The 109,433-nt window shown below is 52.6% G+C and overlaps 6 protein-coding genes and 1 pseudogene across 18 annotated transcripts in view; 4 read left to right on the forward strand and 3 right to left on the reverse strand.

The window, feature by feature from the left end:
• Nucleotides 1–22,312: 22,312 nt before the first annotated feature.
• Nucleotides 22,313–38,161, forward strand: SLC4A1 (solute carrier family 4 member 1 (Diego blood group)). Its single transcript, XM_054593014.1, has 20 exons — nt 22,313–22,418; nt 26,393–26,475; nt 26,601–26,691; nt 27,686–27,747; nt 28,600–28,780; nt 28,882–29,017; nt 29,473–29,596; nt 29,723–29,807; nt 29,956–30,140; nt 30,629–30,839; nt 31,053–31,265; nt 31,437–31,585; nt 31,699–31,893; nt 32,657–32,830; nt 33,273–33,362; nt 33,854–34,020; nt 34,542–34,795; nt 35,649–35,818; nt 35,910–36,086; nt 36,745–38,161. The coding sequence occupies exons 2-20, from the start codon at nt 26,461–26,463 to the stop codon at nt 36,823–36,825; spliced, it is 2,760 nt and encodes a 919-aa protein (XP_054448989.1). The 5' UTR covers nt 22,313–22,418; nt 26,393–26,460; the 3' UTR covers nt 36,826–38,161.
• Nucleotides 38,162–48,030: 9,869 nt separating this feature from the next.
• Nucleotides 48,031–49,301, forward strand: LOC129086540 (cytochrome c oxidase assembly protein COX16 homolog, mitochondrial-like; annotated as a pseudogene).
• A 3,470-nt stretch (nt 49,302–52,771) lies between these two features.
• UBTF (upstream binding transcription factor) lies at nt 52,772–68,250 on the forward strand. Of its 7 annotated transcripts, none has more exons than XM_054593268.1 (21): nt 52,772–52,857; nt 55,781–55,905; nt 57,377–57,552; nt 58,113–58,196; nt 58,293–58,448; nt 60,704–60,768; nt 61,052–61,172; nt 61,523–61,633; nt 61,988–62,121; nt 62,278–62,419; nt 62,667–62,708; nt 62,839–62,952; nt 63,046–63,201; nt 63,545–63,700; nt 63,802–63,912; nt 64,326–64,414; nt 64,509–64,698; nt 65,463–65,510; nt 65,607–65,678; nt 65,763–65,906; nt 66,002–68,250. In XM_054593268.1, the coding sequence occupies exons 2-21, from the start codon at nt 55,848–55,850 to the stop codon at nt 66,125–66,127; spliced, it is 2,295 nt and encodes a 764-aa protein (XP_054449243.1). In that variant the 5' UTR covers nt 52,772–52,857; nt 55,781–55,847; the 3' UTR covers nt 66,128–68,250. The 7 variants fall into 7 exon arrangements, with proteins under 7 accessions (XP_054449243.1, XP_054449240.1, XP_054449246.1 ...); XM_054593265.1 differs by lacking the exon at nt 52,772–52,857 and adding an exon at nt 53,176–53,319; XM_054593267.1 differs by lacking the exon at nt 52,772–52,857 and adding an exon at nt 54,539–54,693.
• Nucleotides 68,251–73,356: 5,106 nt separating this feature from the next.
• On the forward strand, nt 73,357–80,988 carry ATXN7L3 (ataxin 7 like 3). 5 transcript variants are annotated; one of them, XM_054592957.1, is made up of 13 exons: nt 73,357–73,519; nt 74,839–74,949; nt 75,250–75,382; nt 75,583–75,754; nt 75,939–76,036; nt 76,224–76,246; nt 76,527–76,593; nt 76,745–76,830; nt 77,355–77,423; nt 77,684–77,727; nt 77,977–78,048; nt 78,141–78,298; nt 78,396–80,988. In XM_054592957.1, exons 2-13 carry the CDS (start codon nt 74,899–74,901, stop codon nt 78,542–78,544), a joined length of 1,122 nt encoding a protein of 373 aa, XP_054448932.1. In that variant the 5' UTR covers nt 73,357–73,519; nt 74,839–74,898; the 3' UTR covers nt 78,545–80,988. The 5 variants fall into 5 exon arrangements, with proteins under 5 accessions (XP_054448932.1, XP_054448935.1, XP_054448934.1 ...); XM_054592960.1 differs by having other exon boundaries at nt 76,802–76,830; XM_054592959.1 differs by having other exon boundaries at nt 76,548–76,593.
• Nucleotides 80,989–81,102: 114 nt separating this feature from the next.
• On the reverse strand, nt 81,103–85,145 carry TMUB2 (transmembrane and ubiquitin like domain containing 2). Of its 3 annotated transcripts, XM_054593055.1 has the most exons (4): nt 85,013–85,145; nt 84,389–84,448; nt 82,574–83,137; nt 81,103–82,328 (listed from the first exon to the last, which is right to left on the reverse strand). In XM_054593055.1, exons 2-4 carry the CDS (start codon nt 84,421–84,423, stop codon nt 81,962–81,964), a joined length of 966 nt encoding a protein of 321 aa, XP_054449030.1. In that variant the 5' UTR covers nt 84,424–84,448; nt 85,013–85,145; the 3' UTR covers nt 81,103–81,961. The 3 variants fall into 3 exon arrangements, with proteins under 3 accessions (XP_054449030.1, XP_054449032.1, XP_054449033.1); XM_054593057.1 differs by lacking the exon at nt 84,389–84,448 and having other exon boundaries at nt 85,067–85,145; XM_054593058.1 differs by lacking the exon at nt 84,389–84,448.
• Nucleotides 85,146–95,078: 9,933 nt separating this feature from the next.
• On the reverse strand, nt 95,079–101,095 carry ASB16 (ankyrin repeat and SOCS box containing 16). The gene is made up of 5 exons (XM_054593282.1): nt 100,714–101,095; nt 98,975–99,242; nt 96,187–96,679; nt 95,744–95,857; nt 95,079–95,344 (listed from the first exon to the last, which is right to left on the reverse strand). The coding sequence occupies exons 1-5, from the start codon at nt 101,012–101,014 to the stop codon at nt 95,159–95,161; spliced, it is 1,362 nt and encodes a 453-aa protein (XP_054449257.1). The 5' UTR covers nt 101,015–101,095; the 3' UTR covers nt 95,079–95,158.
• A 4,615-nt stretch (nt 101,096–105,710) lies between these two features.
• HROB (homologous recombination factor with OB-fold) overlaps nt 105,711–109,433 on the reverse strand; it is a 12,940-nt gene continuing 9,217 nt past the window's right edge. Inside the window, exons 9-10 of the mRNA XM_054592893.1 lie at nt 107,987–108,104; nt 105,711–105,802 (exon numbers count right to left, since the gene is read on the reverse strand). Of these exons, the coding sequence (XP_054448868.1) occupies nt 105,711–105,802; nt 107,987–108,104 (210 nt within the window). The remainder of the gene's footprint in view (nt 105,803–107,986; nt 108,105–109,433) is intronic.

Here is a 109,433-nt window from a genome sequence, read left to right on the forward strand (position 1 = left end):
GCGCTCTGCGGAGGTTCCCAGCAACAGAAGTGGTGCCCACAGTAGTGTCAAGGCAACTAGAGGGGGTGCAGCCAAGGCACCGCTTCTCCTCAGAGTCTTACATCCTCACACCACCCTAGGGACCTCTGGCTTTTGGTTAACCTCACTGCTGAGAATGTGGCTGTGTGGTGCCATCAACCCTTCCCGCGAAGCTGAGGAGGTTCCCGCAAAAGTGGTTGCTTCTTTCACAGGAAGGTGGGGGCAATGGAGGCACAGTCGGGCTCCCCGGCTGCCCTTTGCCTCCCAGGTGCCCCATCGCGCTCCTGCTCCCGCGTGCTCTGCTCCCTAGGTCCCCCTGTCCTCTTTCGCCTACTGAAATCCCGAGCTTCTGCAGAAAGCCTCTCTGTGTTGATTGAAGGGGCTCCACTCGACTTCTCTGGCTGGCCTTGGAAACATCCATCCCAGGGCTCAGCTGCTATCTATTCACCACCTCTGCCTAACGACTGGGTCTCCTCTCCTCTGCTACTGGATGATCAACATCTCCACGTTGATTACGACCGGCAGGCCGTGGCCCTCTGTTAGCACAGGGGAGGAGGTGAAAGACCTACAGAGAATCTCCCAACTCTTGTCTGACTCCCCAGGGGCTGGGGAGAAGGTCCTGCCTCCTGGCTCTTACCTCAGGTTCATTCAGCCGCAGCCTCAATTCTTCCCTTCCAGGACCTCAGACTTGGTTTTTTCTGCCTCTCTTTTGCCTTTTCTCTCTTGCCTTATCTCTAGAAGCCCTTCCCAGCATCCTCCTGCCTCTGGACTTTAGCCAGTGGCAATCATGATGCTCTTTTGTTTTTCAATTGCCAGATTTATCTTATGCACAAAAGAACACACAACACACTAATGTGCAATTTAAAGAAAATTAACAAGGCAAACACTTGTGTCATCACCTCAAAGATCAAGAAAAGAACATTGTCAACACCCAGGGCCTCCCGTATGTTTCACCCAGATCTCATCTTACTTAATTCAACCCCCACCATCTGGCTTTTGTGATCATTGTTTCCTTGACTTTATAGTTTCACCATCTGTATGACCATCAATAAAAATATAGTTTAGCCCTGGCCCATGTGGCTCAGTTGGTTGGAGCATCGTCCCATAACTGAAGGGCTGCGGGTTCAACTCCCGGATGGGACTTATGCCTAGGTCATGGGTTCAGTCTGGTGTCCCAGGCACGGATGATCCAAGGCCCGAGCACATGCAGGAGGCAGCCAGTCGATGCCTCTCTCTATCATTGATGGTTCTCTCTCTCTCTTCTCTGCTCTCTTTAAAAACACTGAAAAAATGTCCTTGGGTGAAGAATATATGTATTCCAGAAAGAGTCCAGCCGTTGTTAATATGATGAGAATGGTTTGCCCGACATCACGTAACCTGACAGCCAAGGAGAGTGGATTGGAATGCTCATGGGTGAACAATGATAACTTCACTGCACTAGTCAGTGGGGGCGAGAGACGCTGTTGAGGGAGCGTGTGTACTGTGTGGCTGCTGCATTCAAAATGACTGAGTGACTAGAGCAAACGAATCTGCATGAAATTTTGCATTAAGCTTGAAAATTCCTTCATGGAAACTATTCAGATGATTCAGAAGGCTGCCGCTATGGGCAACTGGTGGTTGGCAGCTTCAACACAAAAATGCGCCCGTGTGTGCATCACATCTCGCACAGAGGGTTTTGGCAAAACATCAGATCACCATGGGGACTCAGCCCCCCTACAGCCCAGATTTGGCGCCCTGTGACTTCTGGCTTTTCCCAAAACTAAAATCACCTTTGAAAGGGAAGAGATTTCAGACTGTCAATGAGATTCAGGAAAATACAATGGGGCAGCTGATGGCAATTGGGAGAACTGTGTGAGGTCCCAAGGTACCTACTTTGAAGGTGACTGAGATATCATTGTCCTATATACAACATTTCTTGTATCTTCTTCAATAAATGCCTCTTATTTTTCATAGCACATGGCCGGATAATTTCTGGACAGACCTCGCATACAGCAAGGGACATTTCAATAAAAATAGATCTTCAAAGTTTAGGAAAAACTATGCATTATAATAAATGGTGTGGAGATCCTGGAACTTCCTTGGCAAAGCACTGGGAAAGGGGTCAAAAGGCTCAGGGGGGTGGGCACACCAGAATGAAATCATTGTTATTCACGACCAGAGAGCCCTCCAGCCTTGTGTTTCTCACGAGGGCCCAGAGGTGATTCCTGCAATAAAGTGACAAGAAACTAGATTGCTGGAGCCCCCCCGGCCCCATTTGCTGCTCAGCAGTGGCTCTCCTCTGCCGGCCACAGCTGATGGTAGCAGACGCGGCTGTGGAACTGGGCTTCCTGGAGTCAATGGGTATGAAGGAGTTCGGAACAGAGGCCAGGGTCCAGCATTTAGGCATCGCAGCCAAGGTGGATGTAATTACTGTAATGGGAGGCAGACCAAACGGCAAGCTGGGACGCAGTGTGATGGCCAATAGACCGTGGACTTTCTAGGCAGGTGCACACAGTGAGGGTATTTCTTGAGTTATATAGCAAAAGAAAAAAGAAAAAAAAACATATAGTTAAGAATGAGTAAGCAGAAGGCTGATGTTACCACTGCAAAGGAAAATCGTGATCCCTCAACCTACTTTCCAAAACCAAACCTTTTTTTTTTTTTTTTTTTTTTTTTTTGGCTGCAGAGCCCATTGATTGAAGGGGAGGCTAGTTTCCTTCGGGGAAAACGTTGCAATGCTTCTGTCACAGTAATTATTTCATTCCTCCCCCGGAGGTACTCACAGCCATTTATCAGAGCACCTGTGCACGGAGGGAGGCGGGATACTCAGATATTTCAAGGCTTTTGGGTACAGGGTCTGAGCTAACACCCATACTAAGGGACCAAAAGTTCCATTCAGAACACATGTTAGAATAGGGCATACACAGGCCAAGTGATAAAAAGAGACCTGCCCAAGTCCGTCCCCCAGTGGATGTGAGAGGCTCACATCCTCACCTGGTGGGTGTTTCCCTGGTCCCTGAATCCATAATTGGAATAGATGTGTAGCACTTAACAGCCGGCAGAACTCTCACATCGGTTTCCTAAAATAAGAGCCACCAGCCCTGGCCAGGTTGCTCAGCTGGTTGGTGTGTTGTCCTGGTCAGGGCACATGCCTAGGTTGTGGGTTTGATCCCCAGTCAGGGTGTGTATGGGAGTCAACTGACCGATGTCTCTCTCTCTCTCTCTCTTTCTCTCTCTCAAATCACTAGACATATTCTTGGGTGAGGAGAAACAACTTTTTACATAAAAGAGCCATTAGAGAAGGAATGGAGATGTGGAAACTGTCCCCTACCCTTGCCAAGATAGTGAATCAGAAGACATACCCCGTCCCAGGTGGCATACAGCGATTATAGACATCCACAAAGGACACAGCAGTAGAGGTGTCGGTTACATCTCCATTTCACTCGTCAGTCTGACCCTCGGCGACAACCAGATAGTGGTGGACGTAAGCAAGCAGAAGCCCCGCTTTCGCTGCTGTGCCAGGTGATGTGGCGGTTTTCCCAGAACAGATCAATACAGCCCCTGGCATTTAGTACGGGGCTATTCATTTGGTGAAGAAAAGAGGATTAGAATTTTACAACAGCACACTTCCCTTTCCTCTCTCGCTGACCTTGAATGTTGTTGTTACGCATTGTATTTTAGTTGACATTTCCATGCTTGTTAATGACATTGAGCATTTTTCACAGGCTTATTGGTCATTTGGGTTTTCTCTACTATGAAGTTCTTATTCAAAGCATTCTGTTTATTTTCTCTTGGACTTTTCTTTAAAACCCACCCGAGGATAAGTTTATTGATTAGAAGGAGAGAGAGAGAGAGAGAAATCGATCCATTGCCTCCCATATCCATACTACCTGGGGATTGAAATGAGACCTAGGTAGGTTCCCTGACCAGGGATCAAACCTGCAGCCTTTTGGTGTATTGGGTTGATGCTTCAATCAACTGAGCCACCAGGCCAGGGCTCTTGGATTGTTTTCTAATTGCTTTGTATCTTTTGTCACTTGTATGTATTACAAAGTATTTTCCCACATTCTGTGGCTTGCCTTTTTGTCCTCTTTATGGTATCTTTTTACGAACAAAAATTCTCAACTTTAATATTATGAAATATATCACTGTTTTTGTCTCTTGTTTAAGAAATCTCTCCTGCCCGGGCTGGGAAGCTCAGTTGGTTGGCGTGTCATCCCAGTTCTCCAAGGCTGTGGGTTCGATCTTTGTTCAGGGCATATGCAAGAGTCAACCAACGAAGGCATCAATAAGTGGAGCGACAAAGCGATGTGTGTGTCTCTCTCCCTCAAAATCGAGAAATAGAGAATTTTTAAAAAGAAATCTTCCCTATCTTGAGGTTATGGTATATTTTCTTATATTACCTTACAAGAATTTTATACTGTTATTTTACTTTAAAGTCTGTAATTCACCTGGAGTAAATTTTGCACATGGTGTAAGATACGTGTCCAAGTTCATTTTGACATCATTTGTTATTTTTTTTAAAAGTGCTTCCCCGGTGGCTTTGAAGTGTCGTTTCTCTCAAATCGAGTATCCGTACATGCGTGGGTCTCGTTCTTGACCCTGCGGTCTGCTCCAGTGACCCCCTGGCCTGTCCTTGCTTCAAATAATACCGAGCAAGTTACTGAAACTTTACAATGTCTTGATGACTGATAGGGCAAGTCCTCCCATCTTGTCTACTTCACAAGTGTCTTTTTTATTTCATTGGCCCCTTGCATTTCCATAATAATTTTAGAGTTAGCTTCACAAGTGCAACAAAAACAAACTAACCTCAATAGGATCTATATTGGAATTATGATTACATTGAATTTAGAGCTGAATTTGGATAGCATTGACATTTTTATAATTCTGAGGCTTCAGTCTTTCAATACAGTACACTTCTCTCTATTTACCTTGTCTTTAAAATTTGTCAAAATTTTGTCATTTTCTGCAAAGAAGTCTTATACTTATTTTGTTAGCTTTAGCCTCGGCTATTTATATGTTTTGTGCAATTTGAAAAGGTACCTTGTTAAAATTTTATTTTCTAATTTTTGCTGATATAGTTAAGCAATTGATTTTTTATTGTGTTAAAATGTATATAACAAAATTGACCATTTTAACCATTTTTAAATGTACTATTCAGTGACATTAATTACGTCCACAGCGCTGTGCGGCCATCGCCACTTTCTGTCTCCAAATCACTCTCATCGCCCTTCCTCACACTGCCGCGAACCCTTGTGTACAGGTACCTGCTTAAATCCGTGTTTTCAATTCTTTGTAATTACTGTGTCCTCTGGTAATTCTATGTTTAACATGTTAAGGAATAAGCAGTTTCTACAGTGCCTGAAACATTTTACAGTCCTATCAGTAATTTACAAGTGTTCTGATTTCTCCACAGCCTCGCCAACACTTGGTATTTTCTATTGTTTATAATAGCCATCCTAGAACATGCAAAGTAGTATCTCTGTGGTTTTGATTTGTATTTCCCCAGTGACTAATGATATCGAGCATTTTTTCATGTGTTTATTGGCCATTTGTATCTCTTTACAGAAATGTCTGTTCAAGTCCTTTGACCATTTTTTATATCGGGTTGTTTGTCTTTGTGCAATTAATTTTAAGCTTATTTTGCTAATGTACTAAACATTTCTATAAATTGAAATAATTTACTTGTATCTTCTTTTGGATTTTCTTGCTACACAATTAGTTCATTTGCAAATAACAGGTTTGTTTCTTTCTCAGCAAATCAAGCATCCTTGTCCTGTTTCTGTCCTCAGAAGAGAAAATTTCAATACTAAGTGTGAGGTCTGCTAGAGGTTTTTTATAGGTACCCTTTATCAGATTATAGAAGTTCTCTTCTATTCTTAGTGTGCTCAAAGTGTTAATAATGGATGGTAAATTTTATCAACTGCTTTTTCTGTTTTTGAGATCAATATATGATTTTTATCCTTTATTCATGCTCATGTGGAGGATTATAGAAATTGTTTTTTCTGTTGTTATCAAACTCCATTTCTGGGATAACCCAGTTGGGTCATGGTGTATAATCTTTTTCATGTCACTTGAGTCGGTTTGCTAATGTTTCATTTATTTAGGATTTTAACATTGATGTTTGTGGGTGAGACTGATCTGTTATTTTTCTTCCTTGGACCATCCATGCCAGGTTTGGTATTAGGATCATGCTGTTAAATGAGTTGAGGAGTATCCCCTCTTTTTCTATACCCTGGAATAATTTGTGAATATTTGGCAGTATTCAGTCCTTGAATATGTGATTGAATTTAATGATGAAGCTATCTGGTCATGGAACTTGCTTTGTGGGAATATCTTTGACTACTGATTCGATTTCTTTTATAGTTGTAGACAATTCAGGTAGTCTATTTTTTTTCAAGATTTTTATTTATTTATTTTCAGAGAGAGGAGAAGGGAGGCAGAAATGGAGGGAGAGAAACACCAATTGGTTGTCTCTTGTTTCCCCTCAAGAGACAACCAATGGGGACCTGGCCAGTCATCCAGACATGTGCCCTGACAGGGAATCAAACCAGTGATCTTTCAGTTTTGCAGCCTAGCGCTCAGCCTACTGAGCCACACCAGCCAGGGCTATTCTATTTATTTTTTATTCCTATGTTATTATTTTGATTTTGTCCATTGTTTCCTCCATTTTGAAAAATCAACATTAGTGAAGTACAATTTACATAAAATAAATACATCCACGTTAATTGTACAAGTTAATGAGTTTTGGCAAATGTATTCACCCACAATCAAGACAGAATATTTCCATCACCAAAAAAGTTCATTTGTGCCTCTTCCCACTCAATCCCCAGCCCCACCTCTGACCCCAGGCAACCATGTATCTACTGTATGTCATTGTAGACTAACTAGTCTTTTCATAATTTCACCTTGTCCTGGCTCGTGTAGCTCAGTGGATTGAGTGTCAGCCTGGTAACCAAAGAGTCGTCGGTTTGATTCTTAACCAGGGCACATGCCTGGGTTGCGGGCCAGGTTCCCAGTAAGGGGCACGTGAGAGGCAACCACACATTGATGTTTCTCTCCCTCTCTTTCTTCTCTCCTCTCTGTCTAAAAATAAATAAAATCTTAAAGAAAAAAAGAATTTCATCTAAATGGAATCATATAGGCTGTACTATTTTGTGTCTGGCTTCTTTTACTCAGAATAACTTCTTGGAAATTCATTCCTATTGGTATAAGTACTGTTAATGCATTAGTTACTATTGCCGTAATAGTCCATCATATGGATGTACCACATTTTATTTGTCCAGTCACTTGCTGATAGACATTATGTTTTTCTTACATTCTGTTTACTATTATGGCTACCGCTACTATAAATGTTATTGTATATTTTTTTTGTGTAATCAAGTATTTTCATTTCTTGTGGGTAAATACCTAGAACTAGAATTGCTGTTAATACCTAGAGGTGGAATGTGAAAAGTGTATGTTTACTTTATAAGGAACTTCCAGACTTGCAAAGCGGTTGTGCCATTTTACATCCCCACCTTCACTGTACGAGAGGTCCAGCTGCTTCCCGTGTTTGCCAACCTTCACCATTTTTATTCTTTTCCATTTTAGCCATTCCAGTGGGTATGTGGTAGTACCTCAGTGTAGTTCTTCCTTCTTGAGGCAAAATTTACATATAGCAAAAATTTTTTAATTTTAAGCACGCTATTCAATAATTTAATAGATGTAGGCACCCGTGTATCCCACAAATGAAGTGAGACCTTTCCACCCCTCCCCCCACCGAAGTTCTCCTGCGCCTCTTCGCAGCCAGTTCCCACAGCCACAGAGGCAACCGGTGACCCGATTTTTACAACTATAGATAGTTTTTTTTATTCAAAAACTGCGTATCTGTGGCATGATACGATAAATGCTCTTGGGCTGCTTTCATTCAGCACGCTATTTTTGAGATTCATTGATGTTGTAGCGCGTGTAAGTGATCTGTTTATTTTTATTGATGAGCAGTGCGCCGTCAGGTGTCTACTCGCTCTCCCTCTGACAGACATTTGAGCTGTTACCAGTTTGGGACTATTATGAAAAAGTGTCCATGAACATTCTTATTCAATGTTTTTGTGGACACAGATTTCATTTCCCTTGGATAAACATCTAGGAGTGAATTGATGAATCATAGGATAAGGATATGATTAACTTTATTTTCTACAGATTTTATTTATTCACTTTTAGAGAGAGGGTAAGAGAGGGGGAAAGAGAGGAGAGAAACATCTCTGTGTAAGAGAAACATCGATCAGTTGCCTCTCGAATGCACCCTAGCCTGGGACCAGCCGAAACCCAGGCCTGCGCCCTGATAGGGAATCAAACCTGTGACCTTTTTGCTTTGGGGAATGGCACTCAACCAACTGAGCCACGCCGGTCAGGGCAAATAGATGATTAGCTTTCAGGAAACTGCCGAACACTTTTCAAAAGTGCTTACACCATTTGCACAATGTACAAATGAGTCAGATTTCCAATGCCCCATCCCCTTTCCAACACTTGGCGTTGTCGATCTTTTTGCATTTTAGCCATTTATGGGCACATAATGATATGTCACTGTGGACTTAGTATGCACTTCTCTGATGAATAGTAATGTTGAGCTTTGTCATGAGCTTATTAGCCATGTGTATATTTTCTTTTGTGAAGTGTGTGTTCAAGACTTTTGCCAATATTTTTTTATTGTGCTGATTGTCTTTTCCCTCATCAAGTTGCAGGAGTTCTTTATATATTCTAAAGACAAGTATTTTATTAAATACAACAAAATAAAACATGTTTGGTTTGTGTGGGTTGCAAAATTTCTCCCAGACTGTGACTTGCCATAAGAATCAAGGTGCTGGATTTTGTTGTTTTCCAAAATGCTGGACTTTGTTCTAACAGGCAATTACTCAGCATATTTATAGTAAACTTATCTCATTTGAGGCTTATTTTTCAGTTGTTAGGCAAGATCTATATTTGTCTTTAAGGTTAAAATAGCCCTACGACTAACATGTTACTTTCTGGGGTCTCAACTGAGTGCCCTGGGTATTTTTAACAAAGATTCTCCACTCTGGGTGGTCAAAACTTGACTATACACCAGCCTTCTGTGAGTTCTGATAATTCTTTAGCTTATAATACACCACTGACTCTCTCAGACGTGCGGACTCCCTCACATGCGCGGCTCAGTATTCAGCAACAGTCTCAAGCACACTCCGATGCCTATTTCTGGAGTCCTTTCCCTACATAACTCCCTTTTCTTTAGCACTGCACTTTGCTTTGACTGTTGGGAGCTGCATGGTGCCTATTTCCGCATATTTTCCCCTTCAGCACGCATATCCAACAGACATTTATTGAACACCTACTATGTGCCATGTCCTATGCAAATCATACAAATCATACATGTAGGTTAGTATGTAAGTGGAGGGAATGAAGAGAAAGAATGAAATTCAAAATTGGACAGAGCTGCGGGATCGGGCCTTTAGCAGAGTGACGGGGCTCTGATTTGGGCTTTAGAAAGGTGCTCCGTCACAGGGAAGTGAGCGGGCGGCCCCCTGGTGACTGGCTGGATAAGGTGGAAGTTTTCCAGTCGCTCCCCGTTCGTGGCTGGAGCGGTGGGTGGACTGGGGCGTCAGCGGCTGAGACAGGGCACGTTGGAAGAGGGCCAAGTTACAGGAGTCTGCAGCCCGGAGGGAGAAGATAGCTCAGCAAAGACGCACTTGGGGAGCACCGACTTGGGGGGAGGCGATAGGAGGAAGATGAGCCAGCCAAGAAGATAGAGAAGAAACCACCGGAGAGATAGGAGTGGAACTGAGAGCAGACATTTCCAAGAAGGGAGGGGCTGCTTGTGTCAAACGCGCGAGAGAAATCCAGCTGACGGGCTGGGGAGTATCCAAAAAATTTGGCATCTGATGGGTCATTAGTGGAAAGGGGAGATGTGGGGGAATGGGGTTGTCTTGCGCAGAGGAGAGAATGAGAGGTGAGAAAGAGGAGAGGGTACTGTCCACTGAGGAGCGGAGCTGTGAGGAGGAGAGCGGCGTAATGGCTGCAAGGTTTAGTGAAGATGGGTTATTTCAATGGGGTGGGCTTGAGCTCATCAGGGCTGCGGGGCAGGAGCAAGTAGAGGGAGAGAGTTTGGGGAAGACTGAAGGAGGAAGGCTGAAGGGGAGCGGTGTGCGGTGTTAAGAGGGCGAAATGCTCAAGGCAGGTAGGGAGTGGCATTGAGTAGCCCGGGCCCCCTGGAGGACGAGTGGTGTCACTACACACATCAGGAGTTGGGGGAGGAGAGGTTATTCATTAAATTTTTCAAAGGGCAGAGGCCTTCACTGATGGAGAGAAATCCTCTACCTGTACCTGAACTTGGTTTCCTGTTCCATTTACTAATCTTCTGAATCTTTGAATAATTGATATTACTTTACCCAATAAACATCTCTTTAATATTCACCCAAGTAAAAGTTAACACTTAGGACATTGAGAAATGAAATGTCTCCAAACATTTTTAACGTGAATTATCAAAACAGTGACAATAAAAATAGGTAACATTCAATACAGCGTTTACTCTGCACGGAGCGCTGTTTGACGTGCCTTGCGTGCATTAGGTCCCTAACCCTCACAACTCCCAGAGGAAGCTGCTATTATTTCCACCTGGTTCCTGTTTTGCGCCTTCAAAAGAAGGTTGTTGTGGTTCCTTCAGTTTCAGAGAAAACTGAAGCCCAGAAGGTGAAGTAGCTTGCCCAAGGTCACACATTTGGTAAGCGCTGAACTCAGTCACCGGGGTCATGAAGACGCTGCTACCGTTACGTGCTGTCATGAAAACAGGGCCGATTTTTCTGAACACTTTAAATATCTTAACCAACCGGCAAAACATACGCAAATAAAATTATTTCCAAAAGTATTATGTCTGGTTATCAGGCAAACGAGGCGTCTTTGCAATGAGGAGAGAGAGCTTACAGCTGCCATGTGGAGGGACCGCCCATGTCCTTGCTCACTTTTTTACCTTCATTTTCTGCCCCCTTGGGCACTAGGGTGGCCACTTTTATGCAGAGGCCTGTGCGTGGTCAGAAGCACCTTTGACCCTCTGGACACCCTGCTGTGACCCCCTGCCGCTTTTCACACCTGTCTTATGTCAGGTTCGCCTAATTATCCTTCTCTTCCTGATGCTCGGACAGTCCTGCTGGACAGGAAGAGAGGAGCGTGCCCACGACACCTTTGACAGTTCTTGCTACCCCAGGACACAGAAACCGTATCAACCTGGGAATCTTGCTTCCTTTGATCTAAGCAACATCTTCCAGCAGCAGAGTCCCGTGTGTGAGAAGGCACCTGGGGAGGCCATGCGAGGTGTGGGGGCTGCCGCACAGACGACGCAGAGCGATGAGGGTGCCTGCATGTTACAGGTGCTGGCAGTCCTTCTTGGCGGCCGCCCTCCAGGCTTCTCGTCCAAGATGGAGAGGGGTTGGCAGGACCCACCAAGCTGCCGGCTCCAACCTTCACGGACACACCTGCTGTGGTGCTTTGAGTGCATCTGTTTACTTCTTTGCTAAATCAGGGGAGGGGATCCCTGCTCACTCTGGGTTTTTTCTGGCCGAAATGATGTGTGACTCAGCGCACGTGAGGCTCCCGTGGGTTGAGGGCGGCTGCCTTTCCCTGCACATCCCCAGAGCTCCACTGGGCGCTCTGCCCCAGCCCCGGCCCCCCCAGGCCCCTCAGCCTGGGTTGTGGGTGTCTGTATCCCCAAGCGCCTAGCACAGTGCCTGCCGGGAGCACTAGTAGCTGCCAAATAAATGTTGTGGACCTACTTGAAGGAATAAATGAACTAACTTCCCCTTCGTCTCAAAGTTGAGCCTTAGGAAACCCCATTTCCTCCAATTATCCAAAAGATATCAGACCCAGTATTTTTGTCTCCCAGGCAAGATGGGCTAGTGCTGTTCCCTTCCAGCCTCCCAGCTGACAGCACTGGGTCCTGAGATAAGGGCCCCTGCGCTGCAGGAACTGCTCCCTACTCTCCACCCAACCCCGGGCCCAGGCCCCTTCCGCACCATAGGCCGGGCACCAGTTGAAATTAACCAGAGCTGGGACAGAGCTGAGGCTCCAGCTCCTGATTGGCTGCACCTGGGTCTGTTCAAAAAGAAACAAGGAGTGGCAGTGAGGGAGCCTGGACTGGGGGCTCCCTGCTCTCCCCTAGGCTCTTGGAGGGACAGCGCAGCTTTGGAGCTGGGTCTGCTGGAGTCTGGCTGGCCTTCTGTCGGGGAGCAGAAGCACACAGAGGGAGAGGGGTCTCCTCAAGGCTCAGCTTTCCTGCTGGAATCAGGTGTGTGCAGCTCAAAGTCCCCTGATTGGACAGTCCACACAGGACGGGAAGTTAGGGTCAGGGGTTTGGGGACCCAGAGGCCTTGCTCCTTCCCTTCCCCATCAGCCAGGCGTTTGGGCTTCTACCCTCGCCTGCTGGGAGCATCAGACCTCAGGGTCCAGCATGTGAAGGTCTCCCTCAAGAGACCCCCATGCTGACGGGTTTTCTCCTAACTGTGGCTGTGGCTACTAGTCTCCAAACTTTACTATGTGCCCAGAGCTGTGCTGAGCACTTCCCGTACGATGTCTCCTTCTAGCAGCGCAGCCTCTCTTGGAGGCTGGATATTACAGGTGAAGAATCTGTGACTTTAAAGACATCAGAGAGCCCTGATTTGTGTAGCTCAGTTGCTTGGGTGTCTTCCTGCAAAGCAAAAGGTCACTGGTTTGATTCCCTGTCAGGACACATGTTTGAGTTGTGGGTTCTCAGTTCCGCATCCCCGGTCTGTGCCTCTTGATGTTTCTTTCTCGTGTCAATATTTCTCTCCCTCCCTTCCCTTCTCTCTAAAAATAAATAAGTAAAATCTTTAAAGACATCAGGGACTTACTCAAGGTCACACAGCCTGTAAGAGGCCAGACCCAGCTGGTCTGACTCCAAAGCTACTGGCTTAACCACAACTCTCCCTGACATATACACACACAGCAGGGGACACACCCACAGGCCCAGGCCCCAAGACAGGCCCTGCCATCAGCTGTCACAGAGAGGCCCCAAATATCTGGCTTAGCAGATAGGAGGGACCAAGAAGGGATGGCGCTGTTCCCCAAGGGAGGGGCTGTGCTTCAAGTCAGGCTTGGCCCTTTCCTGGGGGAACTGCCTGTCCCCTCTCCCAGGAGGGCTGGAGAGAACGGCCATGCTGGGCCAGGAGGGGAGGCCCAGACTGACAGGGAGACCCACCTGCCCTGAGGGGGTCCAAGAGAAATCCCGGGGGGCGCCTGTGAGAGAGAAGCCAGGGGCAAGACGGAGGAAAGAGGGAAGGGGACGCCCCCAATCCTTCCTCCGCCCCTCAAGCACACCCACAGCTGTCTTGCCACAGGACACTTCAGGCTCAAATTCCTGGAGGTCATTTCTTTACCCACCTCCCCCGCTTCTTCTCCCCGTTGAATCACCTGCCCAGGCCCAGCCCAGGGAGCGGGGTGCTCCAGTCAATTACAGTGAACCCTCAAACAATGCAGGTTCGAACTATGCGGGTGCAATTATACGCAGATTTTTTTTTCCAATAAATACACACTCGGCCACCCATATCCCTGGGTCTTGCATCTGCGGATTGAACCCAATGCGGAAAACTGTAGCTTGGATCCCCAGTTAGGAACCTGTGGGTGTGGAAGGCTGACTGCACGCATCGTTCTGCGTTATTTTATAAAGGGACTTGAACATCCACAAATTTTTGAACCTGCCGAGGTCCTGGAACCAATCCCTGTGGCTACTGAGGGACAATCATAGTTGAGTTTTGGGGAGTCAAAAGTTATGCAAGGACTTCTGCCTGTGGAGGGGGGTCGGCGCCCCTGACCCCCCGCATTGTTCAAAGTTCAGTTGTATTACTGTTAAGGTTTGATGTGGGATCGCAGTTGCAGTGATAGTGTTTATCAGCACTTGGTTGGTTTTAAATAAAGTGCAGGAGTAGGTGGCTGGGAGGGCCCCCTCCCTAACGCTAGGGTTCCTCTCACACAGTGCCTGCTGCTTAGGGAGCCAGAGTGCACCCTTCTCTACCACCGCCATAGCTCCCGGCATTGGGAGCCCCTGAACCCAGAGGGGTGTTGCCTGGGGCTGACCTTGCACTCAAAAAGAGTCCCCCACCCCCTAAAGAGCCCCAGTCCAAAGGGTCAGACATCAAAGGGAGGGAAGGGGAACAGCCAGCTTCCCAGAGAGTGGCTGACAGCTTGCATAATCCAAGGTCAGCCCCTGCCACACCGAGTTCCGAGTTCCGAGCTCCCCCTGGGTTCAGGCCCACCCTGAAAGCAAAGTGTGACTGAGTCACAGAAGGGCCCTGGGAAGGGAGGAGCAGGACTGGGAGGAGCACCGCTTCGGAGCCAGGCGGCAAGTTGACGGAAGGGGAGGTGGCTGGGCTGGAGGAAGGACTGGGCTCAGTTTTAAACATTTAACCGGGTGAAGGACAAGCGTAGACCCTGGGACCAGTAGGACAGGGCCTGGGATCAAGGTCACGAACCCGGAGGCCAGGGCTAGGGGCTGGCAGAGAGTAGGTCAGAGGGAGGGACTTGGACTTTACCCCGAGGCTGCCAGGAGCCACAGGGGGTGGGGCTGGGAGTGGGTCAGTGGGCTCCCTGCACAGGAGCATAGCTCCCTGCGGGCCCCACCGGCAGTGGGACTGGGGACGGGTCTCCACAGGTCCTCCCCCCACCCAGAGGCCCCCCCAGGTGTGGCTCCTCTCGTTGTTGACCTCTCCACGCCTGCAGATTCTCTGCGCTCCCCACAGGCCCTTTCAGGCTGCACCCAGGGCCCCCAGCACTAGGGGGGCAGAGCCGCAGCAGCCTAGTGCGGAATGTGGGGGCTGTCCCGCCTGCCCACCCCACGCCCCAGGCCTCTGGCCATCTAGTGAGCTGCGGTTCTCTCGGCAGCTTGCAGCCCCGCCCAAGCCCCAGCTGAGAGAGTCCCAGGTGTGCTGGGCTCCCTAAGGCCACTTTGACCTTCAGCTGTCACTGACTGGGAAGAGCCATTTCCTTGAAGTTTTCCCTCCCTGCCCCCATCCAAGCTTTGTACCCTGGCTGCTCACTTACCAGTCCTGTCCCAGCACCCACGCTTAAGAGCTGTGACCTCTGGCACGTTACATCACTTTTGCGTCCCTTTTTTTTTTCAATCCTCACCCGAGGGTATGTTTATTGATTTTAAAGGAGGGGGGAGCGAGAGAAACATTGATGTGAGAGAGAAACATTAATCAGTTGCCTCTGGTATGCACCCCTGACCAGGGATTGAACCCACTCCTTTTTTTTTTTTTTTTTTTTTTTGGTGTATAGGATGACGCTCCAACGAACTGAGCCACCTGCCCAGGGCTCTGCCCCATTTTTCTTCAAGTATTGTAAGGATTAACTAAGAACACTGTTGGTAAACACAGTTTACCTCATTAAGGGTGGTCTTTGGACCCCTTGAGTAAGGCTTTCTGTATGGATGGGGAAGCAAAGGGGCAAAGGTTGCTAGTTAATGGAGAAGAGATTTCAGCCGCCTGCCCCAGGCTGAGGATCCTTCCAAGACCAAGCTCTTCCTCATTTTGAAACCCTGAGGTCTTTGGAGACTTGTGAGCCATCTCAGAGCTGTTCTCTCCACCAGCGGACTGTGCTTCACCGCCTGGGAACAGCATCTGGCAGACAGTGGGGCTCCTGATGGATGCTGAGATATTTCCAAAAAGGGTGGACAGATCGGGACAAGGCTGGCTGAGTTGGAAACTGGAAGTGACCTCAGCAGTTAGCACTGCAAGGGACAGGGATAATACTGTCAAACATTCTATGCTAGAGGACTCCACTTGTCTTTCAAGATGCCTCCACCTTGAAGCCTTCCCTGACTACTTCACTCTCTTATCAGCGAATTCTTGGGGCCAGAGAAGCTTCAGTAAAGCTTGGCTAGCTGAGTGTTCCCTGTTAATGCTTGTGATAAGGGCAGAGCCTCTCTCTTCGCCATCCAGTCATTATTAGAGAGTTTTCCCATGTATTAGCTCATTTAATCCTTCTAACAGCCTTGGGGTTATGACTATGAGTTTAAGATTCAGGGAAGTTTAAATGTCTTCCTCACAGAACATTGGCCGAAACTCAGGTTCGGGCTCCCTGATTCCAAACCACACACATTCTATCCCCTACAGCACTTCCCCAGAGGCTGGGGCTGGGCTGCCTCTGGGCACTTACTTCAAACTGAGTCTCCTGGCAACGCACCTAAAACAGAAAACCTGATGGGAGGTGGTCCTCCCTCGTCTGAAACAAAGAAACCTATCAGTTGATCTGCAGTTCCAGACTTCCTCCTACTGCTTCATTCCCAGAGGAATTTTTTTCGTGGCTTCTATGTAACATCCTTACTTAGTGATTTGCAGAAAGGTTACATACAGAAACTTGTCCCAAACAACCATCTCTTATATTGATCCCATTAGAAACTAAAGGCAGCATGTAAATGAAAAATTGAGATGGCATTTCCCAGGGAAATGATGGGAACAGACTCGGAGTGATGGGTTTCTGGCTTCTGACTTGATCCACGGAGGACCTGGGAGGTCAGAGGAACCAGCACGTGAGGTGGGAAGAGTTGGATGAGCATCGGCACCGTAGACAGCGAGGTTCAAATAATGGCGCTACTGTCCACAGTGTGACTTCAGGCAAATTACTTGCTCTCTCTGAGCCTCACGTTCCCCACCTGTAAAACGGGAGTGAGGCTGTTCCTCAAGTAATTCTTGTGGGGGGTCATTCAGTTACTCATTCAGTAGAAGGTCAAAGCCTACCTTGCGCCAGGCACTGCGCTAGGCCTTGGATACAGTGATGGACGAGGCTGGCAAGGAGTTTACGTCCTAGTGGAGAGAGATAGTAATCAATAAATAATTAGGCAGGAAGCTATTGGCTGGTAGGAAAAAGAAGCAGATTTAGCAGGTGATGTGATTCTGGCTGAGATTCCTGGGTGTCCTCTCACTTCCATTCTCCTCTTCTTCCTGTGAACTGGAACTCCGGATGCATGACTTCCCAGAATAAGGACTACATTTCCCAGTCCCCCTTGAAGCTAAATGGAGCCATGGGACTAAGTCCTGACTGATGGGATATGTGCGGGAGCAACCTCTGAGGAATATTCTGGAAGAGAGAGGGTCTTTCTTTGACCTTTTCCCCTTCATGCTGGCTGGAATACAGAGCTGAGGGCTGTAGCTCAAGCAGCTATACTGAACCATGAAGAGAAAGCCAACTGCTAAAGGAGCCACAAGGCAGAAGGTAGCTGGGTAGGGTCCCTGACACTGCAGAGTTCCATTGCCAGCCTGGGATCTCCTACCTCCAGACTTTTACATCAAATAGAAATAAACCTCGGTCTTGCTCAAGCCGCTAAGATTTTGGGGTTTCCCTCACACACTGCCCCGCTCCCTGATTTCCCAGTGATAGAGCGGCTGGGAGTCACCCCTAAATGGCTGATCAAAGAAGGGGTTTCTCGGGGCAATGTTTGATCTGAGCCCTGACATCGAGGAACCAGCTGGGGGAGACTGGGGAGGGTGCCTACGCAGGTGGGGAGAGACAGCAGGGATGGTGCAGGCGCCTTGGTGGAACAGAAGGAGGGGGCTGCGCAGAGGCAGGAGGAACCCGGAGTGGGGAGCGGGCGTGACTGCACACGTGGGGAAGCCATGAGGGCTTGCGCATGGGGTAGTGGTGTCTTCTTGCTTAGGTTTCTAAAAGATCGCACTGAGTGCTGGGTCACACTTGCATCCTAGGGGGCCTGAGTGCAGCCAGGAGGTGGGGTGGGAGGCTCCGGGGGTGACGGAGTTGCGAACCAGGGCCTGGGGAGAGGGCCGCAGAGATGGGGAGGAGAGGATGGAATGCAGGGGCGTAGCCTCGGGACCAACCCTTCAGGATTGGATGCGGGGGTGGGGGGTGAGGAGGGAAAGACAAGAATCAAGGAAGCAGCTTGGCTGAGGGGCATGAGGGCCTGAGTTAATGAGGACTGGCGGAGGACCGAGGCTGCACTTCTTTGTGTAGGGGGAGTAGTTAGTGTGAAATAATACTGTTGGTGTGTGTCCCTCAGATCGCCTTTCTCAAATGTTGCCTCATCTATGCTTTCAGCAGCGGGATAAGGGACTGATATTTGATCGATTCCATTCAAAGTCAACAAACATATATGAACTGGCAACTATAGGCAGAGCTGTGGGCCAGGTTTAAGGGACTGAGTGACATTCCCAATCCTTGGGGTTCAGGGTCTGTGGAGGAGAAAGACAACAGTCACGGACCATCCCAGGAGAGCACAGACAGGTGATGACACAGCGGGGCTTGGCCGGAGCCATCTCTACCTGCGGGGGGCAGGGTGGGGGGACACAGTGAGGGGAGGAAAGCTTCACAGAGTCAGAGCTGCAAGAGTCAAGCCCTGAAGGGTGAAGCTTCAAAGCTTCAGTCCAGCAGATGGGGAAGAGAAGGGTGTCGCAGACAAGGAAGCGGCACGTGCAGAGACGCAGAAGCCCAGAGAACACAACCTCAGAGAAGGGAAGCGTCACAGCTCTGAGAGCTCACAGCCCCGCCCTGAGGCCCCTTAGCAGATCCCACCTCCCAGGACGCCCCACTGCGATGAGCCCCCAGCTCTGGAACCTGACCTCTGCCCTCCTCCCTCTTCCCCATTTGGGAAAACCCCACCCCTCCTCCCTCTTCCCAGACCACCAGCTCTCAGGGGATCCTGCCCGACCTCTGCAAAGACACTCAGAGTGACTTATCTTTGCACAGATCTGCCCCAGCTGCTTCAGACAGGCAGAAGCTTCCAGAATGCACCCCCCATGGTCCAGCCAAGGGTGCTGGGGATGTGAGTAATGGGGTGCAGGGCTCCAGGGGAGGGAGTCTGGACAGACTCACCCCTGAGCACCTTTCCAGCTCCAGTCCCATCCCCACCCCCATTCCCCTACTTCCTGCCCCCCCACTCTCACACCCCTGCTGTTCTCATGACTCGCCCATGTACAATGTGCCCAGGTGACTGTCCCACTTTCATGAGCCCCCAGACTGCTCAGCGCCCCCAGCTCGTGCTGCGCTTACACCTTTTGCTGCCTCTTCTGCTGATGCGCATCCCTAAGACTCAGCTCCGAGCACTCCCGGGGGCGTCCTCTCCACGCCCCCAATTACTTGCCCATCAGGCCCCCATTCTTTGTTCACATCCCTTGTCATCCCACTCTGGTCCTCACGCGCTGCTACCTGTTCTCCCTACAGGACGTGAACTCCCTGAGGATGGAGGCTGCGTGGCCGTGGCCACCTGACACACAGGTGGCGTTCAGTCCCCATGGCTCCTTCTCCCCACTCACAACTCCGTCTCTTACCTGAGTCCAGAGAAGTTTATGTTTTTAGCTCCTTCCCTCTTGGCATCCTACTTGGTCTTCGCAATGGCCCAGAGAGGAAAACCAGGACCAGAGAGAAGCTGAGGCCAACTCAAGGTCACAGAGCCTAGCAGAGCCCCCTGCTGCAGCGGTTTCACTAAAGTCACTCATGCCAGCCGTGAGGCACTTCCTTCTAGTACAAAATCCTAGTGGCCCCAGTCCCTAGTCCATGGGGGCACAGAAAGTCACATCATCAACACGGAATACCTGTGGGCACCTCCAAATCACCGGGCCAGACCCTGTCCCCTCTGCCAGCCTCCTGGCTCCCTTTAGTGGGTCACCCATGCCATCTCGACCTCTACTCCCCTCAGCTACAAACCATGGTCTACTTTGTGCTGAATATGGGCTCAGACTCTCCCTTCAGTTCCCAGGGGGGAACTGTTCAGCAAGGCCTTGCTGGGGGGTTTGGGAGAGCAGCTGAGAATCACCCAGCCGGCACCAAAGAGCAGGGATTAGACGACAAGATAGGTCTACCTTCAGCGGTCGCAGGCTCACACTGCTCCACCCAACACTTCGTTGCTGAGCCCATTGCAAGTGAGAGCTCACCTAGTCTCCATGAAACCCCCTCTCCCACCTGGAGTCTCAGCCTCTCCTTCAGGCCGAGTGGGAGAAAGCAGCCTCCCCTTCCGGGACCCACGGCCATGCCCCTGCTTCTCGCCGAGGACAGCCTGCGCCCCAGGGTGGCCAAAAACGAGAAAGTCTCGTCCCTACCGGAGAACCTCACTCCCTGCCCGCGGAGCCTCCCTTTGGGACCCCAGGCTTTCTGACCACCTCCGTTCTGCCCAGGGACGTGGCTAAGGGGAGGCAAGACTTCCTCCGGTCTTGTTTATCCAGTGCCTGGCCCTGTGCCGGGCACATAGGGTGCTCAGATGAACGGAAGTGACTCAAGTCCAAACTGAAATAAATATGAGTGAAAGGAGCCATCGTTTCTTCCTGAAGAAGCATAAACAAGCAAAATGTGACGATGGGCAGGTTTGGGGAAACATCCTCATATAGTCAGGGCAAGAAGAATGATCTAGAACACGCAGTGTGAGTAGAAAGGACCAGAGGCCCACCTGCTCTGCCGCCGCGGCGCGGGCACCTGGTGGGCTGCAGGAGGGCTTCCACGGAGGAGCTGGGCCGAGTCTGTTCTAATCCAGATGTTCCCACTTGTCGTCCCCCCCCTCACCCCCCCTGCCCAGCCCAGCCGGCCGCCAGTCCTTTCTGGGGCCTGGGAGAGCCGCTCCTTTGCCGCCTCATGCTCCGGCCGCCGAGGGACATCTGGACGTCTGGGCCCTCTCTGGGCTATGGCGGGAAGACAGGGCTGGCCCTGGGCAACCATTACCGAAGGCCACAGGAAGCAGCCCAGTCTGAGCCTGGGGATTGGGACAGATTTCACTGTCCAGGACAGTAGCACCAACCAGGAGCAGGGAGCACAGGGCCTGGCGTGAGGCGGAATGAAGCCCTGAGTCCCCGCTCAGGCTGCACCAGCCCAGGGGCCTGGGGCAAGCCGCCTACCTCTCCACCCTAGTGTCTCCATCCGTGAGAGGGAGATAACAACAGCAAACAGCGCCTAACTCAGAAGGGTTTGGGGTGCGCGGAGGGAGGACGCGTGTACATTGCTGGGCACAGTGCCCTGCGCAGACCTGGTCCCCTTTGCCGGTTACTCTTCTCACTGGGAAGCCACTTTACCTCTCTATTGTGTGAGTTTCCTCCTCCTTAAACGGGGAGTCTGGAAGGACGAAGTGTGACCCCCGGTGAAGCCCCGGCACGGTGCCTGGAAAGGAAGCCCCATAACCCGGCTCCCAGCCCTGGTCAGCCCCTGTCCTTTTCTCTCTGCCGCACTGCATAGGTCAGTTTGTGGAGGAGACTTAGGAAATGATTGTAGAACTGCTGGATATGCCCATCTCTCTGTCCCTGTCTCCAAGTTCCTATATTCGGGACCAAAAGCAGAGAACCCCCAAACTGGCAACCGCAGAACCGGCACTCTTACTTTACAGATGAGGACACTAAAGAACAGAGAGGGTCAGGCACTTGTGCAGGATCTCACAGCCAGTCAGTAGCAGAGCTGGGCTGGGGTGATTTCCTGTCCCTACTGCCCAGAGCAGTGTCCACAAAACCCCCTTGCTGGCTGCTTTCAAACTCTCTCCTTTCTGGCCAATCTGAACTCACCTTTCAGCCTGTGCCTCTTTAGCAGCTAGAGCCCAGGGATAGGTGGCCAGCCCCAGCACCCCTGGAGCAGAGACTGCTCCGCTGGGGGAGGGCAGGGAGGGGCGCAGCGTGGGCCGAGAATGCGGGCTGCTCCGGGCCAGGCGGCTGACAGAGGAGCCAGTGTGCCCAGACATTGCGGCTTTGTGAGCTCGGAGCTCCTGTGTGGGGAAGGTTGTTTTGTTGACCTGCCATTGTTTCAGGTTGACTGAGTGGCAGAGTCTTAGCGCCCAGAGGCCAGCTCTTTGGAACCAGCTAGGGTCTTGGGCAGAGGGCGGCAGCCAGGGCACCCTCATCTGGAACAAGAAGGGGAGGGGGCTGCCTGGGCACCATGAGCACTGAGCAGGTCCCCCATGGGCAAGGCTGCTGAGGGAGGACACCAAGAGAGGAGAGAGGAGACGGTGCCCGTGTAGCTCGGGGTCCGAGCAGAGCAGCCTGGCCAAAGCGAGGATGGACAGAGGCAGGACAGGGCCATCCATGGGCTGGAGCCAGACCTGCCAGGAGCCGGGAGCCCTGAGGACCCAGCCATCAAACCTTAGTGCATGAAGGAAGACCAGGAGAATCCTGGGGGCCAGGATGGAGGTGTCAGAGGCTGGCCGGCTGGGGCGGGGTGGGCTAGAGCCACCGCTGTCCAGATGTGTGTGAGAGATAACTCTGTTTACAGGGCACCCAGTGGGAGCAGGGCGGGGGGGTGAGAAGGGGTTCCCGTGGCCCATGGGCGGGCAGATTAGGAGGCGGGGGCATGAGTCAGGGGTTTGCAAGCTACCCCTGGGGCAAAGGAGCGAGAACCTGGCGTTGTTAGAGCAGGTGAGAGCTCAGCTGGTGGCAGAGGGCACCAGCCGCTGCAGGAGTTCCTGGAGGGACCCCAAGGCCGCTGAGCAGGTAAGCAGGCCCGGGAGGAGCGGGGGTTGGTCCTGGGGTGCCTGTCGTGAGCGCTTCTGCAGGTGTCTATCCTAAAGCTTCGCCCAAGTGGGCACAGGTGCTTTGACCTCCAAGGGGGGTGCAGGTGGGTGTGGTGAGAACATTGCAGTGTGTGTTGTTGCCCCTAAGGGCACAGGCCGATTGGCACCTGTAGCTGAGGTGAGCAAGTCGGCCGATATTAAGAAAACTAGCTGGTATTAGGAAAAAGAGGTTGGCACGTGGCAGCAGAGGTGTGCGCGGCTGGTGTGTCAATGTGCGCCTGGGTCCCTGGCAGGCTCCTGTTTACTAGTCCCTCAGATCTCTCAGACTCAGGTCTCACCCCCAACCCCCTCTTTCTCCTGCCACCTCATCACGTTCTTAGGAGAAAAGTTGTCAATAGTTCTTCCTATTTGGGACATTTCTGGGAGTCTGTCAGGGAGACCTGGCACTGTCCTTGCTGTATGGGGGGGCTTGGGGGGAAAGGAGGAGTCCCTTCCCACCAAGGATCTCAAAGCCCTTAGGCTAATACTATGGGAACGGGAAAATTAGGAAGGGATGAAGATAGCAAGTCTAATCTCGATGCGCACTAGCAATGATAATGATGGTAAACGTTTACATAGAACTCCTTACGTGCAGGCGCTATTTTAAATGCTGTGTACACACGATCTTAGGGCTATAACAGGCTGATGAGGCAGATATTATTATTACCCTGTTGTATAGATGAGAAAGCTGAAGTGTAGAGAGGTTTAGTCACTTGCCTGGGGCCACATAGTCACACAGTTAGTAAATGGCAGGGCTGGGATTTGAACCCAGACAGTCCACGCTCTTAATCACTAACACTAAACCAGCTGATAGCTGTTTTCTCTTCTGGGGGCATCTCTGTCTAATGGTTAGAGACATAGCTAGAGTCAGGTAGGCCCAGGTTTAATTCTGTCTCTGAAGCCTATGCACTAGGGGACCGAAGTGGGCAAGCCTCTTTGAACGTCACCTTTCTCATCTGTAATACGGGGCTAATGACATTACCCACTTCACAGAGTGGTTTGGGATTATAAGAGATTACACAAAGGCGGTGCTAAGTCACCGGGGAGCCCTCTCTGTCATCTGATCACCAGCCCCCTGCCCCCCCCCCATCTCTTCCAGCTGTGCTCCACCTTCCGGGCTACAGATGCCCCACTCGCCCTTATCTAGCCCGCGCCGGCTGGCCAGCCGGGCGTTTGGTGCGCTTCCAGGCACAGGGCAGCGATCGGGCCCAGGCTCTTATCAGTGTGAGGCAGAGCAAGGCCTGAAGCTGCGGGACCGCTGGGCGGGGCGGTGGCAGCAATCTGGGCTGTGGCTGCCCCTTCAAAGGCCCTGGATGAGCACAAGACAACTCCGTTCTCCCCTCTTCTCAGAACCCCAGTAGGAAGGCCCTCCTGCTGTATGGATGGAACGACCGAGACTTAGAGCAGCAATTGTCAACCGCTGTGCCCCAGCACGCCGCTGCGCCGCGAGAATTTTTAAAACGTGCCATGCCTGGCGATTCAGTCAGCGGCACTGACCTCTTTCCCCTCAGATTGTCAGATAAAAAAATGACAACAGCCAGCACAACAATAGCCACTGGTGTGAGTGAATCGGAATTATACCTAATTTTTTTGTCAGATTGGCAAAAAATGTTTTTTTTGGTGTGCCACAGAATTTTATTAATTAGTTTCCGTGTGCTGTGAGATGAAAAAGACTGAAACTCGCGGCCCTAGAGAGAGTCTGGGAGCTGCCCACGGCTGCTCAGCTGAACCCCTGGGTCCTCTGGTCCTGGGGGGCCCCTCTGACCACCCCACTTGTCCCGTGGGAAGCAGGCCAGGGTCCCGGCCCCATGGGTGGGACTCCTGCCGCCTAAGGTTTAACACCCTTGGGAATTCCAGGGATCTGGGGCCCAGGCAGAAGCAAGGCTGGAGAAGGAAGAAGGAGAAAGATGGAAGAAGGGGCAGGCAGAGAAACCTGCGGAGAGGGGGACAGGAAGGGACAGACGAGGGAGAGAAAAGCTACGTGATCAGGCTCTCCAAGGGGCAAGTCCTACGCAGTAGGGACAGTCCCATGCTCAGGCTCCGGGACATTCCCGTGGCCATCACTTGCCCTACCCCGAGCCCAGAGCACGGACCCCTCCCTTTCTCAGTCAATGGGTCATGCCCCTCACCCTGTCTCTAAGGACTGCAGAGCCTTCCATTCCTTAGAAAGAAAGTTCTTTGTATAATTCTTTCTGTATTAGTCCTGGCTCTGCGCCTTGCCCACCATTTCTCACACCTGGGCTATCCCTCTCTACCGCTCAGCCTTTCAAACCCTCCCTGTGCGTCTAGGCCCAGCGCCGGCGTCCCCTCCTCCAGAGACATTCCATCCCCAGTCCCGCCAACGAGTCCTACTCTTCTTTCTGCCACACAGGTCCTCGGCACCCAGCACACACGGCTTATGACTTGGGTTTGTCTGAGGGACACGCTATCTCCTGAACCACCGAGCCTGCCATGTATTCTTGGCTTGTCTCCCAGTCAGGGCTGGGAGCTTCTTGAGAGCAGGGACAGGGGCTTGTTCATCTCCGCGTTCCATTGCTCAGCGCCATGCCGGCGCAGAGGGGGCACACTCGTCAAATTGGCCCATTCTCGGTTGCCACAATGCCCTGTGCTGCAGTGGGTGAGCGGGGAAAGGAACCCCCTCCATACACAGCCTGAAGCCGCCCCGGGGGACCTCCGCCCTCCCCTCGGGCGTGTCCTCGCATGTCCTCGCATACCGTCCCCTCTGCTAGGGACACAACTGGGGAAATGGAGGCACAGGACTCTGGGGTCTCTGGCTGGGTCTTAGGCATACTGATTCTCCAGTCCCAGAGCCCCACGCCTGCGAGGGGGATGCATTTTTACATTCATTCAACATGTATTTATTAATAAATACTATGTGAAACCATTCTGTTAGGAGTGGGGAATTCAGTGGGGGCTGAGACATGCAGGGTCTTTGCCCTTTTGTGTCTTCCCTTCTAGAGAAAACATCAGACAATATACATACAAATGAATCAAGAAACCAGAATATGACAAATTTTTATTTATTTATTTATTTATTTATTTATTTATTTTTAGAGAGGGGGAGGCAGAAAGAGTCAGAGAAAAACATCAACGTGTGGTTGCCTCTCGCACGCCCCCTACTGGGGGCCTGGCCGGAACCCAGCCCTGTGCCCTGCACTGGGAATACGAACCCGCGAACCTTTGGTTCACAGGCCATCACTCAATCCACTGAGCCACACCAGCCAGGGAGGAAAATGACAGATTTAGTTAGTGCATGTTAGAGTGGTCGGGGAAGGAATCTGAAGCAGTAACATTTGAGCTGAAATGTGAGGTCTGAGGTGTGGGGGGAGGGGCATCCTGGACTGGACAACTGTACATGCAAAGGTCCTGGGGCAGGAAAGGGCTGGGTAAGGAGGCCAATGGGATAAGTGGGGCGAGAGGCAAAGAGACACAGTTCAAAATAAGGTGGGAGAGAGAAGTAGGGCCACTTCGTCAAGGACCCGTGAGCCGCTCTCCAGGATGCTCCAGCCCCATGTCCAGCGTGCGACAGTGATTTCTGGAAACAGACAGTGTGTTGTGGAGACTCTAGGAGGAGCTAAGCCCCTTGAAAAGGGGACAGGATGGCTGAGTCCTGGGGATGGGCAGGAAAAGAAGCCAGGCGAGGACAGGGAATGGAAAAGGAGTCAGATTGGAAGGACACGCCCACCATTCCCAAGCACCTCAGCCAGCCGGGCTTCTGTCCCCACACTGCCCCATCCCTCCTGGCCCCTGCTCACTGGTCCTCACATCCAGCTCCTTCCTCCAAGCCGCCCCACACGTCCTTCCTCTGACCCCACTGTCTCCCAACACCTGGGCTCCCCTTCGTTCAAACGCAGGCCCCTCTGGGAGACCCCAGGACGCCCTGTGCCCCATTCAGCCTGTGCCCCTCTCCTGCAGGGACCCGCCGCGCGGGTTATGCTGGGGACTCAGATCCCTGCGGATAATCGGTCAATCAGGACGGCACCATGGCGGATTTGCAGGTGAGTCTTTTGAGACATCGGCTGGGCTCCTACCTGGGAGCTCTGGGAACTTGGCCCTGAACTCCTACTTTCGTGGGAACTCAAGGAGCCCCTCCCAGCCCAGCCCTGATGGCCACTTCCCACAGGAGGATTACGAAGAGGGGCTGGGAGAGATTCTAGAGGAGGAGGAGTATGAAGACGCAGGCGTCCCCGCGCCCCAGGTGGAGGAGCCCGAAGGTGAGCCGCGTCTCTCCCTCTCTGCTGGGGTGAGCTGCTGAGCCCAATGGGGACACTTGGGGAGGGAACTTGTCCTCCCCCCTTCTCTGAACTCCTTCCCCGCTGCCCCAGCCCCAAGGCCAGCTCTCCCACAATCTCGGCTGATTGAAGGATAAACAGAGTTTTGTTTGAAATGATCACAGGCGGGGACTGGGGGCAGCGGGCAGACCAGTCACCCGTCACCGTCACCATTGCCATGCCCCTCAGACTGAGGAGAGGGCAGCCAGGCCTGTCTGGGACGGTGGCAGGAGCCCACATGCCACCTGTGCCCATCCGATGCTGGCTTCTCGGCCAGGCCTTGGCCCTGGTCTGGGAACACTGCTCTGTTTGGGGGTCCAGAGATCCTGGAAAATGGGGGGCCTTGGGGACCCCCAGGGCAGAGAGACATCAGGAAACCTTCCTGGGCCTGTCCAAGGTCTTAGTTGGGGAGCCCCGGGCAGGCACCTATTTACTGTCAACAGGACTTAAGTGCAGGCAATTGGTATTGAAGATAAGAGGCCCCTCTGGGAAACGAGGCCTGGGGTGGGGGGGTGTGGGGACAATATAAGGGCAGACCCCACCCTGGTGCCCAGAGCTCAGCTTGGAGACGGGGAGAAGCCATGGGCTGGCAGGACTGTTGAGGCGGGTGAGAAGGACGGGAACTGGTCCCAGAAGGCGGCAAGAAGGGGAGGTGACCCTAAGGGAATCCTGGAAATTGCCAGTCAGGTCTCCCCAGTCACCTTGGAGATGACCCTCCTGATTGTCACTGAGGATGAGTCCCCGGGCCCTCACAGTGCTAGTGACAGACCCAGGCAGAGCCAGGGACAGGCGTGGGGAGCCATAGCCCATAGAGTGGCAGGGGTGGGTGGGGGGTATGAGGGTCCCAGTGGGACATTATGCAGCACTGGCTTCTGGGGCCGACGGCGGGTGGTGCAGGATTGTCTGGGGGCAGCACTAACCGCCTCTGGGTTTTCAGCTCATGTCACCGAGCCGACAGCCACAGACTACCACACCACATCGCAGCCAGGCACCCACGAGGTGAGGACCCCCTGCCTCCCCTGTTCTTCTTGTATGACCCTTGGGACCCACCATTCTCCCAGGGGAAGCGAGGGATGAGCGTAGCTTCAAATGGGCCACAAACAGGCTGAGAAGGAGTGGGGGTTCTGGGAAGCTGGTGGCAGGGAAGAAGACAGCCCCCACTGTGCAGAGAGACCTGGGCCCCCTTTCACGGAGGAGGGGGTTCGCAGGGCGGAGAGAAACTGGCCGCCAGAGGTCGGCGTCCGCAAGCCCTGTGCCCTGGCTGGGTGGCCGGAGTTCCCTGGGGAGCACGGAAATGAATAATGTTCTCCTCTGCCCAGGCCCCCACATCCCCCCTGGGCCCCCAGACTGTCTAGCCAGCTAGGAAATTTGTCCTGCCCTCAGCTAGGCCTTTGAGAGTGGTCACCCGATTCCAAAGAAACCCAAGAACAAGCAGAACAACACTCACTCAACAATCTTGGAGGCAGGAGGTGACCCAATGACCTTTGGGTCATTTCCCTCTCCTTTCCTTCTAAGTGCCTGCTCTCGCACCTGTTTTGGTCAGGAGGGTCTCCAAACGCCTCTGAAATAGAGTCAGGGGCCTGGGCAGGAAGCTGAGGAACAGAGCCAGAAGGGTGGGCCGCACCTATGGGACCCTCGGGCATCTCCCCACACTTCCCATCTCACTGGCACTCCAGGCTGGAGCTCCGGGCTGTCCCTCTGAGCTCAGGACCTGCCCTGAAACGCTCCGGGGCCCCGGGCCTCCTACAGACACGTCTCAGAGTCTGCTGAGTGCCCGCCGTGCCCTAGGCTGCCCGGCTCCTCACAGCCCTGCCCAGGCCTGATGGGCTAATTCGGGTCTTGGGGCCGCAGGTCTACGTGGAGCTGCAGGAACTGGTGATGGACGAGAAGAACCAGGAGCTGCGGTGGATGGAGGCTGCGCGCTGGGTGCGGCTGGAGGAGAACCTCGGGGAGGGCGGGGCCTGGGGCCGCCCGCACCTGTCTTACCTCACCTTCTGGAGCCTCCTGGAGCTGCAGAGAGCCTTCGCCAAGGGTGAGCCCTGAGGGGCCCCTCTGCAACCCCCGCGAGTGGGGCTTGCCAGGAGGAGAGGGGCCGCGGTCCGGCTGTCTAGCTCACCCCTCTGTGGCCCGCAGGGTCTGTCCTCCTGGATCTGGCAGAGACCTCCCTGGCCGGAGTGGCCAACCAGCTGCTGGACAGGTTTATCTACGAGGAGCAGATCCGGCCTCAGGACCGAGAGGAGCTGCTCCGGGTCCTGCTGCTCAAACACAGGTACCCCCGTCTGCCTGGACCTGGACTCTGCTCCCAAAGGGCCCGCCTTCCCAGCCGGCCTGCCCCGGGCCCTCCCTGGGAGTCCAAATGCGCACTCCCACCCCCCAGCAACTGCCAGGTTGGGGCCCACTTTTCTCCCAGGATAGCTCCTGCCTCTGACACTTCCTGAGGCGTGGCCGTGTCTCCATGCTTAGATTTGGGGACCGCTGGTTCCCAGGAGGACAGACCCTCAAGGCTCTTCCCTGCATTCATTCTTCTGGCTCCATCTAGTCATTCCGGACAGAAGCCACCTGCTTACACCTGCAACATCCTTCAGAAGAGGCTGATTCCCCTGCCCCGGGAACTCTCCAGTCTGGTCCCGGGAAGGTCCTAGTTGACCCCTCCCACCAGCAGTTCTCTGCTAATAGCCCGACCTGCACAGCTTCCTCAGCCCGCGTCCCCTTTGTGTCCCGCAGCCATGCCGGAGACCTAGAAGCCCTGGGGGGTGTGAAGCCCACGGTCCTGACGCGTTCTGGTGGCCCCTCAGAGCCCCTGCTTCCCCAGCAGCCCTCGCTGGAAACTCAGCTATTCTGTGAACAGGTGAGGCCGTATGAGGGCCGCATGCGGAGAGCCGAGCCGGAAGCCTCCACCTGAACGTGGTTGGAAAGGAGCGCAGGGAGGGGAGGGGGAAGCTGGATGTTCCCCTAACCGCCCTCCTTCCAACAGGGAGAGGGGGGCACGGAAGGCCGCTCTCCATCTGGAATTCTGGAAAAGATCCCCCCAGATTCAGAGGCCACCCTGGTGCTCGTGGGTAGGCAGTGGTGCCCCTGCTCGCTCGCCCCTCTGCAGCCCTGCTTCTGCCTCCTGCCCCGGCCCGGCCCGCCTCTCTCTCTCCCCGGGCCCCCGCAGTGACCCCTCAGCCTGGCCCACCTACATCATGTCCCCTGCCCGTCCCACAGGCCGAGCTGCCTTCCTGGAGCGGCCAGTGCTGGGCTTCGTCCGGCTGCAGGAGGCCACGGAGCTGGAGGACGCTGTGGAGCTTCCCGTGCCCGTGCGCTTCCTCCTTGTGTTGCTGGGACCCGAGGCCCCTCATATTGACTACAACCAGCTTGGCCGGGCTGCTGCCACCCTCATGTCGGAGAGGGTAAGGGGGGGCGGGCGAGAGCTGGGGGAGCCCAGGAGCTGGGTGGCAGCTGAGACCCATCCTCCAGTCTGGACTGGCCTGGGTCGCTTTAGCTTCACCAGTTTGGCCCGTTCAGCCTAATAAAGCTGCTTCCGCCCCGAGTCGCCTGGCCCAGCCCTGCCCGACCTGGCCTGGCCTAACCTGGCCCACTCTGACATGGGTCGCCCTGGTCCAGTCTGGCCCGGTACAGCCTGGTCTGCTCTGGCTTCCTCCGGTCTGCTGTGAGCCACCTGGTTTGCTTTAGTTCTTTCCCCTCTCCCCATGCTGGGCCCTGTCTGCCTCCCCACACCAGTCCATGGTGGGAGGTAAAGGAGGCGGCCAACAAAAGTGGTTTCTAGCCAGAAGGAGTTGGGTGAGAGGGCTCCGCTACCCGGGGCCCCGGGCTGGGGACTCCTGGGTCCTTTCGCCCAGCAGGTCCCAGCAGCCCTGACGCTCTCTCCGGCCCCCAGGTGTTCCGCACGGATGCATACCTGGCCCAGAGTCGGGGGGAGCTGGTGCGCTCCCTGGAGGGCTTCCTGGACTGCAGCCTGGTGCTGCCTCCCTCGGACGCCCCCTCGGAGAAGGCGCTCCTCAGCCTGGTGCCCGTGCAGAGGGAGCTGCTGCGAAGACGCTACCTGCCCAGCCCGGCCAAGCCAGACCCCAGCTTCTACAAGGGACTAGGTACCTGTCCTGCCCAGCCCGAGGCTTGCTGGGCCCCCACGGGCCCTCAGACACCCCCTCTTCCCACCCAATACCCTGCTGCCCCCTCTCCCTGGCCTCTTGCTACCCAGCCCCCTTGGTTCCTATCAGGCGATACCCCCTCAACTCCCCTCTCCTCCCTCTCCCCCCTCCCCCTCCTACCCTCTATGACCATGGTCCTGTCCTTCACTACAGATTTAAATGGGGGTCCAGGGGCCGACGGTGGCCCAGATGACCCTCTGCAGCGAACAGGCATGCTCTTCGGGGGCCTGGTGCGTGACATAAAGCGCCGCTACCCTCGCTACTTGAGTGACATCACAGATGCCCTCAGCCCCCAGGTCCTGGCCGCCGTCATCTTCATCTACTTCGCTGCCCTCTCACCTGCCATCACCTTCGGCGGCCTCCTGGGTCAGTGCCTCTGTGCGCCCCGCTGTCCTCTGACCCTCTGGCCTCTGTGTGGGGCTGAGTTCTGATCTGATCTGTCACTCTGGACCCGTGCATCAGCCCGCGCATGAAATGCTCCCCTGGCCCACGGAGATGATCTCCCGACCTTGACCCCACTGCAACCCCTCCCCACAGGAGAGAAGACCCAGAACCAGATGGGGGTGTCGGAGCTGCTCATCTCCACTGCGGCGCAGGGCATCCTTTTTGCCCTGCTGGCGGCTCAGCCCCTGCTCGTGGTTGGCTTCTCAGGGCCTCTGCTCGTGTTTGAGGAAGCCTTCTTCTCGGTAGCTCCGTCCCGGCCCCGCGGTGACCCTGTAACTGGCCCCTGGCCGCCCCCCGCCCGCTGCACAGCGCCGGGCCCATCCGTCTGACCCCAGCCCCCTCTGACCGCCCGCAGTTCTGCAACACCAATGGCCTGGAGTACCTCGTGGGCCGTGTGTGGATCGGCTTTTGGCTCATTCTGCTGGTGGTGCTGGTGGTGGCCTTCGAGGGCAGCTTCCTGGTCCGCTTCATCTCCCGCTACACCCAGGAGATCTTCTCCTTCCTCATCTCCCTCATCTTCATCTACGAGACGTTCGTGAAGCTGGTCAAGGTGGGAGCAGAAACGAACCCAGGGGTGTGCCTGTGTGAGACTGAGCACAAACGATGCGCACATGTCTGTTCGGCTTTTGCGTGGCTGTGTTTTCACGGTACATGACTCTGACCCCACACATGCTGACACCTGATGCTGGTATTCTTGCCGTGACTGGGCAGTGTGACTGTGCGTGAGAGGGCCCCTCTATGTGCACATGTCCGTGTTTATAACCACACACAGAGTGACTGACGGGCAAGTACGTGAGTGAGGCTACAACGGGAAATTGCACGTGTGCTGGGGCTATTGAGGCTCTGAAGTCCGCCCCCTGCCGGCACTTACCCTCGATAACCGCAGGTCCCGTGGGTGGCACGCCCTGTCCCCTCAGCGCTGTCCCCTTAAACTACACCCGCCTCTGTGCCTGCATTTTACATGGAGGAAGGGTGGACACTGTATGTCTAGCCCTGATTCTGTCGGTTGGTGGGTCTTTCCAGGTCCCTGCAGCCCTGCACTGCAGGCTTCTCACGTCTCCCAGGCCCTGCGTGATCACACTCACACTCACGTACACACACACACACACACACACTCATCGCCTTCACGGCCCGCCCCACCCAAGCCTGGCCCGGTCCTCACTCCTAAAGACCAAGCTGTACAATCCCGTTGCCCCTCCGTTGCCACGTCAGTTGAGGAAGAAGATAGGCAGATGGGTGACGAAGGGATAGCGAGGTGACGGACAGAGGATGGGTGGGTGAAGGGAACCGGATGCCTTGGTTTTCTGCTGCAGATCTTCCAAGACCACCCACTGCAGAAGCATTATATGCACAATGTGACCATAGAGCCCAAACCTCTGGCTGCCCTGCCCAACACAGCCCTCCTCTCCCTTGTGCTGATGGCTGGCACCTTCTTCTTTGCCATGATGCTGCGCAAGTTCAAGAACAGCTCCTACTTCCCTGGCAAGGTCAGTACATCATCTCCACACGCCCTTGCCTACCCTACCCTATCTCCGCCCGAAGCACCTCCAGCTTCCCCAATGCCATTAGCTTCCCTCCTCACTCTGGCTTCTCCTTCTCCCCTGCAAACCTCCTGGGCCCCCTCCTCATCCAGGGTCTCGCTCTTCAGGCAAGGCCACCTCGATTCCTCAGCGTGGCCAGGCTGGGAACCCAATAGGGAGCCCCGGACAGTGCTTGGAAGGGGGTGGAGACACTGGGGAGCCGGGGTGGGGCAGGTCCAAAGGAAGAAGAAAGGAGGTAAGTACACTGAGGTGCAAAACAGGGCATTAGATGTTGAGAAATCCCCTGGGAAGAGGTGAGAGCCCTGGGGGAGGATGGGGCAGAGGTGGGAGCAAGTGGGAGGTGGGAAGCCGCTGGGCACTAACCTCTGGTCGCTCTGCCTGCCTTCAGCTGCGACGGGTCATCGGGGACTTTGGGGTTCCCATCTCCATCCTCATCATGGTCATTGTGGATTTCTTCATCAAGGACACCTACACCCAGGTGACCCTTTCCTTCCAACCGTTGTGTCGTTTCTCCAGCTTGCTCCTTCCCCAGGACAGCTTTCCCAGAGCTGAAGCCAGCTAGAACTACCCCTACTCCCTGCCTGCCTCCCCTGGGAACCCCACATTCTTCCCGCAGCCCTACAGGACCCCTCTGGCTGAAGCAAGGGCGTGGGTCAGTTTGCCCCCTTTACTCCTTAACCCAGGGTGGTAGGAAAGAATCTGCTTTAGTGCCAGGCAGATCTGAGTATGAATCTCATGCTGCCAGCACATAGTTGTGTGATAAGAGGCAGCTACATAACCTCTCCGACACTGTCTTCTTATCTATGAAATTGGGAATGAGATGTACTTAAAAGGCGTACTGTAGAGACCGGGTACAACGTAGGTGTGCAGTGTAAGTGAGCTCCCAAGTGTCCAGGACCCTCTCTCCCCTGTCTCCCCCTTTGCCCACCCCCCTGCCCCAGGGTTCTCACCAGCATCCACCACCTACAGAAACTCAGCGTGCCTACGGGCCTCAAGGTGTCCAACTCCTCTGCCCGGGGCTGGGTCATCCACCCACTGGGCTTGTATTCCAAGTTCCCCATCTGGATGATGTTCGCCTCTGTTCTGCCTGCGCTTCTGGTCTTCATCCTCATCTTCCTTGAGTCCCAGATCACCACGTAAGAGCCAGTGCGGGCCTGGGCCTGGGAGAGTCTGAGGTAGGGAAAGGGACAGGTTGCAGGCAGGGGAGACACCAGGGACTGATGCTAATTAGTCTCAGCGTGGCCCTCCCAACTCGCAGGAATGGTGGATGGGCAGGGGCAGGGGCAGGTTTTGTGGGACCTGACAATGCATAGTTTGGGGAGCCCTTTTAAAGAGGAAAACGCAAAATGAAAACTAGAAAATAAGGTGGCAGATCTTAGAAGGGGCTTGGACCAGCGGTGCTCCCTGGAGCCTGCACTCCCTTAGCTGCAGAGCAGACCTGTCTGTGGGCATCCTAGGGGATGTCTGAAGACATTTCTGCTCTTAGAGTTTGGATTCTCAAGACAGGGTGGGAGGGAAGGGAGCAGGGAACGCCAAGGGAGATGGGCACAGAGGGATAAACTGACATACCAAGAAACTCGAGGAGGGGAAGGGAGGAGGGAGCTGAGGGGGCGGGGCAGGGAGAGCCCCGCTTACCCCGGACCTCCCACCCCCCTAGGCTGATCATCAGCAAACCCGAGCGCAGGATGATCAAGGGCTCCGGCTTCCACCTGGACCTGCTGCTGGTCATTGGCATGGGCGGGGTGGCCACTATCTTTGGGATGCCCTGGCTCAGTGCCACCACTGTGCGTTCAGTCACCCATGCCAATGCCCTCACCGTCATGGGCAAGGCCAGCGCCCCAGGGGCTGCATCCCAGATCCAGGAGGTCAAGGAGCAGCGGATCAGCGGGCTCCTGGTCTCTGTGCTCGTGGGTGAGTGAGGGCTGGCCGCAGTCCCTACCACCCTCTGTCCCCGACCCTGGCCTCCAGCGCCTGCCTCTTAGGGTCCAGCCCCCTCCAGCCCTCCTGATACACCTGCTGCCCTTGTCTCCCTGGGGTGTTATTCACATGATAGAATTTGAGAGGAAAAGCCCAAGGCACTGAGATGGGCGTCTGAGCAGGGGAGGAAGGGGCGTCTCCTCCATTACTAAAGCGCTCTCTAGACAGAAGTTCAGTGAACTGTGGGTTCCAGCCGTACCCTGCTGCTAATTTGCTATCCCCTCTTGTTTCTGGGCCTCAGTTTCCCTTTCTGCACCACTGAAGCGTTCATTAGATGGTCCTGAGGCATAGACTATGCTCCAGGCATAGCCTGGGGCTAGGGGAGGAGGAGGCAGAGGGCCACTGAGGGTGACCCGAGTCTCACGAGGCCAAGAGTCCAGCTGGGCTTGGTGTGCGCAGCACCTGGTCGCGCACGGAGAGGCCCGGGAAGTTTCTGAAAGGAGGCGAAGTTGGTGTTAGCTAGCGGAGGGCTAGGACTTGGATAGGTGGGGTGAGAAAGCACGAGGGCTTTTCTGACCTCTGTGACCCCTCCCAGGTTAAAGGAGTAGGCTCGGAAGCCAGGCAGGCCAGGGCTTGACTCTCTGCTCTGCCGGTTATGAGCTGTGTGGCTCAGGCTAGTTGCTTCACCTCTCTGAGTCTGTTTCCTTATCTCTAAAATGGGGGTAATACCGCTTAAAAGGATCCCCAGAAAGGACTCCACACAGCCCCCGTGGTTTCGTTCCCTGGGCCCCACCGGTGCCGGCCCCCCAGGGCGCACGGGGCTGACAGTCCATGGCTCTCCCCACAGGCCTGTCCATCCTCATGGGGCCCATCCTGTCCCACATCCCCCTGGCTGTGCTGTTTGGCATCTTCCTCTACATGGGGGTCACATCCCTCAGCGGCATCCAGCTCTTCGACCGCATCTTGCTTCTCTTCAAGCCACCCAAGTACCACCCGGACGTGCCCTTCGTCAAGCGGGTACAGGGCCCGCCGGCTGCCCAGCCTGGGGCGGGGCGGGGGTGCTGGCTGCCGGGGGAGGGCAGATGATGACCGCGGCCTGTGCCCGCAGGTGAAGACCTGGCGCATGCACTTGTTCACGGGCATCCAGATCATCTGCCTGGCGGTGCTGTGGGCCATCAAATCCTTCCCGAGCACCTCCCTGGCCCTGCCCTTCATCCTCATCCTCACCGTGCCCCTGCGCCGTCTCCTGCTGCCACTCATCTTCAGGAAACTGGAGCTCCAGTGTGTGAGTGGCCGCTCCCCACATGCACCCCTCACGGCCTGGGGTGAGGGGAGGGCGCAGAGAGGCAGGACTCCAGAGCGGCAGAGGGCGGGCGCAGCAGAGGGCCTCGGAACGAGGGAAGGCAGAGCGCAGTGTGGATCAGGTCTGGACGTGGGGCCTGGGTTCGAATCCTGCCACTGCCCTGCCCTAGTGTAAGGCCTGGAACAAGCGGCCCCATTCTTCTCTGCCCTGGGTTTGCTCACCTGTGGAAGGAGCAACGGCAGCGCGGGTGGGAGGGTGAAGAGGCCCACAGGGCATGTTCCGCCGGAGCTGTCCCAGCCACTGGGTGGCTGGTCCTGGGGTCTTCCCAATCGCTGTGGAAGAGTCACCCCTCTAGTAGAATTCTTCGAAGACGTGATGCAGGTCACTGTGGGCTGCCTTGGTGAAGGAGCCCCCTGCCCGCACTCTGGTGGTCTGCCCCTGCAGAGGGCATCAGATCCCCAGGGGCCCCCCACCCTTTGGGCATCTCCCGTGTTGATCAACCCTAGGGGCTGCTGGGCAGGACTCGTCCAAGGTTCAAAGAAAGCCAGGCATTTCCTAACTCCAGAGGTACCTCTTGGCAGTGGGGCAGGGCTCACCTGGCCCCCGGGCCGCTCACCCTCTCCCCTCCCTCCCCCCGCAGCTGGACGCGGACGATGCCAAGCCAAGCTTCGATGAGGAGGAAGGGCGGGATGAATATGATGAAGTGGCCATGCCCGTGTGAGGGGGAGCACCTGGGCCCCAGGTGTCTCCTCCGCTCCCTGCTCTGCTCTCTCAGGACACGTGGAAGCTCAGGGGCAGCTCAGGGACCCCCAGGTCCCTCCTGGGGCAGCAGCTGAGGCCCCGGAGCTATGGGTGGGGCAAGGATGGGTGTCTAGGAAAACTTCCACAATGGGTAGACTGGCTCTTCTGGCTGGAAACGGGCAGCAGAGCCCATGTTAGGGCGTTCGCGATACGGTGCTTCCTGCTGCCACAGTGCCACCTGGGGATGCCCTGCTAGGGGACTTAGATCAGAGCCCTGCGTCCTTGTGACAAGGACAGGGGCAGCAGTGAGGGAGGGAGGTGGGAGGATGGGTTCAAGTTCCTGCTTGCTGTGTGACCCTGGGCAAGTCCCTTAACTTCTCTGGCCTCTGCATGTCTTCTGTAAAATGGGTATTTTGATAATAACATCCCCACTGCAGGGTGGTCACTGAGGACCAAAGATAAATGTAAACAAAGGGCTTTGTAAACTCTGAAAGGACCTTTAGGCTGTAGTCATTGTTCTTTTTCAAGCCTGCCCAAGGTCACACAGCTCCTGAGCTGTGCGGCTGGGGGTTGAACCAGGTCTCCTGATTCTGAGGCCAGAGAGAGATCTGGGCCCTGCTTCAGTCGACCACCTCCCCATGCGTTTAGCGATGGCCCTGCTGGCTGCCCCTTCCCCTTCTCAGCCCCCACCCCCTACCGAGGGACCCTTTTCTCCAGAGCAGAGACAGGTGTGGGGGCAGACAAGGTGTGGGGGAGGAGACAGGGAGGCGCTGCAGGACTCCCACGTGCTTGCTCCCTCCCCCGCTGCTCTCACTCACTCACTTGTTCATTCGTTCCACAAACATTTACTGAGCCCCTGGACCCTGTGGACACAGAGGGGACTGAGACAGGAGCGGGGAGTGAGGGACAACTCACAGCCTGTTCTCGATTTGGATGGGGGGTGGGGGAGGAAGGAGATGGGCTGGGAGAAGGGAAGGAAGTTTGTGGTTTATTGCTTGTGTATTTTCTCAGAGCTATCATTGTATTTTGGCTTCACACATACCCAGACCCCCCATTAGAGGCCCACTGCCCCCAAACCCACCCAAGCCAATTCTTGAGGAGAACCCAGATTTACCAGTTGGGGTAGGAGACAGTGGGTCCTGCAGAATATGGGCAAAATCTATTTAAAAAAAAACAAAAACCCAAACATCCCTGACTGGTATGGCTCAGTGGATTGAGTGCCAGCCTGCGAGCCAAAGGGTCACTGGTTTGATTCCCAGTCAGGGCACAGGCCTGGGTTGCAGGCCAGGTGCCCGGTAGGGGGCGCTCAAGAGGCAACCACACATTCTCCCTCTCTTCCTCCCTTTCCCTCTCTCTAAAAGTAAATAAATAAAGTCTTTTAAATATATCTATAAAAAGAGTTGCAAGAACTGGAAACGCGGTAAGAGATGGTTGAAACTGCGTGAGTCACAGCGTGAGAGGAAGGAAAGGGGGTTTCGGACTCCTGATGGAGAGCCCGTGGGTACATCCCCAAAGGCTGCCCGCTGTTCCCACGACTTCACTTTCTCCGCTTCTGTAACCCGGGAACCCAGTCTCCAGGGTTGTTATAGGATTAACTGAGAGCACTGGTAAAGCTTTTAACACAAAGCCTACCCTCAGGCCTCAGAGGAAGAGCTCCATAAATGTTAGCTGCTGGTTTTGTGATTCTGCCTGGGATGTCCCTGTCCCCTCCGTCCCCCTGCACCTGGTGCGCTGGGAAAGAAAATCGCCCACTCTGCAAGCACCGCTGCCCTCCATGCCTGGGAACAGGTTTGGCCGATAAGCGCACCCGCGGTGGAGTGACCCCTCGCGGGAATTCCCCTCCCGAGTCAGGGCTCCAAGGGGTCTTGGCTGGTCCAGGCGGGCGCGGTTGTGAGGTGTGGAGCTGGCACAGGGCTGCAGCCCTGCGGGGCTGGGCGGGGAGAGCCAGGCTGGGGGCGGCTGTGGGGCTGGCGGCCCCCGAGCTCTGGGAACGAAGAGGGCCCGCACAGAGCGAGTGGCGGAGAGCAAGGCAAGACATGTTCACCCTCAAGACATCCCTCCTCTCCAGAAGAAGCACGAGCCACACGTGTGGGAGAGGGACTGTAAAGGGCCTGGTCTCTGCCTCTTGGACTGTGGACCACACGTGCCCTTGAACAGTCCGTCCCTGACCCTGGACTCTTCAAGCCAGGCAACTTCTCTGAGAGGGATCAACAGAGAGGAAACGTAATTGGCTGTCAGTCACACAGGAACAGCATCTCTTGGCCAGCTTCCCACTGACCCCCGCTCTGATCCCCCTGCAGACTCTGTCCCCACAACCCCAGTCCCCTGCCCTCTGCCGCTTTGAGCAATTCCAGGGAGCTGCTGGGCCAGGTGTCAACCAGGACTGGAGAAGAAGATGCCAGGACATACTCCCTCCCCACCCTCCCCAGCCTTCCAGTGAGAGGTTGGTGCAGGGCTGGCCTGCCTGGCTTCCTTCCCTGGATCTATATTTACTTGCTGCCTATCCCCAGCTGACCCCTCCCAGGCTGGCCAGGACAGCCGCCAAGAACTAGAGAGCTACTGGAGCCCCAGGCGATCCCAGCCACCCACCTCCCACCCACAGCAGCTTCCCACTGTGTCCCAGTGCATAGGCCCTGTCCTGAGCTTGCCAGTACCCGGATCCCAGCCTTGAACCAGGAAAGCAGTAGAAAAGTGAGGACCACAGAAATCATTCGGGATCTGACTTCCCGCCTGGCTTGAGGCCTCGTTCCTGCTGCATTTCCTGCCCTTGCCCTGATGCACGGTCCCCTCTCCCTGCATTTCCTCTCATGGAAACTCCCTCACCCCAAATTAACTGCCATACTGAGGTCCACACTTCTAGGTGAACACAAAGTGACCACACTCTTGGTAAGGGAATAGTTCAACAGAAGCAAAAATCTCTAAACCTGAAGATATTTTTTACAGGACTCTCTATGAAAGCAAAATACTAGAAAGAATCCAAATTCTCACAAACAGAAGAGCAGTTAGTAAATTACCCCACCTCAACAGAATGGACCACAGGCAGGTCTTAAAAATAATAAGGATGATGAAGAAGCTGTTGGATCAGTTTGGCACAATCAAGCGGGGTATATGAAGCCGAGGGGTCTGGAATTCCAGCTTTGTGATTTAGTAGAAATTGGACAAAGAGCCTCCTCTCTGAGTTCAGTTTTCCACATCTGTAAAATACGGACAATGAGATTAGAGACCTAGAGGGCCTAGCCCAGGACTGGCATTTGGTGAACAGAAGTTTATTCCTGTTGTGTAAGCAAGGCACAAAGTCGCATAGCTTTCATGGTGACAGCTATGCAGAAAAGTATAGTGTGCACAGGAATGAAGGTTAGAGGCTTAGACAGAAGAAAATTAAAGTACCATGGTGGTAGAGTTATAGAGGGTATCAATTTATCCTTTTGGACTTCAGGTGCAGTGTTAAGCATTCTCCTCCGTTGAGAGTAATTATCATTCAGCACTAATGCGTCCTTCCTTTCTTCTTTCCTTTTTCCTTCCTTCCCTCCTTCCTTCTTTTCCTTCCTTCCTTCCCTATTGTCCTGATTTCCTACTTCTATTTTCTCCCCTCTCCATAGACTATGGCTCAAACATTTTTAATGTTCATCTTCTTGTGTGAATATGTTCCTGAAAATATTTATCATTGATATTGTTTTAAATTTATTATAAAAGATTTACTACATACACCAAAGTAGAAACAACGGTACAATAAACCCCTATACACTCATCTCTCAGACTCAATAATTATCCAGATTTTGCCCTGAAGATTTGCTTAAATCTTTGCCTAAAATATATATTTGTTTCCATTAAAGTCTTTCCCATACGTCATGCCATTTTACCCCTCTATGTTTCAGCTATGCATTCCCTCCAACGCTGAACATTTTCTTACCTAACTGTAATATCATCATCACACCCACCAAAATTAGCAATAATACCTAACATTCAATTTACAATCAAATTTCTTAAAATGTCTCCTTGCAGTTGGTTTGTGATGTGTGTGTTTGTGTGTATTTCCATATGTTATCAGCACTGTGCTGCAGGCCTCGCTCCACTGGGCCTCTTTCCACCCCGCACTGTGGGGGTCGCCAGCCAGGCTGCCCTGTGACCATGGAGTTGCTGTAACTGCTGTGTGGTGCTCCGTGGGGCATCCCCCACCCTCGGCCTCTCTGCTCCCCCAGGGAGGGACCCCCACCGCCCCCGGTCCCCTCCCGCAAACACGGCTGCAGTGCTGTCCTCAAATGGATCTGGTGAGAATTTCTTTGGGTTATATATAGGAGCCAGGAGCGGATTTACTAGGTCATAGGGTATAAATATTTCTGTTTGACTAGATATGGCCATATCTTTCTCTACAATGTCTGCACCAGTCCACGCTCCCACCGGCAGTGCAGGAAATTCCTATATTCCCAAGTGAGTGACACTATCCAGATGTCCGATTTTTGCTAATCTGACTGAGGTATTATCTCATTATTGTTTTATTTGCATTCCTCTGATCTCTAAAGAGTTGAAGCATCTTTGCATTGATGATTATTCTTTAACATTTACTGTTATATAGGTTGCCTTTTCATATCATTTGGTCGTACTTCAACTGAGGTTGATGGCTTTCTGATGTTGATTTACAAGAGATCCTGGAAGATTGCGTCCTTCGTTGATTTTAGCCCTCGCAAAAACATTCTCCCATTTTGTCATCTTGCTTTTGACTTTGTCTACCTCACTGAACAGAAATCTGTCCTGCCAATGTAATTAAATATACCCAAGAGCAAGAGTTTGGACTTGATCTAGTAGGCACTAGGGAGTCATTGCAGGTTCTTGAACTGGGGAAGGACAGGAAGCGATTCACTTGGGAGCTATATACAGGATGCACTGGCTGTGAGATGGCAAACTGGGAACCTGCGTGTGAGTCAACAGCACGCGTCCAAGGAACGTCCTGAGGATAAAGTTGGTGAAATTGCTCAGCAAAGTCAAATGACATGGTGGAAAGCCTCATGGGTTGGCTGGCCACGTCGTGCTTAGGAAAGGTGTTTCTTGCTCTAACCGATGTGGCTCAGGTGGTTGGGTGTCATGCTGCGAAGTGAAAGGTCGCTATTCAGTTCTCCATCAGGGTATGGGCCTGGGTTGCGGGTTCGGTCCCTGGTTGGTCCCCGGTGAGGCAGCCATCTCACATCGATGTTTCTCCCCCTTTCTCTATCCCTTCCCCTCTCTCTAAAAATAAATATAAATAAAATCTTTAAAAAGAAAGAAAGAAAGAGCCCAGGCTGGTGTGGGTTAGTTGGTTGGAGTGTCATCCCATAGACCGAAAGGTCACCAGTTTGATTCCTTATCTGGGCACATGCCTGGGTTGTGGGTTCGATCCCTGGTAGGGGTGCATAGCAAAAGGCAACCAATCAATGTTTCTCTCTCTTTCCCTCTTTCTCCCCACCCTCATAAAAAGCAATGAAAACAAAAATGTCCTCGGGTGAGGATAAAAAAAATTAAAAAGAAAGAAAGTTGTTTCTATCCCAGCCACCTGGGCCCCATGCCAGGTGACAGGAGGTGAGGAAGGAAGGGCTGGTAAGGAAGCAGAAGCAGGAGGTGTGGGCCGTGGGCCGGGAGCTTGGCAAGAACAGGACAGGAAGAGAGCGTCCAGCTGACCTTTTTCCAAGACGGACCAGAGAATGCTTTGCAGGCTGAGAGGACACAATCATAGGCATGCAACCATCCCTCTCTTCCCTATAAAACATATCTTTACATGTTCAAATTTCAAAAAGGATATATGCATATTATAAAACACTTCAAATTATGGAACTATTTAACACAGAGAATAAAAGCCTCCAATAACCAGCCCCTCCAGTAGCCCAGTAAAACTGTTCATAATTTAGAGTATACTCCTCCAGATTTATTTATATGTAACACTAATTTACATATATATTTTAGTAGGGCATATATCATTTTTAACAGAGTTTCAAGTACCTAAAACAAAAACTAATGGAACTGGAAAGAGATATAGATAAATCCACAATCATAGTAGGAAACTACAGTCACTCTCTCAATAATCCATAGAACAAGTAGACAATAAATTATTAAGGCTATAGAACAGTGAAGAGCAGTATCAACCTACTTTGCCTAATTTATATTCCTAGAACGTTCCAACTAACAATAGCAAAACACACATTCTCCTCAACTGCACATGGATCACTCATCAAAATAGACCATATTGTGGGCCATAAAACAAACCTTAGCAAATGTAAAAGAAATGAAATCATAGAAAGTATACTCCATGTTCACAACAGAATTAAATTAGAAATCAATATCAAAAAGACACCTGGAAAACTTCTAAATATTTGGAAACTAAGCAAAGCACTTTTAGATAACTCATAAATCAAAGATAAAGTCATAAGGGAAATTAGAAAACATTTTGAACTGAATAAAGATGAAAACATATCAAAATTTGTGAGATACAATTAATCCGTACTCAGAGGGGAACATAGTAGTAAATAATTAGGTTAGAAAATAAGAAAGAGTTCAGACTTCTGGTCAAGATGGGGGCATAAGTAGACACACTTCGCCTCCTCATGCAGCCACAGAGAGAATTACAACTGTATTGCAAAACAATGAATAACTAGAGCTGTCAGAAAAATCAAGCTTTATGGAAGCGCAACAACCAAGGATTTAAAGAAGCCACATTCATCCAGATGTGTAGGACGGGTGGAGTTGCAGAGATGGGCAGAGAGGCATGGAGACACAGGGCATCTCCTGCTCACATGTGGTGGTTAAAAATCCAGAGGGATACCTTGGGAGCAAGTGATCCCAGTGCCAGGCCAGACTGCACAGCCCAGGGTTCTGGCACCAGGAAGATAAGTCCCCTTAACTTCTGGCTGTAAAAATCAACAGGGGTTGGGGCAGTGGATGAAACTGCCAGATTTTTAGGACAGTCTGTGTAAAGGGCCCACATGGACGTACACGGGTACGCAAACCCACCCACTCTGGAACTCACCACCAGGACAACAGCTGGAAGGGCACCGGTCGCATTTAGGAAGTGGGTGAAGGGACTGGAAATGGGGCAAGTGCCAAGCAAGCCTCCAGAAGCCAGGCAGGGACATCGTCCCCTCCCTAAGCCCTCCCCCTACGTAGAACCACAAAACAGTGAAGCAGGTTGCCCCACCCTGATTATTACCCAAGGCTCTGCCCCACACAATTTATAGCTGCCTTTTCTATGATAGGGAGTCAAAGCAGCTCTACCTAATATAGAGGAACAAACACAGGGAGGCTGCCAAATTGAAGAGACAAAGAAATATGGCCCAAATGAAAGAACAGGTCAAAACTCCAGAAAAAGAGCTGAATGAAATGGAGATAGCCAACCTATCAGATGCAGAGTTCAAAACACTGGTGGGCAGAACGCTTAAAGAACTAACTCACTGAGTACGGCAAAAACTTAAGGAAAGAAATGAAGGTTACACTAAGTGAAATAAAGAAAAATCTACAAGGAACCAACAGTGGGAGGATGAAGCCGAGGATCAGATCAACAATTTGGAACAAAAGGAAGGAAAAATCATTCAATCAGAACAACGGGGAGAAAAAAAGCATTAAAAGAAATGAGGATCAGCTTAGGAAGCCCTGGGACAACTTTAAACGTACCAATATCCAAATCATAAGGGTACCAGAAGGAGAAAGAACAAGAAATTGAAAACTTATTTGAAAAAATAATGAAAGAAAACTTCCCTAATTTGGTGAAGGAAATAGACATACTATTTTTCAACAGAAACTTTTCAGGCAAGAAGTATTCATAGTGATGAAAAGCTAGGACCTGCAACCTAGATTACTCTTTCCAGCAAAGCTATCATTTAGAATGGAAGGGCAGATAAAGTACTTCCCAGATAAAGAAGTTCATCATTACCAAGCCATTATTACATGAAAGGTTAAAGGGACTTATTTAAGAAAAAGAAGAAGATCAAAACTATGAACATTAAAAGGGCAACAAATTCACAACTATCAACAACTGAATCTAAAAAAAAACCAAACTAAGCAAACAGGCAGAACAGAAACAGAATCATAGATATGGAGACCATTTGAAGGGTTATCAGCTGGGGGAAGGAAGGGGGAGAATGGGGGGAAAGGTGCAAGGATTAAGAAGCATAACTTGTAGGTACAAAATAGACAGGCAGATGTGAAGAATAGTATAGGAGATAGAGAAGCCAAAGAACTTATATGCATGACCCATGGACATGAACTAAGGTGGGGGGATTACTGAAGGGAAGGGAGGTACCAGGCAGAAGGGGGCAAAGGGGGAAGAAATTGGGAAAATTGTAATAGCATAATCAATAAAATATATTTAAAAAGAAAAGAAAATAAGAAATACTTCAATCAGTAATTTAGCCTTCCACCTTAAAAAAAAAACAACTAGAAAAAGGAGACTAAAGAGCTAAAACATGGAAGCAATCAAAGTATCCACTGATGGATGGATAGATAAGCAAAATGTGGTATATACATACAATGAAATATTATTTAGTCTTAAAAAAGGAAGGAAAATTTTTTTTAATGTGAAAAATAAATAACACACCTACCACATTTTTTGCCCTTTCATATGTTGTTGGGGTTTTTTAAAAGATTTTTTAATGTATTTATTTTTAGACAGAGGGGAAGGGAGGGAGAAAGAGAGGGAGAGAAACATCAATGTGTGGTTGCCGCTCACGCCCTACTGGGGACCTGGCCTGCAACCCAGGCTTGTTCCCTGACTGGGAATCAAACCAGCGATCCTTTGGTTCGCAGGCCATCGCTCAGTCCACTGAGCCACACCGGCCAGGGCAGGAAGGAACTTTGGACATGTGGTACAATATGGATGCACCTTAAGAACATTATGCTAAGTGAAATAAGCCAGTCACAGACAAAATATATGATTCCACCTATACAAGGTAGTTAGAGTAGTAAAAAATTAGAGAGACAGAAAGTAGAAAGGTGGTTGCCAGGGGCTGAGGGAGGAGGAATGGGGAGTTACTGTTTAATGGGCATAGAGCTTTCGTTTTACAAGATTAACATAACACAACATTATGAACCTACTTGATACCATGGAACTGTACACTTAAAATGGTCCAGGTGGTAAATTTTATCTGTTTGTAAGTTACCATGAAAATTAAATAATATAGCAAGGGGAAAAAACAAAAACAAAGAGAGCATCTAAAAGGAATAGAGGAATTCTGGTTCTGGTCAGGCATGTAAGAAGCCTAGGAGTCTTCACTCCATCCTACAAACAAGTAAAAAGCTGAACAAGTTGAAAAATTAACAACTCTTCTTAGATCTGTCAGAAAAGTGGAATCACAGGACAAACTGCTGCCCCTCAAATTGGAGAGAAAGCCAGCCAGATGCAGAGAATCACAGCTTAAATGAGCAAAGACCTCCACTGGAGCCAGTGCGACGGTGGGAAAACCTGAACTGTAATTGGTGAATTGCTGGAGGATTAGCATGGACAAGTCTGAGAGCCAAAAACTCCGAGGGGCCCCTGGCAGGTGTGGCTCAGTTGGTTCATCCTGCGGAGCGAAAGGTGGAGGTTTCCGTTCCCAGTCAGGAGAAGCAACCGAATCAATGTTTCTCTCACTCTCTTTCTCCCTTCCTTCCCCTCTCTCTAAAAAAATAAAATAAATAATGTTAAAAAAAAAAAAAACCAACCTTCAGGTGGACCGAGTCATAGAGGGACCCCAAACTTTTGTGAGTTTTATCTCCAGGAGCTCTATCAGGTCCTCACTATGAACATCAGAGAAAAATGCCCTCGTCCTTCTGAAGGACAGAAGGGGGAAAGTTTTTCTTTGAAATATGGCAGAGCTTTCTGTTCTTCTTAACAAGGCTTGCCCTCAGGAGAAACCATTTCACCAGAGCCTAACCTGCTGGGGTTTCATCAGCTCCAAACCTAACTGGAAAGGGAAATATCCAGGTCCAGGCCCTTGTGTTCATCACGTCCCGCCTCACGGGAGAAGGAAACTGCGAAGCGTGAAGTTCTCCGTCTACGAGAGAGGCTCATCAAAAGCTGAGACGTAATCATAGGACTGGAGAAAGCGTCATCACCTGACACCTTACCACCACAGTACTAGAGACCTATTTACCATAGTTCCTTTTACCCAGTACTTCCTATCTGCCTGTCAACAAGTAATTATAAAGCATACTAAAAGGCAAAAAAACACAGTTTGAAGGGGCAGAATAAGCATCGGAACTAGGGTCAGATATGATCATGAATGTTGGAATTAATGGACTAGGAGTTTTTAAATTATGAGTAATATGGTAAGGGATTTAATACAAAAGGTAGATAGCACGTAAGAGCAGATGGGTAATATAAGCAGAAAGACGGAAATTCTAGGAAAGAATAAAAAAGAAATGCTAGAGATCAAAAACACTGTGACAAATGAAGAATGCCTTGATGAGCTCATTAGTAGACAACATGGCTGAAGAAAAATCTGAGTTTCAAGATATGACAATGGAAATTTTCAAAACTGAAAAGCAAAGAGAATAATGACTGAAAGAGAGAGGGAAAAATAAAACAAAGCAGAACAGAATATCCAAGGACTGTGGAAGAACTACAAAAGGTGTAGCAGACACATAATGGAAATATCAGAAGGAAAAGTAAAATAAAAATAAAAAAAAAAAAGCAAAACAGAAGCAATACTTGAGGAGTAAAAACTGAGAATTTCACAAATTAATGTCAGACACCAAATCACAGATCCAGGAAACTCAGAGAACACCAAACAAGCAACCCATAAAGAAACAAACAAAAAATCCTACACTTAGAATTTATCCAGAAAATTCAAGATAAAGAAGAAAATCTTAAAGGAAGCCAGAGGGGTTAAAACAACTCCTTATCTACAAAGGAGCAAAGATAAGAATTACATCCAACAGGACAAAGAGAGAAAGTAAAGTGTTTAAAGTATTGAGTGAAGGAAAACCACCCACCTAGAATGGTGTACTCTGTGAAATGATCCTTTAAAAGTGAAGCTAAGTTTCAACAAAGGAGCAAAGACAATACAATGGATCAAAGATACTTTTTTCAACAAATGGTGCTGGAACAACTGGACATTCATACGTCAAAAAAATCTCATCTAGACATAGAGCTTCTATCCTTCACACACAAAAAAACCTAACTCAAAATGGATCAGAGACCTAAATCACAAAACTATAAAACTAGAAGATAACATAGGAGAAAACCTAGATGATTTGGGGTATGTATAGCAGTGACTTTTAATTTTTATTTATTTTATTTATTTTAAGATTTTATTTATTTATTTTTAGAGAGAGGAGAAGGGAGACAGAAAGGGAGAGAAACATTGATGTGAGAGAGAAATGCCAGTCAGTTCCCTCTCCCATATGCCCTGACTGGGAGCGAACCCGCAACGCAGGCATGTGCCTTGCCAGGGATTCAAACAGGAGACCTTGCTTTTTGCAGGATGATGTTCAACCAACTGAGCCATACCAGTCAGGGTGGCAGTGACTTTTTAGATACAAAACCAAAGGCATGACCTACTGGTATATAATCGATAAACTGGACTTTATTAAAATTAATAAAAAACAACTTCTGCTTTGCAAAAGATAAAATATCAAGAAAATGAGAAGACAAGCCACAGGCTGGGAGAAAATATTTGCAAAAGACACATTTGATAAAAGATTGTCCAAACTATACAAAGAACTCTAAAAACTCAACAACAAAACAAACAACCTGACTGATAAATGGGACAAAGAGCTGTGCAGACATCTCACCCAAAAAGATATACATATGGCAACTAAGCGCATAAAAAGATGCACAACATATAAACCATTAAGGAACTGCAAATTAAAACAATGAGGTATCACTGCACACTTATTCTAATGGCCAAAATCTGAAAACACTGGCAACACCATTTGGCAATTAATGTTTGATATATTTATATCTGAATCCTGGAATTCCACCCCTGGAAATACCTGGAAGGAATGAATGCATATATGCACAAGAATGTGTGAAGCAGCTTTATTTATAATAGTCAGAAAATTGGAAGCAACACAAATGCCCATTAAAAATAGAAACAAAGAGGAAAGGAGATGAGTCTAGGACGTCCTGTCTGGCAGAGAGTTTGAGCCTCTACCATTTGGGAGGCCGCACTGGGCCTGGTTGGCCCCGTGTCCAAGCAGGTCTGAGGTTAAGTCGTGTTTACACTTGCCGTAGGGCGCACCTTGCGCAAGAACAAGACCCTCCCCTACAGAGTCCCCGTGTTGGCTATTGCTGGAGGTTCTTTCCATCCTCATGAATTTTCACAAATCTGTTGTGATGCTGTGAAGATTAAAATTGATCTTGAATTAGAAAAAAAGAAACTAAAAATGAATAAAGTGTCACCAGAATCAGAGTATGTGAAAATAAAAGATTCCACTTTTGATGACAAGAGGAATATTTGAGGACCCATGAGGCGGGAAGACCCTGACCTCCTCTAAGGTCGAAATCCTGAAGCCTAAGTCAGCTTGCCTAGGCTGTTTCCTTCTTTTCTTTTCTTTTTTATATAAAAATAAGAATTCAGTTGATAACTGAATTCTCACTACATACTCCTATCCAGTGGAAAGAAAATTCCAGACCTGCAGAAGCCTGGATATGAGCAATTTGATGACAGATAATCTTGATTTAAAAAATCAAGCGCAGATATTTTGCTTCCCAACTCTGCCATTTGCAAATGAAAGTAACAATGTCGACCACATATATTTTATACCACTCAATAAAAATGTGAACACTGAAAAAAGAAATAGAAAGGGTAAATTGTGGTATATTTCTACAGTGGAATACTACACAGCAGCGAAAAGGAATGAACTATATGCAACATGATAGTCTCAGACATGGTGTTGAGTGAAAGGTAAGAGTAGACACTATATGACTCTATGCACATGAACTCCAAAAACAGGCTAAACTTCTTTATGGCGATAGAGCACAGAATACCGGTGACATTTGGAGGGAAGCATCGACTTTCTATGAGCTTGCTAGATGCTGGAAATAGTCAATATCTTGATCGGGTGGTGGTTACATTATATATATAAATTACATGTATATTAATTCATCAAGCTGTGCACTTAAGATGTGTATTCTTATTTATCTGTATACCCACACCTCAATTACAAAAAAAAAAAAATTAAGGGAAAGTAGCTTCCTCTACCCCCCAAAAAAGAGACAGGGAGAAGTCTTCATGTCACTACTTTAAATAAAAATTTGAAAACAGGACATTTCCAAACACATTAAAATATATATCTTTGAAAATAATCTATCCGTCTGTACACCATCTACAATTATTCCACGAACACTGGGAATGACATTTGAGTTAACGCATTCCAGGCCACTAGGGGTTTTCCATGAGCTGGTGCCGGAGGGCTGGCAATCCAGGGAAGGGCTGGGAGTTTGTAGTTGGGATTATGGCTTGTCACCAGCCAGGGCTGGGGTTGTGGAATGATGAGGCTCTGCTCCAAGGCACGGGGCAGAAAACTGGAAGGGAGGGAAGGGTGAATTGGGAGAGGAGGCAAAGAAAAAGGAGCAAGGGCATATTCTCTCCTGCTTTGGCTCAGAGCCCAAGTCCTAGACGTCTGACCTCACCAGAGACACAATAGATGTAAAACAAGCCAATCGGTTTCCAAATGGGAAGAGTGCCAGCCATGATTTTTTGCTGCCCAAGGAATGAAAAGTCAATAATAATCATTCTTATGATTCATGTTCATCCTGTTTTATTCCAAAGCACTTTACCGAAAGGCCCTTTGGCCCGGCCAAGAAGTTCAGGGCCAGGAGCCAGGACACCTGGACTCCAGATCTGTGTGTGAAAGACTTGGAAATTTCTTGGGGTCAAAGTTTCTCCCTCTGTAATTGTGGCAAGTGACATTGTGAAGAATTTCAGTTTTTCATATATCATTTCGCTTGACCCTCCAATCCTGGTGAGGAAAGCAGAAAATATAGTATTGCTATTCTTGCCTTACAGATGAGGAAACTGGGATGAGGCAAGGTTAAGGGACTTGATCAACTCATACACTGTTAACAAGGTAGGGAAGCTGAGATGCTGGGAAGCTGGGACTTCTCATTTCAAATCTTGTTGTTTCCCAGTCAAAACAAGATAGTCCCTGTGAGATGCCTTGATCCTACACAAAATGTCCTGTGTATGTTCCAAGGGCAGAACTGGGTTTCTGGAGCTGAAACTGGTTTTAAAAATAAAAATCCAGGCCTAGGGGCGGAGGTAACTAACAAAAATACCGAGTGATGAGTCAAAAGTAAGTACAGGGCCGTGGAGCACCCTGCAAATGAGCTGCATTAGAATTAAGGTAAATCCGCCTCTCCTGCAGGCCCGGCCCATTAAAAAATCTGGACACACCAGATTTTGACAGGGTTTTTCTCCGTTTGTGAAACGTGGCAGATGTGAGCTGTGGAAGTCCTGGGAAAGGAATCTCATTTCTCCCAGGAGACAAGCGGAATTACAACAGCGAGGCGGTTATGTGAGAAAGGAGAAGGCTGTGCGACAGGGGACTCCAAAGGGGCCGATGACCCAGCTGGCGCGGATGTGGGCAGGAGCAGTGTTGGTGTGGGAGACTGGCGGCCAGGGAGCAGAAGCAATGGCCGCCCCCGGAGCGAGGGCCGAAACCTTACGCACGCCTGTTTGAAAAAGGCGTTCTTTAGACTGTTTTCTGCTTGCCTGCGTCCTGATAAATCTTCCTCTGAAGAGGGGAGGCTGAGACAGACAACCACAGCCGACGGCAGGGGGAGGGTGGATTGTGGTCCCCGCCCAGGGCTTTCGATTCCCGGCCCGCAGGATGCTGGAGTATAGGAGGCCTACGCTAGGGCTGCCCCGCTACGGCTTGGGCGGAGAGGCCGGGGTGCCAGGCTCCCCTCAAGGCTCCCCGCCACCGGTCGGGGTGGGGTGAAGGACGGGGTGGGGGCAGCGTCCGTGGCCTGCTTTCCCAGGGCTGGCCGAGCCTTTTTGACAAGCTGATTGCGTGGCGGGGATTGGCTGATCCCTGCGTGACGCCGGTTAACAACAAAGGTGGAGTTGGAAGAAATTAGATTAAAGGAGAGAAAAAAAAAAAAATTAAAGGGGGAGCTGGCAGGGGACTGGAGGCAGAGACCGAGGGGGAGATGTGCGAAGCCTGGTCTCCAGACTCCGACCTCGCCCGCGAAGGGAAGCCCCTTCCGAGAACCCACCGGGATTTTGCTCTCCACCCCTACCCCGGCCCAGCTAACGAAGCCTGGGTTCGAGGGATGGCTGCTGCTTCTTAAGAAATCCCAACTCCCACTTTGACACCCCTCGATACGGCTCAGGGGGAGAACTTTTTGCTCGGACTCCTGGGATCCTAAACCCGGCAGAGGTGAGGGGCATTGAGAACGACGAGAGGCTCGCTCGAAAACCCGGAAGGCCCTCGCGGGGCACCGAGATCGGACGAGGCGGGGTGCACCCCCGGTTTTTCCATGTGTTGCGAATCTAAGAGCTTCTTTCTTGCTTTTTTTTTTTTTTTTTTTTGTAACACCCCCCCCTCCCTTTGCTCTCCTCCCCACCCCTCCGCTTTGGCTTCAGGGTTGCAAAAGCAAAGAGCAATAAAAAAAAAAAAAAAAAAAAAAGCCGCGCACACACTCAGACACACACCAGTGGCGACAGGGGAGAGTTGGAAAGACGCAGGAGAGAAGCAGGAGGAAGGAGGCAGCGGGGAGGGAGCAATGGGAGCGGGAAGCAGGCAGGTTCCCTCGCAAATCCCCCTCCGGCCCCACATCGCCTCGTCGGCCCCGGCAGGGGAGCCAGGAGCCGGGCGAGCAGATGGAGTGGAGCTCGCTCTAGGCAGCAGGCTTGGCCGGAGAATGGAGGAGCCGCCAAGCGACCGGCTGATTGGAAGAGAAACGCAGAGCGATGGAGGCGGGGGTAGGAGGACGATTTCTCTGCGGGGACTGGCGGCGGCGTATACGCCCGGGTCGGGCGCTGCAGAGCTTGGCTAGCTTTCAACCCGCGCTCGCCGGCTCCAGCCCTGCGAGCCCCCACCCCCAGCCCTCCCGACGGCTCCGCAGGTGAGTGCGAGCTGGGGGCAAAAGACCCAAAAGTCTCAACACGCCCGCCCTGCCAAAAAAAAAAAAAAAAAGGGAAAGAAAAGAAAAGCATTTTCCTTTTTATTTATTTTCGTGCAGCCCCCAGCGCGGTGGGAGGGAAAGGGTGAGGCTGAGCCGCTTGGAGGAGGCGGAGGGGCCAGGCGAGGCCAGGGTGGCCCGGGAGGCGGTGGCGCCGAGGCGGCTCTGACGGTCGAGCGCTCGGAGCGGCGCCGCGCTGCGCCGAGGCGGGCGGGCGGGCGGGCGGAGCGGGGCGGGCGGAGCGCGGCGCGTGGGGCTCGCCATTAGCCGTCGCTCCGCTTCGCCATCTCGGGCTTTGTCTGGCGACTCGCTGCCCCAGCGTCTGCTGCGGCGGAGCTGCGGCTGGGCTCTTCGGCCTGCCGCACCCCTAGGTGCCCCTGGCCCGCGCTCCCATTCACACGCTCGGTAAGTGAACCCCGGTGCCGTGGATTTCGGGGGAGAGGGGTTGCTGCGAGTGGCAGCGGCGCCGATCTCCATGCGCCCGGGCAGGCCTGGGGAGACATGCCGGGCTGGATTGAACCGGCTCCCAGAGAGGCTCCTCTGCCGGAGCTCGTCGCTCCCTCGCCCTTTCTAGGGTGTAAGAAGCAAAGTAGATTAAAATTTTTTTTTTTTTTTTTTTTTTTTACAGCGAGGGCATTTTGTAGGGTTTTGGTGGTGGTTTTGTGTGTTTTTTTTTTTAATAGTTTCGGGTGTGCGCTGCTCGGCAGCGAGGGAGCCGCGAGGTAAGCGCCGAAGCCGAGCGCCGCGATTGGCGTGCGTGCGCCCCAAGCTGGTGGCCACGCTCCGGGGGTGAGGGTGGGCGCGGACCGCCCGCTCCGGGAGGCAGGAAAGGGGAGCGGACGAGAGCTAGCGTGGAAGCCCGAATCTGAGCTGGGAAGACTTGGGGGAGAGCTCCGGGCACCCCCTAAGCCTCCTCGGCCGCCGGGGGGCCCTCCAGGCACCCTCTCTGCGGCCGCGCCTCGCGCCCTCCCTTCCGCGCCGGCCGAGCATGCCAGTTCCCCCGCGGGTCTGGCGAGGTCGCTCTCGGCGCCCGCCCCGGCTCCGAGCTCCGCCGCCATCCGGGCGGCTGCGTGTCTCCCTGCCTCGGCCCCCCCCTCCCCGGCGGCGGCAGCGGGAGCCGCCGCCGCCGCCACCACCACCACCACCCCCCCTCCCCTCCTTCCTTCCCTCCGCCTCGGCCGCCCGGGTCCCCCCAGCTCCCGCCCCTCCTCCCAGCTGCCCCCCGCGGAGCCCGCCCGGGCAGGCTGTGGGAGGGAGCGGAGCCGGCGAGGCGGGCGGGCTGGCGCTCGCTCCCCGGGGGTCGGTGTGCGCTCCACGGGGAAGGACGCGCTCGCTGCCCCGCTTCTCCCGCCCCCCTCCCGCTCCTCCTCCTCCCTCCTCCTCCCCGCTCCGGCGGCGGAGGCTGCGGCGGCGGCGGGGGGTGTGCGAACTGAGGCCGGGGCCGGCGGGCGGGCGGCGGGCGGGCTGCCTGCAGGCGGAGGGCGCTGTGCTTTGTGCTTTTCGCCGCGAGGAGCAGCAGGCAGCAGCCACAGCCGCCGCCGCCGCAGCAGCAGCAGCCGCCGCCCCAGCGCCGCCGCCGCGCCCGGAGGAGGAGCCGCTGCCACCGCGGGAGGGAGCTGCGGCTGTGCCCGGCCGAGCGGGGGAGGGCGCCGCCGCTCAGAACCGGGGAGGGAGCCGCCGGAGCGGGAAGCCCGGACGCCGCGCTGCGCTGGGTAACCGAGGCGGCTTGGGACGCATCCGCGATCAGGGCCGGGCAGCGGGGAGCGAACAGCGGATGAGGTGGATGCCCGGAGGGGGCCCGGGGCGACCTCCGGACTGAGGACTGGGCGGGGGAGGGCGAAAGCACTGGAGAGGACGCCGAGAACCGGGGGAGGGGAGGGCAGGAAGCGAGGCCCGAACCGAGCCCGGGCCGCGAGCGGAGGAGGCCGCGCTTCTCCGAGCCGGCAGGCGCAGTTCTCGCCGGCCGCCGGAGGGGGCGGCGGGACCGGTGAGCGCTGCGCCCCCGCCTCCGGGCCGCCGTCCTCCCGCCCTCTCCTTGGCTCGGCTCCCCGGAGGCCGGGGCGGGGGCGCCGGCGGGGCTGGGCCGCAAGCTTGGGGGAGGAGGCGGCGGTTCCCGCCGTGGTCGCGCCTCTGCGCCGGGTTCCTCCTTGCGCGTCGGGGTGGCTGGGCGGTGGCGGCCCCTCTGGCCAGGGTGGGTGGCTCGGGGGCGGGGGGCAGGCCGCTTTTCTCCGGCTGCTTGCCCGCCCAGGCGGGCAGGGACGGCGTCGGGAGCCCGAGAGGGGGGGCGGCGGGAATCCGGATCCGGTCCCCGGGGGCGGTGCGGCCGCTGCGCTCCGAGGCCGGCGGCGGCTGCGCTGCGTCCGGGTCCCCGCCGGGTTGCGGAGGCGGGGGGAACCGGCCGGGGGGGAGGCGGGAGGAGGAGACTGCGGCGCGTGCCCGCTTCCGCGGCCGCGCGCGCCCTTTACCCGCCCTTCCTCCTCCCCCGCCCTGCAGCCTGGGGCCTCCCCCAGGCGGGCGCAAAGGGGAGGAGGAGGGTTTCTTTTTTTTTTTTTTTTTTTTTTTTTGGCCGGGGTGGGGGAAGGAGAGCGGAGGGCGGGCGCTAGCTGCACGCGGTAGCTGGGAGCAGTCTCTCGCGTGGGCAGGGGAGGGCGCAAGCCACCGAGCCGTGCTCCAAGGGCGTGGGGGAGGGGGTTAGAAGGAAAAGGAGGAGAGTTCTTTAACACCCATCCTCCCATTAAATCTAGTAGGGTCCTGACAGAGTCTCTCTGAGATTGGGGCTTGTGCCCCCTCCCCTCCGGGGGAGGGAGGAATAGAAAGTCCTTCACCTCTCTGCCTGCCTGAGTAGAAACTGGTATCTCTTCTAAAGGGTGAGGTGGCTTTGAACCCGGGTTTCCCGGCCAGCGTGAACGAGGAAGTGGCTGGACGGCTGGAGAATGAACGGAGAAGCCGATTGCCCCACAGACCTGGAAATGGCCGCCCCCAAAGGCCAAGGTAGGAGCCCCCACTCTCAGCCCTCTTGAACTTAAATTCTATTTTCCCACATGGCTGTCTGCAGGACCCATTCCCCGTCTCAAGGGTTTCTCCAGTTTGCATTCTCTGATTGAGATGGGGGCGGGGGGAGGATGTCTTTAAGAGTCAAGCATGCCTCACACTGGGGGGTTGGCTTGATCCAAGTTATCAGGCCTTCTATTTGTCAGGCTCCATTCTCCCCTGCCTGAGAGAGAGAGAGAGAGCGAGAGAGCGAGACCGAGACCCTTGCAAGCCTACTCTCTGGGGTTCCCAGTCAGCCCCGGTGTGTCCTCCCCCAGTGTCCTGAAATGGGAGGAAGGATGAAAGTGTGGACAAAGCAGGAGAAGAGAGGGGCTGGGAACGATTTTCAGAGTTCTTTATTACTAAGAGGACAAGATTTTTGGTGAGGTAATTGGAAGGCATATATTGGTGGTTTGACACCCCAAGCTAAGGGAGTTATGTACATATCTAGACCACAGCGCATCCAATAGGGATCCAGAGAGTAGGGGGGCAGGGGATAGGGTGAAACTGAGCATCTGGCAAGGCCTGTGGGACATTGCAAAGAGAGGATTATGGGTTTGTGTGACCTGCTCTACTGAAACCCTGGCCCAAGTTACCAGATGTAAATGCAAATGAGGAGTTCTCTGACTCCTCGCCTTGGAGAGCTGTTCTGTCAGCTCACCTCCCAGGGTAGTCGCCCTCCAGAGAGCCCTCACTGGGGCTGTGTTTCAGTGGCTGGAAAGGGCTGGCCCAGACCATGATGTTTTTTGCCTGTGTGGAGGAGTTGGGCCGAGAAGACAACTCAAGATTCTGGGGGTTCTCCCTGGAGCAGGACCGTGAGAGCCTTTGCCCACCTGCCTACCTGCCTTGCCTTCCAGCTTCCTTCTATGGAAATGGAAGAACTACTTTTATTCCAGTTTTCTTACTTGCTCCAAATCCAAACCCAATGTCTCCTTCGAGAGGCCAGAAGAGACAGGGATGATGGAATGCCCGGGTCTCTAATGTTAGTTTTCACCTGTGCTGGAGGAAAACACCTGCATTGGTTCTCCTTACAGCCCACAACCCATCCTCAGTTGTTGAACAAGTCCAGTTTAGACTTGAACTTGGCGACAAATTTAGAAATGTTGCCTCCTTGCTTCCCTCCCTTCTCTGATAAGCCAGCTGTTTTCCCCAGGGCCCCCAAATCATGGAAGCTTCATTTCCTCCCCTTCCCTACAATAAATAGTACCTTGTGGTGCTCACGTCTGGCTGTCTAGGTATGACACCGCCTGGACTGGACTCCGTGTTCCAGTTGATAAGGCCACAGTTTCTCCTTCGGGCGAGGCCATATTTGTCTGTGTCTTCAGGTGGGACCGGGAAGCTCTGGGGAGGAAGAGTTGAACGCATAAGGACGGGGGAACAGGTGGAGGGATGGAAGGAGCCACGCATGATCACCTTTCTTACCTCTCCCCAGACCGCTGGTCCCAGGAAGACATGCTGACTTTGCTAGAGTGCATGAAGAACAACCTTCCGTCCAATGATAGCTCCAAGTTCAAAACCACTGAGTCACACATGGACTGGGAAAAAGTAGCATTTAAAGACTTTTCTGGAGACATGTGCAAGCTCAAATGGGTGGAGATTTCCAACGAGGTAACTGATACCCCCCATCCTGACATTTAAAAACGCACATCTGTACAGACCCCTGCCTTCACCTTCCTGGTGGGGGAGATGAAACAGAAGTCTATAAACAGGAAGGAAAGAGACCGGGCGAGGTGGTTATGTGGTCGCTTTTGTGCATTTTTGGAGGTGGCACGGTTGACAGCACTGGCCTAGAGTTCTCAGTTCTGCCACTTTCTAGCTCTGTGGCCTTGAATACTTACCATCTTGGAGCTTCTGTTGCCTGAGCTGTTGTGGGGATTGAACGAGGTGCTGGCACGGACAACCACATTGAGGTCAGGTGGTCACCTTGCTGCTGTCCTTGGTGTGTCTGACTGCCCGGGCTTCTGCAGTAGGCGTGGGCCAGTGGCTGGGTGTCTGCCTGGAGGTCAGGGGCTACCTCAGTTGTGTGGCTGTTCGCCTCTAACCATCCTCTGTTAATAAGTTCAGTATAGTGGAAAGTAGAGGAGACCTGTTGGAAAAATGGGGTATGCTCCCGGGTAGTGTCCCCTCCCCTGAGCTTCCCCTTCCACTTACATCCCTTTTTCTTCCAGGTGAGAAAGTTCCGTACATTGACAGAATTGATCCTTGATGCTCAGGAACATGTTAAAAACCCTTACAAAGGCAAAAAACTCAAGGTGAGATTCCAGGAGGAGGAGCACAAGGGGTAGGGGAGGAATGGCCCAAAGAATGGATGGTGTTGACCTTCACTGTGTCCTTGTTCCTCCTTCCAGAAACACCCGGACTTCCCAAAGAAGCCCCTGACCCCTTATTTCCGCTTCTTCATGGAGAAGCGGGCCAAGTATGCAAAACTTCACCCTGAGATGAGCAACCTGGACCTGACCAAGATTCTGTCCAAGAAATACAAGGAACTGCCCGAGAAGAAGAAGGTGGGGGGAGGGGGGCTTCGGTGGGGGGAGGGAAAAGGCTGGGAGCAGCTGGTGTTGTGTGGGTCAGCTGTTGGGGGCAGGGGATGGGGCTCAGACAGAGGGATTGGCATCAGGCACGTGGGTGGGTCCGCAGAGCAGGGTCTTGGGCAGCCACATCTGATCACCCCACTCCCCGGTGTACACACCATCACACACACGGGCACGGTCACTGGTGTAACCCAGGCGAGGCCGGCAGGTGCCGGGAGCAACCACAGTCACAGTGTTCTGTCACACAGCTCTGCTCCCGTGCATACGACCTCACTGCTAGGCCTGCCCAGCATAAAGGCAACCCCAGGAGGACAGGTTATGCTAATTTTGTGAGCAAGGAACTGGGGAGTAGGGAGATGTCTTGTCCCAGGTCACACAACTAATGATGCTAGAGCAGGACTTTGATTTAGTGCTCTGGACTCCCTGTCTAGTGCTCTTCTCATTGCTACGTTTACAATTAGGCTTCCTTCCCCCACGCACACATGTTCGCCCAAGGATACACATTATCCCTGGTGGCCTCATGCTATCCCAGACCATTGGAGACTGTTGACCTTGAGCAGAGGTTACCCTAGCCTCCCAGACAAGGATGGATGGTCCAGTACAGTGAAGTCAAGCAGTTTCTCAGACCAGCAGCAAAGCCCTTGGAGGAGCCTGCAGCTGGGACATGAGGGAGATAGGTCAGGGGGAGAGATGGGCACAAAGAAGAGATGCTAGATGGCGAGCATGGGGCCAGGGAGCGGTGATAGGGGGCAGCAGAAGAAATGAGACAGCAGAGTTGTCAAGAGCCAGCTCTCTGGAGGCGGCACTGGCCGCCGCCCTGTGAGTGGTCCTTTGCCTGGTTGGCACACCCCGGTTGTAGGCTCTTGTGTCCTTGGTTCTGGACTCAAAAAAGGAGCAGGCTTGGCTGGGTAAAACCAACTGCCTGCAGCTGCTGCCTGAAGGGCTCCTTCAACTGCTGGAGCTGTTCTTGACCCTTGACGGGGATATTGAAGAACTGAGTATACAGATGATGCCCCGTCACTCATGGGATGGGAGGAAGAGGCACAGAGTTGGAAGATCAGGAAGGGACAGAAGAAACTGTAGGCAGTGTGCTTGCTGGGTTAGGGGATGTGAGACTTGGGCCTGTTGTGGCTCTCCCCAAATCATTGTGACCTTCGGTAAGTCATTTGCTCCTGTCCTGGTCTTACCTGACTGAGGAGGTGTGGAGGCTCGGCCTGAGCTCCATGGTGCATTTCAGCTCAAAAGGAGATGCTGTGTGTGAGGAGGGCTGAGATTGGGGCCAGCAGGCTGAGCTCTGCTCCCAGTTTTCTTGGGAACCTCAGGCGAGTGGGGCTTTCTTCCTGTACCTGGTGTCTCTGGTGTGAGAGGCAGGGGTTGGGCTCAACCACCATGAGCCCCTGGCCCCTTCCAGTGCTGCTTGTGAATCAGAAAACAGAGAAGAGATGGGTACTGAGTGGGAGTCAGGACAGGAGGTAGGTGAGGAAGGGAAAAGACATTGGGAAGGAAGTGAGAGAGGCCTGTAGAGAGATAGGAAAGGTGCAGGGAGGAGCCGGATGATGGTTGGAAGGGAGAAGCCGGCCAGTGGAAGGGGTAGAGAAGACAGAGAAGCCAGGGCTGATGAGGGAAGGGGGATGGTGTCAGAATTGTGATGGCCAGCCAGAGGCCCAGAGGTGGTAGATGGGGGAAATGCCACCATTTAGGAGACGGAGCTGTTAGGATGTGATTTACACTGGAAGAATTCACTCTGGATTCCCTTCAACACTCCCGTCAACGCATTGGAAACAGGACTCGGCCTGCCCCTGGCCCTGTGGGCCACCCCTTAGGGGAAGACCAGTGTCAGCGGCCCACAGACATGGGAGAGGGGAGTGGTGGAGGCAAGTCTTGCGCCTTGAAACTTCATTGTGAGAGTTCTGAGGTTTGGGGGGAGTCCTAGCCTGGTCGCTGTTTACTGTGTGCCTGGATAATGTCATGTCCCACTCTAGGACTCTTTCCCTGTCTTCAAAGGCGGGAATAGGGTGTAGAGTGTTTTGGGAGACTCCTGTAGCTCCCACTAACCTCGGTTTCTGTTGAGCGCCACCCCTTGGAAGGCAGGCCAGCTCCCTTGCCCGCCTGTGCCATCTTCCATTCATCCACGTCGCCAGCTGGGAGGCAAAATAGCAAGGAGGACGCAGTGACTTTTGTAGCTCAGGCCTTGGGTTGTGGATGACCCCGTCCCCTCCTCCCCCCAGATGAAATATATTCAGGACTTCCAGAGGGAGAAACAGGAATTCGAACGAAACCTGGCCCGATTCAGGTAAGGCAGTGGAGCCCGGCGAATGGGCCGCAGGGCACTGGGTACGGCAGGACAGGGTGACACTGACCAGGGCCTCGCGCTTGCCGTCTTTGAGGCACGGAAGATGGATGGGTCACGTGTCAACCCTCGTGGGTCATGCTCAAGGGCAGGGACAGTCAGACAGCCACTGTCCTACTAGTCTCCGATTGGTAGGCCTAGGAGCTGTGGTGGGCGGGGCGGCCAGCTGGGTCTGCCCTGGCAGGCTCTCCCACCGCCTGCTGATTGTCGCTCACACCCTGGCTAGGGAGGATCACCCTGACTTAATCCAGAATGCGAAGAAGTCGGACATCCCCGAGAAGCCCAAAACCCCCCAGCAGCTGTGGTACACCCACGAGAAGAAGGTGTATCTCAAAGTTCGGCCAGATGTGAGTGTCTGGCCCGGGGTGGGGGCAGAGGGCACATGGCGGTGGCAAGGGGGGGAGCCGCATCAGGTCGGCTGGGCATGGAGCAGGAGAGGAGGCCCCGCCCCAGGGGTGGGCTGCATGGACAGGGCCCGGGCCAGCTGGCGTGCAAGCGTGTGCGTGCGTGTGTGTGTCTGAGCCTGCCCCTGCACCTAGGCGGGACCCCCGCCTCTCTGCCTTCCCCTCCTGGCCTGTGGGGGACACTCCTGTGACCTCCTGTGGCCTGAGGGGGCGGGGGCCTCTGTGCCCCCCACCCCCCTCCCTTCCCCCTGCTCCTGGCTGCCTGTGTGTGTCTGACGGCTTTTGGTTTGCAGGCCACTACGAAGGAGGTGAAGGACTCCCTGGGGAAGCAGTGGTCTCAGCTCTCGGACAAAAAGAGGCTGAAATGGATTCATAAGGCCCTGGAGCAGCGGAAGGAGTACGAGGTTAGGCTTCCGCTGCGCTCCTCCCCATCCGGCTCTTCATGAGCCTCTGCCCTCTGACTCTGGCCTCCGCGCTCCGCAGGAGGCAGCCACTCCCATCCTTCCACTGAGGCAGGGGCCTTCCGGGCCCCTTACCTCTACCCCTACCTTTCCCATGCCCACACCCCCCGCCCCCGCCCCCCCACCGTGAGATCTCAGGCTAGGGCAGGGCAGGGCACCACTTCACGTGTGACGCAGCAGACACACGGCCACCCCCCAGCTTTGCTCCCTGCTTCCCCTTCCCAGCGGCTCTCCCCCTTCCTGGCCCCGGCTAACCCCACACCCCGTTGCCCTCCATCCCCCTACCTCACTCTGCAGGAGATTATGCGTGACTATATCCAGAAGCACCCTGAGCTGAACATCAGTGAGGAGGGCATCACCAAATCCACCCTCACCAAGGCCGAACGCCAGCTCAAGGACAAGTTTGATGGGCGACCCACCAAGCCACCTCCGTGAGCGCTGCCCTGGGGTGGGTGGGTACGTGGGCAAGTGGGCAGATAGCTCGCTGGTGAAGGACCTCGGCCCAGGCTGTGGAAGCGAGGAGGCCTGCTGCCCAGGGCCACTCTGTCACTCACAGGGACGCTCTTCCCTTTCTGCGGTTCTGACAGGAACAGCTACTCGCTGTATTGTGCAGAGCTGATGGCCAACATGAAGGACGTGCCCAGCACAGAGCGCATGGTGCTATGCAGCCAGCAGTGGAAGCTGCTCTCCCAGAAGGAGAAGGACGCCTACCATAAGAAGTGTGACCAGGTGAGCTGCCCTTGGAGGAGAAGGGCTCCTGGAGGCGCTTGGGCCTCTGCTTCAGGCTTGGTGTTGTGCTGGGTTTAGCACCTGAGTAGGTCGGCAGATAAGGTCAGGCCTTATGCCTGCCGTCCGTGGAGGGAGACAAGGGCCCGTCCAGGCTCTAAGCGGCTGCTGAGGGCTCCTGTTCCCAAGCACCGGGGGATTTAGAGTGAGCCTGCTCGCAGACTGACCCTGACTCCCCTTCTTTTCCCAGAAAAAGAAAGATTATGAAGTGGAACTGCTCCGTTTTCTAGAGGTGAGTGGGTGAGGCAGTGGGCAGAGAGAGAGAGGAAGCCTTGGGGTTGGTGGCGAGGCCCTTCCAACAACCTGTGAGCACACGGGGACCGGTCGCACAACTCCACGCTGCCTCCTCTCCCCCCGACCAGAGTTTGCCAGAGGAGGAGCAGCAGCGGGTTCTGGGGGAAGAAAAGATGTTGAACATCAACAAGAAGCAAACCACCAGCCCAGGCTCCAAGAAGCCCTCCCAGGAAGGGGGCAAGGTGGGCAGGGAGCACCACCGAGCCGGTGGGGGTGGGGAAGGCGGGCGCCCTGTCGACACCCTGAGGACTCTGGCCCTCTTTGCACACCTACAGGGCAGCTCAGAGAAGCCGAAGAGGCCGGTGTCAGCCATGTTCATCTTCTCCGAGGAGAAGCGGCGGCAGCTGCAGGAGGAACGGCCAGAGCTCTCCGAAAGCGAGCTGACCCGCCTGCTGGCTCGAATGTGGAACGACTTATCAGAGAAGAAGAAGGTCAGGCTGGCCAGACCAGGGGGGCTGCCGCGTCTGAGTGTGGTGGGCCGCTTCTTCCCCAAGGGCTGGCTGCCTTGTGTGAGCCGCACTTGTGCCTGGGCTCAGACGCTGGGGCCCGGGAGCCCAGCAAGCCGGAAGGCGGGAAGCTGTCAGCGGAGGGCTGTTGGCTCCCTGGGGAGCCGCGCTGGTGGGCGGGGCTGCGCCCTGGGCTGGAGGAGTCTGCGCCAGCCCACGCCTCTGCTTGTCCCACCCTTGCAGCGGTGGGGAGCCTTCAACTGCTGGATGGGGAACGCGCGCCCCCTGGGGGTGGCCGGAAGGCTGACGCCTGGTGCCATCTCTGCAGGCCAAGTACAAGGCCCGGGAAGCTGCGTTGAAGGCCCAGTCCGAAAGGAAGCCGGGTGTGGAGCGCGAGGAACGGGGCAAACTGCCTGAGTCACCCAAGAGAGCGGAGGAGATCTGGCAACAGAGCGTCATCGGTGACTACCTGGCCCGCTTTAAGGTAGCAGGGAGTGGGAAAGGGGCTGTTCTGCAGCCTGTCTCCACAGGCTTCCTCCTGTCCCTGGTGACCCCTCCCACAGCTGATACCCCGTCTGCTCCCAGAATGATCGGGTGAAGGCCTTGAAAGCCATGGAGATGACCTGGAACAACATGGAAAAGAAGGAGAAACTCATGTGGATTAAGAAGGCAGCTGAAGACCAAAAGCGATATGAGGTGGGAAGGGGCTGTTAGGTAGTGCAGGGGAGTGGGATGGGGTGGAGCTGGGACCCTCCCCTTAAAACTTGGGAACCCCTTTTTGGTTGTGCCGTTTTCCTCACTGCATGGGGCTTGGAGCCCAAAGTCCCAGCTTTCGTTGTGTGACACAGAACAAGTCTCTTAATAATCCTTCTTTGAGCCTCAGTCACGCACCAGTAAATGGATGTGACGTTTGTAGTTACGAGAGCCCTTTCCAACAGCAGTGCCCAACACAGATGTGAATTGTTGAGAAGTTGCTCCCTGGTTGTTTGTCCTCCTTCCTGGCACATAAAAGGAGTGCCAGCTGAGGCAGTGACAGTATGGGGCAGGAGGTAGGAAAATGTTGAGAGGTGGAGATACGATGAGTATAATGTTTCTGGGTTTCCCCGCAGAGAGAGTTGAGTGAGATGCGGGCACCCCCAGCTGCTGCAAACTCATCCAAGAAGATGAAGTTCCAGGGAGAACCCAAGAAGCCTCCCATGTGAGTCTGGAGCCCACCCTGGGGGTGGGCAGGGTGGGGCTTGAGGGCTGTTTGGATGGTATCCTGACCTCCCTGCACCACCTCCACCTCTCAGGAACGGTTACCAGAAGTTCTCGCAGGAACTGCTGTCCAACGGGGAGCTGAACCACCTGCCGCTGAAGGAGCGCATGGTGGAGATTGGCAGCCGCTGGCAGCGCATCTCTCAGAGCCAGAAGGAGCACTACAAAAAGCTGGCCGAGGAGCAGCAGAAGCAGTACAAAGTGCACCTGGATCTCTGGGTCAAGGTGAGAGGGCAGGGGCCTCTGGAAGGGGGAGGCATCATGCAGGCTGGTCTGCACTCATGATTTCACTTGGTGTGCCAGCAGCCCTACAGGATAATGGTTACTATCAAAGATAAGGAAACCCAGGTTCAGAGAGGTTAAATAACTTAACCAAGGTTACACAGCTAGTAAGTAGAAAAACCCAAATCAGACTCCCTTTTCCTTCCCAGTTGGGACCGGGGAACCTCTCCCGGATTCTACCTTGGCCCTGTTCTGTGCCTTGGTTTAGCAGCCACGTCTGTAAAATGGAGTCACTTACATCCTCCCCAGCCATCCAGGCAGGTTGACCAGTGACCCAGGGAAGGAGTGGGGCTTAAGTATTGCAGAAGCTTGGTGAGCCCCAGGCTGCCTCATCAGTGGCTCCAGGCTTGGCCTTGGGGTGGGAGCGATGGCGCCAGGCTTTGGGGGAGGAGTCGTCGTCACAGGGACTTCTGTGAGCTGAGGAAGGCCCTGCCTATGGCGCGCTGATGTGAGTGAAGTAATGGGGGGGGGGGGGCGTGAAAAATAGTTCTTAAGACAGGGTGGCTAGAAAGAATTCAGAGCATCTTAAGTAGAAACGGCAGAGTTTGGTTCTTAGGTGCCGGGTTTTTCTGTGGAGACCTGAGGTATAGGGAGACCAGGAAGGGTGACGGCGGGTAGTGATAAATGCTGGGCCCACCACCTCGCACTTGGTTAGCAGTAGGCTGAGTGGTGTTCCGACCCTTAACATCCTCCTTTGTCTCCCCCAGAGTCTGTCTCCCCAAGATCGTGCGGCATATAAAGAATACATCTCCAATGTAAGTCTGGGAGTAGGGTAGCACTGGGGTAGGGGTGAGTGTGGGCATCCGCGAATCACGGGGGCCCCCTTTCTCTGTATATCTGTTCTCCTGCAGAAACGTAAGAGCATGACCAAGCTGCGAGGCCCAAACCCCAAGTCCAGCCGGACTACCCTGCAGTCCAAATCCGTAAGGAGTCCTCCCGAGGGGCGGGGGTCCTCAGTGCCTGGAGTGGTGTGACAGAGACCACTGATGCACCTCTGTCCCTCCCAGGAGTCTGAGGAGGATGAGGACGAGGATGAGGATGAAGAAGACGAGGACGAAGAAGAGGAAGATGATGAGAATGGGGACTCCTCTGAGGATGGCGGGGACTCCTCCGAGTCCAGCAGCGAGGATGAGAGCGAGGAGGGCGATGAGGTGACGTGGGGGTGGGCAGGCACGATGGGGAAGTGGGGGGCCCTGCCAGGAGGGCCACCTGCTGATGGCCTGTTTCTCACTGCCCCTCCCCCCAGAATGAGGAGGATGATGAAGATGAGGACGATGATGAGGACGATGATGAGGATGAAGACAATGAGTCTGAGGGCAGCAGCTCCAGCTCTTCCTCCTCGGGGGACACCTCAGACTCTGACTCCAACTGAGACTCAGCCCCATCTGGGGCTCTCCTCTCCAACTGACCGCCTTTGTTTCTCCCCCTTGTTCTGTCCCCTGCCCTCCCCCACTTTTTTCTTTCTTTCTTTCTTTTTTAAACAAAATACGGTGGGGGGAGGGGCTGGAGGCGCCCAGGCCCGCACTCTGCAGCCTCAGAGACATCAGCCCTGGGGGCCTCCAGGGAGTGCAGCCATCAGACTGAGCCACCACTGGACTGGACCGTCCCCCCTCTTCTGCACTTGCGGTTCCGGCATGGACAATGGACCTGGGAGTGGGGTGGGGGTCCCAAAGAGTTCAGTGAGGCCCTCTGCCCTGCAGCCCAACCTAAGGGGGGGGTGGAAGCTTGGGGGAGGACCCCTCCCTTCCCAGAGGGGCTTGCTGCCTGGACGCCTACTTGGAACTGGAGGCAGGGAACATGGGGAGAGGAGGGCAGGTGCCTAAGAGAAAACAGGCACCGCCCCATAGCCCTCTCCCCTGCCCCCTGCAGAAAGGAGCTACCTGGACCCACTCATGGGGGGAGGGGCAGAGGTGTTTTTTATATATGTGTATATATTTTTTTTTTAAGCTCTGAGCTGTCAACGAGACGTTTCCTACCGATCTCGGCTGCCGTCTCTGTTGTCATTTCTGGGAGAGGGAGGGTTTAGGGGGGTAGGTTTGGGACTTTTTAAAAACTTGATACGTATGGAAAAGTGTGTGTGCGCGCGCGTGTGTGTGTCCTGTACATAGCATGGGTGCACCTGTGGATGTGTGCAAAGGCACATGTGTGTGTGTGTGTGTGTGTGTGTGTGTGTGTGTAAGAGAGGGGGAGCCCATGTCAGTCCGTGAATCTGGTAAAAGGGTTGGTGAGGGCCAGGGAGACACTGATCCCGGTGGGGAAGGCTGGCGCTGGGAAGGCTGGAACAGACTGCCCCTTTCTCCATATCCTCTGCTTTGCCTAATCTCTGATTCAGTTTTGGGGGGCGGGGGGGAGGTGCTGAAGCCATTCTGATGGTTCCTACCAGTTTCCCTCTGCCAGGGCCATATGATTCTGAGCTGCTGCTGGTCTCCAAAATCGAACAGGACTGCGGGGAGGGGGACAGACCAGGTGAAACAAAGCTTTTATTTGGCGGGGAAGGCCTCCCAAGTTCATCTGAAGGTTTACCTGGCCCCCCCCCGAGGCTCAGAACCTGGACTTAAAGAAATGAGTTGCAAGTTTTTACCCCTCCTGCCTTTCCCCCATATCCTCCAGCTCCCCTGCCCCCATTTCCTTTGATTTCTCAGGTCTGCTCCCTTCCCACCCCCCAAACCCACAGCTGGGGAAGAGGCCTGCAAAAGCTGCTTTTGCAGCGATTGCTCTCATCGTTCCCAGCCATCCCCAAGTTTTTGGTGCCCTGATTCTTAGACTCTCAAGCCAAGCCACCTTGTCTTTGTGGATTTTTTTGTTTTTGATTAAATTTTGGCTCCCCCTCCCCCAATCATGTCACTGACCTATTTAATTGGGGCTCTGTGGTTTTCCACCTTCCCCCTCCGAATGAAGCCAAGAGATGGGGGAAGAGGGAATTCCGCCTAGGACGTGGGGTAGGAAAGGTGGCTCCTGCTCCCAAGGCAGGCTGGCAGTCTGCTTTGCCTTGGATGTGGTGCTGGGGGTTGGGGGAGCTAGGGAGGGACACTCCCCACTCCCACTCCCCTTCCTTTGTCCCTATCCTGGAATTAGGCACAGGGGCTCATAGGTTCTATTTCTTACCAAGCGCCCCTGCAAAGAACCGCATACCCTGTTTGAATGCCCCTGCGCTGTTGTGTTTTAGTGGAATGTGCTTTCATTTAAAAACAACTTTGAATTGGGGCGCTTTTTTTTCCTGTTTTAAAAATTGAAAAATTCTTACAGTACAAACAGGGCTGTAGGGGTGGGGGTGTTGGTGCTGTAAGAGGTCACTCTGAGTGCATTTTGGCACTCGGATGGGATGGCTGGGGTGGGAGGACCCCCGCTCCACCCCCTTTTTTTCTAATATTTAAGGAGTGTTTTTTGTAGGTTTCAACAACAACCACAACTTGAATTTGTATCATGGGAGGGGGGAGTGGCTTAGAGGTGTCTGCCTAAGCTTAAAGCCAACTGTGGAAGTTTTGTTTTCCCTTTTTTTGTACAATAAAGTGAAAAACAAAGGTCTGACTGCTGTGTGGTCACTGGAATCAATGAAAGCAGGTAACCCAGGGGGTTCAATGTGAAAAGACCCTTGTTTTGAAGCCAGCTTGTTGGCCTTTTTCTAGAACCACCTTCCTCTTTCCTAAAGATTCCATAGGCAACCTACCTTCATATTGTTCTGTGCTACTGTCCTTGTAGCACATTTCATTTCAGTTTGTTCACCTTGCGTTGTCAGACCACTAAGGACTGAGTACAATAAATGACATTTACTCCCAGAGTGCGTTGCCGTGGGAAATGAGGGGTGATGAACTATTAGGCTCAGGGTCTCACCATGGTCATGGGAGGGCTTATAGTTGGGAGCTGGAGTAACCCTCCTACCGTGAGTCCTCAGCCTCATCCACGGTTAGGAGTGACTTTCCTAACTCCACCCAGATGTCTGCTGGAACTCGATGACTCGCTCTCTGCAGTAAAGGGAGAGAGCCTTCCCGCACAGCCCTTGGCTGGGTTCCTGGAATCCCCAGGCGCTGAAGACCCAGGCCCTGTCCAAGAGCTCTCCTCTCAACTCCACACTCCTTTCCTATTCTTGGCAAAGCTTCTGAAAAACTGCCCCTCATGGTCTCCCATTTCCTCACCTGTCACTCACCACTCCCAAGGTGACTGTAAAGTTACTAACACGCTCATCTTCACATCCAGTGGGTACTTGTCTGTCTCCTGACTTCTGGTCTACTCTGCTTATATCAGCTCCTCCTTCTATCCTAGGTGCTCATGTCACTCAGGGAACCTCCAGTTAGCAGCCATAGGTAAGCATTCCAAAAGGTGGTGTCTACAGGAACCACTCTTCCAAGTTGCAGACCTGTATAGACTTCTGTGTGTCCTCTGGGATACCTTGCAGGTATCTCACACCTCAAGAAGCAAAACAATCACCAGCCACCTAGTAAGTCAATCTAGGACCCAGGGTTTCAGCCTTGACTCCTCTCTCCCTCTTTCACTTCCACATTTATTCCTTTGCCAAGACCTGTTCATTCTACTTCCTGCATTTCTCTGAAATCTGTCTACCCTTCCCCACTACTGCCATCCCTGTCCTATTCAAGGCCACACCGTTGCTCAACTTCTGCGAAGACCTCCTAAAGTTCCGCTTCCTGCTTGCACCCTTGCCCCCTACAGTCCGTTCTGCACATAGCAACCCAACTTGTCTTAACAAATCTGATTATTTCTGTACTTGATAATTTACCATGTCTTACTTACCATGACCCTATGAAGTCTGGCCCTTCTTTCCTTCTCTCACTCTTTCACCCCACCCTCCCTAACCACTCACAATTATCCAGCCACGTGATCTCTCGTTGGTTCTTCACAATGCCTACCACAGGGCCGTTGCACTTGTTTTCTCTGCCCAAAATGCTATGCCCCAACTCTATACATAGCTGGTTTTCTTTTTTCAGGCCTCAGCTCAAATGTCACCTCACAAACAGGCCTTCCTTCCCCACCCTCTCTAAAGAGGCCTCCTCCTACAGCTCCTTGATTATGTATTTGTGTGCTTGTTCATTTTCTAGCTCCCTAAGTAGAAGACACCATATCTGCTGTTCATTACAGTAATCCCAGTAAAATTGTCTGGCATACATTTGATACTCAAAAAACATTTGTTGAATAAGTAAGTATGGCTTACAAGGCCCTGGGGGATCTGAAGGCCCTGGGGGATCTGTTGCTCCTGCTTGCTTCTCTGCCCCAATTCCAGCCACACCAGCCATCCATGTCTCCAACATACCATACACTCTCTCCGGGCCTGCACACACTCTGCCTATACACATAACAGTCCCCTCTGCCCAGAATGTTCCTCTTCATCTCTCTGCCTAGGTTTATTCAGGGCTCCACTTAAAAGATCACTTCCTGGCCCTGGCTGGATAGCTCAGTTGGTTAGAACATGGTCCCAATACGCAAAGGTCGCAGGTTCAACCCCAGTGAGGACACATACCAGAATCAACCAATGAATGGATGAACAAGGAGAACAACACATCGATGTTTCTCTCTCAAATCAGTAAATAAAATTTGAAATAAAGGAGCACTTCCTCCAGGGAAGCCTCCCCTCATCCCCTGACAAAAATAGCTCCACGCCACTTTTTTCTTCAATGACCTGGATGTCATCAACCAGGCTTTTGCTAGGCTATAAGTTCCACTAGGACAAGTATGTCTTCCGGTAACCCCAGAGCCTTACCCAGAGCCTAAAATAAGTGCAGTCCTTAGTGTTTATTGACTGGTGATAACTGTGGAGACTGGGCATGTGCCCAAAGAGGTCACCATCACAGAAAAGCCCAAGCAAAGTGCTGAATGAATTGTACAATCCAGTTGTAAAAGAATTTGGTCTGAGGATGGCCACAGGTGGGTAAGTGACAAAGCATTTAGGTAAACAGGGAGGAGACAGGAAGGCTTCCTGCTTATGTGTAAATTCCTTAGGGCAGGATATACTATGCATATTTAGAGACAGATCAATGGAGTGGAGAATTCCTGATTCATGCTGTGCAGGTACCTGAGGCCTGGCCTCACTCCTTTACTCTGGACCCAAGTTCAACTATTTCTGAGAGTCTCCACCAGCTGATCTCATAGTAACTCCAAAGTATCCCAAAATGAATTTTGTCATGCTCCTGTATCCTTACATCTCAGAGTTCCTATCTTGGTTAAAGGTGTTCTCAGGCTCTCTCTCTCTCTTTTACCCCACACACCTCAATGGATAATAAAAACCTACTGCTTCTGTGCTGGCTGAATGGCTCAGTTGGTTGGAGCATCGTCCCGTACACCAAAAGCTTGCAGGGTTGGATTCCTGGTCTCACTCCCTCTCAATTTCTCTCTCATCAATAAACACATCCTCGGGTGAGGATTTAAAAAAAAAAAAAAAGAAAGAAAAATAAGTAAATAAAAACCTGCTCCTAAGGTTGTATCCAGACTCCACATTCCTGAGTTATCTACTTAAAATGCAAGTCTGTTCAAATGATTACGCTCGAAGACTTCTCATGGCCTATGGGTTTAAAGCCCACAAACTCCTCAGCATACCCTTAGGCCTGTACAGTCTGACCTACTCACTTCCTGCTGCTTCCCCACCCATTTCTATGTTCCAGCCAATCAATCCCCATTCTGATCCATATTCTGAAGCTTGCTGTTTGGGATGTCTAGTGCCTTCTTAGCCTAACTTAACCTGGTTCATCTCCCACTACAAGATACCTTTCCTGACCAACTCCCATATATCATTTGATCCCTCATCCCAGCCACCTCCGTCTCCTATGTGTATCTCTCTTGTTTTTATCACATGGTTTTGCAATTATTTTCCTACAGGTCTTTCTACACCACAAATTGTGAACTTGGGGAAGTACAATTGTCGTATTTCATAATTGCATTCTAGCATAGATAAGAATTCTTACAGAGCTCCGTAAGAACAACAGCTAAGATTTACCAGGCACTTACACTAAGCTAAGTTTCACATGCACTGACTTGTCAATCCTCATAACCGCCTAATGAGATAGGTACTATCATTGTATCCAGTGACAATAGAGGAAACTGAGGCAACAGAGCCCATTCGCCCAAGTTCAGTGGTCAAGTCCACAGACTTAAATTCAGATCTGATTCCTGGTCTTAACCACATAGTACTATCTACTCTATAAATGTTTGCTAAAGATTAAAGGGCCAATAATGGTCCCAAAGTATATGACTTAAGACTTTCCTCCTCGTTTAATCTTATCTTCTGAGGGGAGAGGGCTCTCATACACCCATTCCCGGACTCCAGACACACAGTAACCGAGATGGAAGTGCCAGTCTAGGATCTACTGCGGCTGGGAGGCCCTTTCCTCCAGAAGGTAAAGGGGGACTGTGAGAGCGGGCGGATATGGGCACACTCAGCAGAGTCATTATGTCGGGGGAAGGGTCTGGCCGGTGCCAGGCAGTCTATCTAAGGGGGCGGGGGGAGGGGGGCGGTCCACCGTGGGTTCCGGAAGCAGGAAAGGCGAGCAGGTGTGGGATCTAAATTAGGATGAGGGCGCGGAGGACGCTCTGCTCAGAAGGGCACAGCTCGGCATCCGCTCCCAGCGGAGGACCCTCATCTCGGGCGTTTGTGGGTTCGCAGGCCTGGAGCGGGCTAACACCCGTCCAGAAATGGGAGACGGAGGTTCAGACGAGCCCCTTCAGCTTCATAGATTCTTTTGCCCTAAGGTGCTAACTGCGCCTGACTTTAACTCTAGCCTCTTCACAGAAGTGGCTGCACGCTTCAGGGTAAACGCCGCGGTGGAGAGGCTACGGGGTGGGGGGGGGGGGGGGGCGGGAAGAGCCGGGAGCCCCGAGGGAAGGGCGGGGGAACCTGGGCCGGAAGGCGTCCCAGGCTCGGCTAGAAGCCGGCGCTCTCTTTAGACGCCACCCGCTGCCCCCGCCCCGGAGCCGGCCGGGACGGCACAACGTCTCCGCCCCCAGCGCACCGCGCACCTCACCTTGAACGCCGCCACACCCACCGCCATTCTATTGGGCCGGTCGGGCAGAGGCGAGACGGCGATTGGTTGAGATGGCTCCCAAAGGCCCCGCCCACTTCCCCGCCCCCGTCCCCATCCGCCGGTACTTTGGCCGGCGGCGTGGCGTGGCGCCCCTCCTCCCCGCTCGGTCCCCGCCCCCTGGAGCAAATGCTGCCGAGCTGCGGCCGCGGGGCAGATGCACGCGCTCGGGCCCTTCTAGCAGGCGCGAGCCGTCGCTGGGCGCGCGAAAGCGAAAGAAGGAAGAGGAAGGGAGGGCGGGGGCGGGGTGTTGAAGAGGGGCGGGAGGAGGAAGAGGAGGAGGTTGGAGCGCGCTCGCGCTTGGCCTCGAGCCCGCGCGGAGGGAGGGGGAGAGGGGCGCGCGCGCGCACGCTCGCGCTCTCGCTAGCTCCATCCATCCATCCTTCGCTCGCGGCACGCGCGCGCGCTCCGGGCTCGCGCCGCACCCCCCGCCCGGGAGAGGCGGGCTGGAGTGGGGGGCGGGGGGAGGGACGCGCGGACGGCGCGCGGACTGCGCGCGGGCGGGGTGAGGTGAGGAGGAGGAGGCGGCGACGGGACGAGAAGGGAGGGGAAGGGGCCATGGCCGCCCGGTGAAGCGGCGAGGCGGGGGGGCGCCCCGACCCCCCGGCCCCGGGCCCTGGGCCCCGGGGAGAGGCGAGGACGGACCGACGGACATGGGGCTCCGGAGCAGCCGCCGCCGCCGCCGCCGCCGGAGGACGCGGCCCTGAGAGGCCGCCGGGCCCCGGCGCGGCCCCCCGGGCGGGGTGAGTACGGGACGGAGACGGACGGGGGAGGGGCCCAAGGCGGGGCTTGGGCCCCCTCCCCCCAGGTCTGGGTCAGCGCCCCTTCCCCTCCCCCCGGGCCGACGCGGAAACGCCCGGCTTCCCCCGGCTTCCCGGCCCGGCCGGGGGCCCCCGCTCTCCCCCTGTCTGGGTCCCCCCCCTGGGCGGGGCAGGGCCGACCGGGGAGGGGGCGCGGGGCCTTTGTTAGGGAGCCAGGCCCCAGCCCCCGGGACAATAGAGACACCCTCCCGGACTCCTCTCCCCGGCCGGCCGGGGCTGTCGGCGGGTGGGGAAGGAGAGGGACCGGGACGCGTCCCACTCTGCCCACTCTCTAAGGGTCGGTCTGTCCCGGACCGGCGCCGGCCTCCGGCGGCTCGGCTCTCCTCCCCCCAGTCGGTATGATGCAGCAGCAGTGCCGCAGGGACGGGGGAAGAGCCGAGGCCCGGCCTCCTACCCTCCCCAGTGCCCCTGGCTCATTTGTCAGTCCCCACCCCACTCTAGGCCGGCTGCTCCTTAAACTCGTACCCACCGTTCAGAGGGGCCCCGGACTGTGGGCGCTGTTTCTGAATCCTTTGGTGGGGATTCTTGGACTTTGGGGCTCTTGGAGAGACTTCCGGGCAGGTCCTGAGGGAGGGAGGGTGGTTATCTAAAAGAAGAACAGGTAAGGGGAGTGCCCACTCCTGGCATGCCCTCCCACCGGGTTCTTCCCCCTTTTGCTCTTGGTGACTAGAAATGCCCCTTTAGCTCTAGGTTTCTGTGGGCTCTACTCCCCTCCTGTAGTGGCAGGCTTATTTCAGGGGAAGACAGTGGGGTGAAGGTTGTAGGGTCCTAGGGCCATTCCTACTTCTGGTAGCAGTACCCCCCCAAGTGGACATCCTGGCTGAAAGCAGAGGTGACTCTGAGGAGAGCCGAGGAAAGGGGGGGGCTGTATTTAGGAGTCTGTGCAGTTCTTTGCCACACCCTGTGGGGCCTTAGAGTTCCTTCTCCTCCCCCTGCTGCATTGCACCATGGGTATCAAAGAGGGGTTTGAGTTTTGGGGACCTGGGGTGAGCTGCTGCCTCCTACAGACCCAGACTCTGATTGGCAGTAGAGTCCAGGGCCTGAGTTAAGGCCTGGGAAGGACTAGGCCTTCTTTGGGTTTCAGGCCCTGAAGGACCATCCAGACTTAGTGAGCCTAGGCCTTAGGGAGGGGTATATCCTGATGCTAGGATTAAGCTCTGGGCAGTGAGGTACGGAGGGGAGGTGGCAATGTTTAGAGGTGCCTTGGACTCATACCAACACCCCCACCCCCATGTGTGCAGCCGTGTTGCCGCCCGCTGTGCTATGAGCAGTCAGAGCGCCGTCTCCACAAGAGTTTACAAATGAAAATGGAGGAAATGTCTTTGTCTGGCCTGGATAACAGCAAACTAGAGGTGAGGGCTCCCCCACGTGTGCCTCTAGTTCTTTCTCTTGATGTCTCTACGTCGCTATATCTGGCATCCACACCAAAGAGGAATTTGGGTAGTCAGCCTTATTCCTTAAAGGGAATAGGGCCAGCTGAAAAGGCCCAAGGATGAAGAAGAAGAAAGAAGGCAAAATCAAGATGGGGGAAATGGCAAAGAAAGCATTATTTTTGGCCAGGGCCAATTAGCAGGAGATTCGGTTGGTGAGAGTTGCTTTCAGTCCAGGCGGCTGTGACTCTCGTGACCGTGGACATTCTCCCCTGCGCCCAGGCCATCGCTCAGGAGATATACGCTGACCTGGTTGAGGATTCCTGTTTGGGATTCTGCTTTGAGGTACACCGGGCTGTCAAGTGTGGCTACTTCTTCCTGGACGACACGGATCCTGATAGCATGAAGGACTTTGGTGAGCTGCAGGGTTGAAGGAGAGCGGCCCAGCCCTGCCCTGGTAGTGCTTGGAGCTTCCTCCTCTGGAAACGTCTTCAGATGTAGAGCCTGGAGCTCCTGTGAGCTTAGGCCGGGAGTTGGAAGAGGCCATGGGGCACAGGTGGGAACGAGGTGAGGGTCCCCTGCCCACCCTGATCGCCACGCCTCTCCTGTCCCCAGAGATCGTGGACCAGCCGGGGTTGGACATCTTTGGACAGGTTTTCAACCAGTGGAAGAGCAAGGAGTGTGTTTGCCCCAATTGCAGCCGCAGCATCGCCGCTTCCCGCTTCGCTCCCCATCTGGAGAAGTGCCTAGGAATGGGTCGGAACAGCAGCCGAATTGCCAACCGCCGGTGAGGGCTTCACCCCTGCTAGAACCAGAGCTGCTCATCTTTCGCAGTTTGTACCATGGTGTAGTTCCCTGGGGGCATTTGTAGGATCCACAGGGTGGGTCATGCTTGGCCCCACATGCCTCCACTAAATGGGGACAAGAAAGAGGTGGCAGCCTTGGCCCTTTTTCTTTCCTACTTTTGTCAGGATTGCCAATAGCAACAGTATGAACAAGTCTGAGAGTGACCAAGAGGATAACGATGACATCAATGACAACGACTGGTCCTATGGCTCAGAGAAGAAAGGTGTTTGGGGATCTGGGGAAACTTGGGGGGCATTGGGGTGAGGTGGGCCAGCAGGAATCGGGTAGGTAGTGGTCACAAGTTACCTTGAATCAGGGGGGAGATGTAGCTTTGTGCTTTTCTTTCGGTGCTCTTAGATTAGATTGGGAACTTAAAGTGACCCTGCCCTTTATCCTTTTGTCCTACACAGCCAAGAAGAGAAAATCAGACAAGGTGAGAGCCGGGGCAAGCATGAGGGAAATTTGGGCGAAGGACAGTTACCCTCCCCTTTGGGCAGGGAGTCCTCGAGTATCTTGACTCAAGTCTGAGGTCACTGGGTGCCTCTGGGTTCTGGGATGAGGGTGTCTGGTGGGCAGGAGGGCAGCCGAGGCCTTGGGGGATGGGGGGGGTGGGTATGGGTAAAAAGAGGAGGAATTTGAGGATGTTTCTTTGTCAAATCTTTTTTCCTTCCCTGGGTTCTCGGCTCCCCCTTATCGTTACCCTTTCCCCAAAGCTATGGTATCTCCCATTCCAGAACCCCAATTCCCCTCGAAGATCCAAGTCTTTAAAACACAAAAATGGTAAGTGGGGCCAGAATAACATTAGTGATTCTAGCTGTGTTTTCTGGGGCTCATTGCTGGAGGGTGGAGGTGGGAGGCTTGGGGGACAAGGGTATCGAGGGAGGGCCTGTGATCCTTCTGTCACCCCCACTTCCTCTCTGGTTATTTTCAGGGTTCTCTGTCTGTACCTCTGCATCAAACACCCTTCCCCTTCTTTTTTCTTCTTCAGGGGAACTTAGCAATTCGGATCCTTTTAAGGTGAGTGAGTAGGAGCTGCCCCTCTTGGGTTCTGCCTCATTTTCCTTGTTGTGGGTTGGGTGGGATTCAGGCAAGTGGGGATCACAATGCTGACGGCCAGAAATACCTGATAGGGTATTTAGGTCTTGCATATTGGAAAACCGCTGGGAAGTCGTCGTCGTCCTTTTTTTTTTTTTTTTTTTTTTAAGGTTTTATTTATTTATTTTTAGAGAGAAGGGAAGGGAGGGAGAAAGAGAGGGAGAGAAAACATCAATGTGCGAGAGAAACATCAATCAGTTGCCTCTTGCATACCCCAAACTGGGACCTGGCCCACAACCCAGGCATGTGCCCTGACTGGGAATCGAACCAGCCGCTGGTTCACAGGCTGGTGCTCAATCCACTGAGCTGCACCTGCCAGGGTCTGCTGGGAAGTCTTAAGGCGTCTTCACTTAGAATGGGTTGAGAGGGACTGGTTCTCCACCCTATCCCTGTCCTCCTTTCTTTGGCTGCTGTTTCTCTAAGCTGTACTTCTGGTTCTTCCTCAGTATAACAACTCAACTGGGATCAGCTATGAGACCCTGGGACCTGAGGAGCTTCGTAGCCTGCTCACCACGGTGAGGGACCAGGGAAGGGGAGGCCTTTGGGAATAGTGGGGTGGAGCCACCGGCAGTGGTCAAGGCTCTGAAGGAGACCGGTGACATAGCAGTCAGGGCCTTATAGTTCTCTCTCTGGCCAATGGTGGTCTGGGACTTTCTGCTCTGGACACATTGGGGCCCTTTCTGCTTGTGCAATCTTGAATTTTACAGAAGAAAACATCTAGTGTCTAGAGTAGGTTCCCCTCCATCCCTCCTTTCAGCTTATATTCCTCTTCCAGCAATGTGGGGTGATTTCTGAACACACCAAGAAGATGTGCACAAGGTGAGCGCAGAATCTAGAGAGGGGGCCAGGGGGCCCTCCTGTACACTCACCCTGGGTGTGGGTCGGGAGCACCCCGGACTTGAGCAATGGGACTCTCCTTTGGCCAGGCCTTAGGCCACACTCTGGGGGCCTCTCCGTCGATCCCTGCCCTATTGTCCATCCCTCAGCCTCTGCTGAGGGGAGGGGCTTCACTTGAGTTCCTCAGACCCTTCCCGCCTTGTCAGAGTCTGATCATTCTCTCCCTACCAGGTCCCTGCGCTGCCCCCAGCACACAGATGAGCAGCGGCGAGCCGTGCGGATTTACTTCCTTGGACCCTCAGCGTAAGTGACCTGCAAGAAGGGTGGCGGGTCGCGAAGGGTGAGGATGATGATTGGTATCTGTAAAGCCCTTCTCTGGCCCACCCCTTTTCTAGCGTCCTTCCAGAGGTCGAGAGTTCCCTGGACAATGACAGCTTTGACATGACTGACAGCCAGGCCCTGATCAGCCGGCTGCAGTGGGACGGCTCCTCTGATCTCTCACCCTCTGATTCAGGCTCCTCCAAGACGAGTGAGAATCAGGGATGGGGTCTAGGTAGGTGTCCCAGCTGGGCCCGAAGCAAAGGAGTGGGGGCGCCTTGTGTCCTCCTGCCACAACCCGGCCCTCCTCCCTTTTGCATCTTTCTGTTCAGGTACCAACAGCTCCGAGTCACGGAAAACGAAGAAAAAGAAATCCCATCTGAGCCTGGTAGGGACTGCCTCCGGCCTGGGCTCCAACAAGAAGAAAAAGCCAAAGCCACCGGCACCCCCGACGCCCAGCATCTACGATGACATCAACTGACTTGGGTGCAAGGGATAGCCTTTGGCTAAGCAGAGCCCTCTCTCCCAACCCCCACCCAGGTGGCATAACCTGGCAAATGGACGGCTGCTGGGGGTCTGGGCTTGAGAAGCTTGGTGGGCCAGGCAGGCAGAGGATCCGATTATGCGCCCCTGGGGGGTGTCAGGGTCCTCTGCGATGGAGTACGACCCCTCGGCATGCAGGACTCAGACCTGGACATATTATGCCTTGGACATAAGTTTGGTGGGGAGGCGGTTTTCATATTTATTCTGAGTTACTGGATGTCCAGCTAGGCCAGGGGCCTGATCTGGACACTCTGCCAGGGCACTGCCTGCCCCCCACCCCAGGAACTGGACTAAGCCCTGCCGAGGAGCATTGTGGCTGCCCGGGAGGCTGTGGGTTAGAAGCTGAGCCTGGAGGGGCCTCCCCCAGCCGCCCTCAGCAATGTGAATGGTCCGGTGCTTGGAGCTGAGGGGCAGTGCTGGGCGTGTCCTGTCTGTGTGCAGAATCCTATCGAATGCCCCAAATCCCAGGGGTAGGCAGGCACAGCAAGCTGTCTGCTGAGGTAGGCATCCAGAACTGCCGCCGCCTTCCCTGCCCCTCACAGGGGCAGCCCTTTCCCCTCAGTCCCCATGGGCCTCATTGGCAGCAGGAGCTGTCCTTTTGTTGGGTGCCAGGAAAGGGCCTCCAGCCTCTACAGCTTCAAAGAACGGGTTAGGGGAGGGTAGGAAGAGGGAGCTGTGTATCAAAATGACTCCCCCTACCTTTTCTCCCTGACCCCAGGGCTGGTGAGGAGTGGGGCCCCAAGGTGAGAGGGAACGGTGCTGCTTTATTTGAAATGTTTTCTTACCTCATTCCCTGCCCCAGGAAGGGGCTCAGCCTCACCCTCCTGGGGTGGCCCCATGTTCCTCCTGCCTACCCTGCCCCACTGCCCTTCCAGGGCAGCCCATGTTCCCAACTGCTGCTTGCCACCCCCCTCTTTCACCTTGACCAGCTTCAGTTCCTCTCTCGATGCTCCTGCCTCTGAAGCCTGCCCTGTTTCCCCTTCCTTAGCCGCTTTTAAGTTATTTATTCTGTACTTGTGGTTTGGGGCTCTGAGGAAAATCCTGATCTTTTACCTCTTCCCCTTTGCTAGGAGTAGGGTGGGAAGAGAGGGTAGTGTCTGTGCTCTGGGTTACCAGTGGAGGGGAAGGGGTGTCATGTCTAGGCATTGCCCCTCTGTGGACTGTCATGCCAGTGTGCCCACCTGCCTGGTCTACATCCTGAAGAGATGTACCGTCCCACCTCCACGTGGGCACCATCACTCCCAGGAGCCGAGCTGGAGGAATGCAGTCTGGGCTGGGAGCAGAGCTGACTGACATGGGTGGAGCTGACCCTAAGCCAAGTTCTCTGGCATTTGCTGGATGTGTCCCCTGCCCTCCTCTCAGGAGGAGTTACCCCGCATTGGGTAGCTAGTACCCAGGACTGGTTGGACTGATTGGGGTTAGGGATCCTAGAGGGTTAAGGGAACAATGGAGATGGGGTTGTAGTGCCCCGTCTGGAACCCCAACCTCCCCCTGGGGTGGTTCTGCTTGTGGCTGAAGTTACAAATTGGTTTTTAACCCAAGAATTGTGATTATTTTTTAAAAAGCCAAACGGATTTTGGCAGGAGTTAGAATAAATCCTGGGGCCTGGGCTCCTCTGTTCTTGAACCTCCATAGTCTTCTCCCTCTGAGGGGAAGCCAGAGGGAGAGGAGGATCTCAGCCAGTCTCCATTCTGCTTCCAAGTGACCTCTTGGAAGTAGGTTGAAGGTGAAGGGAGGAAGGCCAGGGGCCATTCTTCCTTCTGAGAGGCAGCTGCAGTTCAGGCCCTAATATACCCTTTCCCTTCTGGCCTCTCCCTTTCCCCCTTCTGGTTGGAGGAGGGAGAAGTGGGAAGTAGTTTGGGAACTGGTTTGTCCACATCCACTTCCCCATTGTTCCTTGGCCCGCCCTCAGGGCAGAGCCCCCTGCCCAGGCTGGGTAAGAGATGGGCTTGGTCCAGCAGGGACCCTGAGGGAACAAGTCCCTTTCCTTCCTGGGAGAGTATGCCCCCCTACCATGTAGTTTAACAGGGGCTAGGAGCTCCCCCACTCCCCTCCCTCTAACAGCAGGCTGTGTGGGTTTCAATTCCCATCCTTCCCAACCTGGCTAGGTGTCGTCCACCCTGTATCCTATCATGTGTCTGAGTGTGTGTGGGGGGTTCTGTACTAATTTCCATGGCCGGTGGCTTTTCCTTCCATGCATCACTCCCCCCCGCATGCCCAGGGGCCACCCGCCTGGCATTACCGCATGCTGGGGTCATTGGGGGAGGGGGGGTGGGGCTCACGCTGTCCTGTGGTCTTGAGATTTTTATTTTTGCATATGTAATCCATCTTGTACAGGTAGCTAACTTTGTAAACGCTGTGTATTTCCCCTGCCCCCATGGCTGCTGGTGTAAATAAACTGCATCTCCCATTGGTAGCGGGGCCTACCCACCCTCATTACCATGTTGCTGGGGGCAAAGCCATTCTCTTAATATCACAGGAGGCTCCACAGCCACAAAATGGAACTTTATTCAGTCACAGACACTGATCCCACCCCTCCATCCAAGACCCCCAGAGGCAAGGGTCGGGGGCACAGTGCTCCATACTCCGCGCTCCTTGGAGCTGGGCAGGGTAGGTCACTGGCTGAAGGCCAGAGCCATTTCTTGCTTACAGCCTTAGGCCTAGGGGAGCAGCAGCTGTGGCCTGGCCTCTCCCAATGCTGGGGGCCTGGCTTTGTGCCCCAATCCCCTTCCTGACAAGCTCTCTAAAGGACTATTAAGAGGAAAACAAAACAAAAAACCCCAAAGTGCTTTGAAAAAAGGGAGAACACTGGGAACTGTCCAGAACGTGGAGGACACCCTATTTCTGCTACGGGGGGAGGGGGAGAGGCAGCGAGGTGCCTGTAGGGCAAGCTGACAGTCGTCACTGCTGCCTGTGTGATTTGTCTCAAAAGATGGATATTCCACTGAGGAATTAAAAAGATACTCCAGGCTCCCTGCAAAAGTACACGGGGGCCAAACTGAGCTGTCCTAGCAGGTGGCCCTGGGTGCTGAGGAATGAACATGCAGGACAATGGGAAGAGCTAGGGTCACAGCTAGGAGGGAATCCTCAGAGCCCAGGCTCCCCACCCCACTGAGCTTGGCCACCAGCATGGCTCTAAACTTCAGACCCTAAGAGTGAAGATGACATCCTCGTTTCTACCTGAGTTGTGCTTGCGCAGAGAGGATGTCTGTACCTTGTGGCCGTGATGGGGCTGAGGAGGACCCACCATATCCTTTCCACCCCTCCCTCCCAGGCCCTTGGGCCCAGGTCTGGCTAGGAAACAGGGGAGGCCATAAAGGAGGAAGACCATGCCTTTCATTTTCTCCCTATGTCCTTATCGTCCATACATCCCAAATACTAGGAAGCTGAAGAAGACAGTGACCCCCACCAGGGAGACTGTGGCAGGTGCTGTGAAGAACTGGCGGTAATTGATACGGAAGTACCAGACCACACCCAGCAGCACCACAAACACAGGCACCATGAGGCTGCCCACACTGACACCAAGGCTGGGGGACTCAGTGGCTGAGGAGGGGGCCAGAGAGGCTGAGGGGCCTGGAACAGCTGACCCTGCGGGTGAGCGGTGGCAGTGAATCACACAGTTGTTGGTAATGTTCAGGGAGCGCAGTGTCCGGGCTGGGTCCTGCAGCAGGCGGCCCTGGTAGATCAGTTTCATCTGGGTCTCTTGTCCAGGGAAGTATTTACTGTAAGGATGGAAGAGAAGGAAAGACAAGAGGGCGAGGAATGAGAAGACAAACAGGCCTGAACCAACACACAGGGTGAGGAGGGGAAAATAACTGAGTGGATTTCAAAGAAATCTCACCCATTCCTAATAGGGAAGGGGCCTGACACTTCCCTGCTGCCCCCATGTCTCTACCGGCCTCCTCTGAGGCCACCAAGGGCTGGGGACGTGGGGTGTGAACAGCCTCCCACTTTCTAGCTTGCTCACCTCTTCAGGGTACCCACAGTATCTTCTGGCCTGGCCACAGCCAGCTCCTCGGTGTCATTGAGGAATTTGAGCCGAACGTTGATGAAGCCGGGGCTGGGAGGCAGGGTGGTGCCATCCTCAGATCTCAGCGGAGCTTGTGGACTGCTGCTCTCTGAGCCTGCCTGTCTTTTGGGCAGGCCTTGGATGTCAAGCAGATGCTCCAGGCTGGGCTCAATACCACCCCCAGCTCCGGGCTCCCCTGCGGAGTCTCCACCTTCTCCAGCCTCTTCAGCTTTCTCATCGTTAACTTCTGATGGATGCGGGAGTTCAGCTGGCTCTGGGGTACCTTGGCCCGCCACCAGATGGTCCACGTGCCCCAGGTGGAGAACGGATGTGTCGCCAGCTGACACAATAGTGCCCAGGAGCTGGTTGCTACTGCTGTCTGCTACATAAGTAGAGAGCCAAGCTAAAACCAAGGCTAGAATCAGCACCGCCACACCTGCCACCACAGTCACTTCATCACCCACACCCTCAATAAGGGTGACATCGGAGAGTTCCATGGCCTGGCTGTTGACCGGGTCCACACTGCAGGAACAAAGGGGTATAACATCAGCAGGGCCTCCGGGGCTGCAAGCAGATTTCAGGTTTGTTTAGGTTCTAACTGACCCAGTCCTGAAGAAAGCGGAGTTCACTGTCCTGCAGAAGGGGAAACAAACCTTTCTAACTCGGAGCCCCCAACCTAAAGCTAACGACTTACCCTTTACACCCAAGGTGAAACTCTTCCAGGTTCTACACCGTCCCTCTCTCACATCCAACCCCCTTACAGCTCTGTTGCTGTTGCAACTGTTTGGTTGCTTTTTTGGTAGGAGGGGAAAAACATTTGCTTCTTTGGGCCCTGAGTTTCGCTTGGACTTCTATCACTTGGCAAAGCAGCTATTCCCCTTTGAGGAGACTTCAAGGTGGCCTCAGAGAGATCAAAAAGCTTGTAATATTTTATTTGGGGGCCCTTTTGGAGGTATAGTGCAACCACTCTTGCCAGACTGTCTCATTTAAAACCCTATTTCACTCATGGTCACATATCTATATCCAGATGTCAAGAGCCAAAGAAAATTAATTTATCATCAAAAGCAGAGTCAGAAGACCCCAAAGGCCCGGTAGAGGTCATCAGCAGACACGATGCAGCAGACAGTGTGTCTGCCTCCCCTGGAAGTCTTCCCGTAAGCTCTGGGGAGCAAAGTAGGACAGGCACCAGGCACGCCGCCCTCCTGGGTCACTCTGGGCTCCCAACTAAAAAACCACTACCTGAGTGGAACAGATTTGGAAGGCTCCCAAAACAGCTGTCACAACCCATATCTCAGTACCTCTTTTTGCACTGTGCAGGTTCTCCCTCAGCGGTTTCTTAGAAAGGCACGGACCTCGGCTCGCTCCTGGGAGTACCTACGCTTCCCCCTGGAGATTTTGCTTTCACAGCTGTCCCTGGGCAAATCCGGGCTAACGATTGGCATTACCAGACTATTCTCACAGCCACTATAAAACTTTATTAGATTCATCTACTTGTCCATCTCTCTCTACTAGACTCCTGCAAGACAAGGATCACATGTCTTTCTCTGGGTTCTGCAGTGCCCAGCATGATGCCATAGTAGTTGTTCAAAGAATATTTGTGGAACATATCAACATCTGACTACTTTCCGCATCCTTCTTTAGTACATGGGTCCTGGAGTCAGGAAAAAAAATATAATCCTGGTCTTGCCTCTTTCCAGCTCTGTAACCTCAAACAACGTTGTCTCAGGGCCTCAGCTTTCTCATCAGTAAAATGGGGTGAAAAATAGTACCTACCTCATAAGGTTGTTTTGAAGATGCCGGGAAATCATCGAAGCAAATTACTTAGCAGAGTGCCTGGCACATTGCAATTGTTCAATAAAAAAATGGGAGCAATTATTTATCACTCCCACAACTAACCCCTGATAGTAAGAAGGTTAATGTCATTAATCCCGATTTACAGAAATGGTAACTGCGGCGAACAGAGGAGAAAAGCATAAGCATAGACACAGGGAATTTTCGTGGGCAGTGGACCGGGCAGGACCCCAGGTCTCCCGCCTCAGAGGCCTTCGCTCTCTCCTCAGCCTGTGAGCGACCCAGACCGCGCGGTGAGGGGGTGTTCCCTGCTTTTTCTGAGGCGAAGGCTCCGCTTTTGGGCGGTCCTATTCTCGCGGCACCCGAGAAGGGGTCCGTGGGCCCACCCGAGCCGAAAGGTTGCTTGGTTCCAGCCGCCGTGCACAAGCCCACTTCTCCCAGCCGGTGAGAGGCAGAATCGAGTGAGGGGGTCACAAACCATCCACACCCCTCAAACTTCGGGGCGGGGCTAGGGGCCTGTGGGCGGGGCTTGAGTACGCGGGGAGTCATGGGAAATTAAGAGAGGATTGACCGGTACTATGCCTGGAGAGGAAAAGAGGTCCTCACCTGAAACGGCCAGACTAAGTGTTTTGACTTCGCCAGGACGGCCCACGGACTCACCTTTCCGTAGGGGCAAGAGAAGGGGCTGGTTACCCCTGATTCTGCCCAGGGTCCAGTCTCTTCCGGCTTCTCCAGGAAGCTGTTAGAGCCAGAGACAGGAAGTCCCGCCTCCGCGCCTTGCACTGATGATGCAAAAGCTACGTAAGGCGGGCTGACGTAAACGTATTCTTTAAAAGGGACAGGTTTGTCCCCGGAAGGAGGGGTGGAGTCGTTGTTGGCGGGATCCTCGCTCTCCCAAGCAGAGCCACGCCCAGTGGGCGGAGTCCGAGGGGCTCTGGGTTGAGGGGCAGGGCCAGGAGGGAGTTGGGAGAAGAGCTTGAAAGGGGGCGTGGTATCGACTCTCGAAGATTGAGCGGGCTGGCACGGCTGGCCAGAGCCCCAGCAGTACTTCCATGTTTCCAGCCTTGTTCTTCCGGCTTCGCTCCCAGCCTCCCGGTCCCATAGGATTTATTACTGCTCCAGGTTAGTGGGGTCAGTAAGGTCTAGTCTCTCTGACTTCCAAAAATTCTGGGATAGTCGGGAGACAAACAGGGAGACAATTTAATCACTATGCGGTGCTACGACAGTGCGGCCCCAGGTAGTGTGGGACTTGGGTAAATTATGCACGATAACTTTTCAAAGAAGGTACATATGCAGGGCAGGTTTAGAGCACAAGAAAAGCAGGAGCCCCCAGAAGGTTCAGCTTCCAAGAACGTATCCAGAATTTTGCAATTAATTTTTCTCTAAACATGTGCTGGGGGTTTTGTTGTTTTTTGGTGAACTATTGATTGACCAAATAGCATGAATGATGCCGACAGGGGCAAGCTCCTGAGCAAAGTGCTCGGTGGTTTTCGCCAACGTAACACACCAGTAGGACCAGCATTCGGATCAAGAAATGACCGACCCACGACTCCCCTTCTTGTCCCCTTTCAGCCACTAATTTACAGGGTAGTCACTATTTAAAAATAATTTTTTTATTGATTTGAGAGAAACATTTATATGTTGCTCCACTTATTTATGCATCATCTATCGGGTGGGGGGATGGAACCCACAACCTTGGCCTATCTGGATGATCCTCTAGCCAACCTGAGCTACCTGACCAAAGCTGAGTATTCACTATCCTGACTTCTGTCACCATAGATTAGATTTCTCTGTTTCTGTACTTTGTATAAATGGAATCAAAAAATGTGTACACTTTGGTGTCTGGCTTTTTTTCTTTTTAAGCTTTTTTATTACGGTAATATATACATAGAACTTACGACTTGAACCATTTTTAAGTGGCTAACTCAGTGGCATGAAGCACATTCACAACGTTGTGCACCCATCACGCTATCCATTTCCTGTACCCATTCCTTCTCCCGCCTCTAGTCTAAGTATCTCATATAAGTGGAATCATACACTATTTGTCTTTTCATGTCTACCTCATTTCACTTAGCATGTTTTCAAGGGTCATTCATGTTGTAGACCATATCAAAATTGTATTCCTTTTTAAGAGTGATTAATATTTCATTATATGTCTATATCACATTTTATTTATCCATTCATCTGTCAATGGACACTTACGTTCTTTCCACCTTTGGGCTATTGTGAATAATGTTGCTGTGAACATTGATGTACAAGTATCTGTTTGAATTTCTCCTTTTAATGCTTTTGTTTGGCTTTTTTTGCTCAACAGTATGTTTTTGAGATTGAAGATACTGTTTTAATTTCTGCATGTATGTACCTTTTGGGTTAAAACTTAGTACTTTTATTTTGAATGACATAGGATGGAGCACAACATCATGTTACGGTTAAATAGAATTTTGACAAATGAGTAGAGATTTACCAAGCAGGGTTCCAGAGAGAGAATAGCAGGTTCAAGGCCCCTCAAATATTTGAGGAAATGAATAAACCAATGAGTTGAACCAGTGTTAATCATTTTGAGAGTTTATTACATGCTAGGAAATGTGCTGTATATTTGTATGATCTTATTGTCGATATTTGGTCCCCTACTCTTTTCATTTAACTACATACCATGAAGTTTTTCCCACTTCATCGATTTAAAGATTTTATTTAGCCCTGGCTGGTGTGGCTCAGTAGATTGAGTGCCAGCCTGCAAACCAAGGGGTTGCCAGTTCAATTCCCGGTAGGGCATATGCCTGGGTTGCAGGCCAAGTCCCCGTTAGGGGACACGCAAAACGCAACCACACATCGATGTTTCTCTCCTTCTGTTTCTCCCTCCCTTCCTTCCATAAAATTAACTAAATAAAATCTTTGAAAAAAGAAGAGGAGGCTCTGGGGCTTCGATGGTGCCTGGCTGGTCTCTCTTAAAAAAAAAAAAAAAAGATTGTATTTATTTCTTTATTATTAGAGAGAGGAGAAGGGAAGGAGAAAGAGGGAGAGAAACATCAACGTGTGAGAGATCACATCAATCGGCTGCCTTTCACAGGCCCCTAACTGAGGACCTGGCCTGAAACCCAGGTATGTGCCCTGACTGGGAATCGAATCAGCAACCTTTTGGTTCATAGGCCTGTGCTCAGTCCACTGAGCCATACCAGCCAGGGCTCATTGAATATTTTTATAACATACTTTTAAATAGCTTCTCAACAGGATTACCTTCTATGTGGCACCATGATTTTTAAACTAATCGTATCATCTGGACAGAGATTTACATTGTTTTCAGTACTTTGTTTTTAAACAGTGTTTTAATAAACATCTTTGTATGTTTTTGAAGGCAGAGTTTTGTACACATCCATGATTTTTTTCCCCCCCAGGACAAACTCCTGAAACTGGAATTGCTGGATCAAAAGGTGTTCACATTTTTAAGGTTTTGATGCATAGTGCCAGTTTGTCCTCTAGAAGGTTGTACCTATTTCCATTCCTACCAGCAGTGTGAATAGCACCTGCTAGCATTCCCTTCCCTAAAAGCATGGTAGAGGCTAAAGAGGAACAGGGAATAGATGGGCCAGGTTTTGAGAGATGTGAGAATCACGAAAGATGTTTTTAAGCCAGAGGAAAGAGCAGAGAAGGGGAGACGTGAGGATAAAGGCAACCTGCGAAGGGCAGGATTGACTGAGCAGAGCCCTCTGGAGCCCTGGAGGGCTGAGCCAGCAGCGAGTGGGGCTTGCGCTGGGGAGGAGGTGGGAAATTGGCTGCCCCAGGTACATGATTCATCCATTTGGGTTAGGCACATACACTGTGTCCCCAGGTTGCAGGGACTGACCTTTGCCATAACATTTATTACACTATATTGTCATTTTCCATTTTTTCTCTTATCAAATTCCTTGAATGCAGGAACTGTGTTTTTTTAAAATTATATTTTATTGATTATGCTATTACGGTTGTCCCACTTTTCTCCCCTTTGCTCCCCTCCACCCAGCACCCCCCACTCCCTCAGGCAATCCCCACACCATTGTTCCTGTCCATGGGTCATTTGCAGGTTCTTTGGCTACTCCATTTCCTGCACTGTATTTTACATCCCCACGGCTATTCTGTAACCACCTATTTGTACTTCTTAATCCCCAGACCTCTTCACTCATTCCCCCATGACTCTCTCCATTCGGGCAACCATCAAAATGCTCTCCATATCCATGATTCTGTCTCTGTTCTTGGTTACTTAGTTTGTTTTTTAGATTCAATTTTTGGTATTTGTTGCCATTTTATTGTTCATACTCTAATTTTCTTAAATGAGTCCCTTTAACGTTTCATTTCATTTATAATAGTTTGGTGATGATGAACTCATTTAGTTTTCTTCTTGTCTGGGAAGCTCTTTATCTGCCCTTTGATTCTAAATAATAGCTTTGCTGGGTAGAGCAATCTTGGCTGTAGGTCCCTGCTTTTCATGACTTTCATGGCAAGAGACTTCTTGCCAATCTCTTCTAATCTGCAAAGTTTCTTTTGAGAAATCCGTTGGCAGTTTTATAGGAATTCCCTTGTAGGTAACTGACTGCTATTTTCTTGCTGCTTTTAAGATTCTCTTTTTATCTTTAACCTTTAGCATTTTAATTATGATGTGTCTTGGTATGGGCCTCTTTGCATCCGTCTTGTTTGGGACTCTCTGTGCTTCCTGGACTTGCATATCTATTTTCTTCACCAAATTAGGGAAGTTTTCTTTCATTATTTCTTCAAATAGATTTCCAGTTTCTCACTCTTTCTCTTCCCCTTCTGGCACCCCTATGATGTGAATGTTGGAACACTTGAAGTTGTCCCACAGACTGCTTATACTATCTTCATTTTTTTGGATTCTTTTTTCTTCTTGTTGTTCTGATTGGTCGTTTTTTGCTTCCTTATGTTCCATATCATTGATTTGATTCTCAGCTTCATCAACTGTACTGTTGTTTCCCTGTTAATTGTTCTTTATTTCAATTAGTGTATCCTTTGTCTCTGACTGGATCTTTCCTTATAACTAGTGTTTTGAACTCTGCATCTGATAGATTGCAAATCTCCATTTTGTTTAGTTCTTTTTCTGGAGTTTTGATCTGTTCTTTCATTTGGGCCACGTTTCTTTGTCTCCTCATTTTGGCAGCCTCCCTGTGTTTATTTCTATATATTAGGTAGAACCGCTATGACTTCCTGTCTTGGTAGAGTGGCCTAATGTAGTCGGTGTCCAGTAGCACAGCCTCCCCTATCACCCAAGCTGGGTACTCAAGGTGTGCCCTTCATGTGGGCTGAGTACACCCTCCCTTTGAAGTTGAGCCTTGATTACTATTGTCAGGTCAGTAGGAGGGATTTACCCAGGCCTGTCAGCTGCAAGAACTGGCTGTGACCACTCACCACCAATCTCTGCCCTCCGTGGGGGATCAGCTATGCAGGAGCAGGGTGGTGATGCTCCAGGGTGGCCTGTAGCTGTCCACTGGGTGCGCTGGCTCTGGGGTTTCCCAGGTGGTGCAGGCCAAGGTCAGCCCCCACCTGTGTTTTGCCTGGGGCCACCTTGCCTGAGCTGTAAAGCAATCTGAGAAGGCTGCTACTTGTGCTGGGCCTGGGGATTCTCAGGTGAAGCCAAGCTGTAGATTTAGGCTGGTTGCTGCTAGTTCTGAGCTTAAGGCCCCTTAGAAAGAGGTATGGGGACTGAGAACTCACTGAAGCTGGCTATTGGTTGTTTGGGAGGATTTAGGAAATTGTGAAGCCTGAGCCAAGACCGACCATTCATATGGAAAAGCAACTTGAGTGGGCTGGTAAGTTGGATGGGATGGAGTCTCTGGGGATCTGCAGGGTGGAGCACTGTTAGCCAGGTTGATGGAGTCTCAGATATGGCACTAGCTTGCCCACTCTGTAGCTCTGTTTGGAGAGGGTTCAGAAAAGAGATAGTGGCCCACCTTTCTGTCTGGGAGAAGGCCGTCCCCCAGGTCTTGCCTTGACACCAGGCACTTCGCTTTCTCCCTGTGTGCCACTGGTGCCTTTCAAGCTGCTATCCTGGTGGTGGAGCTCAGGGAATGAGTCTGATTAAGTCCACGTGTGGGTTCTTTAAGAGGAAACGCTTGGGACTCCAGAAGTTTCTTTCGCCAACTCATTCCCCACTGGTTTTGTAGCCAGAAGTTATCTTTCTGGCGCTGGAACCCTGGGCTGGGAGGCGTGGTGTGGGGCTGGGACTCCTTGCTCCCAAGATATCCCTTCTGAATTTTTATCCACCACACTTAGATGTGGGACCAGCCTGTTCCATGTCTGCCCCCTCCTACCTGTCTGGATGGATGTGTTTTTTTTTTTTAATTGTATAGTTGTCAGACTTCTATTCAACTTGATTTCCGATGGTTCTGAGTGATGGTTGTTCTGTAGTTTAGTTGTAATTTTGATGTGGTTGTGCGAGGAAGCGTGCCATGTTTACCTATGCTGCCATCTTGACCGGAATTCTCTCTCGTGTTTTTTCTTTTATTATTCCAGTATCCCCCAAATGTATTCCAATGCCTGCATGCATCAGGTACGTGTTAAAGATTTGTTAAATAAATGATGGATGGGTTCAGAGAAGTTAGGGGAAAGAGATTGGGAATTTAAGAGGATTCGCTTATCTGCTAGTCAGAGGCGAAGTCTTAAGAGTGAGGAAAATGGATGGAAGAAGGGAGGGTTGGCCAGGAATGAGACAGTCTTGGAATGCTCAGCAGCTGGGACGAAGGGCTGGAAAAAGTGGAAGTTGAGTCTGACAAGAGATAGGTTTTGTGAGTTTGTACAGCAAAGGACAAGATGCAGTTAAGGGTATTTTGAAAGGGGGGCTTTCAGGCTTTGGGTTTTGAGGTTCGCTGTTTTTCGCCGGAGGAAAGAAAGAATTCCGCAGCAGGGACCATGCTACCACCCAAAACTGGTTCTTTTAAGTATAGTAATAATTAACCGAGTATTTTAATGGATCTTAACTTCATTGAACATTGTTCATAATGTAGTTTAGGAGCTGTTTATTTTTCTTGAACTATTGAACTTAGGTGTTTTTATACTTTTATGTGCAATTAAGATGCCTATAGAACAGTGAATGTATCTATAAATTCTGGGATGCTGCCTTAACTAAATATGTTTCTAATACATCTGGTTTATTAAAAAACTAAAAGTGCTTGGGGGATAAGATTGATGGCGTTTAGGGTACAAACTTGTAATGAGTAGTAAGTAAGCCACTCGAATGCACAGTTTAGTGAATATAGTCTATAATACTGGACTATAATGATGCAATATGATAAATATTCCTTCAGTGGCAATCATATTACAATATATAAATGCATCAAAGTAACACACTGCACATCTTAAATTTGCAAAATGTAACACATCAAATTTATCCAATAAAAAAATGTTTAAAGAAACACAAAGTGCTCCTTTCCTAACCACTAGATGTTGTTTCACGTTTGCCACACTGATAGACCAAAGATTTTTAACCCATGTGCTGCAAGAATTTGTAAAACATGCAGTGCCCGACCATTTAGTCAGGGACACTGTCATATGAAGAAATGACAACAGCCAACACAACAATAGCCATCTGGTGTGAATGATTCAAAATTCTACCTATTTTTTTTTTTTTTTTTTGTCAGATCAGCAATATTTTTTTGGTGTGCTGCAGAATTTTAGTAATTAGTTTATATGTGCCTTGAAATGAAAAAGGTTGAAAATCGCTGCAGTAAGCAAACAGTGTCTCTCTCTTTAATTTGCATTAATTGGATTACTAGTGAGTGTGCACGTTTTACATAGTTCATCAACTAGTTTGTAAATTAACTCTTTGGGCTTTGTGCCTTTTCTTCTATTTTTTTTTTTTTTAATTTCACAATAATCCGTGTGTACCCCACCGTGAAAAATTCAGATACCGGCCACCAAAAGCCCCGTGGGCACTGTCCCTTTTCCCTGCCCAGGGGGAGAATTCTTGGGTGCATGCCTGCCTGCCTTGTCTTTTCCTGTTCCTCTATAATCATGGGGTTTGTATTGTTTCGTTTAGTTTTTGCTGTACATATTGTATTCCAACCTGTTTTTTTCTCCTTAGCAACAGTCTTGAAAATTTTTCCAAGACAATGTACATGCTATTCACCTGGAATCCCTTCCCAGTTCTTTCCTGCTGAGGGTTCTTACCCTTTGTAAGGGCTGAATTGTATTTCCTACATGGATTTGTGTACCACCTCCCACTTGCTGCCTTGTTACAAGCAATGCCGGGATGAGTATTCCCATATGTACCAGCCTTTCGTGTAACTAGGGAGCAATGTTTAAGGGTACCACTAAATTGCCCACCAAAGAAGCAGTTTCCTTTCCCATCAAGAGGATGTGCAAGAACTCATTTCTCCATATCGTCACAGGCCTTGCATATTATCAATCTTTAAAATTTCCCCTAATCTAGTGGACTATATTGCTGTTTTAATTTGTTTGTCCCTGGTTGCTGGTGATACTATCATTCACTTAGATATTTGAGTGTCCACTCTCTGGTAGGCACTGTAGAGGTACCAAGCCAACAATGATAATGAAATGGATGTCATTCCTGCCCTGGCCTGGTGGCTTAGTTGGTTGGAGCATCGTCCTGTGCACCAAAAGGTTGCGGGTTCAACCCCCAGTTGGGGCACATGCCTAGGTTGCCGGTTCATTCCCTGGTCTAGGCATATACGGGAGGCAACTGATCGTTGTTTCTCTCTCACATTAATGTTGCTCTCTCCCCCTGCTTCCTCTCTCTAAAATCAATAAAAACATCCTCTGGTGAGAATTTAAAAAACAACAACAACAACAACAGGTGTTATTCCTGCCCTCACAGATCAAGGAAATAAAATCTTTTAGCTGTACTACATTTTTCAATATTTTGCCTTTTACATGTGTTAATGGATTGGTGTTTCTATAACACCAAATTTAAACTTTTTCTGTATCCAGATCTATTAATCTTTTCTTTTATGCTTTTACACTGGAAAATCTCCTACCCCCAAATGACATACATAATCCCATGTATCTTTTGTTTTCTTTAAACAAGTATCTTGTAGTTGTAAGCAAACAGAAAAAGCTGGGCTCAGAGGGGTTAGCCTGCTGTGAGGGGGGCAGACAACTCAGCCCCATGCCCTGGGAGTGAAGCTCCGAGCTTGGGCCCAGGGCTAGAGGGAATTTCCCTCTCTTCTCTCGTGCCCATGGCTCTATGAAGTTAAAGTGAAAACGTCCAGAAAGCAGAGGTCTCTGCTCTGCATAATAAGGTAAAAGCCTGTCTTTGTGTTGGTCAAAGGGCATCTCTGCAGATAACAACTCCGCAGAGGAGGGGAGGCCCCACCAACTGCAGGAAGCCAACCCAGGACTTCGGGCTTTTTGCTACCGCACAGCTCCAAATGGTAATGGCTCCTGGGATCCCAGAGTCCCTCAGCAAAAGGACAGGGGCGTGGGCTGCTGGGAGCCCCTCCTCAGTTCCCTCCCAAGGTGGCTACTACAGATTCAGGGACTGGGAGGGGCCTTGTGTTGTTTACACCCTTTTTCCTATCACAAGAGTAAGTGTTGCTCACTGCAGAAAACTTGGGAACCTTAGGAGAGGGCAAAGTGGGGAAAATAAACATGGAGTGATAGGTATCCTAGTCACATTTCAACCTAACAATATCCACACATCGGTACTGTGCATAAATCATTTATTTGCGCTCATAAAAACTAACTTGTCTTGAAAAGCTTCCTCGGTGAATGGTGGTATATTTGACTCTGGAACCAGAGGAGGAAGTGAGAGAGAAGGAGGGGACAGCGGGTGGCTGGTCCTCTTGCCACAGGCCCTCAGAGCTCACAAGTGTGGTGACCGCTGTACAAGACACCATGCATGGGGGCGAGGCGCAACACAACCATAAGTGGGTGCCGGCCATCATGCGTTTATTCCTCCCTCAACAAGCACTGACTGAAATGCCTGTTCAAGGAGTATGGTGCCCGTCAGCCTGGCTGAGGCAGACACAGGCTCTTAAGATGATACCAAGGAAGGTTCCCGGCTCAGTGGGTCAGAGAGTGCTAGTGAGCTATCCTGAGAATAAAATCAACTTCAGCCAGGATTAAAAAAAAAATACACACACACACACACGAAGGGTGTACCAAGGAGGGGGAACACCTGGAAACGGTTTTAAAAGCATGGGTTTCATGCCTTGGCTGGTGTGGCTCAGTGGGCACCAGCCTGCGAACCAAAAGGCTGCCAGTTTGATTCCCGGTTAGGGCACATTCCTGGGTTGCAGGCTAGGTCCCCGGTTCAACCAACCAATCGATATTTCTCTCCTTCTCTTTCTCCCTCCCTTCTCCTCTCTCTAAAAAAATAAAATCTTAGGAAACAAAAAAAACAGAGAGCGTGGGTTTCAAGATCAGTCTGTGAGGTCCGTCCCTCAAATGACAATGGCAACTAAGCGTCACTCTTTAGGAAGCTGAACAGATACAAGTTGGCAGGGGACAGGGGTGCAACAAGGATCACCACCTCCTGGATCTGGGCCTGGGTGGATGGAGGGGCCGTCATCCACTTGGGCACAGGACAGGAGAGGGGTGAAGGCTGAGTCTGCAGACCTTCCCATCAGAGGGCAGGGCTGAAGCTCAGACCGGGCTGGAGGTCAGCAGTTGGCTCAGGAAGCCAGTGGAGGGATGAGCCTGTCCAGGACTGTGCGCAGCGTGGCTGGAGGGCGAGCGACTGGTTCTCTGGGGCTGAGGGATACGATGGATGAGGAAAGCGGGACAAGCTGTGGGAGCAGCCTGGCGTGGCGCTCACTGGATGTGCCCCTCCACACGAAGCAGCAAGTAGTCCCTGAGGAGCTGGGGCAGCGGGAGGCGCGCAGCGGCCTGTCGGCAGCGGTCACCCAACTGAGCGCGCACAGCCAGCCGGGCCAGGTGCTGCAGCCGTCTTGGTTGGTTCACCATGCTCAGGGCTGAGCTATAGAAGGCTTCATGCTCCTAGACGGGTGGAACAGGGTCAGACAAGGCCCAACACCCTTGACTCTGCCCTTCCACGGTGGGCCACCTAGTGGTAGGGCCCTAGTATTTTGCAGCATGTAAAATTCGGTGCGTACTGAAGGACTCAAGATTGCGAGCCAGAGAGCTGGGGCCACACTGCAAAGCCCCATCTCAGCCATGTCTGTGCCCACCCCGACTCCAAAGAGTCTGAGCGCCCACCGAGTTGGAGAAGCCTGATAAATGTGTGGAATTAGAGGGGGTTCTGAGCTGCTAGAAACCAGGGGTTTCACTCTGCCCGCCACCAGCCCAGGGGCCCTCCTGCCCTCCCTCTAGGAAGCCCACCCTCCCTTCCATCTCCCCCGGAGTCCGGGATCGATCTGTGCCCCGGGGCGGGCGTACCTGCCACAGCTCTGGGAGTACGGCTTCCACCCAGGTGTCACAGGATGGCACACAAGGGTAGGCATTAAGCAGGACTTCCAGGGCCCGCGGAAAGTTGGCACAGTGTTTCAGCATCTAGGAATGGAAAGAGGGCCTCCGGGGCACCGTGCCTCGCCCAACCAGGGGCATGCGCCTCTCATACTTTCCATGCATCAGTTTACCGCGCTCTCGGGTGCTCCACAACTTCCTGGCCCCAGCTAGTTTCCTGCGGACCTATTTTCTCCCTTGGATACCTTCCCCCATAGCCCTCACTGGTTCTTCCCAAGATGGAGCCAAACCTCTGGCCACAAACGGTGGGCTCCGTGACTCGACCCCGTCCTCTTCACCCAGAGGTGAGCCAATTGCATAGGCAGCCCTCCACCCCGAACTGGAGCCGCCTTTCACAGGCTCCTCCCCCTACGCACCTCAGGGTGCACTGGCTGGGCCCCGTAGTCCAGCAGCGCCGCGAAGAGGACCTCGGGCTCCCAGTTAGGCGCATCCTGGACAGCCTGCAGCGCACAGTCCATGGGTGTGTGGCCTGCTGCATTGGGCACTCCGACGCAGGCCCCGTGGCGCAGCAGCAGCTCGGCCAGGGCCCCGCAGCCATTGGCACAGGCGTTGTGCAGTGGCGTGTGGCGCTTGCGCCCGGCCACGCGGGCATCAGCCCCGGCCTCCAGGAGCTGGCACACCGCAGCCTGGTGCTTCCGGCTGCTGCCCGGGCCTTCAGCCCCAGCACAAGCCGCGTTCAGGGCCGTCTCACCCTGGCTGGTGCGCAGGCGCACATCGGCTCCGTACTCCAAGTAGAGAGCCACGTGCTCCTCCAGGCCGCGCGCTGCCACCACGTGCAGGGGTGTCACCTCGCTGTCCCTCGCAGCGGCATTCACCGTAGCTCCAGCCTCCAACAGCAGCTTAGCGCACCTGGGGGGCAGGGCACAAGGTGCCACGATAAATCCTGAGAAATCAAGGCGTGGCCTGGGAACCCCTCAGCCTGCTGTCATCCCTTACCCCCTTTCTTCCCGTCCCCCACAACTGGAGGCGAACCTGGTGTCCACCGTCAGACTTACAGAAAGCCCCGCGGCAGACAGAAGAGCTGAAAGGCCCATGAAAGTCACCAAAAGCATCTTCAGTTTTCACTCGAAAAACTTCAGCCCAAAAAGGTCACAGTGCAGCCAAGGACACACAGCAGGTCAGTGGCTACGCCGGAATTAGTACTCACTGTTCCCGACTTCCCGGAGTCTAACCTGACGCCCCAATGCCACTGAGACCCCAAGGCCTGGTTCTGAATCATTTGTCTCGACATTTTTTTAAAGGTTTTATTTATTTATTTTTAGAGAGAGGGGAAGGGAGGGGGAAAGAGAGGGTAAGAAACATCGATCAAGGGTCGCCTCTTGTAAATGCCCCAACTAGGACCAAACCAGTAACCCCAGCACGTGGCCTGACTGGGAAGCAGACAGACAACCTTTTGATTCGCGGGATGATGCCCAACCAACTGAGCCACACCAGTCAGGGCTGTCTCCTAACATTTTGATAGCACGCACATAATTGGAAACCCACTACTGTGTATACTATGAAACAGAAAATTAAAAGAAATTCTAGTATTTTTCTCCCTGCCTCCAAACTTGAAGACCACCCTTTCAGACAAGCCATACCCATTCCAATAAAAAAAGTCACTTGGGGACCTACCTACTCCACTTTCCTCTAAAAAAAAAACAAAACCAAACAACAAAAACTAGATTTTAGGAGCACACGTCTTTTCGCAGTCTTCAAGCTCCTGGAAAAATTACAGGCCAGAACACTGTAGAGGCAAATATTCATCATTAACCACCATGGGGTGAACCAAACACACAACAAACTAAATTAATGATGAAACTAAAGTAACAGTAATTCAGAATTAAAAAGCCAGAATGCCAGTCACCAAAGCTCAGGAGCAGATCTAGCAACCCCAATGAAAACCTGACGGCCAAGTGTCCTTCCCCCAATGGCCAGAACTTCAGTTCCTTCAGTGCACGTGTCCAGTAGACACTTTGCTCAGTGGCCAGGAATTGAGCAGCAGCCAGTCATTCATAACAACTGAATTCATTTCCTTGGTAAATTCTAATCATGGGCTAATTTTTGCTTCCAAATACTAATCTTAACATTGAAAATCTCAGCAGGATTTCAGTAAGCGGAACTATTCCCACATCACTTAAAAGGATAAAGTCCCATAAGAACTCAAGGAAGGGCCGGGGGAGAAAAAAGAACAAATAAAACAATAACAACAACAACAACAAAAGGAAACAACAAGCAAAACAGAAAGGGCTAAAAATTTTGGATCACTCTGTTCCATCCCTGATCTAGATTTAAGCAGGGGAGAGGTTCCCAGCACGGGGCCTGTGGAGTGTCCCCCAGGAGTGATTGAATCCTTACCAGGGACACCCTGTCTGTGGGCCCAATTTATAAAAATGCAAATACCACCATATAGGGGGGCCAGGAAACTGTTAACCTTAAGAAGGTGGGAAGAGAAAAAAAAAACAAAAGGTGGAATGAGAGCTGCTATGTGGGGCTGCATACTAATGTTGGGAAACACCAGGCTTGATTTTTTTTTTTTTAAGAAAATTTGTCTTTGTGCCAGGAAAGATATTTGTTCATAAGTCATGCAGTTTATCAAGGATTTAAGATTTTATTTATTTAGAGAGAGGGGAAGGGAGGGACAAAGAGAAGGAGAGAAACATTGATGTGCAAATAGAAACATTGATCAGTTGCCTCTTGCAGGCCCTCAACTGGGGACCTGGCCCACAACCCAGGTATGTGCCCCAACTAGGAATTGAACCCACAACCTTTCAGTTTGCAGGCTGGTGCTCAGTCCACTGAGCTACACCAGCCAGGGCTAGATCTCTCCTGATGCCTACCTCAAAACAGCTAGGAGTTTGCCTACAGAGGGTTCCCAGGGAATGAGAGACTGTAGTTGAAACAGGGTTTTCCCAAAAAGCAACAGGGCTTTTCTGCCTTCTGGGCTTAGCTGATGTGACCTTGGACAAATCACTAAACCTTTTTGAGCCTCAGTTTAGTCTCTTTAGTCTCCCAGGTTGTTGTGAGGACATGAGAATATAAGGTGCTTCTCCCTTCTGGCCATGTAAGCTGCAGACCCTCTCTCCCTCCCTCCCTTCCTCCCTCCCTCCCTCCCTCCCTCCCTCCCTCCCTCCCTCCTTCCCTCCTCATACCCTGGGCACTTACTGCAAGGACCCAGGGGCTGTGCAGAGATGCAAGGGAGTTGTGCCTTCCTCAGACAGTATATTGGCCTTGGCGCCAAAGGTCAGCAGCAGCCGCACGCAGTCCGCCTGGGCCTGGGCACATGCCTCGTGCAAGGCTGCCCGGCCCCCAACCCGGGCATCCAGCTCAGCTCCCTGCTGGATGAGGTGGCGGGCGCAGTCCGTATAACCTCGGGCCGCAGCAATAGTGAGAGGCACTGTCTGCTTGGTCTTGGGGGTCAGCACCCAGAACCCTGTGGAGAGTATACAGTGTTTGGGGGGAGGATGAGACCCACAGGCAGGGCAGGCTGCGGTGAACGGCTGATGTTGGCTTTCCCTCTGTACCCCTGGCCAAGCACACAAGCTCTGTGCCCAGCTGTACCTGTGGAAGGGGCTCATTCAAGCCCTGATTTGGGAGATTAAGTCGGAAAAGCCTTTTAGAACAGTTTGTCAATCTGTAACAAAACATAGTATGTGTGTCACAGAAACAAAAATTGTTGCTCTTTAAAACCCTAAGAGCAATTAAAGAAGGTGAATCTTGTTAGGGTCTTTGAGCTGCTGATGGAGTTCTTGCCTCTTTTGGTTCCCTTGGGGCTCTGGCGTTGGGGGTGGGGGAGAGTTATAAACAGGAGGTCCTGGAGCTGAGCTTGGAAGCAGCCAATGAGCAGAGATGAAGGAGCCGTGAGTTGGGAGTTCCATGACACTGCTGGGGTGGGGAGGGTGTTGGGGGGAGGTTGGAAGGAGAGGATGGGAGGTGGGGGAGGGGAAAGGAAGAGTGGTGAGAGGGTATGATCACAGGACCGGTGTTGGATCCAAATTGTAGAAATGACGAAAGCCCTGTTAAAGGACACTGATGCTTAATATCCAACTATAAGTTGTTTGCATTATGGCAAAGTACATCCTGAGTAAAGCATGTTTTGTTTATTATTAGGATTGAAATAAGGCCAAGTGCCATTGGAAGGATGATGGACATGCTGCAGGATGAGACCAGGATGTCTTGTGCAGGTTCCCGTCTCTAATAGTTGAAGACAAGCAGGAATTTGGAGCCTGTGGTGACTGTACAAACACACTCTCCACGGATTTTGAATCCCCAAGTCTGTGGGCGGGGTTGGAGGCAATCCCTTGTCCACTAAATGGGGCAACCTGAATTGAGGTGTTTGCTTTACATGGACAAACCCTCCAGTCAGAATAGATCCTAAGGAAATCAGCTGGCAAGTAGGCAAAGAAGTTCATCATATTGCTATTTAAAATAGTCTTTAAGAAAGGAGCCCAATCTATCCAATCCATTTGGGGGCCGAGTTATATAAATCATGGCATACCTGTAGAGTAGAATTTATGCCCCTATATGAAATATTATGTCAATGTATGGTTATTGACATATGTTACCTGAAAAAAATGAGGTTATAAAATAGCATATGGATTATAATATCATTCTGTGGAAGAAGGAATATTCATGTGTGGATATATATTCATAGAAAAATTATATTAGAATATAATTGTGTTCCTATGTAGTTAATATAACACATTGGTATAACTTTAATTCTGATAAAATGTACAAACCACTAACCATGCCTCTTCTCTGTTTAGGAGGGAGCTGGCATGAGCAGTGGGAAGAAATAGTGTAGTTTATGTTCTGGAGGGAGGGGACGGGGCTGAGATGTTCCCCTTTCCCCACCCCCACCCTTCCCTCTCCTGCCTCTTCTGCCCCCACCTGCTGCTCCCTACCCTGTTCAGGAGACCAGGCCAGCTGGTTGCTCACAGTCTCCACAATCATGTTGGCAGCATCTTCATCCTGGAACAAGGCTTGGACCTGTTGCAGGTCGCCAGAGAACAGGGCATTGTGGACCGCTGGGGCTCGGCACGAGCGGCGTGGCCTAGTGAGTCGGGCCCTGGAGCTTGGGGAGCACCTTTGACTCCGGCACCGCTGGGCCGCTGCCTGGCGCCGGTCCTCCCACTCCAGCCACTCTCGCTGCAGGCGGAGGGAGCGCAGTGTGGAAGAGGTGAAGGGGAAGGTCTCTTTGGCCATGAGAAGGGGTGCAGGGATCTGGCCTGTGGCAGCTGGGCAGAGCCTGGTGACTACCACCCTTGTTCTGAGGAGCCACCCTGCCCCCTCACCCGTGATCCAGGGAGAGCAGCAGCTGAGGCTATAAATAGGCTCTTCGCTCTCTGGTAAACACATTTGCCCAGAGTCCTGATCCTGGTGCAGAGAAGGTGTTGGGCCAACCCCCCCACCCACACAGGGGTAGGGCCAGCCCCTGCCCCTGCTCACGCCCTCCCGCTGGGCAGCAGGCCCTCAGAGGAGGCCGTCCCTGCACCCCAGGGTCCACATCCTCCCGCTTCCCAGGAGTGAGCACCTTGGGTTGGCAGGACTGAGGTGAGCGAAGCAGTCAGTCAGGGAGGTGGACAAGGGGGAAGAGCCAGAGTCCCCCGGCCTCCCTGATGTTGGCTGGAGGGCGGACACCAGCCCTGGGAAGAAGGGCAGGTAGAGGCAGAGTTCAAACAGCTCTTCCCGCACCTGCAGTAGTAGCTGTAGCTCTGCACATGTATGCACAGGGCTCAACAATATTTAAATCACTTTTATATCCATCTTTACTTGATGACCATATTTCCTGGCTCACCCAGGTAAACAGTAAACTTGGTGTTGACACTAAAGTATATAATCAGGCTAATTATCACACTTGAACACCTCTGAGGTGGGTGGTTTTATGTCTGTTTACTGAGGAGAAACTAAGGCTTAACAAGGTAAAACTGCTTGCTCACTGTCACAGCTTGAGAGGGGCAGAGTCAGGACCAGGACCCCCACTGGCCTGACCCCACAGGGCGCTTTGGCTGTAGCCCCTGTGGCCATGTGAGAGGAAACAGGGTTATGAGCCCCTCCCTACCTTCCAAGCAAGACGTGGTCTCTAGAAACTACCTTCAGCGAGCCCCCGCACACCTTCACCCGATCCCAGCTCCTAAAAGGGCTCGCCTGCTCGCCTGCTTGCCCGCGAGCCAACGGCTTGACCTTGCAACTCTGGGGTCTCCTGACCAAAGAGACCTTTAAGCAAGGAACCCATGCACTCAGGAGAAAGCTGCTCTGCCTCCAGGAGCCTCTAGGGGGAGGAGTGAGGCCGGGAAATAACAAGCCCGTGTGGCTGCCAGGCCTGGGAAGGGGAGGCTGGAGGGAGACCAGCTGGAGCCTCAGCAGCTCTCCTAGCCGGGAGCTCACTCAGCGCGCGGGTGGGCCTAGTCCCGTCCTGCCCTGGCCGCTGTGGCTGGCCTGTCTCCCTCGGCACTGTCGGCTCCCCTTGGCGCCTCTGCCCTTGCGCTTCCTCCCCTCCTGGCTCGGCAGCAGCCCCTTGCTCAGTTACCGGCAACCTCTTCCTCACCCCAGCCCCTCACCCAAACAAGTTCCAGCTCCCACGCTCGTATTTACCGTCACCCTCTCCACATTTTTAACTTGGACAAGCTCAGCCTCCTGCCTGGTGTTCCGTCCTCCAGCCCCATCCCCTCTGCTCCACTGCCTAAATTGAATGGTCTAACTAAAATGATTAATTCCCAGCTTGAAAGCTTCTGCTGACTTCAGACCCCTCCCCTCCCCAGTCAAGCCCCAGTTCCTTGGTTTGGCCTCAGGCCACAGCGTTCTCCTTCTCATCGGGGCTCCTCACCCTTCCCTGCCATTCCCTTCTGCGTGGAATTTGCTCCAGACTCATTCCTCCAAGTCCACCTCAAAGGTCACCGGTTCTGGGAGACATCCCTGCAGCAGCCCCAGGTCCCCCACTCATCTGTTTCCAGCCACTCCCCACGTGTGCACTTTGTAAAGCGCCTGTCCCAGTGTGCCGTAGACGACAGGCGGCCACACCGGATGTGGGCCCCAGGGGAGGCTCCAGGTTTATTCAGTTAGGTGGCTGGTCCCAGCAGGGCCTGGCACACAGTAGGTCCTGACGTGGTGTTTAGGGGCACTTGGCGCACAGCAGGCTCACCTCTGATGTTAGTGCACTGACTGAGGGCCTCTGTTCTCTGCCAAGGCGAACACTCATCCGCTTGCCCAAGTGGGCGGCAGCAGCCTGGGCTGTTTCCGGCACTGCCCTCAGCCTGCTGTGCACCAGCTCTGGCCTGGCTTCTTGGTGGTGTTCCAGGGTGGGGGATCCCAGAGGAGGGATGAGGTCATGCACAGCGAAGGCTCCGCAATCCTCAGAGAAAGACTCCTCTATACGTGCAGTGGTGATTAACCCTGTTGGAACCCATTCAGTGTTTTAATTGCCCCGCCAACGGCTTCGCTGAGCACCCACAGCTGGGTTCCCAGGGTTGGGAACTGGCAAGGTTGGGTGGTGCCAAAAAGGGCCAAGATGGGGTGGGCGTCACCTCCCTCCTGAGGCTCACAATAGGCTTAGCGTGTGGGGCCTGTGAGTGTCTGAGCCCCGCAGCCTCTGTGTAGCCTTTTGTCACACAGGCGTCGAGGTGCTCTGACTACAGCTCAGTCCCCAAAGAGACCATGTGTTCTGTCTTCCGTCCTTAGCCTTACCTTCCTGAGGGCAGAAAAACTGTCCTTAGTGCTAACTTTGTGAGGCCTTTACTTCAATCCACATGTGAGCCCAGAGGGAGCCCAGTTCTACTGGCAGGAGCAGTGCCAGGTGATTGGATACCCAGCCTGACTTATTGACCTGTGGAGTGATGAAGTACACCCCCAGAAACCAGGACATCAGCCAGGACTGTAAGCAGTAGAGACCAGGGACCAAGGGGATTGAATGGGAAAGGGCACTGCAAGCCAGGGGGAGGGGCTGGTTTAGATGCAGGAAGACCTTGTGACCCCGATCTAAGCTCCAAAGACAGAGTTGGTGAGTTCACGGCGGGTAGAGGAGAAATACACGGTCTGCTCAGGTAGGAAAACCAAATGGGAGTGTGAAGGTTAAGGGTGCTGGGGAGTGAGCCCTTTTTTTGATCCTGGGCTTGGAACCCAAAAGCCTTCTAGAACAAGGCCCCACTGCAACCAGCAGCTAGCTGAGCATGGCGTTCCTAAAGCGCTTCTTCACTTGAGCTTGCAATGGACCCACGGGATCATCTGTCTTTGGGAAAAGGGAGGTTAATACCTTCGCCCAGAACAGTACCAAGCCCATGAAAGGTCCCTGCCTCACAGCTGCTTAGTGAAGACAGGCAGAAGCAGGGGAGGCTGGTGACCAAACCAGGGTCTTTAACCCACACCCCCTCCTCCAGGAGCTGAGAGAATCTTCCTTTCTTCCCTTCACTCCAGAAAAGAAAGACAAAGTTGCCAGCTTGGTACAACCAGACCTTTTACACCCCACCCACCCATGCCCCTTGTCTAACGCGGGTCTGAGAGGTAGTGTAGACAAGCTCCAGTGACCAAGAGTTGCTTGGCAACAAAATAAAGTATATTAGATTGTAACTCAAAGCATAAAATAAATACTCACAAGTCCATACCGATATAAATGAATAAAAAAAAACTGAAGAATAGGCCAATGTCTCATACAGAGGAATTCCAAATCATCTATGTGAATAGTGTTCCCTTAAGGAGGTGGAATGTAACTCCTCCTGTGCACGTGTGGACTGCACACTATGACTCCATTTCGAAGAGCACACAGTACGGAGGGGAGAGGAAGGAGGGGGGCTCTGCAGTGGGGAAAACTGACAAACCTGCCTCGGCCAGGCGGCCAAGGCCAACATCAACCCTTGACATGACGCGATGAGACTAGCACCTTACCTCTGTGGTCTTCCTCCCAAAACGTATCTAATCATGAAAACACCAGCAGGTAAATTCCAGCAGCGAGGGCACCCTATAAAGTGCCTGAGCCGCACTCAAGGCCACGAGACAAGGAAAGTCTGAGACAAAGCCACAGCCAAGAAGAGCCTGAAGAGACATGGTGGCCAAATGTACTGTGGGACCCTGGGACAGGGACAAGGGAGCAGAGGAAACTGAGGAAATCCGAAGGAAGTCTGGAGTTCAGCTAATAATCACATAGCAACACTGGTCCTTTAATTGTGACAAAGTGACCACGCGGATGGAAGACGGTAATAAGAGGGGAGACTGGGTGTGGGACGTTATGGGAACTCCCTGTAACATCTTTGTAATAATTCTGTGAATATAAATCTAAAAGAAAATGTTTATTTAAAAAAAAGAGAAAACGAGCGGCTTGGCTCTGCATGGTCAACGCCCCACTGGCCAGGTGGACAGGACGGGGAGCAGCAAGGATAGAGAGGGAAGCCAGTGAAGCAGGAGCTGCTTTATTTCAGAACAAGTGTCATGGCCACGCCCCTGCCCCCACCTGTGAACCTGGACACAGGTAAACTGGGCAGCTGCAGGCCTCGAGAGACAAGGCAGGGGGAAGCCTGAGGGTGTCCTTCCCCGTCCACGGGACAGACCGCCACCGCTGAGGTGTGGCTCCTCAGCTCCTCAGCCACGCAGGGACTGCGGTGTGAAGGGACCAGGACCAGTGTCCTCTGAAGTTAAGGTGAGGTGGGAGAGCAACACACCTCCGCTGTCGGCAGGAAGAGAACGAGGCGCCCCAGGGCTCCGGGGACAGCGGGGCAGGAGGGCTGGTCTCGAGCTGAGTTCTGGTCCGCCAGAGAAGACCCCAAGTGACGGCAGTGCAGAGTCCAAGGCGCGGGGGAGTTCTCGAGGGGAGCACCCGGGGTGGAGCACGCACAGCGGCCCCGAGCCTTGCCAGTTCTCCGGCCGTGCTGGCCTCCCTCCCTCTGGGGCGTGACCAGACAGTCAGCCTGCCTGCTCACGGCGGGTGCCCTGCCTCGGGGCGGTCCCAGCTGCTGCTCCCGCAGAAGAAGTCCTCGGGGAGCTCACTCAGGAGCCCATCCAGGTCATCTGCAGGGGGATGGAGAGGGTGGACAGACTGAGTGACCTGAGGGCTGCATGTGACTCCAGCCCAGGGCTCCCACCTTTTAGGAGGGTCTGGACCTGGCAGCACCATCAGGAGGCAGCTCTTCTTGGGCTGAGCAGCCTGACCTCCATCTTCCCTCTGCTTCCCACATACCCACACATGACAAGGGGCAAGGGCAAAAAGCCCGAGCCATTCTGCTAAGAAGAAGGCTTCCCTCGGGCCTCGGTCATTCCTCTCTTTCCACCCACAGACACGATGCCTGAGCAGAAGGGCCTCAGAGGTCCCCTGGTGCAGCCCTCTCATTGGACAGAGGGAGAAACAGGGCTTGGGAGAGCCATTCGCTGTATTCGGTCACATAGTCCATTACTCTGGCCTCTCATCTGAGGAGTGGGAGACAACATCATCCCCTTCCCCAAAGTGCCTCTGTGGGTGGAAGGAATAAAAGTAACTGTCCCTGACTGGTCCTCAGGTGGGATCTTGTGTCTGAGAATTTGGAAACCGAGCTGACCTCAGTAATCCCTGCTGCTCCGACTATTGTTAATAGCAGCAGCTAACATTTGCTGGGTGCCAGCTCTGTGCCAGGCACAGGGCCCCACAGTACACTCATCGCTTCGTTTATGCCCCGCGGCACCCCTTCACAGGGCATCTCTTGGTAGTTCCTGTTGTACTCCCCACTTTACCGAAAAGAACAGGGTTTAAAGAGGTCAAACCACTTGCTCGGGTGAGCGCACTTAGACCCCATCTGACGCCACAGACACAGCTGCTAATAGACCACTCCTGCTTAACGGGTGGGACCAGGGAGCTGTAGGAGCACGTCAGGCCGGAGCGACACCTGCAGAGCCGAGCTCCCGTCTGGCACGGGGCACTGCAAACGTGGCTGCTAGGGTGGAAGTCAGTTTGGCGGCGCTCAGAATTTAAGGTAACCAGCAACTGTTCTCAGGGAACTAGGGCTGGAATTTGATTATAACAAAAAGAGTTGTCCCCCACTGGCTACATTACGACGATTTGGAGGAACACTAAGTTAAATGGAGGGACATGAGCAGCCAGGAAACTGGGAATCAGTAAGAATTGGTTATTTGCACCTCCGACCCTTGTCCAGTCTGCTTGGCAGCCCTACAGTGGAGATGTGACACCAGCTGCAATATTCTACAGGCAACCTTCCTCATTCTTATTCCATGACCACCAGCAGCCTTCTGATGGTGGCTTAGCTTGTCATCAAGCTTACTTGCAAGGAGAGAGTGCAAGTTTCCAGAGAAGATCCAGCATAAGGATACTTTTCCACAAGATAAAAATAAATGGGCTTTGTGGTTTATCAACTGGTCTACTGTGACTCTGGTTAATGTGGAGATACCTACCCATAATCCCATGAATTCTGGCGCCAAACAGGATTGAATTTGTGGAATCAAAAATCTCAGGACTAGACCTGGGCTGTGCTGGCTTCCCCTGGGTGACGCTGCGTCCTGAGGGACCCCCTGGTCTCCCCTAAGGCATCTGTGTTTGGACCTCTCAGATCTGTTTCCTGGTCCCATCCTAACCACGTGGAGGTCTGACCCCTCAGCGCTGCCTGGAGGGCCTCTGAGCTTAGTCAGGATGGGAAAATCTGCCTCTGTCGTCTTGCCGTCAGCCCACAGAAGACCCCGGTGTGGCACAAGGATGGTGTCAGGCCACCTCCTCCCTGTGGCTCACCGTACATGGCCTGGAGATGGGGGAGACCAGTGGATCACACTCTGTTTGCTTTATGCGTCCCCTATCATGCTGTTAATTAATTTGTGGCCTGTAGGTTCACCAGAGAAGATACCACATCTGGTTTCTGTAAGATCCCATAAGATCCAAGGATTCATGGTAGGAACAAGGTGCGGTCAGAAGAACCTGGCTGAACATTTCGAGAGGAAATAGGAGAATTTCTTTTACATAAAAAAAAATTAAAAGATTTTATTTATTTCTTTTTAGGGAGAAGGAGGAGAGAGAGAAACATGCAAGAGATATATCAATTGGTTGTCTCTCGCAAGCCCCCAGCTGGGGACCTGGGCCCCAACCCAGGCATGTGCCCTGACTGGGAACTGAACCCACGACTTTTCAGTTCATAGGATGGCACTCAACCCGCTGAGCCATACCAGCCAGGGCAGAAGGAGAATTCCTTTTGCCCCTGGTTGTGCTGACTGCCTTACCTGCTTCTGGGAGTTCTTCTTCGGGGGATGTGCCTGCCTCTGGGTCCCGTGCTGTTCTGAAGTCCTCCCCGGGCTTCGCCGTCTCATGCTGGAGGCCGCCATGGAAGCTACCTGGATCCTGGGGACAGAGGGTCTGGTGACCAATGCCTTTGCCACTGAAGCCCCTCTGAACAGTACTCTCTCCACCCAGGCAACCTCAAAAGAATAGGTGGGGGCTCAGGAAAGACAGGACAGAGGAGTGTGACAGGGACCAGTTACCTAGGTCCATGCTGCAGGGGGGGAGCTGAAACACCAGACAGTCAAAACAGCGGAAAATTAAAAACACAAAACAGAAACAAAAAACCTTTTTGGCTGGGTTTCCCCCCCGCCCCATGCTACTTTTATCTAATGTTTTAGGGAATCTAGGTAACTGGAGCAGAGAGTAAAGGGGCCATTCAGAGATATGTTGAGGAGTTAGCCTGGGATGAAGAATTAGCTGTTGCCCGGGCTGGGTAGCTCAGGTGCTTGGAGCACCGTCCCGACACACGAAGGTCACAGGTTCAGTCTCCAGTCAGGGCACATACAAGAATCAAACAATGAATGCATCAACGAACAATAAACTGATGTTTCTCTTCCTTCCTCTCTCTAAATCAATAAATAATAAAAAAAAAAAATTAGCGTCAATAATCCCCAAACTAGCTAATGTATAGACAGATAATTAAAATTAGTAATAAACCATTAACCGTGGCTAGCTCTGGGGAATGGGAGTGGAGAGGTTAAGTTTCATGTTTTGTTTTATTCTGTACCATTTCGACTTTTTCAGTGAGTATGGATGACCTGAAACTTAAAAGCAGAGATGGTTTTTTTGAAGTAGGGTACTTTTGAGAGAACGTGGAAGGTTAAGTAGAAAGATGAGGGGAATGGAAATAGCAAGTTAGAGCTAAAGGTGTCACTTGACTAGAAGTCACTGATTCTAATCCACTGGTTTTACAGAGGAAGCAACAGCAGGGGAGGAGACAGGACTTGCCACGGTCACATTACAAATTACTAGCAGAACGAGGACATGACCCTGGTCTCCTGACCCCTAGGCCAGGCCATGACACCAGCCCCAGATCCCAGGAAGGGTGGGGATGGCCACAGAGGAGATGCTGTCTGTCGAGTCAAAACCAGGCTCTGCACTCTCGCCCTGGAGTGGAGCGGCCTGGAAGCGCCGTCTCCCTCAGTTCCCAAAGGGGGTGTCCCCACCTGCATTCTGCGTGGGTATCCCCTCACTTAGCAGAGAAAGGATGCAGAGCAAGTGCTGGCTGGCCTGACAGGCCATTTGTAGCTCACTGTTCTCTGCACTGCCACCTGTAGTAGATCTGACCCTCAGTCACTTACTGAGGGCCACCACCCCTGATGGGCCCTCACTGGGTTAGTTCTCAAGTGACTCCTATCCTTTCCAATGTTCGAGTTTGCCATTAGACTC

Source organism: Pteronotus mesoamericanus, unplaced genomic scaffold, assembly GCF_021234165.1.
Source record: "Pteronotus mesoamericanus isolate MK-2021 breed Mesoamerican mustached bat unplaced genomic scaffold, CSHL_Meso_final scaffold_408, whole genome shotgun sequence".
In the NCBI taxonomy this organism is placed as follows: domain Eukaryota; kingdom Metazoa; phylum Chordata; class Mammalia; order Chiroptera; family Mormoopidae; genus Pteronotus; species Pteronotus mesoamericanus.

Bases quoted from the DNA above. Each gene is read 5' to 3' on its own strand.
- SLC4A1 (XM_054593014.1), top strand. The intron at 26,692-27,685 runs GTGAGCCGCGTC...CTGGGTTTTCAG, and splicing joins CCAGGTGGAGGAGCCCGAAG to CTCATGTCACCGAGCCGACA. The intron at 30,141-30,628 runs GTAAGGGGGGGC...TCCGGCCCCCAG, and splicing joins CCACCCTCATGTCGGAGAGG to GTGTTCCGCACGGATGCATA.
- UBTF (XM_054593268.1), top strand. From the start codon at position 55,848: ATGAACGGAGAAGCCGATTGCCCCACAGACCTGGAAATGGCCGCCCCC. The intron at 58,449-60,703 runs GTGGGGGGAGGG...TCCTCCCCCCAG, and splicing joins AACTGCCCGAGAAGAAGAAG to ATGAAATATATTCAGGACTT. The intron at 62,420-62,666 runs GTGAGCTGCCCT...TTCTTTTCCCAG, and splicing joins ACCATAAGAAGTGTGACCAG to AAAAAGAAAGATTATGAAGT.
- ATXN7L3 (XM_054592957.1), top strand. From the start codon at position 74,899: ATGAAAATGGAGGAAATGTCTTTGTCTGGCCTGGATAACAGCAAACTA. The intron at 76,247-76,526 runs GTGAGAGCCGGG...CTTTCCCCAAAG, and splicing joins AGAAGAGAAAATCAGACAAG to CTATGGTATCTCCCATTCCA. The intron at 78,299-78,395 runs GTAGGTGTCCCA...CTTTCTGTTCAG, and splicing joins GAATCAGGGATGGGGTCTAG to GTACCAACAGCTCCGAGTCA.
- TMUB2 (XM_054593055.1), bottom strand. From the start codon at position 84,423: ATGATTTCCCGGCATCTTCAAAACAACCTTATGAG. The intron at 83,138-84,388 runs GTAGGTACTATT...TTGTTCCTGCAG, and splicing joins CTTCAAAACAACCTTATGAG to TGTGGACCCGGTCAACAGCC. The intron at 82,329-82,573 runs GTGAGCAAGCTA...CCATCCTTACAG, and splicing joins ACTGTGGGTACCCTGAAGAG to TAAATACTTCCCTGGACAAG.
- ASB16 (XM_054593282.1), bottom strand. From the start codon at position 101,014: ATGGCCAAAGAGACCTTCCCCTTCACCTCTTCCACACTGCGCTCCCTC. The intron at 96,680-98,974 runs GTAAGTGCCCAG...CCTGCCCCCCAG, and splicing joins ACAGCCCCTGGGTCCTTGCA to GTGCGCTAAGCTGCTGTTGG. The intron at 95,858-96,186 runs GTGCGTAGGGGG...TTCCATTCCTAG, and splicing joins CCCAGCCAGTGCACCCTGAG to ATGCTGAAACACTGTGCCAA.